The sequence below is a fragment of the Clarias gariepinus genome, chromosome 28, assembly GCF_024256425.1.
Source record: "Clarias gariepinus isolate MV-2021 ecotype Netherlands chromosome 28, CGAR_prim_01v2, whole genome shotgun sequence".
NCBI lineage: Eukaryota > Metazoa > Chordata > Actinopteri > Siluriformes > Clariidae > Clarias > Clarias gariepinus.
In genome coordinates, this window is record NC_071127.1 from 15,656,058 (window position 1) to 15,783,601 (window position 127,544).

Sequence of the window (127,544 nt, forward strand, 5' to 3'; positions counted from 1 at the left end):
GTGTGTGTGGGGGTGTGTGTGTCAGTGTTCTCCATTCTGAATAAGCCTTGTGTTTTTGCTGTCTTAAGTGGAAAATGGGAAGGAGGTGCATGTGGGTGTTCAACTTTAGCTTCCATTCTTTTACTGCTACACACACACACACACACACACACACATAGAAAGAGAAAGAATGTTAAAATTGAAAGCAGTAAAAATTTTATGACTAATTTTGTGTTCGTTTTTTCATTCATTTATTTTAAGTTTTTTGCTTTAAATATATGTTTAGTCTCGTTTGTATTGTTTCCATCTTGTCAATATTATGAGTAACTTATAAGTGCATTCAGTCTTCCTCTAAATCAGACCCTAATATTCCACTAATAATCACAATCATTGCCCTAAGAATAAAAATGCATCTATACACCTCGATCGAGAACATTCTGAACCAAACCGGCCTAAACAGAATGATAATACAATCAATATGTAAATATTACCCATGAAAATTTGGGATAATTTCTCTCTTGTTGGAAAATCTATTGGCAAAAGTATTCGCTCGCCTGCCTTTACATGCATGTAAACTTAAGTAACATCCAATTTTTAATCCATAGGAGTTTAATATGATGTTGGCCCACCCTGGTGCGCAACCATGTTGGAACAATCTCCAAACTGTTCCCACAAAGTTGAAAGCAAGAAATTGTCCGAAATTTCTTGGTATGCTGATGCATTAAGGATTTTTTTCCACTGGAAGTAAGGGGCCGAGCCCAACTCCTGAAAAAAAAAACCTACACCAGTGCACAAAGCAAGGTCCATAAAGACATGGATGAGGGAGTTTGGTGTGGAAGAACTTGACTGGCCTCAACCGACCTCAACCTGATAGAACAACTTTGGGATGAACTAGAGCGGAGACTGCGAGCCCCAGACCTTCTCGCCCAACATCAGTGTCTGACCGCACAAACACGCTTCTGGAAGAATAGTCAAAAATTCCCATAAACACACTCCTAAACCTTGTGGAAAGCCTTCAAAGAAGAGTTGAAGCTGTTATAGCTGTATAGGGGGCGGGGCCAACGTCATATTAAACCATATGGATTAAGAATAAGATGTTCCTCAAGTTCATACGCATGTTAAGACAGGCATGCGAATACGTTTGGCAATATGGTCTATATTCTTTTTGCCACAGTTTGCCCCATGTGGAGGTGACACTAGGTGAAATTTCGCTTTCGTTCCTGATCGGTAAACTTCAGAAGAACCTCCCACCAGTCTTTACCTTGCCTTGTTTAAGGAAGAGGCACTGGCTGGCTCGCCATTTTATACATAGCAAAGCATCAAACCAATCACAGATGAGACAAACAATTTTTAATTAATCATAATGCAGAACTTAAGTGTAACTTTGAAAGTAATTAAAGGAAGAATAATTGCTTGCTGCGTCCGACAGCTATTTCTGAAGCAAGGGGAGATGGACAAACACACATGGACATATGATGTGTCTGAGGATATCTGTAAAGAGAACATATTTGAGATTTTGACCAGGTGTGTTGTGTCACCTACATTATAGATGTACATCAAAAGAATAAAAGGTCATTAACATGTAAGTCATAGAGAGACCAAGAGACAGATGATAGGAAACACATACAGCTATATTTGTCTGGACAGGGGCTATAGGAAGTATAATCATATGATAAGGAATGAGGAAGTGCAATGAGGGGGTTGTTAGAGGCATGGGAAAGTTCACACAATATCAAAAAATACTACTTTATCGTAAATCCTACTTTATCAAAAACTCTTCTTCTTCTCAGCAACCATGTAAACAGCCAAGTTGGAATCTCTAATCGAAATGATTTCAATCGGATTGAAGAAATATTGTCTTGTAAATACAAATACTGTTAATCAACTCATTATTACTCACCCACTCATCGTCTATACAGCTTTATCCCATACACAGGGGTGGCCTGGAGTCTATACCAGGAGAATTCGGGCACAAGGCGGGGTACACCCTAAACAGGGTGCCACTTTATAATCCCATGGTCTTTCCTGATTTGTATTTCTTTCTACACTGTTAAACAATTCTGAAGGCATCCAAAATATGCAATAATCTCCTTTGAACAGTTGATATTGAGTTGTGTTTGCTCGCTCTGTCAAGCCTTCATAATTTGAGGTGCTGTTAATTGGTGATACCCCTGAGCTTTCCTGGTTACTGTAGAGGTGCTGAGAGTCCAGGAAAAGTATCAATACTCGCACCAATCTAAGGGACCTAAACCTTTCGACATTCTCTAAAGGTTCTTTGTGGATGTGCAATAGAGAGCAATCACCATGGATTCTTGTGAAGTACACACTCTCTTTTGTTTTATCGACATTGAAAGACATATTGTTGTCCCTGCACCAGTCTGTGAGCTGCTCCACCTCCTCTCTTTGTATGCTGATAAGGCCCACAACTGTAGGGTGATAATGTGATCCGAGCTGTATTTTTCAGCACATTCGTGAGTCAGCGGTGGGCCGAGTGCACGTCCCTGAGGAGCGCTGGCGCTCAGAGTGTTGGTGCTGGAGGCGGTGTTGATAATCCTAATGCACTGGAATCACCTAGTCAGAGAATCCAGCATCCAGAAGTGCTGAAATCCAGAGTTGCTGTGGGATGATTGTATTGAACGTTGAACTAAAAGTCTGTAAATGGTTTTCTTTTTGAAAATGTGTAGCAGAGACAGGTGGATGATATCCAATTCAATTCCATTTTATTTGTATATCGTTTTTAACGATGGCCATTCATAAATGGTCATACAGAATCAAAGGAAAGTTATAGAAATGCGTGTAAAATAATTATCATATTGTCCCTGATGAGCAAGCTGAGGGCAAAAATGGAAAGGAAAAACTCCCTGAGAGGGCAATAGTAAGAAACCTCAAGAGGAACCAGACTCAACAGGGAACCCATCCTCATTTGGGTGAAATGGATAGCAGGAATTGTTGTGCAGTCACTGTGTGAAAGTCAGCTGGAAGTTTAATAACAGATAATGTCTAAGTAATATGGAGTACAGGTCGTTATTGCAGGCTCAGGTAGAATGTATAAAATTCCAGTCCTGAAATGTCATTAGACATTGCACTCGGTGTGGTGGTCTTTGTGTGTTTCATGACGACACTTTATGTTGTTTGGTGTGAGTGCCAATAGTAATTGAGTTAGAACCAAGACTGTCACTTTGGGGAAAGAATTGTTAGCTTAGAAAGATTTTGAAGACGTCTGTTAGGACCTTACACATCAAGTATGTTGTAGGGGTAGACTTCCTTGGGTTGACCCATGGTTGACATCTAGTACAACCTGGTTGGTGCATAGAAAGGTTGTGGTCTTCCATGCTAGCGTCATGAAACACTGATGTCACGGACATGTAATATAGTTTTATAGTCATTGATCAGGTCAGTCTTGACAGTCTTGTCCCAAATGCCAGTTGTCCTTGGTGTTTGAGAAGTGTCTTTGATCATTTTGCCTCTGTGAGAGCCTGGGACAGTTCTTGGTCTTAGCTTAGAGAGCTGCCTTGACATCTGACCAGAAAGCTGCATTTCAGTTTTTTTAATAGTGCATGCACTTTTGCTTTCATCCACAGCTTCTGATTTGCTCTTTGTAATGTTGGCCTTGAAGGAATTCACATCATCTATGCACTCGCTAATGTAACCAGTGACTGATGTTATATACAGTATGAAGACACCTATATAAAATATAAGGGAACCTCTCAAAAACTTGGAAGGATATTTGTATTAGATGGCTTTGCATGATGTAGCTTTAAGATTTTCCTTCAAAGTAGTCAGTAAGAGGCGCAAAACCTGTTTGCCAAGGTTGGAGTGGAAAAATTCAACAAGCCTGCATAGAGCCCTGAATTCAACCACAACGGACATGTTTTGGATGAATTGGAATGCCGACTACATGCCAAGCAAAAAGTTCTGGTAAAGTCAAAGCCCTTTAGCTAAAATGCAGTAGCAACCTGGTTTATGCAACTGCGTTAATACATTTCTTTACATCAAATTTTAACAATTTAACCATTTCTCACACTTTCAATCACACTTAATCTTTTGGGAAATTATTACCACAGCTTCTCACATGCAATAACAAATGTTTTGCTGCATACCTGCCTAATGTATTTGCATTTAATTTAACATAGTTGATTTTTGCATTTGTGTGAAAAAAAAATTATTAATTTACATAAGTGCACAATTTGGATGCACAGTGCAAGGTCATTAGAACCTACTGTATATAAACACACAGTAATCGTGCCCCAGACATGTTGGACGCAATGTGTTTTTGTTGGGGAAGGAATCAAAATAATAAATAGTTAGTGCCCTGTTTTATTCTTTAGTCAAGTCACTGCAGAATAACTCGCTAATTGTTCTTTGAGGACATGCATGCTTTTTCGAATGTTTTTATAGGTTCTAAATTTTTCTCGAATTCAATTTTCTATATTTGCAATTAGTGTAACTATTCGCCACAAAAAAAATAAAAACACTCGGACTACTATTCCCAACAACTCTCTTTTCTCCTGATTACTAACCTACAACACCTGTGTTCAGTCAGACAGCACTTAATTAAAAGCACTCTGATCCGTAGTTTTAATAAGTATTTCAGCTCTAGTCGGGCATTGCAAGCATTTATCCCCTTTCTACCAGAACCTAATAAATGATCCACTTCACACATAGTACTTCTCAAATATTCCACCTTTGATATCCTTAAGAGCATCTGTTTTCATCTGTGATTGAGCTACAATATGGTCATATCAAAAGACTTTCTATAACAATGATGTACAAGGAATATCATACCCACTGCATTTAGTTCAAGCACTCTTTATAAACAATTCTACAATTATGCTTCTCAGTTAGACGTTTTTAAAAGGTTTTCTTTGGCATGTGAAAGCTGCAAAGTTTTAACAGTGCAAATTCCATTGCTAGCATTAATGAGAAGGCTTTATTTTGTCTTTTTCTGTCCCTAACCTATCTTGTCCTCCTGAAACCTATGAAGAAAATATTCATTTGTTTAGAATAATTGCTAGAACTGTCAGCTTCCTTCACAACATGTCCATCAAAGTCATCAGATTTTTCTAGATTCTAGTCTGATGACCCAACGTTAGTGACTTTATGGAATGCTTCTTGACTAATTAGGATGACAATATGGATTTTACATAAAAATACACTGCAAAAAGTCTCACAATCTAATATTTCATCAGACAGCCTATTGCTTTGATAAGCTTATGCATTTTTTTTTACATTTCTTTCCAACCAAAGTTTAATTAATTTCTCTTATCTTGGATTGATGAACCACTGCGTAAAGTTTTCTCCACCACATCACAAAGCTTCTCAATGAAGTTAAAGTTTGGACTCCCTGGTGGCCAATTCATGTGTGTAAATGATTTCTCATACTCCCTGAACCATGATGAATCCTGGAATCGACATCTTGGAATGTGCCCGTGCCATCAGGCAAGAAAAAGTCCATTGATGAAAAAACCTGCTTATTCAGTGTTTTAGGTAGTGAGCTGACCTCACTTTTATGTACTGTATATATAAAACATTGACCACATGACCATTTTCCAATGCTCCACAGTTCATTCTTTATTTCCCTAGCATATTTTAGCCTTTTTCTCCTAATTAGCCTCACTGATCAGTGGTTTTCTTAAACCTACACAACTGTTTAGTCCCAGTCTCTTGAGTTCTCTTCGAATTGTGCATGTGGAAATGCTCATACTTTCACTATTAAACATAGCTGTGAGTTCTACTGTGTGCTTAAGTGATCTCCCATCATGCTGATTCAGGATGCTTTTCCGACCACATTTCTTTCTTAAAGATGATGGTTCACTTTATGCTTTCGACAGTTCTTAATCCAATTTTAGTAGTTTTACCAGTTTGATCCTTCCGAAAGAAAGTAACATCTTTGTCACAACCACAGGATTTGTCTCCTGACATGGTTATTTCAGAAACGCATCAGTTAGGGTTAAATAATTTGTCATCAGCGGAACCATATTTATTACTGCAGTAATTATCCAATGGAAGGCATTGAATTATTTGTTTTGGTAAATCAAGTCAGTGACCTCGGCCAGTATTTATCTGAACATAGTATTTTCACCAATTGATGTTTTATTTCAGGTGCTTGCAAAGAAAGGCAAATGTAAATGTTACAATCTAATACTTGGCAGATCTTTTCACCGTAATTTCTGCATCGTATGTGCTAATTGAAGGATCAGAATTAGAAGCACACATTGCATCCACTTCCCCACTTTTATACATGACATGAGTTGCTAAAACTAAATGGATTCGGCTCTCAGCATTTCTTTACACTTTTTAGTATTTTTTTTTCTCTTTCTCAGTCAGTAACAACCTTTCCTTGCAAAACCTTCCAAATGCCATTGACAGCTATATATACACACTCAAGTCAACTAGAAACAGATGCCTTTAATTAGTTCTGAGCAATTAAGTGGCAGCATCTAACAAGAGGCATGACTTGGTGAACATCATAGATGTGGTTTTTTTTCCCTTAAAGGGTTATATGCTAAGAATGCTTTCTACTTCAATTTCTGTCCTCATGCACAACCACAACTGATCTGTTGCTCACTGTGTTTGATCAAGCAGCCTAACATCTACGGGCTGATATTATTTTGGATAAATAACATTCACCAGACCAGACCAGACCAGGCCAGAGTGTTTCACTGTAGACAACCCCAAATATGTAGTCTCAGATACAGATGTGCATAAATGATTAATAATTTGAATTACTGATACTTTTAAAAGCTGAACATAATCACTTTAAATGTTTTATAAGCAGGACTATATTAGCCAGAACTATAGAATAACGCAACATACTATAAATGGTTTGTCTGGAATGGAAGGACAGCATTCCCATAAATGTGCTGATGTTGGGGACCACAACTGATAAGTTAACAGGTCTCATTAGACTATTTACACTAATGCTCAAATCTTTGACATCATGAAGTTACAGTAGCTGAAATTTTTTCTGTAATGGAGCGGCCAGCATCTAAACCATATTAAGCTGTTGTGGGAGCAGCTTGACCGTATGGTACCAAGGAAGAATTAAGCCAATCTATCTCGTGGGAGACGCTCCAGGAAGCATACAGTAGGGTGAAATCTTATCAGATTATCTTGAACAGTTGACAGCTAAAATGTCTGCCAGGCTATAATTGCTGCAAAAGGTGTTTTTTTTTTGATGAAGTCAACGTTTGAAGAACACATTTATCATTTCCATCAAAATCATTATTTGTATCTCTGACAGTGTCAGCATGTCTTGTTCTTTTTGCTATATTTTCTTTTTTTTTTATTATTATTATTTTTAAAATTCTTTTGGATTTTTCCCAATTTTCTCCCTAGTTTAATCGTGGCGAATTCCTCCCCGTCACTAAGCTCCCACATTAAGGCTACTACTACCATTCAGCCGGAAGGGCCAAAGACTAATACGTGTTTCCTCCGAACCGCGTGACGCCAGCCGACCGCATCTTTTCGAACTGCTTGCTCACGCACAGTTAGGGGCGGAGTAACACACCCGGAGGAAAGCTCTAGCCGCTCCTTCCGCGTGCGCGAGCTTACAGACGCCCCTGATTGGCTGTAGAGCCGTGATTAATGTGGGAGCACAAAGTACCTCTCATCCCTCCCCTCTGAGAGAGCTCGGCCAATCAGCTCTCTCTAGGCCTCCGGCTGTGAGAGGTAACAGCATCACCCGGGGATCGAACCAGCGATCTCCGGATGATAGGGCACTTTACCACTGCGCCACTCGAAGGCCTTCTTTTGCTGTATTTTCTATTCCGACTTCTATCCCAGACTTTTGAGCGGTAGTGTACATGAATGACTACTGCCCTGTTACTTTGTTGTGTATTCCAAGATGCTTTTTAAACACCATGTCACTCTGAATGACTGTAGCCTTCCTGTCAGATTGTGGTGTTCTGTGGCCTAGTGGTTGGAACGCTCGGCTTAAGATCGTATGATTGCCTTCAATTCAAGCCTTGTTTAAGCCTATAGATGCAAGGTAACAAGTCTGGCATCAAGTTGTATAATTTGGTACCAGCTGCAAGGCTGGGAGGTAAAAAAACATGTTGTGTGATACGGTAGCCCCGTATCCATGGCCTTGTAGAGTAAGCCAGTCTTAAATAAGCCTGGATAAGCCTGAAGCCCTTAATTGCTCAGATATAAAATGAGAAGAACCTCGCCTCCTGTCTCTATGCATGACGTCTCTGTGTCCTTGGTGGGTTTCCTCAGGGTACTCTGGTTTCCCCCAACATTCCAAATATTTGCAGTCTAGGCTGGTTAATGTTTTCAGTTGTGCCAGGATGTACTCCGCCTGGTATCGACTCCAGGCCCTCGCGACTATACACAGGATGTAAAGACTTTTAACAGCGATGAATGAATTGATTTGTAAATGAATAAAATGAACTGTACCATCTTGTACTCTTATGACCACAGAGTATTACTGAGAAAACAGAAGCATCTCTCTCTCTCTCTCTCTCTCTCTCTCTCTCTCTCTTTTTCGCTCTCACACACATTTTCTCTTGTCTGCTACGGAATAGCTCTGAAGAGCAGCTCCTTGATGGAGTGGTAACCCACGGCAACGCTCTGCTCTCAGTCTCTCTCTCTTCCTCATATTCCCTGTCTTTATCTAAATCTCACTCGCACATAGAAAGAAGAGTTAATATAGGATAATGTCCATTTTCATAACCAAAGTAAACTAAAGAACTGTACTCAATATTATTTTGACCGCCTAAAGCATGATTGCACTGCAGTCACACTTACATCTTTTATGTCTAGAAGCCATAATCTGTATATAAAGATGGATGTAATATTATGTAATATAATATAATTTGAATCCATTAACTTTATGTATTAATAATTCAATCCACCCTATATAATTTTCTTTAATACTATGTACTGTAGCGTACTAATATTTATGTCCATTATGTCTATCCACTTAGTATTGTTTTAGCCAAAAATGCCATTCTTAAATAATCCCACCAGTCTATAGACTGCAGTATGAGTCAGACTGCTACAGTATGAGCACTCTGAATGCACAGTCACACCTCTCAGCCCAAGTCAGGCTTTTAATTTCTCTCCACACTTCTTGTATTGATTGGGGGGATTTAATTAGGTAATAAATAGTCCTTCCTATATGATGTAACTAAAGAATGATTCATTGTGCAATAGCTATTAAATAATACCTAATATTTTGTATGTGTGTGTGTGAATGCAAGAAACAGCAAGAGCAGAGCAAGAGAGAAAATGCTGAAACACTGTGTGGAAAACCACCCACAGAGCAATCTGTCCTGTTCTGAGAGAGAGAGAGAAAGAGAGAGAGAGAGAGAGAGAGATAGAGAAAGCGAGAGAGAGAGAATGGTGGCTCAAGTTGAATCGCTGGTAGTGTTCACAGGGTGAGCGATCCTCACTGCAGATCTCACAAGAATAGTGTGTACAACATGTACTGTGACCATCAGCTCTAACAGCAAAAAAAAAAAAAAAAGAAGAATGCTCCTACTCCTTAGTTTAAGCAAATCAACATCATCTCTTTGAAGGTGATCTGAAGGTACAAAAATGTATTATTAAATGTTACAATGATATGATCAGCCTTAACGTTACAAGCACTGAGAGGTGAATCGATTAATTTTAATACTAACCATTATATTGATACATGTCGATGGGTGGGATATTGTGGGAAGCAAGTAAACAGTCAGTTCTGGAGGTTGATGTGCCCAAAGCAGGAAAAATGGGCAAGCATAAGGATCTGAGAGACTTTAACAGGGCCACATTGTAATGGCTAAAAAGCTCAGGTCAGAGCACCTCCAAAAACAGCAGGACTTCTGGGGTGTTTCTGCTATGCAGTGGTTAGTACATACCTAAAGTAGTCAAAGATGGACAACCAGTGAACTGGTGACAAAGTCATGGGCCAAGGTTCAGGCTAGACCAAGGCCCAAGGTTCATTAATCTGCATGGGAAGCAAGGCTAGCCTGTTTGTGTCCACAAAAGAGCTACTTTAGCACAATTTGCTGAAAAAGTTACAGTATTTCTGGCAGTGGTGGGAAGGTGCCAGGACACACAGTGCGTCACAGCTTGCTGTGTATGTCCCCGAGTAGCCACAAACTGGTCTTAGTGCCTATGCTGATCCCTGTCCACTGCTGAAAGCTTATACAATGGGTAAGTTAATTTCAGGATTGGACCATGGAACAATGGATAGTTGTTACCTGGTTTGACGGTTCATGTTTTGTTTTATTTTATATCTTGCGTGCGGGGGTCCTTACTTACCTGGGTGCCTGAGTGCTTCCCAGAAGGCACAATGGGAAGAAGGCATCCCGCAAAGACACTTTGGGCAATGATTTGCTGAAAAACTCTGGGTCCTGACGGTCATGTGGATGTTACGTTGACACATACCACTTACCCAAATTTGTTGCAGAACAAGAATTTCCTGATGGCACTGGCCCCTTTTAGCATCCTGCAGCACTGAAAAATCGTTTATGAATTGTTTGAAGAACATGAGAAAGAGTTCAAGATATTGACTTAACCTCGAATTCCCCAGATCTCAATTTGATTTAGCGTGTGAGGGATGTGCTGGACTAGCAAGTCTGATCCATGAATGCCCCACTTTGCAGCTTACAGTACTTAAAGGATCTGCTGCTAACACCTCAGTGCCAGATACAGTAACACAGCACACCTTCAGAGGTCTAGTGGTGTCCATGCCTTACTCATAGGGACCTACACAAAATGTCCACATATATTGAACCTCCCCTTTGCTGTTATAATTAGCTCCACTCTTCTGTGAGGGCTTTCTATTAGGTCTTGGAGCTTGGCTGTGGGAATTTGGGTTATTCTCCAAGAGGAGGCCTGCCTGAGGTGGAGTTGAAGTTCCAATTTAGCTATTAGGAGTTCCAATTATTATGAAGAGAAACTTCATAGTACAGCACTGCCTCCTGAACAGTGTATTCAGACTGCTTGTAGATAAAGTATGGCAAGGAGCAGTCCTGCATCCTAACATCATAGGATAGGCTCATAGGATCTTAACATCATAGGATAGGCATCATAGGCTGCTGTGCATACCAGAAGCCTGGGTGTTAAATTTTCTTTTAAATAAAGTAGTAAACCATGACAGTGAATATCTTCATGACTGGCACAGTGGAATAGAGCACACTTGGTGGTGTCAGGTATACATCATTCAACACTTGAGCTGTCTCCATCTTGAAGCTGTCTGATTGCCACTTATTATCAGCTTGGAAAAATCTCCCAGACACAGTTGTAAACATAGCATACTCATTGCTCCTGAATCATGGAACAAGTGGGAAGATGGGGTTCTAAGGAGATCTTTGTTGAAGGACATAGGCTTCTCTGGTGGCTTATCCCAGCATTGTTTGCTTCCATGTCTTCCATAGACCTTAAACGTGAATGAGTTGAATTGCATTTTCACCATGTCTTTCAATCTTCAGCAAGCTGTGGTCAGGTTTGGATTTGACACTGCCAGCCAGGTTGTTGTGTCAGCATCGGCATCACTTTACAGTCAGCATCTGTAAGACGGCTATTAAAGCTATTACTTTCAATGCTGTTCAGACTTTTCTTACACTGAGTATTAGTGGAAACCTGGAAACTCATACAATCCAACTGCACCTATTTTTGTTGTATTCCTTTAAGCCAATACATTATTTTTACTTCTGTGATGAAGTTAGTATAGGTTGGACAAATTTTAACAGTTTTACTAAAAATATATTATTGATATTATATGTTAATACCAGTGAGCTGAAAACTTGCTTTGTATTTACTCTATTTGGAAGGCTTTTTTGCATGTATGTGTGCCATACTAAATCCAGAAGCATCCACCCACTTTAAAGTTCTTAGACTCTTCCAATAAACCCAAGGTCTGAGCTCACTGTTGGCATGTTGACAGATATGGTCAAGGCAGGAAAAAAGCAACCTTCCCTCCAAAAATAAACTTTTTTCCATTTGTCCTCTCCACTTCTTCCCTTTTCTCAACACTGTACAACGAGTACATTATTCTGGTTAATCTCTTCCGTTCCCAACCACGGTAATGAAGTGCAGCAGTAGGTATGTTCCTAGATCTAAAGCCTGAGATGGGATATCATTTGTTTATATTAGGGGAGTTCAACTCCGGTGAAAGACGTCATGGCAATGCGGCCATACCCTCCATTCTGAGTGATTTTATCTTCATAGGTCTTCTGTAAGACTTTGCTTTTAGTCGGGAAAGTGCTGCAGTCCTTGTGAAGTGTACATGCTTCTCAAGATATCACAGTAAAAACATCCTAAACTTTCCACGCTGTATTTGCGCAGCTGTTAATAACAGTGGCCCTCGCTAACTGTGGCCATCTGTAAGCTTGGGTATCTGAAAAATAGATGGATAGCACTTTGCACTACACTGTTCTGTGAAGCAGCATTTCCAAGAGATATATACAGATTTTCTAGTTGATTGGGAAAAAAGATGGTTCTTTTGGTTCCAGAAATTAAGGTTAGGTTTAGATTTAGGTGTCATGAGACATTAAGACGATCACTGAGTAACGCAGAAAGCACTAAAGCACTTACAAATAACAAATAATAAACAGATGGTAAAATTAAAATTAGAATTCATTTATATATTAATTAAACTATAATTCTGCAGCAGGGTCTTTTCTTAGTCATGTGACTACCAGCAGCGATGATAAGTTCATATTTCCATTAGCTGCGACTTCAAGTCAACCACTTTTCTAGCATTAAACAGAGACACTAGACTGCTTTATCCTTCTACCCTATACATGATGCATTTCATTTTGGTTGGTTTAAACAAAGTTCACGTAAGGTTGCTGGCCGCCTACGTGCTGTTCTCAATTTGCAAATTGCACATAATACTTTTCTCCTCTGAGCTGCTTCAATGTGATCAGGAAGGCGGGCAAAGTGTGGGGGATTCCAAAGGACTCTTAAAAAAAAAAGGTAAAGGTTTAGGAGCAAAATATGGTCCAGGAACTTGTGCCAATCAAGGATCAAAGACTACACTGACAAAACTGCAGACTCAGAATATAAAATAAAAATTATGAGATGCATTTTTTTTCCAGTGATATTTTATGTTGTTATACGAACTGCATTGTATTTATTTGCTATTGTATGTGTGTTGAAACATTGTGATGCTCTGTTGACCAGGCCAATGGCTGTTAAAGTTAGCAATTGGTAGAGTCTGTCTAACTTAACTAGCTAGTCAGAATAGCCAACAGATAAAATAATATCCTGTCAATCTTTTTGTCCTATAATTTGATAAATTCTTACAACTATTTACACAGAAAATTCGGTCACAGAAAAACAGTATCTTCTTCATCTTCCACATGCATAAGCTCATAGATACCTATGATAGACTTGTCACTCTGATTGGCAAGGAAGACAAACTATGCCATGCCTTGACCAGTTTTGCTTCTGGATTCCTCGGGATTTGACGTCCACACAATCCCAAGCGTTACTTTCCATTCTTTTGATATCTAAATTAACTCCTCTGTAAACAATCCATCACGGAACACATACACACAATCAATCACACACTACAGGCAGAGGAAGCCCAACAAAGTACAGGGAGAACATGCAAACTCCATGCACACAGAGGCAGCAATCGAACCCGGACCCTGTAGGTGCAAGGCGACAGTGGTCGCCACTAAGCCACCGTGCCGCTTCAGATTTAATAATCTACTTTAAAATAAGCTCCTAATAAGTTACTTGCTCAATGTAAACAAACACCTGTAGCGTTAGATATTAATTAGAAAAGCGAAACTAAATATTTCTACTGGGATTAGACTATATTTTTACTGCGCTGAGGAGGTATAAGAGTACGCCATGGAGTCGTTTTAGGATAAAACTTTTTAAAAATCTTTATCCGATTTCCTTTTTCGATTTCTCTTCTGTGACTTACGCCCACGATTACCGAACAGGAAGTGTATTTGGCTGACAATGAAAGAAGTATGACTTAGGTGTAAACAATGCGTAAACATAAACTTTTCTATATCCTCTCTTTTCCCATTGATTGTAATAAGATGAAATAAGAGCAGATTCAAAATCTTGCCGTGAACTGGGTAGATTCTGTACAATTTCCTAATGTTCCAGCGGAAATATCAATACCACACCAAACAAAATTTTTTTTTTTGAATTACAATAAAAAAAAAAAGAAAGGGTTTATCTTATTATTATTATTATTATTATTAATATCACAGATTATGTTAAAGCTGATTAGCTTATTTTCTTTCGACAAACTCCTTTTCCTTACAACTAGTGTAATGTAAGCAATTTTGGTGCATGCATTTCATCCTAAAACTGTGTGTGTGTGTTTAATTCTGTGTAAGTATGTTAAAAAGATGCTTTTGGTCAGTCTCATCATGTTTCTGATAACAGCAGCAGAAGTCCAGGTGAGATAATGCACTAAAGAAAGAAAGAGAGAGAGAAGAGGATATGACTTTTGTTTCACTTTTGCTCAAACCCAGTGGTGTCGCTCTTTAATCTCAGTGTGTGTGTGTGTGTGGGCGCGGTTTGGTCTTCGTGGAGCGCTGTTCGCTCTCTTCCTGTACTAAATCAGTTTGAGGCAGAAGAGGAGCGCTTCAGCATGAAGTAACACCGCTACACGCTGCACTCTTGCCTGCGCTATGACTTTACTCGCTTAGGCGATCACACACACACACACACACACACACTTTACTCGGCTCTGGGACATTTTCTAAGGATTTGAGTTCGGTGTGAGACTTTTTTTCCCCCCTCAGCCTGAACCATGTCTCGAGTTGCGGATGTGTCGAAAGTTCGCCAGGAGAGGATGAGGGAGATCACGCTCCGGGTAAGAGCGAGCGAGTGCGCGCGCACACACACACGCGCACACGCACGCACGCATTTACTCAGATATATAGAGTATTCAAATCCGCGCGCATGAAGAAACTGACAGGAATTTAATTTAATATATTTAGTTTGAATATGTTATTTTATAGAGAGAGAATGTTCGAGATGAGGAAATATTTAGGTTTTGTTTGTTTGTTTGACGTGTATATTGATTTAAAACAGCATGTGTAGGTGTTAGTGAGTGGGAATGTACAGTAGTGTATAGGCGCGCGCCTGCGGATGCGTGCGCGTGTACGAGCGCGGGATGGTAGGCAGACCGGTTGCCATAGAAATCTTAGGCTACTGTTTTAGCATCCACACCAAAATAATCACAATTTCTCTCTCTCACTCTTCTTTTTCTCTCTCTCCCACACACACACACAGGCACACACACACACACACACACACACACACACAGGCACACACACATTCACATTTATGTCCAACACTGTTTAATTTTAAACAGTTTAAACTATTGGGTGGCCTGTGCCACCCCACTGTGCAGCTCGGCCACCCCAGTTACGCCTTTGTTCGTTATCATTATTAAATAATAATAATAATGTTTCAAAAGCTACGAACCTCTAAGAGCACTTTTTAATGTCTTTCATTAAAGCTAAATGTAAAATGTGTCAAGTTGTAAGTTAATAAATACAAAATGATATACATACATACACAGATTAAAATGAATACAAAATGATGCATACACGCCTTATGACCACCCGTCTAATATTGAGTAGGTCGCCCCCATTGCAATGATGCAATGTGTGTTCGGACACCTTTCTATCACAACTGAGTCAAAACAGCTCCAAAACTGCTGCTCTTGTGCGATGTTCCTGGTCTGGAGATACCATCAGTGAGCCAAGGGAGGAAAACCGGTGAACTGGTGACGGGGTCATGGGTGGCCAAGGCTCGCTGATGCACATGGGGAGCGAAGGCTGGCACGTGTGGTCCAAGCGCCAGTGTAGATTAAATTGATAAAAAGGTTAATGCTGGTCTCTGCATCGCTCTCACGGTGACAAAAAGGGCTACTTACTCAATATTTGGTCATAATATTATGGTTGATCGTTGTATATACTGTATGTTGGTTAACTCCCAAAGTTACAAGCTAGGTTAGCTAATGCAGAAATCAACTTTTTGTAGGGCCCAGATGACCACAACAAAAAAATTCTGCTGTTGTTAGCCTTACCCTAGCATTCATCATAACATCGCGTATTTTTCTATTAGCTGTGACTTTTATGTGGCATGGTTGAAGACGAACAAAGAAGGTGCATCCTTTATCCTTTATAGGATTTACGCAGATAACAGAGGCCATGTTTGGTCAATATGCCTAAACTGGCCACCCTGTTGTAAAAGGTCAGGCTATTGCCCTAGTGGTGAAAGCATGTCATAATTTCACAGTTGTAAAAAATCTGCATCTTTTTTTATCATCATCATAATCATCTAGTCTCTTGATGCTATTTAAGCAGTCACTCCCTACTGCATTGAGGCCACAGGGCCACAAGAGCTTTTTAAAACTGGAGCAGTCAGGATAAAGACATTTTCTCATCACACACACATCAGAGTGTTTGTGTGTGTGTTAAAACAGCCCACCTGACTACAAATCACATGACTTGGAGTTGAGTTTCAGTTTGCAAGCGCACAACGGATACGAATCAACCTGAACCCCCGGACGCCTGGGTTTTATTTCGTGCAGCTTTTTTTTTTTTTTGCACCTACGTTCCCATGGCAACCATTTAACGATAAGCAATGCAGATGTGAAAGAGGAAGCTCTCGCTCTCTGTTTCCTGTGCAGCATGGCCAAAGTGTGGCGCAGCCCCAGAAATAGAGTGGTATTGCAATCACAATGGAGATGGGCACACTTTTTCTTTGATGTACACAAGGAAAAGCTACCGATTTCCTTGACAGAGCTTAATGTGGAATTGCTTCGTATTTAACTACAGCACATGAGTACATTACAGTGACTAATTATATACACTACAGTGCAGAAGTTTCCTAATCAGTATGGTTAGTGCTTATTTTTAAGGACGGATAGTTTTAAACTAAGATAAATGTTTTTTTGTTTTTTTTTAGTTTGAGGAATTCCTGTAACACATCCTTTTTGTCAAATCTTAGATGACACAGTTAGTACTATTGCATTTTTTGGGAGGTTCTGATATATTTTTAACTACTTCTTTCAGGAAGTAAGATTTTCACAAAGAATGTGGTTATAACGTTAATACAAGGAATAATTGTAAAGCAGATTTTTTTTTTTTAACTGAAGCTAACTAGTGGGCTTAAAGGGTTCGAACCTCCTATACATTAGAGTAAGGTATACAAAACACTTCAAAATATATATTATGTACAACTAACAAAAAATTGCAGTGCGGTATGTGGAGTATAATATGCATCCTTGGGCCAAGGTCTGTTATTATTTAAGGAAAATGATAGGGTTGTTAGGTAGGGCCAATGAAAGAGCAGAATGGGTGGTGGTGTTTAAAAAAAATCTTTTAGGATGGTTTAGAATTTGCTGTGGATTTGCACCCTCAGGGTTGAGGGTTCGATTGCAGCCTCAGGTCTGTGTGCATGGAGTTTGCATGTTCTCCCTGTGCTAGCTGGGTTTCCTCTGGGTACTCTGGATCATTCCAAAGTCCGGAGACATGCATGTTAGAATAATAGGTAATTGGCACAATGCCCTGTGGTGGATTGGCATCCAGGGTGTATCCCGCCTAGTGCCACGACTACCTAGTAAATGAGTGCATGAGCAAGTAAACTGTTTTATTTATAATAGTAAATTCTTACATTAAAATTTAATACAGGTGCATATCTAACTATAAATCTTAATAGGTCAGGGCCTAACAATACAACTATCACTGCAGTTACATTATCAGATTGATATGACAGAGATTAAATTTTCCGTCTTAATGTGACACAAATCAGATTTTTTGGTCCCAAAAAAATAGTTAAATGCATAGATCAGCTCCAGCTCTGATAGCTTTTCATTAGGCATAAATAGTCAGATTCATATAGTAGTCAAACTAGAACTTAGTCAGGAACTCCACCCATTTTAACAGTTAAAAATTTTACTGTCACATAGGAAGCTATGTTCTGTAATAAAGTGGAGTTTGAACATGATAAAACACAAACAATAAATTCAAACACCAATATTAAAACTATGACTATGGCTGGGCTAGAAACCTGCAGACTAATGCTAAACCAGAACAGAGAGCCAACAGTGAAGACAACCCAAACACAGCCTTAAATAGACGAACGTATCAAACAAGGTGAATTCCATTGAAATCATGTGATTTTGGTGAAAAGGGCGGTGGTCGCTCGGTCAGAAGGTCTCCGTTTCGAGCCCCAGTGCCACCAAGCTTCTACGTCACAAGCAACAATCAAATCCTCAGATACACTCGGACGTCAAGCTGGTAACCTGAGCCTGTGAGAAACTGACCCTGAAACAATGGATATATCGAAAACATTGATATACAGTATGGCATGTGGACTGACTTCGGACATGGAGCGTAAAACCAAACTTCAGGATAGCAGTTAACTGGAAAACCACACAGTTATACTGCCGTCTTCTGGACATTGTATCTCAGACAGACATATTAGGGGTTTAAATCTCGCCTCTGGTCTGTGTCCATCAAGTTTTCATGATCTCTCTGGGGTACTTTGGTTTCCTCAACAAAAGTGCCAAAAAAAGTGTGTGTATTTGTCAGGATTGTTTAACACATCACTTGTCTTGTATTTGTAATAGCGTGCATACCAGCATCTTAAAGCGTCTCACACCATCAGCCCTGAATGCAGAATTGAAAAAATTCATAGACTTGAGCAGAAAAGTGAAGGCCATGCTTTAAAGCATTTTAAAGCGTATTCACTTTGTTAAAGTGTATCAGGCTTTAGAGAGTCAGGCATTCACGATTTTTATTTTTATATTTTTTCAAATGGAGACTGCAGTGTGCAGTCCAGGAATATTATACTGCCTTTACTTGGAATAAAGACATTAATAGAGCGCTTAACCCAAACACGAAACACGATACCAAAGGAAAATGGCCAGGTGTTTGACATTTTAGAAAGAGAAAATTTAGTGTTTAAATCTTGGGGGAAGTGACGGTTCTATAGGGTTTACATGCTATGCACACCCATTCATTTCTACGAAACTTTGAGTACTGACATGAGGAGTGAAGTAATACACTGTGGCTTGAGTGTGAAGTCAGTTTCTTATTGTAGTGCATCTAAAGTAGTGTTGGCGTGCAACATAGGTATTTTATCATTCGGTTAAAATGGTTAAAAAGTTACAAACAGAATTGAGTGTTTTAAAAGAATGATAAATATTATTGCTTTAAAGCAGAGATGAAGTCGATATCTATATAGTAGTTTAATTTATGTAGACGTGAAATGTTTAAAGATGAAGACTCCAGGAAGTGATTGGAATATAATTGGATTTCTAGAGAAATGTGAAATGCTACATTTCAGAAAAAAGGTATGGTAAAAAATATATTTACAGGGTGGGGAGAGAGAGAGATGTGAAATGTAAGCTTCTGTAATCAAGAAATTCATTTAATGCACTTTTTTGTCCTGAAATGTCTTTCATGTACCGTACAGTACATTGCTTACCTTTTTTTTTTCCCCGAAAGGCAAACCTGCACTATTACTACTTGCAAGACAACATTTCACCATTTTATACAACACTGGTTGTTGTTTATTGCGTTAAGTAGAAAGTAGAAAAAAGGAAGTGGTCATTATTTAAAAAAAAAAAAAAATCTGTCTTGAAAACACCCGATGTTCTGAGAGCTAGATGATCGCTGATGTCAAATGCTTTCTATTGCACCAGAGAATTTTTGACTTTTAGACAATAGCTCTGCCTGATGGGACTACATTAAGTTTTTCGTTCTAAGAGTTCGAGCAAACAAATGTGATCAGTCACATTAAATCAGGTATTAAGGAACATTTTATGTGATTTTGAGTTATGCATGTCTTTAGATTCCAGACTCAATTAGCTCAGTGTATTACTATATCATGTATGGTCGCTGAGTTGTTGTTTGTTGCCAGTGCGATTTATCGTTTTTTTAGAATGTTTAAATGAAAGCCTCATTTTGACTTCAGGAGTTTCCTGGTATCCCTAAAAGTAAGTTCCCTACGACTATAGCTTGACTAGTGTATACGGTATTACAGCTAGCTTGAATAGTGTCTATTAAAATGTTTTAAAGCAATGTTTTGGGATAAAACTTTCTCATTTCTTCAGAAAGACCAGGAAGATACGGTAACCAGATTTTTCCCGAAATTGAAGATTTGATTTGCTTTTACCTACCGCACTTTACTGGGCATAACGCAATACTAACCTGTGCGACCTGATACCTGACATGACCGGTCACAGATTTTGGCCGGTCACAGATTTTCATTTCCTTAGTCACCACCCTATAAACCATGAAAAGTTCGTTATTTGACACTTTACCGCTGCTACAGGGAGACAGTTTTGGTTCCCTGGCGGACTTGTGGCTAGCATTTGACATTTGACATTTTCGCCAGTGTAGCCTGAGTTCAATTCCTGGTCAGAAAGCCAGTCTGGGAAAAAAACCTATGCTGAATCAAATATGCCAAAATGGAGAACAGAAATTGTTTTATCAGATTTGACATATTTTGGAAGCCATTTTCTCTCTCATGAGAGTTGGCACACCAGTGATTATAACGTTTTAGTCCATTTAAAGCAGCTTTGCATTTTTTCCCCCCAAGTTTTGATTACAGATGATGGCATCATGAACACATCAGAACATAGTGCTGTAACTAGCTCATTTATCATAAATAAACCATGTTGATTCATAATGGACTGGATGAAAACACAACATTGTATTTCAGTCAAATTAACTACTGTAAATACTTGACAAATATTCTAGCAGAAACAAGCAGTATTTCAGCTTTTGAAACATTAACTACTACAGCTTTTGTAGCAGGAACTCTGTTGCAGCTTTTTGGGGCCAATCACACGCATTTAGGTGAATTATTCAGCCGAAGGCAGCGGGAAAAATGCAGTATTGAAAGGTCATTGAACAGAGAAGTTCAAAACAGGTCAGAACTAGTGTGCCTCATCTGTTCATCAAGGGCCACTATGAGACAAAAAAAAATACAATTCATGAGTGTTTTTAGCCATAAACTAATCACTAAAGTTTCAACAATTAGAAGGTAAACCATGTGACCAAAAAAGTGTGAACACTTGACAGTCACGCCCGTATGTTAGCGTCCTCCAAACTGTTGCCACAAACACGGAAGCATATAATTATCTAGACCACCCAAAAGAGAAGAAACCAAAGTGTGATCTGTGAATACATTGAGATTGTGGATCTCATCCCTGCTGAAGATCTTTGCGCCCTAGACCTTCTTACCCAATATCAGAACCTGACCTCACTAAATCTGGAGTGGGATGTTCAGAGAGTGCATGCGGTTGGATGGGTGTAAGGGGTCTGCAAACTTTCATATATTTATTGTATTTTCTCTTGGCATCAAGTCATGTTAGGAGCTTGTGTTGATTTTTTAACTCAAAGAAGCCCAGAAGGAAGGACTTTTCCCTTAAGGAAGGACATAATTATGGGCAGATCAAATACACCACATGGAGCACGTTTTAAAAGACATCATATAGCATTTCCCCTGACAGTTTTAGGGTTAAAAGCCCTAAATGACACAATATTTTATAATTCATTGAGGAGAAACGGTTGATTGTAAAATATGAAATGTTTTGAAATCATTCGATTTGTTAAAAAAGCTGATCTAGTTCTGTCACATATGCTATCCAGACACACCACCATTTTGGAAATGATGTCATGGGTACATAAATTCACACATTGTCTCATGACTGCACCAGGATGTCACATAGATCAGATGTCACATACTGTAGAGACTTGAATTAAGAACTTTCCGGAACATTTAAAGGGTTTGTGACACCCGTAGCTTCATGAGTTAGGCTACAAAGTGGAATCCTATGGAATCCTCCTGATCTTTGAGATACCAAGATTGTGTTTTGTGTTCAAGTAAACAGGATGTTGTCAGCATACTTGCTTAGTGGTTAACGCAGTCACCTTGCACCGCCAGCCTCCGGGTTGGATTCCCACCTTAGGCTTTATGTGCATCAAGTTTGCACGTTCTCCCCGTGCTAGGTGGGTTTCGTCCAGGTACTCCGGTTTACTCCGGTTTCCTCCCACAGGTCAAAGACATGCAAGTTAGGCTAAAAGAGCATGCAAAGGTTGACCGAAAAAAAAAAAAAAGGAATAAATACAATAATAATCACCATTGGCCTTAACAGTCCCAAGGTGCACTACAGAAGTTTCTAGATGGATGGATGGTTCACTTGTGTTTGGGATCAAATTGGCTTTTGTTAAGTGATTTATTTTCTGCATTCTACAACAATACTTGGGATTTCAAAACTATGAAATACATATGGAATTAGGTAACTACGTAACAACAACAACAACAACAGTCAGTTATTTTAAGACAGGAAGGTCAGCCTTTCTCAAAAAGTTCTCGCAAGAACAGTATTGTGTCAAGTGCATTTGCGAACTCCATCAAGCACCATGATGAAACTGTCTCTCACGAAGACCTTTCCAGGAAGGCAAGACAAAAACTTACCTCTGCTGCAGAGGAGAAGTTCATTTACAGTCACCAGTTACCTCAGAAATCACCAATTAACAATCAGCACCTCAGATTAGAGCCGTTATGAAGGATTTACAGATCATCAGTAGCAGATAAACCTCAATATCAACTTTTAAGAGGAGATTATTGCATATTTTGGACGCCCAACAGGATGCTGTACAGTGTAGAAAGAAATAAAAATCCGCTTTGATTTTTTGAGCAGTAGTGTACATGCATGTAATTGTAAGTAATTTTTTGTCACCACAATTGTGTTTCAGCGAGGTAAAAGGAAACGGGAAACATTTTGTCAGCTCCTTTGCCCAAAGCAAAACATACCCTTTATGAATAGTTTATTAAACATAATAAAACTAGAAGCCACTTTGGTGTATAATTCAATACAGGTAGGTTACAGTCTGAGCGTCCACAACACACATTTCTATTAAGATTTTTCTTTTGTTCTTGTAGTATTGTAGAAATTCTTTAAAACTATGGGCTCAGGTTACTTCCTGAGAAAACAACGTCTTATTCATAAGCTGTGGTTGTGTACTTTATTGAGCAAGAGGGCTGATTCAGAGCACTTACACAATAAGCAGTGAACTCAGGGATATCTTCACTATCTGCGTGAAATTATGTGTGTGTGTGGGTGGGGGGAGCAGGGTGTGTGCGGTACAAATATCAAGTACAAAATTGATACGTCAGTACGTTCCAAAGGAGGATGTTGTTCTGTTGTTATTAGCTTAAGATTATAAAATGATTCAGTTGAATGAAGTAATGCATAGACGGCTGGTTCAGTGCATTGATAAAGATCACCATTTATGGCCACACGTATGGCCAAAAGTTTGTGGACGCCTGGCCATCACACCATCCCCCATTTGCTGTTATTTTAAGCTTCACTCTTCCACAAAGAGAGTATTAGTCAGATCCGGTCAAAGGCAGGTCTGGGGTGCAAGTCACTACCAGTACACTAGTTCACTTTGTGCACGGGGACAGGGTCTTGCTAGAACAAGTTTGGGTCTCCATTTCCAGTGAAAGAAACCGGTAAAGCAACCAGGTAGACGGACGTTGTAGATGTTCTTCCAACTTTGTGGCAGCTCTTTGAAGAAGGCTTGCACATATAGTACCTCACAAAATGAGTACAACCCTCAGATTTCAGCAACCACTTCATTATACGTTCTCAAGGGACAATATTGAAGAAACAAAACTTGGATATACTTTAGAGGAGTCAATGTGCAGCTTGTACTGTGTAACAGTACAGATTTACTGTCTTTCAGGGATAACTCAGCATAACTGCCAGTGAAAATGAGTACACCCTGAGTGAACTGTGTCCAAAGTGTCAATATTTCGTGTAAGCACCATTGTAATCCTCCTGGACATGGAATTCAAAAGAGCTGCACATGTTGTTACAAGGATCCTCTTCCACGCCACATGGCGGTTCACCACCTTTCCGTTTCAGGACGCCCCACAGGTGTTCAGGTCGGGGGACATACTTGTCCACTGACAAACACATGAACATGATGAATAGGAATAGGACATGTGACTTTGCATGGGTAAAGATGTACAGCTGTTCTCACTTTTGTTGCCAGCTGTTTTGACTAGAATGGCTGAGTTATTTTCAGAATCTATACTGTTATACAAGCTGCACACTGACTACTGGGAAATATATCCTGGTTTCTTTTCTATAGTACAGTATTGTCCTTTGAGAAGATATACAGAACTCTAATTTGCTGAAAGTACTCACTTTTGTGACTGGGTGTAAAGTGTGATTGTCAAGTTTGGGCTATATATGTTCGTATGTGCAAACTTCATTTTGCCTGGTTTCGTCAGGGTTTCCACATATCTGCATGTAACGCTTCTGTGATGCACCTGGTAAAGCTATTTCTGTCGCAAACTGGATTGCACCTGGGCCGATGTGTGTAGTGCGGCGGGTGGCTCGAGCATGAAACAAGCAGCCCTATAAATTACATCGACGTGAAGCATTTAATAACAGGTAGCTACTTTCCAAATGAAATGGTGTTTTGTTTTTGTACAGAGTATGTATTTTGTGCTACCTTGAATAAAAAACAAAATCTGCTTGTCTGAAAGCCTCTATTCGTCACTTATACATTACTGCGGAGTGAAATTCTTGCTCCGTATATGCATTTAGAACAGGATTAAGGCCGCAACAACGGCAATGAGGTGGATCTCGTGCTTGCATCGCCAACCTTCTCAATCAGTGACTTAGTACCTAAAACCTCGGAGCTTTCAGCGCTCCTGGAGCCACTGATTAACGATTTTCTACTGGCTGTACTGACTTATTTTTCTTCTTCTTCTTCTTTAGAATAAGGAGAAGGAGCGGATGCGGGAGAGAGAAAGAGAGGCGCGAGAGAGGGAGGCGCGCTACACGAACGGCCACCTCTTCACCTCCCTCACCGTGAGTGGAACCACGCTGTGCTCCGCCTGCAACAAGAGCATCACAGCCAAGGAGGCCCTCAGCTGCCCCAGTGAGTCTTACAAACACACACACACACATTTACGTAGAACTTGATGGCGTGTAAAAGGAAAGCTGGTAGTTGAGACATGACATGTAATCGAGGGTAATGTTCAGTCATGCTAAGCAGAAAAAAAAGCAGAACACAATGCACAAGATGCTACCCGCTAAAGTGGACAGGCTAAAACAGCAGACGACCGTCATCAGGTTACGCTTCCGCCAGTCAAGAACAGGAATCTGAAACTACAGTAGAACCAGGCTCAGGCAAATTGTACTGTATTTATTTAGGACTTATCGAGTCAGCCATGGAAACTCAGCTTTATGAGGATCAGAATTTTTGGGCATTTCACACATTCCTGAAAACGATGAAAAATACGTCTCATGATGATCACCTACCCTGGGAGCACTGCTTGAATCATGTAGGCGTGCATGATGCCAAGATTTGAAGACTAACACACACTTTTTTCACATTTCTCTCTGGCGGCGAGAGATACAAGAGATAATGTGCCCAGTACTCCCACACACATCCATATATACAGTATATGTATACACACATACACACTGTGCTGAAAAGTGGGATATACTTGTGTATATGGTTATCACGTGACCATGCATGTTTTTTTTGTTTTTTCCAACACACACACACATTCCTTCAAAATGGAACCCTAATCAAAATCACCATACAGCATAAAAATCCACAGACAAACACACACACACACACACACACACACACATTTGTATTTATATTCACATAGAAGAAGCCATTTTAAACCATTTACAGAAAATAAAACAACCGTGCAAGAAAAAAAAAACCAAGTTTCTCTCAGCTTCAGTTGAATTTGCACACACACCCTTCCTGTTTTGGTGTCACTCAGTTCACCCCTGTTCTTTATTTCGTCATGGTTCTTCACCAACTTCTTCATCCCATGACTGCTTTTTATACCGTTCCCAAAACCTATAAAGTTAACATTATTAAGGCTTTTGTTAAACACACACACCATCATAGCCACCACTCACAGGAGACTCTGGGAAACCTGGGAGACGCTGTAGAAAACATGTTATACATAGTAAAGTAGAGGCAATAAATGAACAGGAAGTGAATGGAGGGCTTTATTTTGATGTACTGTACCTTTAAGACTCTTATCACTATTATGTCATTTTCAGCCCTGTGCCCTTAAACGTTTACAGATGATGGGTATTAAATGCCAGTCAGCCATAAATGATCAACAGTCTATGAGTAAAGCCTGGCGTAAACCTGTTTGTAATACTTTTGTTTTTGCATTTACATTTACAGAGCATCACTGCAAGATTGGTCAATGAGAGCGGATAAAAATAATCTATAAAACTTTGTAATGATTCATAAATGCACTTATTGCCCCCATTAATAAAAACAACTTTACAATTACTGATTCACAATCTGACATGTGGCAATAAATCCACACAGGTCACTTATATTTTGAACATCAGAAAGGGGAAATATAATCTCGTGGACGATACTAGGCGTGGTTGTTATTCGTACCAGATAAGCTATAGGTACAGAAAGAATATTTCAGAAACGTCTAATCTCCTGGGAACCAAAAAAAAAAATCCAGACTGGGGATGTTAGCGATGAATTTTTCATTGGTTAAAGCAATTATAGAGAGGAGCTACGGAGAAATATCACGCAAAACACTGTCGGTTAAAAAATATCAACAGACAATGTTTTGCGTGATATTTCTCCGTAGCTCCAACCTCTCTAGACTTGATCGCCACAACAAGGCGCACTTGCAGTTCAACAAGGGAGCAGTAAGGGACATTGTAGTTTTTTGTAGCCTCCCTTGTTTTGGAATGAGGACAGAGATTCATTATTATTAATTACGAATAATTTATATGTTGGTTGTTACCGTGTTTAACTATCAGATTAGAGAGAAAAAAAGACCCTCTGTGATGTGTTTTTTTACAGAAGTTCTATAGAGAAGATTGATTCTGGCCAGTCCGCATTTAGTTCAACACAGTTATGACACAGTAAACAATTAAAAAGACAGTAAAATATACAATAATACCAATTAATATAAAAAAAAAAAAAACAGCAGTACACGACAGCAAGGAGGTTTGTAATTTATGGTCACGGAGTGCATATCAGGATATCAAACGCCGTCTCTGGTTTACGGACCTAACACTTAAGTTAAAATGTACAAACGGTGGGGGAAAAACAAGGGGGTGTTGGGGGAAGCCCAACAGGGCCTGAGACTCATTACTTCCCAGACAGCCTCAAAACAGGAAGTAGAACTGCTCTCAAACAATAGGCCGTGCAAACACTGCACACAGGAGAAGCCATTACGAGAGAAAGGTCCAGAAAAGCAGAACTGAATCCCAGGTTTCAGCACATCTTATGGATAGTGGCCAAGAGAAAGAGAGAGACAGGGAGAGGCATAAGACAGGTACCGTATTTCCACAGTTTATCTTATCTAATCGTAATGGTTTCGAATAATTCTTTTAGAGCATTTGTTTTTTGTCGTTTTGCCGGCTCCACGAGAAGGAAACAGACAATGTTCCATAGAGGTGTAAAGATGCTGAAGAAGCAGTTTTTGTGCGTTGAGACAGTGGGAAAGGGCTAACGAATGAAGTAATGCTTCCTGTCTGTTTTCTAGCCTGCAATGTCACCATCCACAACCGCTGCAGAGACTCCCTGCCCAACTGTGTCAAGATGAAACAGCGGGTAAGAGAAGGAGCCGTCTAACACGGTCGCATGAGGGTGGTGTCCCTGGTGGTATTATGTATGTGTGAATGAATCATAACTTTCGGCCGATTGCTGTAAGTTAGCGTCTGAAGATCTCACCACTAGAATTATATCCGAGAAGTCATCAAAATTCTGTTGAGTAAAAATGTGAATATTATTCTGATCACACCCAAGCTTAATTTTTTTTTTTTTAGCACTGATTTTATGTAGACTTTATGATTATTTTATACGGTTAAATATTGATTACTGATTTTATTATTTTTTTTTTTTTAGTTTTCTAGTCGGCCCTTTAATAAAGTATGTGTCATGTTTGTGCAGCAGCAGAAGCTGGCGCTGATGAGGAACAGCTCGTCCTACAGCGGATCGGTGACGCTGCGGAATAAGAGTGAGTGCAAACATTTCGGCATAAACAGATGCCGTGTTTTCAGGTGAAGAGATTGAAGGTGTTCTCATACTGGTTGTAGCACATCTGTGTGGATGTAGACTTTCACTCAGCGTTTCTTTTTTTTTTTTTTTTTTACCCTAAGGGAAATTCCACCCTATGTGTCATTTCCAGATTCAACATTTCAGATTTTCAGAAGCGTTCTTCCATATGGAGGTCAGGATAAGCAATTAATATGCCTGGATGGAGGCATGAGTGAAGCTTGGCGGTTAAGGATTTGTGCTAAACGTTACCTTTGGACACACAGATTTTTATATGTTAACTTTTTTTAAAATCTGTAAAACTCCAGTGAAGCCCTCTAGCTATGAATCCGATGACTCGCTTTCCTCAGCTAAATAATTTACATAAACGAAACGACTGGTTAAATCACAACAGCTCATCTGTTCGAGAAGCTGCTCTGGGCCATGCACAGAGCTACAGCCAGGTTTTTTTATTATTTTTTTTTTTAACACACTCCAGCACTCCAGAATGCTCTAGTCGTTTTCACTTCGGTCTGCTGAAATACTTTAGTGTCGCGACCATGATCCAGAAGGCTTGCGGTTTTCCCCCTTGTTCAGTCTGTTAAAATAAACAAAATATCAATTACTGATCCAAAAATGAAAAACAAAAAAGGTCAGACCTAGAAAGAGTAATAACATAAATACTCTTTGATAGGAACCTTAATAATCTGATAATTCTTCTCCATTTCTTTATAATGTACCTTCTGTCGTTTCCTGATCTAAATGCTTCCCAGACATTTGGCTGGCTGCTTTGGCTCGTCTGCGTCGGTCTGCTAACAATATTAAATACGATTCCCTGCTATTTTTTACTCCCTTATTCTTCACCGCTGTCAACCATTTTCCACCTTCGTCTGGATTTAATTGTCATTCTACTATAAAACACTGAATGGTGTTTTTCCAGAAGGATACAATAAAATTCCACCTTTTCCACCATACAGAGGAGTACATAAAGGGCAAAAACACTATGACATGAGCGAGAGATGAGTACAGTGATTACCCAGGACAATAAATAGACAAGATATTGCCTTGCTAACTGGACAGGTGGATAGAACAAAAGAAGTTAAACATAGCAATGTGTACTCACCTCAGCATATTATTATTAGGAGTAAAGAGAAGGACAGGATCAGTGGTAAAAAGTGTCCCATAGCAGTATAATAGCATTCCCCCGGAGGACATACTACTGTCTAGGCAATAAGTCAAGGTGTGCTGTGGATGTTGGTGTTGATTTGTCATGTCCGTAACATAACGGGGTCGTGTAGTTGCACTGACTGATTTATTCTTATCCCTTTATTAGCGCATTTGAAGGAGCGCCCGAGCTCAGCCATCTATCCGTCCGACAGCCTGCGTCAGTCGCTGCTCGGTTCCCGGCGCGGACGCTCTTCCCTGCTGCTCTCCAAAAGCGTTTCCACTAATAACATCGCGGGGTGAGTCAAGCCACCCATCCTTATTCACGATGAGGTCATTGTGCCGTACTGTAAATTTCATAATGTTCATTTGTGTGCTGTTTAATATCAAACCTATGTGGTTGCATCACTCCCTTTTATTTTGAATGCAACATGTGTCCCCAACTGCAAGTTCCAATTCCGGTCATATTCTTAATCTATTAAGAATATTATAAAGTTATTGTTTGTCTGTCGCATTTTTTTAACTTTTATATTGTTGTATGCTTTTTTTGTTTGTTTGTTTTCATTTTTATTATTATTATTTCTAGCATTGATTTCTTTGTGCCTGCAACTCATTTTATTTATTTATTTTTTTTGTCGTCGGTTGTTTGGTCATGCCTATGCGGGGCGCATGTGTGTGTGTGCGTGTGTGTGTGTGCGTGCAACTGTGTCTGTGTGCATGCATTCGGCGTGTGTAGGACACTGAGTGATGACTCTCCCTTGGGGCTGCGCAGGATCTTGTCCCAATCCACAGACTCGCTAAACTTCCGGAGCAGAACCATGTCTATGGAATCGCTCAATGACGAAGGTACACACACACACACACACATATTGCTAGACCTAGCCTAAAACCGGCCTTCATAGCTCATTCCCCGTTTTATTCGTTCAGGTCAGATTTGATACCTATTAATCTCTCTTTCTGTAGGAGAAGTTTATTTTGCTTCTGTGCTGGAGGAGCTAGAGATCGAGGGACGGGACTTTGAGGCGGACTCTTGGAGCATGGTGGTCGACTCCGCCTACCTGCAGACTCACCGCAAAGATATCATCAAGAGGCAGGATGTCATCTATGGTGAGAGAGAGAGAGAGAGAAAATAGATATGATCAGTATTTTACTGCTTATTTGCAATACTTGTATTATATATACACTATTATTGCCAAAAGTATTTACTCACCCATCCAAATCATTGACTTCAGGTGTTCTAATTACTTTCATGGTCCAGTCGTGAAACTTCCTCGCTACTAAATGTTCCATAGTCAACTGTTAGTGGTATTATAACAAAGTGGAAGTGACTGGGCAGGCCACGTACAATCACAAAGCGGGGTCAGCGGATGCTGAGACTCATAGACGTCGCCAACTTTCTGCAGAGCCAACGGCTACAGACCATCAAACTTTGTGTGGCTTTTAGATAAGTTCAAGAACAGTGCGTAGAGACCTTCATGGAATAGGTTTCCATGGCCAAGCAGCCTGAATCCAAGCCTTACATCACCAAGTGCAATGCAAAGCATCGGATACAGTGGTCTCTGGAGTGACGCATCACGCTTTTCTGTCTGGAAATCCGATGGATGTCTGGGTTTGCCGGTTGGCAGGACAATGGTCTTTGTCTGAGTAAGTTTGGTGGAGGGGAATCACCAAACTTACGGGTTGTTTTTTAGCAGTTAGCCTTGGCTCCTTAATACCAGTGAAAGGAACTCCTAATGCTTCAGCATACCAAGACATTTTGGACAGTTTTATTAAGATCCCAACTTTGTGAGAACAGTTTGGGGACAACACCTTCCTGTTCCACCCGTGCACAAAGCAAGGTCCATAAAGACTTGGATAAGTGAGTTTGGTGTGGAAGAACTCGACTTGTCCTGACCTTAACCCTATAGAAGACCTTTGGGATGAATTAGAGTGGAGACTGCGAGCCTCAGATCTTCTCGTCCAATATCAGGGTCTGACCTCACAAATGCACTTCTGGAGGAAGAGTCAAAAATTCACCCAAAACACACTCCTAAACCTTGTGAAAAGCCTTTGAAGCTGTGGACCAACATTATATTAATATCTAATTAACGAAGTTGTACTTTATCATGGACAGCATAGGATCTAACATCTAAGAGTTAACCCCCTCTTTTCCATTTCTCGATATATAGAGCTGATCCAGACAGAGCTGCATCACGTGCGCACGCTGCGCATCATGGACGGGGTTTTCCGCCGAGGCATGCTGGACGAGGTGCAGCTGGAGCCGGGCATCGTTCACGCCCTCTTCCCATGTCTGGAGAAACTACTCGTGATACATACACGCTTCATGACACAGCTGCTGCACCGTCGGCAGCTCTGCCTGCAGCCGGACAGCACACACAACTTTACCATCAGCCGCATCAGCGACGTCCTTCTGCAGCAGGTAATGCAGCTGTTAAAATATACATACCTTAAAAATATCTGGTGGTTTGCAATAAAAGTTTAAATCTCGATGATACAACAGCCAATGGCTGGAACAGAAAAAGGGACGGCATTGCTACTGTAGATAACCGCGGGAATCTCTGAGCTCATGTATGTGAAAGAGGGCGAATAGCACTTTTCCTCTGAGAGTAGAAGTTTAAAAAGGCGTCTTTTCAGGTGTCTCAAAGGAGGCATGTGCCAGCGTTTACCCAGAGGTTTACTTATGAGTTTGGAAGTCACTGGTATTAAATAACACTTGACATTGAAAATGTTTATTGCATAGTGTGTATGGATTATTTAGTAACGAAAAACAAGCAAGCATGCAAGCAATACCATGTACCATTTCATTTCTTTCCATAGCTCAAGAGGTAAACTATTAGCTGAGCAAAACCAAATTGCGTATCCTGTTATGAGAAATTAGTTCTTTTAAGCGAGAGTCAGCGTGACATGCCCTGTGCAAATGCTCTGCGTAGGAGGATCGAATGCTTTCTCTTTTTTTTTTTTTTTCAGAGAAAACAATGATAATATTCTCAATTCCTTCGTGTCCTTCAATGTGGGTTTCAGTTTTCAGGTCAGTGTGCTGATGAGATGAAGAAGACCTATGCTGAATTCTGCAGCAGTCACTTGAAAGCTGTAAAACTGTATAAAGAGCTGCTGGCTAGAGACAAAAGACTGCAGTACTTCATACGGGTAAGGCCGGTGAATTCTTACTTTCGTTAATGAGCAACGGATGAGCTTTTTTTTTTTTTTTTTTTAATACCATTTATACATAATTCTATAAACCTCAGCATGAGTCATCTTTTTTTTTTGCATTAAATTTGTGTGTGTGTGTGTGTGAGAGAGAAAGCATAAACACAGATCGTACAAAGAATCCTGGTCATTAGATGTCATTTGTTATAAAAGTGAAATTATTAGACCATTACAAAGGATGCAAAAATACGAGATTGAAATAGACCAAAGACATTAAGCAAGAAGTGTTCGTATCGTTCCAGACTTTTCAGAACTCGCAGACTGCCTCTGGTGATGGAGAGAAGGTGTTCAGTGCTGAACAGTAGCATGTATAGTTATGGAAAACGGTTCCATTAAACTGCATAAATAAACCCAAGCTTAATATAACCGCAGATCAGGAACTACTGTATTTAGCAGCGTTATTAACAGTGTGAGTCTTGCCAGCAGCTATGTTGGCATGAAGCACCTCCAGTGAGTTCCATTCTAAAGTAACATCGACCTTATTAATGACCTTTTAAAAGCAAGAGCCAACAATGCCTTTATATGGAATTGTTATTCAAATCCTTTCCTGTACAATGCAGAATAAAGACTGTTTTCTTCATCAAGCTCTTCTTTCCTTTGGAAATTATCCATTTGAAAGAAAACTTGTTCATTTATTTGGATGAAGAAAGGGAAATGTAAGAAATACATCTTAGTTCCGGGTGCTACGGTCATAGTACGGTGTAAGAGGGGTGCCAAAATTTCTTGCAGCCATCTGGAAGAAGGGTGACAGTCAGTTTTTTTTTTTTTTTTTTAACTCAAGAAAATGACTTGTTAAGGTCAGGCATGTTTGAGTTATTCATCATGCTGCTTAGCAACACATATTCATTCCAGCATGGATTTGCTTTAGAAATCTCTGTTTATTTAACTTTTATACAGTAAATGGTTCTCTGATCAATAATTGAATTTGTTAGAAATGTCGGTCTTGGAAGGAATGAAGGCAGGTTGTCTGGCAACCTTTTGCAAAGGATTAACAAGCGGTAGTTCTGTGGATGCGTTGCTAGACATGATACCATGCATACAGTTGTTGCTGTTATTTTTTCACTTAAGGGATCGCCATCTTGTCTGGTCTTTTGCTTTGGCACAGGTTTGGTGCTAGTTGCTTTTCTTGGTGCATCCCTTCCTTGGGATTGGCTCTAGGGGATTCCCAGCAATCCCAATGGGTAGGTTTTGGGTATTGGCTGAGGAAAGTAGACAAGATGAAAAGACCAAAGCACCAAGGCCTGTACACCACGCCTATATTTAAGTTAAGGGTATTGAAACTATTCCAACTTTTTGCATCGTCTAAAGTCTGGAACCCATACCATGATGCTCCACCAGATCTTTACTGCAACTGTCTTCAGTTTCTACTTGTTCTTGAGGTGGTTTCACAATTAATTTTGGCTTCAGAAACCGACATACATTTTTTTTCCTTCTCTGGGCCTCTGCATCAGACTATTTCATCCCAGATGCCTTTCCTGCCACAACTCGCCTATTTCTCCAGGCTTGGTTCTGGCTGAGGATGCTCTCCATAGGGAATAATTGAGGGATCTTTAACTCCAGACCTGGGCCAGTCTCCAGCACAGTTTGTAATTTCACCAACTCCTAAACACAGCCACTTAACTTCGATTCGTTTTATTAAGAGATTAGTTTAATCAGCTGTGATTGAGCAGAAGAATCATTAAACTGTGTTGAAGACTGGGCTTTCAGGAGTAAAGTGGAAGACCCCTGGCATAAGTTTAAAGGGCATACCCAATGGTGATGGGGCTTAAAAACCCAACCATCTGATCTACCCAGATCCTCAACAACCTGAGCTACCACCAAACCCCAACAACTGGCATACAGTACTTATTTAGCTTTTAATCTCCATCATTGATTACAGTATAAAGCGTTGCACATTGTGTTTTGAAGCATTTGGCAGATTTCATCAGAATTCATCTTGCTGTGCTTTAGTCAGCAATCTCATCATCAATAAATACACAGGAACCAGTTTCATTGTAGCCGTCCACTCCCACGCCAGAAGATGAGGTATTATGCTTGAGATCATAAGCAGTTCCTTCCCTTCTACATACTTTTCTGTTTTCATCATTCTGCTACAAGTTGCTGCTCATTTCATCCATCCAGAGAATGTTGTTTGAGAAATGCGTCCTCTTTTCTTTTAGTTGGTATCGATAAGATCTGACCTACTATTCCTGTTTTTGAGCATTTATAAAAAGTTAACATCTTGTAGTTAAATTTTAAATTCAACTCAATTTTATTTGTATAGCGCTTTTAACAGTTGACATTTTCGCAAAGCAGCTTTACACACTCAAAAGAATTATTTAAGTTTGTATAAAATGTGTGTATGAATCAAAATAATAAGATTGTCCCTGATGAGCAAGCCGAGGACGACAGCGACAGTGGCAAGGAAAAACTTCCTGAGATGGTAATAGGAAGAAACCTTGAGAGGAACCAGACTCAACAGGGAACTCATCTCCATCTGGGTGAAACAGATAGCAGGGAGGACAAGTGGAACCATCCCCAGTCACCACACGCAGCCTAGGCAGACCACGCGGGGCATCCATGCGACGAGATCTCCAACCAGAAGCAGGACTCCAGGACGAGTTAGACAGGTCCAGGGGGCAGAGGAGGTCTGGATCATTGGCAGATCAGGAGCGACATGTACTGTATAGCTCGAGAGAGAGATAGGTAGAGGAAAAAGGAGAGAGAGAGAGAATAGAGCAGAAGAGGAGAGAGCAGAAGAGAAGGTGAGATGGCAGTTGGTCACAGTCGAACAATGTATAAGGTGAATGTATATTTAGTGCAGAGTGCAAGTAGGGACTCCGGCAGGACTAACTATAACAGCATAACTAAAAGGGAGAGCCAGAAGGAAACATAGACATGAGCAACCAATCACCACGAAGTCAACAAACCTGAGTGATCAATGAGAGTGAGGAAGACAGCATCTAAACATACCAGTTCACCATAATACTCTACGTCCATGAGTCCCCCAGATCTGCTCCTTTACCTAGAGCAAATCTATTTTCAAAAATGCTTGGCTAAATAAATAGCTTTTTAGCTACATTTTTTTGGACTTAAACACTGAGACTGTGGCTGAGTCTCGAACACTATTTGGAAGACTATTCCATAATTTTGGGGCTTTGTAAGAAAAAGCTCTGCCCCCTGCTGTAGTTTTAATAATACGCGGTACTGACAAGCAGCCTGCGTCCTTTGATCGAAGTAGGCGTGGCGGATCGTAAGACACTAGCAGTTCACTCAGATACTGCGGCGCGAGACCATTTAATGCCTTGGACGTCAATAGTAGTATTTTAAAATCGATGTAGTTGTTCTTCTTGATTGTTGATCTTGGCACGACAATGTCTGTTTCCTGATTGGCGTTTTTGATCGGGCGACTGGAAATAACACCGGAAAAGTGCACTTATTTACCAATGTGCACTGTTCAACTCCTTTAGATGTAAATACCTTGAAATAATTAAAGCTGAAAATCTGCGATTTGATCTTATGTTTAATTTGACATCCAATATACGATGCTAGACAACTAAAATACCAAGAATGTTGAGTGTTCAAATATCTATGAACTTGATATTTGGTGGCAGTTTGATATTGTTTACAGCGTTTATACAGTAGCATTACACATTTAATCACACGACACAGATCAGGCAGCTTCAATCCTACCTGATCCAGATCCTCTGTCTGGTTTTCAATGCACATGCATGCTGCCAATCAGGTAGAGGATGCAGATCAGGTAACCACAAGCAGTTTCCATAGTTAAAAGACTGGATGCTTGTAAAAAAAAAATGTATTGTGGTTCCTCTTTAATAATTTAGGATTTATGATAGTTTGTTTTTATTACAGATACATCCTCAATTACGGCATATCATGTTCAGGTCACTCAGGTCGTAGAATTGTGTTTTGAAATCAAGCACAGCTCCTAAACTGTGTGCAAACAGAGCGAACAAACAGAACTGACGTCAGTGTGTGAGAAATAGACGGATAGAGGGATGAGTTCAGGAGCAGGATCGAGGAGCGAGAGAGAGAGAGAGAGAGAGAGAAAGGCCTTATGTGATGAGATGAATGAGGTGCATGTTAGTGTTAGTGTGTTTATACAACTTAGTAATATTAGTCAAACAAAAGACACGCAGTGTGTGTGTGTGTGTGTGTGTGTGTTGCTGCAGTGGGAGGACATTGATGTACAGCTGGATGCGAGTGGGTGTAATATGTGCTAATAGCCTTGTTTCCCATGTGTTGGCATAGTAGCATGACTCATCAGTTTTGTCAGGTATTCTCTTTAAAAAAAAAGAAGAAGAAGAAGAAGAAAACATTTTGACTCATTAGGTGATTTTAATCCATAGAAAAAAAAAGTATTAGTAGTTTATCAGACCACTATGAGGTTTTGCAGCACGGTATTGCAGTGCATTGAGATAATGTTCCTTCGCTCGTGGATGCGCTCTTGCACGTACTGTACCATGTTGCAAGGCCGCGTTGTTGCATAGTTAAATTTAGCCAGTAGGTAGGCGTATGTAACTCGCTGTTGCTTGTTGCTAGCTAGGAGGTGATAAAAGGACAACGATTGTAATGTGGAATATTAATATTTACTGGATTTACATTCACAGTCACAGTCATTGAGATAACATGCTTATAACAATAGAATTGCAGGTTTACTTCCCCTCCTACTATATTCTCTGTCTCTCTCTCCCACATTTTCAGAGGGTGAATAGAGGTCCTCTGTTGCGTCGTCACGGTTTCCAAGAGTGCATTTTGCTGGTCACCCAACGCATCACTAAGTATCCTGTACTGGTGCAGCGTATCCTCGACAATACCAAGGGTGAGCCGTTGTCATGGTAACAGTGCGACCAGGACACATCACACGCAGCGGGCACACAGCGAACGTTCCGGAGCACTTTTTTTTTTTTTATAAAGTGTGTCATACTTTAACGTGTCAAATTTATACACACATAATACAGTGTATTATACACATTTACATACAGTAAATTAAAGGTCCCGTATTTTACTATTGTTTACCACAGGCCTCATATCTTCCCAAAGTGTGTGAGTGTGTTAATGCTTGAGATAATGCTTTTTTTTTTTTTTTTTTTTTTTTTGACGCCTGCTACAAATACAGTGTCTATTTAAACAAGCCAGGTGAGGAGATTTTCCTATGTGATGTCATAATACAAAAGGATCAAACTGGCTTGTTTTACCTCTTGGCCAATATTTTTTTTTTTGCAGAGAATGTCTAAAAAAGACGAATTTTTTAGAAAAGACGAAAAACGTGAATTTTCACCTGCTTAGTGGGTCTGATACGGATTGGGAAAGCGGTGTGCTAAAAGGTTTTCTTGAGTATAGCATGATGCACAAAGATCTGAGCCATGATCAAATTTTGCTGTGGATGGACCAACACCTTCTGAATTACGAATCTTCCGTGCCTGGTACAGAATAGTTTATATCTGAGGCTGATCGGCCGATCAACCTGAAAAAATCACCAGACAAAAGAACCATGATTCATAACTGAATCGATTTTTCCCACATCTCAGTTATTTAATATTAATGGAGATAATTTTAATTGCCGATTGTAAATTCAGACCACCAGTAAATTACAATCATGTCTAGCGATTGCACAGATATAATCTCCATTAGGGATTTTTTTATATTAATAATAATTAATATTCTTTAACCAGTGTTGCATATATTAGATTGGAAGAGATTAGATTTAGATTTTTATTTTTGAATGTAAATGTACAAGGCCAGTGAAATGAAGTTCATCTAACCAGAAGTTAAATAAACAGTGTAGTATAACTGTGCAAACATTATGCAGTGGATGAGACATGTCAGGAAGATAACATTATATACATCCATACTTGCATGAGTGTCTGTATATTACAGTATATACAGAATAAATATGGGTGGAATAAAGAGTATTGGAGTGATAAGCATGAATTATGTATGGTGCAAATGAAGCAGTGCAATACAGATAGTCACCGACTTACGAACGAGTTTCGTTCCGGGAGCATGTTCGTAAGTCTGATCTGTTTTTAAGTCTGACACGAATATACAACACAAAGCATACTTATCCACTTGACTGAATCTTTGTCCCCTTTCCCCACACTGAGATTACACATTTTATACATTCACTTACACCCTGAAAATATTGTATAATTTGTGATTTTGAAAATATTGGAAGAAAGGAAATTTTTTAATTTGTAACCTGAATGTTTGTAACTCTGGGACTAAATCCATGGGCACAAATACCGTCATGGGTACTCGTCTAAGTAAACAGGCTAAAGAGACTAAAATCATCTTAACATGAACATTTTGTGTGAATGTAATATTTCATGTAGACAATCCAGAGGAGGAGACGGGGCTGAAACAGGCTCTGGCGTTCCTGCGAGATCTGCTAAGCGGCGTGGAGCAGCAGGTGCTGGAGCTGGAGCGAACGCAGCGGCTGCAGGAGATCCGCTCCAGACTGGACCCGCGCTCTCAAGCCAAAATGCGCTCAGACGCCATGTTCAGACCCGCCGAGCTCCTGCGCAGACAGCTCATCCACGAAGGCACACTGCTCTGGAAAACGCCAAGCTCCAGACTTAAGGGTATTAATAAGGAGAGAAACGCGTCTGTCCGTGCGTCTGTTCGAGGACAGCGTCTTTTGATATGACTTATCATAGGGGTCTGATTTCTGAGAAAGGAGACAGATGGGAGCAGATATGACGTGTGAGGGATTTAGAGACGAAGGACAAATGTCCTCACGAATGTTGTAAAATGTGTGAAGAAATATTTGTCTTGTTCTGTTCTTAGTTTCACTTCTGTAGCCTTTTTTTGTGGGGGGGGGGGGCAATCTGAAAGGGCATTTATTATTTTTTTCTCTGTGATTAAGCTTAAGGTTAGGGATTTATGTTTGGACATCTAAAAACTGTTTTCAGTATGATGTGTTTTTAACATGTGGTTTGTGTTTGTTGTTTGTTTCCTTTAGACGTTCAAGTTCTCCTCATGACTGATATCCTAGTGTTCCTGCAGGAGAAAGATCAGAGATATGTATTCGCCAGTTTTGTGAGTCAACATACAGTTTATTGGCTTATATACACACACACACACACAAACACACACACTTCCTTGCACATGTATCCAAACAACTTCAATTAAAGTTGTTGACTTGATGACTGAAGATTAATGCGAATTTTTTTTTTTTTTGGTTCAACAAATGTTTATGTAGCTTCCTGTTTTTTGTTGCTTCTCTTTTCATTTCTGCACAGGATAAGTCTTCAGTAGTTTCCCTGCAGAATCTGTTAATCAGGGACATAGCCAATCAGGAGCGAGGGCTGTTCCTCATCAGCAGCGAGTTCAGTCCACCGGAGATGTACGAGCTGCACGCAGCCTCGAAAGATGACCGAAATACATGGATACGGCACATACAGGAAGCAATCAGCAGGTCTCGCACGCATGCACACACACATACACACAGACTATTAACTAATAGACAGAAAGTGAAATATGGTGCAGAAGTTACACACATTAATACATTCTGCAGTCAGATCATTTTAATGCAATTCAGTGAATGTAATTTTCCACCACACACAATTAATCAAATGTGCAACAAATCTCAAACTGGACATGCATGTGGAGCTAGATGTACTGTACATCTTTGACTCCTGAAATATAATCGCAGTCAGATAACTTTAATTTTGTAGACCAACACTGCAGACTTTTTAAACTTTCATGTCCATATAAAAGGCTTTATATTAGAAATGGGAAAGAAAAACAATTCAGTTATGAATCGCGATTCTTTTGTGTTAAAATTGCGCAGTGGTAAAGTGCTCGCCCTATCATCCGGAGATCGCAAGTTCGATTCCCGGGTGATGCTGTAACCTGTCGCAAGCCCGGATGTCTAGAGAGAGCTTATTGGCCGATCCCCTCTCAGAGGGGAGGGATGAGAGGTACTTAGTGGCTCTACAGCCAATCAGAGGCGTCTGTGAGCTCACGTAAGCGAAAGGAGCAGACAGCGCTATGTGTTACATCGCGCCCAACGGTGGGTAAGCGAGCAGTTCGAAAAGGTTGGCTGGCGTCTCGCGGTCCAGAGGAAACATGTGATAGTCCTTCCGACTTAGGTGTAGTAGTAGCTTAATGTGGAGCCCCCTAGTGATGGGGATGAATTGGATGTGACTAAATTAGGGAGAAAATCAGGGAAAAATCGCCCCGAGTGTTGCAGCAGGAACACATTTTTGTGGCTGTTACATTCCCAAAAATCATGTCTGTTAAAAGCCTTGGATGTGCCTTTTTCTCAAACCCACTCATTACACACGCTTACACAGGTCTCAAAACAGCGCAAGCACTAATTAGTTAAGGATCTCGTGTGTTGGAAGTCCCGTGTGCCTGCAGCCCCTCAACCCACACGCTCACTGTCACGTTGAGACTTTGGAGTTATTGAAGGAGGTCCTATATTTTATATTTATCATATATTTTTTATTGTCCTATAATGATCATTAGAGATTTTAATTTGTTTTTAGTTTTTTCCTAGTTGCCATGGTAGCACCAGGATAGTGCGATGGAGTGAGAAGCAAGCTCCAGAATGTGTCCAAAAATTAATTTGACCACAAACTAAATATAAAATCAGTCTGTAGTCCAATGTTTGCATATAAACCTTAATAGTGTCAAATCGGATCAATAGCTCAGTTGGGTTAAAAATGCATTATGTGGTGGGGTAAAACTTTAATAATCCATTCAGTAGCCAGGTCAAGACTCGTCTAAGCATGTTTGTCCCATACACATATGAGGGTAACAATAGGTGGTGTGATGAGTTCCTGGAAAGAAAATTTAGTTTGCATTCCTGTTCAGTAACCTCAGTAATAACAACTCTCTCTCCCACTAGTCCCCCACTTTAATTCACTCTGGATGAGGAAGGAGCATTTCGCACGTAGTAAAGTATTTAACCAATCAGAGATGATGTGTACCCAGTCGTAACACAGAAGGCAGAATTTCTCTAAAAGAAATGAGGCGCTTAAACTAAACTCACAGTTTGAGGATATAAAAAAAAAAGCATCTGTTCTTCATCTGTTCATTTTCCAGCAAATTAAACACGTGCATGTAAACGGCCATGTTATCAGATCAGTGTCTGTGTAAACAGTTAAGACGGAAATTCCAATCAGAATGTTTTTTTACATTTTTTTTTATCTGATTAAAGAAATATTGTTTTTTACATTTACATTTTTACATTCTTGACAATGGGCAAAAAAGACATGCAGATTAGGCTAAGTGGCGTTCCCAAATTCCCTGTAGTGTCTGTATGCACGTGTGAATGTTGACCAAAGGTCCTGTCATAGTCATAAAATGGTAATAAATACAGTGGTAAACACCATTGGCCTCAACGCACCGTAGTTGGCCTACAGATGTTCCTAGATCCTAGATTCGTCTAGTGGAAAAGTTCTATCAACAGTTTATGTCATTTTAATCAATAAATACACTCACTTAAGCATTGACACTTGTGTAGTTATCAGTTAAACATCCAGTAGCAATACATACACACACACAGTTTTAGAGTTTCATGTAATGGTGACGTTATACATTAGAATGGGCAACTCGGTGACCTCGACAATTTTTCCTGTTGTTTCATTGACGGAATTGGCTGATTTGAGGATTTGACCACAGGTATTATAGTCCCTGACTTATGGCGAATTCTGTTCTGGGAGCATATAAGTCTGATTTGTTCTTAAGTCCGACAAAGTGACGACCTTGATACAAATATACAATGTAAAGCCCATGGTCCAATGTAAAAGACAATTTTATCTCCAGATTTTCCGAAATAAGGATTATTCACTATCAAGACAGCTTTACAAGACCGGCCTTTTTTTATCATCGTGCTCCCGGACTGATTTATTGAAAACGGTGAAGCCGACTCATTTCTCCTGCACCCCCACACAATATATTGGACTTTAGACATTTTATACATTCACTTACACATTTACAAATATTGTATATAATTGTAAATATTGGTATCTGGTGCACTGCAGTGTCTAATTTTTTGTACAATAAAAAAGAGTTACTTCCGTAATTAAACAGATGTAGAACCGTGGTTCGTTCGTAGCTGTGGAAATTCGTAACTCGAACGTTCGTAAGTCGGGGACTACCTGTATACTATACAGTAGATACATTGGTTTGAGGTGACAAGAAGTCTGTGGTAACCCAAATAGTTAATCATTTTAACCTTGGTAAGCAGAAAAGCATCTCAGAATGCACGACATGTCAAACCTTCAGGCGGATACATTACAACAGCAGCTCCACATCAGAATCTTCTTCTTTTAGCGAGGAGTGGAAATCTAAATCTGTTGTTCCCTTTTGCTGATGTGAACAAACCCAGGTTTTTGTATTTACAGGATTTAATTGCATGAATGAGTAGGGGTACTGGCGTTTCTTTTAATGTGGTCATCCAATATTAACACGCTCATTTTTCTTTACATCACAGATGTCCTTCAAGAGAAGAATTCCCACTAATTGAGACAGAGGACAAGGCGTTGTTGCGACGACTCAAAGGTATGTATTATACGTTACAGATTAGTCTATTCAGATAAGGATGGAGTGAATATGTAAAAAAATATTAATGAAATAATATTTAATTAAATATAGCCTACCATACATGTTTTACACACCTATAAATAAAATGCCATGTAATATAATTTCAATATCTGTGATGCACAATGCCGGGATAAGGTTTAAGTCATCGTATGTCCACCCACAGCTGATATCCAGCAGAAGGACAGGGAAGTGTTGGAACTGCTGCAAGAGCGCGTGACGCTGTTCTCCGATCTGGCTGAGGTCATGGGAGGTCAAGAGGTTGTGCTTCCACCCAGCTCCAGGAACCTGTTCAGAGCTGACACGCCTCAGGCACCGCGAGGAGAACAGCTACTCACACAAGCCATCACTGAGGGTGAGGGTCAAAGGTTAATGATGAAAGACTAAGGGTTGAACTCAATATTGGTTCAGGTCTCATACCACAGCGCTGTTAAATTTTAGCAAGTCTTCAGTTTCAGTACTTAAGCATGAAGCGACAACTGCAATGTTGTATTATGACCAGTTGTCTTATTAACTTTGTGTGAGAGAAAAGAGACGTTTATGAGTGAATAAAATATAATAATATTGTAGCTGTTATAGCATACCTTATATCAAGTACCAAATTGCTGTGATATAAGAAGAAACTCTTTCAAGGGGAAAAAATAAAGTTTTGAGTGTTTTTTTTTTTATTCCTTACATCTTGTTATTTTGATCATAGTTATTAGGGTTATATTAAAACTTTTAATATTTAATAAACAATTTTAACATTGTTTTATCAGCGGACGCCGCACTTGTAATTCGTTGTTAGTGGTTTGAGGGTGTACCCGGTGCCGAAACAACTCAGGGAAAAGCTTAGACAGAAGCGTTTGGATATCTACCGACAAAATCTGGACCAATACTCTAAGGAAGTTGAACGGTTCTTAAAGAGAATCATTACTGGTGACGAGACACGGATTCATCACTACTGTACGAGTCTGAGGATAAACGGCGGAGTATGGAATGGAAACATCCGCAATCGCCAACTGAAAAGAAGTTCAAAAGTCAACCATCAGCTGGGAAATTCATCAATGTTTACATTTTTCCCGAGATTCTTAAGCATCGATATTGGAACATTGTCAGGAAAAAAGGTTCAACAATCAATAGTGCTAGTTACAGTGAAACCCCGATGGAAGAGCTGAAGCCTAAACCTCAGATTGTCTTCCTGGACAACAATCAGATCACTCCCTCAGCCACTGTCCGTGATCTTGGGGTAACTCCCCAATCATCTGTCATTTTCCCCACACATTGCTAATTTTACTCGCTTCTTTACAACATCAGAAGAATCCGGACATGTCTTTCTTCACATGCTACTCAGGTGCTTGTTCAGTCCCGTGTTATTTCAAGACGTGAACTACTGCAACTCACTCCTGGCAGATCTTCCTCTGTCCACCATTTGTCCTCTGCAGCTGATCTAGATCGCAGCTGCCCGTCTCGTTTGCAACCTCCCAAGTTCTCCCACACCTCTCCACCCCACATCTCCGCTTTCTGCACTGGCTTCCTGTAGCTGCCCGCATCAAATTTAAAACCCTGATGCTTGCCTACAAAGCTAAAAATGGCCCAGCACCCACTTACAGTACCTCTCAGCCCTAAACACACCACACACACCATCCTCCAGCATTGCTCGCCTCGTCCCAACATCTTCTCAGGGATCAAGGAGGAAATGCATCTAGGCTATTTTCTGTTCTGGCACCTAGGTGGTGGAATGACTTCCTCTAGATGTCCGTACAGCTGAGTCTTTGGCGATCTTTATATGACGATTTTAGACTCTGTACTTAATAGTATACTTAAATACAGTATATACTGTAAATATAATTTAAGGCATTTCTTGTTTGTTTTTGTTTTTTTTGTTCTCTAGTGGACAGACTCACTGAACTGTTGTTAGGTTCTGCTTTTGACGTCTCCTTGGCCTGCACTTCCAATGGTCACCACAGTTACACGGGGGCGCTGATGATAAGTGAGTATAAAGCAAAAAAACAAACAAAAATTTTTTTTAGACTTTGTCTAGCCATCTTATATTGAGTCCTAAATTTCCGTTTTGATATCATATTTTTTTCTTTTCTTGTTGTTGTGAAATACGACCCAGTATCTTCGGTTGCGGTCTTTAGCCAAAGCAGACTCGTAGTTAGATTCATATCAGGATTTATAAAAAAAATAAAAGAAAATAAGAAATAAAATATTACAGATTAAAGATTAAGATTCCTTGGAACCAAACAAAAGTAATAAGTAAACTTTGCAATCTGAGAAATTTAATAGAGCCAAGCATTTGGATTTTATCATTACTACAAGTCTCAGACATACAGTAGGAGCATGGAGCTTTCATATTAAATTTCTACTATTTATACTATGAGTATCTACTCTCATTTGACATCAAGTTTGGACTTGGACAAAGTTTCTTTCTCATTCTGGTCTTCTCATAGACCTTCCTCTAGTGCATAATTGTATAAAAATATAACTTTGTACTGGATCGATGACATTATCTATACTTGAGTTAAATGTATTTAAAATATTTAATAGTGAGCGTTTTTTCAGCGTGATCTCAGTGACTGTAGAGTTAGTCTGCAGTCGCCTCACCTCCAGAGAGAAAGAATGCAAATTAAGATTTTAACAACCCGTTGACTTGTGAATATTATTTTGCATATCAACCAGTAAATATCTTCTCCAGTCCGTATATACAGTATCATCTGACCAGCATGTCTCTTAAAGATTAAGATTATTGCCTAATGATAAATCTATACTTTAGTTACATTTAAATTCAACTACTCTCACCAGTATACAATGTGGCACATGTATACAGTGTCCTGTATGGAAACAGTACTCTACCCTCATCTCTTCATATTAAATTACTTTTAATTAAATGATATTAATTAAATTAAAGAAATAAGAACAAATGTTTTATTGCGGCAGGCTGCAAAGTGCCTGAAAATACAATTTAAAAACTGATTGTTTATGTAACAACCTCAACAGCAACCTCGTTTCCCCTCTCAACCACTCAGCATTCAGCATCACCAGTATACTAGCCTGATCACCTGTTTTTCACTCAGTCATTCCTTAAGTAAGATGTTTTTTATGCTTGTATGATTCATAGATCACTGTGTAACTTAATGAAAAAAAATGAAACAGCTCAGAAACAAGGACTGAGCTGAAAATGAGAGCCAAAAATGTCTTTCAGGAAGCCTGGAGAACTAATTCAAAAGACTACATTTAAAAATACAAGAAGGTCTGGCTCTTTGGAAGCAAAATATGAAGAAATATGTACAGTACTGCTTATTCATGTACAGTCTTGACTCCGTCAGGTTCGTGTTTATCACACAGAATTTGCTGCACTAAATTCCCCTAAATGTACATTTTGCTCTGCTGTGTGATAAACTGCCATCACATTCAGGATGCATTCTTACTTCAACCCCAGTGAGGATCCAGCACAACCCTAATTAAGATTAAGCATTAAAAAGATTTTTAATCCTTTAGTAAACTGACGTTTTCACATTTTTTCATAGACTACCACTTTAATGAGCTAATAATACAAATTAATAATGAAAATGTATATTGTTGTAGCAACACGATTAACCCCACCCCTTTCATGTAGCTTAGTAAAGGAGAAAGTCTTTTCGTGCTTTGTAAATACAGAAATTATTTTTTAAATGCCTAAAAAGAGCATTTTTTCATTTTGAATGCCGTACCAGCATCTCCAAAAGAGAATCATTGGATAGTTTTTTATTGATTGTGATTTTCAAACGTAATTCTCATATACATTCAGCAGACACCCTTTTCCAGAGAGACTTACATTTTTATCTTATTATACATCTGAGCAGTTGAGGGTTAAGGGCGTTGCTCAAAAGCCCAACAGGGACAACTTGGTGATCGTGGGATTTGAACCTGGGACCTTCCGAACCGATGCCTTAACCACCGAATTAACCACAATGTTGAAACCTTTTTCATATTAAGTTACAAATATAACGCAAAGTATAACAAGTATTAAAAAAAAAAGTAAAAATCTGAAGAAACGCTTCAAGATTACAAAATGTGCCATATAACCTGTAAAGTATAACCTACTTATGTTCTCATCATAAATGCAACAATCATTTGTTTTCTAATTTTTTTCGATTCTATTTCCTCCCACTCGCAGATGGACAGGAGGTGTTAGTCAACGGTTCACAGGAGACGGCAGCTTCCCAGGTAGGCACATTTTAAAAAAAGTGAAGTTTATTTTTTTTTTTTTTACAAACAACGTGCAGTTATTATACCATTTTTTGTCATTATAGTTTTTATTATAATGACGGTGATACTTTTCTTTTACACGAGAAAGTAAACCTCCATTAAACCCCACTGCACTGAGAGAGATGGTTTGTGTTATTGCTGAGTTTTATGCAGTTCTGTAACAAGGATAATTACTCATTATTCACGACCGTGTGACACTTGTTTCCGTGGCAACCCGATTTCAGTAAAAAACCTATCACGATTTTGAAGCAGCACAACTGTAATTGCTGCCAAACTTTGTTCCAGAACGCATTACAAAACACCCCTTATGCGGAGAATCTGTCAGGCTGATGTCCTTTACCTCATAACCATAGAGTATCTTTGAATAAATCATATTTGATTAATATTGATTTATTTCAGTGGCCTGATTCCTTTGAGCTTGATCGATTCGTTTTATTTATGCAGGATGGAAATGGGAATCAGCTGGAGGACAAAACACCAAGCGAGGTACGAGTCTATTAGAAACAGTTAAACCACACTTCTGTTTTTCTGCTTTTTTTGTGTTTGGCCAAGTGTGAAAGCTGTTTTTTTTTTAATTATATATCTGGGTGTGGTATAGAGAACTGGTTCAATGGCCTGTAGTTGACATTAAAGTTACTTTTGTGATAAGCTTTGAATAACTTGATTGTTTGAACAGTACTTCCTGTTTCACAGTGTTAGGAAACACATGCTATGATCTGCGAAGAAATGATCTGATCTGAAGTAATACAGAAGGCTGACAGATTAAAGGGGAAAAAAAACTTACACTTATGTTACTTATAAGGGAGATATCTAAGGTGGCTTAGTGGTATGCACTTCCAGGTCCTAGGTTCCATTCCCACATCAGGTCTGTGTGCATGGAGTTTGACCCACAGCACCCACTTACAGTACCTTAAATTACTCATCACGCCCGCAATCTCCTCCATTCTCCTTCCGATACTCTAAGCATTGCTCGATTAGTCTCAGCATCACCCCAAGAGCTGTGCATAAATAAATAACTTCAACCATCAATGACTTAAAGCAAGGGTTTTAAAGACAAATTGGCCAACATTTCTCCAGAACCATGTAAGAAAAAATTAATTGAAGGGTGCGCTTATTTTTGCTACCTGTTTATTAAATGTTGGATCAGTGATTATCGTACAAGAATTATTTTATTCCTTATTTGAAGTTAATGAGAGAAAAAAAAAAAGCAGTTTGTGTGGAAAGTTTAGACCCACGTTTGGTGGCCTTTCTGTCCGTTTTAAAAAGCACTGACACTGGAGACTCCTTCCAAAGTTTCCATAGTTTCATAGTAATAGTAATTTCTGTGAATGAGCTGTTGCTATAGAAACAATTGTGTATTAGATCATTATAAACACCTTCTGACCAAACAGATTCAACAATTCAGCTGTACCGTGGTATGATGAGGATAATTGGTTCTGTGTACTCTGTTGCGAGTGTTAGATCTGTTCTCCCCCCTAATGGATTGTGTATTTCAGGAAGTCTCTCAGCGACTGGTGAATCTCAGCGCTCAGCTGCATGCTCTGCAGGTCAGATTCAAGCCCACTCCATCTGAGTCATATTTGAATTTGTATCAGAGTTTATTCCGCATTCTCGTTTCCTTACCTGCGTATGTAATTAATCCAGCTCAGGTAGTCTGTTTCGGTCCCAAATTGCCTGTCATACATGAATCACTCTTTTCCCAGGGGGTGGTGATTCAGCAGGACTCTGTCATGGAGTTATGCGTGCGCGAGGGCGGCGCGTCTTTGTCTCGCTCGGCGCGGTCTCTTTCACGCGAAGGAACCGGAGAAGTGGGGACAGCGGGCGAGCTGGCACTGCTTCAGCGCCAACATAGCCTCCTGCAGGAGGAGCTCGTCCGCCTCAGAGGCGCTGAAGGGAGACTTAAAGACAGCGAGAAGGTCCGGGCCCAGCTGGAAAAACAGCTGCGAGACTTGAAGTCCAACGGCGCCGCCCTGGCGGAAAGCATGGGAAGTTCCCAGGTACTGTTGTAGATATTTTGCAGGAAGTGTAAATGGACGAATGAAACTTTACAGTATAAAATCACTTGTTTTAGATTGTCAGGTAATTAAAGTTCTCAATTCATCATCTTTTAACAAACCACCCCTATTATTTCTTATGCATTTTTATGAAATGATGAAAAATGTTGATGTTTAAGGACATATCAACTAGCTAGCCAGCTAAGGAATAACAATCAATGGGGAAATAATCCATGATAGTGACTGTTTGAAACTTCAAAATCTAATAGGAAAGTGTATTTTAACATGACATTTTAGTAAGTTACCCCTCTGTCGCTCTCCCAGACTTCACTACATCGCAGAGAGAGTGAAACTGACCCAAACCCTGACACACGACTGGCCAGTCAGACATCTGTGGAGCAGACAGACGGTCAGCAGGACTGCAGCGATATAGACGTAGACGTAATCTCAGACGATGATGACGATGAAGACTTGAAGATGTCCCCGCGATCCGAAAGCCCTAGAGGTCAGTACTCGGAGGACCACATTTTAGACCCCAACATGGCTCATGCGTGTTATATTAGTCATTGCTCCTTTTGCGCACACGCCAACAAGCTCTTATCCACTAATTCTTTGTTTACAGACATAAACATATACACCTCGTATACTGTACATCTCATTTCAGTGAATTAAACCTTAATAGGTGCCAATACAAGCCTTCAGCAGAATCCAGTTATTCAAAATCCACAGTTTATTTTAATGAAGCTGGGTTTGAGGTGCCGTTATCAGCAGTAGCTGTTATTAAGGATGATCTCTTTTGGCAGCCGCAAAAATAGGACAAATTAATGGTATCATGTAAGCCTTTTTCACTCTTTTTATAAATACTGAATTTGCCGAAGGCAAAAAAACGAATGATTTATAAACGGGTTTTTTTATTACTATTTTTAAATTACATATTATTTTAAAATTAGATTTAGGGATTTTAATATGTGATCCCAAATATCAAAATCCCTAAATCTAAAGTACTTATGCTTTTAACATTATTCTGTATTCAGCACTATGCAGTAGGGATGGAGAAAAAAATTATTTAGTTATGAATCGTATTTTTTTTTGTGGAAAAACACCAAAATCAGATTTTTATTATTAATATTTTTTTACCAATTTTACATTTATAATAGAGATGAACCGGTCGATCAGCCAATGACCAGAACTGGCTGGTTTTCAGTTTAATTGGATGTGACCGGTAAGCAGCCAATCAGCTTCAGATATAATTGATTCTGTACTGAACACAGAAGCTTCCATCTGGCGCAACAGAAACACATTTTAAGGCGTTACATTATCAAGAAAGTTTCTGATCTGTTCTTTTTTTTTTGCCTGATCTGGCTTTTGAGGCAGTAAAAGTACAGGTGGTACACTCTGAACTATTTACACATTTTGGTAGGAGTAAATTGTTTGCAGAGTTTGTTTTGAAATAATATGTATGGCAAATGACAGAGATATGTGTTACTCAGTAAAAAGTAACTTTAAAGTTTAATGTTAAACTCTTAGTTTATATTGTTTAAATTCTGCCCTTGATGTTTATGTGAGAAAACTCAATCTTACAAGGAATGAGCTACATTTAATTTCTCATTAAATAGCGCATTTACAAAATAGCATTTGGCAACCCGCATGTAGAGGGATCTCAGGCCGCTCCTACATTAAAAGCGTTTTCAGATTCAGTACGTTCTTAGGTTTGTACAAATGTGTTTTTGTAAAGGTAGTAAGATATGTACATCGATAGGATAGGATAGGATCTGAAAGTTACAATGCAGAAAGAACACCTTAACTATTTAATATTTAACTAGCAATCTCACAAAAATCTCAGTGGAAACTAGTGACACACTAGTGAAATTTAGGTTGGCTTTTTATACACTTGTTTTTGTTAAGGAGGAAAATTGTGGGATGTCAACCAATGGTTGATATCGTTGGTTTTTTTGGGCCCAAGCACTATGACATCATAGTGTGTGAAGGGCCTTCTTGTACTTCTAAGTATTTTGGGGGGTCTTAACATGCTCAAAAAGTCATGAAAAACGGCATGATGGTTCTTCTGGACCGTGTTCACATATGGCTTCCTCTTTGCATGATAAAGCGTTAGTTGCAAACGGCACAGCGGATCATATTACCAACAGTGGTTTCTGGAAGTATTCCTAGGCCCATTTAGTAAAGTCAATGACAGACCCCTGCCTCTGACTACCCCATGACTCTGTCTCTCTAAGACATCCCTTTTATAGCTCCTCATGTTTCAGACCTGATGCTAGATGTTCTCCTAGCTGAATCTTTTCAAAATGTCTTGCTTTTCCCCCTTTGCCGCCCTCGTCCCAACTTTTTTTGAGAGTTGTAGCAGGCATCAAATTAAAATGAAATGAATAAAATAAATCAAAAGTGCAAAATGTCTTAGTTTACCAGTTTCTTTATGTTCTATGGTTAATAAAATATTGGCTTATGTGATATTAAAGCCTTTCCATTTTTTGGAATCCAGTTGTATGAACTCATATGAGCAGAAGAGTCATTTGGAATTAATGCCAACACAGTAAGAACTTGGCAAGAAGGTTCCAAAGATGGCATAATTTTAGGATTTTTTTTTGTGACAGATCTCAGCATGCCTGCATAATAACAAGTCCAGGTGATCCTATCGCAGTTATACAGGGTTCCATAAACCACAGCTACATACGTATTGTATAATCTTAAATTATGTGGTTTTCATTATTAATTATTCTCCTTATAAACGCTTTCCTGGAAAGGTCTTTATGAGAGAGAGTTTCATCATGGTGCTTGATGATGGGTTTTGCAAACGTACTTGACGATACTGTTCTTACCTAATGATGTATGTGTTATTTTACAGTTTTGAAATCTCCAGTATTGGTTAAAGACAGTAGAAAATAAATCAGAAAAAATTAAAACACTGAATTAGAAGGTGTGTCCAAACTTTTGACCGGTACTGTGTATATTTTCTATTTTTAGATCTGCAAGACATTCCTGAGGAGAGCGAGTCATCAAACGAAGCCCGAGAACATGCTTTACACTGCTAATGGTCTTCTACTGCACAGAATGTAGAACTTGAACCCAGAATGACTAAGTGGAACAGTCGCTACTCTGCCGAAGCACAAGACTCTATGAGCACGTCTTCCTCTGAACTTCAAGGGAAGAACATACAGCTATCAATCTAATTATATCCATCTACTGACCTTGTTTCACAACTTTTTTTTTTGTGCCATAGTTTTTTTTGGGGTGGAATTCAGTCGTTTTGATATCAGAGGACCAATAAGCGAATGCCAAAGCAGCCTGATTGTCTGCAAATAGCAGGACTTGTGTGATATTGCATGGAAGAAAAAAAAAATGAACACAGGAATTAACCAAACTTCAGGATTTACTTGCTAATGACACAAAGATACTGTAACATGTGAAACAAAACATACATACAAATTAGTTTTTTTTTTGTAGTGAAACTTTTAAAGATTTCGTTGTTCGCTCTTTATTTGTAATTTATTTATTATCTTCTTTTGCTGACTGAATTACGTCTTCGATAAACATTTCAAGCACATGCTATAAGAAGCCATAACCTGTATGAAAAGAAACTTCTGTGCAAGTAAAAAAAAAAAAAAAAAAGTAAAACAATGTTTTTACTATACTTTATTGAGTTATATAACTTTGAGTTATTACAGGTTTACGTGAGCATGAGTGCTTTTAGTAAGGTATATTTTATATATATATCTTATACATATTCGTGCTTTAGCAAGATTTAAGATTATATTTCACTGTTATTTTGGTTTAGGTTCATAGGAGATGATTCACTGAACCCATGTAGAGTTGTTTACTGTTACACTTATTAACATACATATATATATATATATATATATGTACATATATACCGTGTAAAAGTCTTGAGCCCCGGCTCATTTCTTCGCATTAAATGATGTAAACTAAATGAAAGAATTGAGAAAAAATGTTTTACTGCGATGTGCCTAAATAGTTTTTACAATTTAAAACCTGATTATGTAACAGCTTCAGCAGTAACCTCGTTTCCCCTCTCGCCTGTCACAATCACTCATTCAGCATCAGCTGTATACTAATCACCGGCCTGATCGTCTGTCATCATCTGCACCTGTTTCTCTCTGGTTTATGCTACTGCTGTGTGGCTTAACAAACAAAAAACATTCCTCTGAAACTGCTCAGGTACAGGGACTGGACTGGACTGAAAACAAGAGTCCTTCAGGAAGCCTGGAGAACTATTTGTTCAAAAAAGTCTTGAAGTAAACAATTTGAAAGAAATGAAACGGGCTCAAGACTTCTGCACAGTACTGTACATGTATATGTGTATAGATCTATATCTATTCTCAGTTGCTGATTTCTTCCTTTGTACATCTATGTTTTGGTTTATAACTGTACAATTTAACAGTGCCATAATAGCTGGTTGTGTGTACAGGTGAGGTATTTTAAGCTCCGATTTCAGGAAAAACTAAACACAGAAATTATTGTCTGCTTTATACAGTATAACGTTTCTGTTTACTTACGAGTGAAAGTTTGTATGGAAATTTTGAGGAATATTGAAATGCTTTATTAATATTTGGTTAAAATACTACAATTACAGTATAACTCAAGGCTATTGTTATGGTTTTCAGAATTAAAGTCTTTATGAACTCCAATAGTGATGCATAATACACCAATATTGTTATTTTTTCCTTCTCTTTTTATATTCTTCATAGTCATTTACTTGCTCTAATTGGATCTTTTGTTATGGCACTGCTCAAAGTTAAGGCTCATGCATGGTGGGAAAACTTCCTGTACTAGCCGGATTATAGTCAGGTTAGACTCCTATTTCGATCTGATCTCACACTTACACAACATGCTTTAATGCTGTAACGCTGTAATATATTTACACGGTGGTAACCGCCAGCCCTGTAAAGGAGCGAACGGCATTCGTTGATATCGAGATCTGTCATTTTAATCCACAGCATAATGTCAGCCAAGAGACAAATATTAATATATCATGGCATGGTGAGGCATTGTGTTCACACACACTCATTCTGTCTGTATTATTGCAGACATAATGATAAAATCTTTTCTGTGCCAGTTGCCGTCTTTCTAATTTAAAGCCACAGACACTCAAGCCCACTCACTCACACACTACCTCATTCATCATCCAGAGCAGGAGAAGTGCTTTTGAATACAGTTGGACTGAATGGATGAGAGAGAGAATAGAAGGAACAAATAAATATAACAAATTTATATCAAATTCGAAACATAATATTTAGTGTATCGAGTAAATACTGTACATATGATATTTAATGGGAAGAGTTTATTACAAATGTTTAAAGTCAAAGAGTTTTAACAGATTTCTCAGTGATCATTTGGAGGCATGCAGTTCTATTGTAATGTGATCAAAATGTTTCTGAATAAAAGACAAAAAAATTTACAGACTGTGGTGTGAATTTTACAGATTATTTGCGTGGAGCAAGTATTTTCCGTTTGCCAGACATTCCCTGGAGAAATGGTTTATACAGTGCTGTAAAAAAGTATTTTCCCCCTTTCAGAAATTGAATTATAACTTTTTTTCGCATATTTCACACACATGATTAAAAAACAAAATTAATAAATACAAAATGCATTTTTAACTTGATTATCTCATTTATTAAGAGAAAAAAGCTGTCCAAACCTGCTTGGCCCTATAAAAAAAGTAACAGCCCCCAAAACTAAATAAGTGCGTGTGCCAATCAAACGTTTGCGATAACTGGCAATGAATCTTTAATGTTGCAGTGGAGGAATTTTGGCCCACTCTTCATTGCAGAATTGTTTCAATTCAGCCACACAGGTGGGTTTTCATACATAAATGGCCTGTTTATGGTCAACTCAATTGGGTTTAATCCAGACTTTTAATCCTGACTCTTGGGGGTAATCAGCCATTTAAAAAAAATGGCAATGATTTTTTTAACATCGCTGTGAAGGAATTTTGTCCCTTTCTTCTTTGCAGAATTGTCTTAATTCAGCAACATTGGAGGGTTTTTAAGCATGAACGGCCTGTTTAAGGTCAACTTAGACTTTTAATCTGGTGCCAATCAACTGTTTGAAAAAAATGGCAGTGACTCTTTAACATCGTTGTGGAGGAATTTTGACTTACTCTTCTTTGCAGAATTGTCTTAATTCAGCCACACTGGAGTGTTTTCAAGCACGAACAGCCTGTTTAAGGTCGTCTCAATCGGATTTAAGTCTAAAAGATATAATTTAAAAACATGCATTTTTTTTTGCAAAGTGTTAAAAGCACTATATAAATAAAATTGAATTTTGTATTTATCTTTGTGTAATATTAAAAATCGCGTGGTCATCTAAATCAATTAAGTGACCAGGTAAGGGGGCAAATACTTTTTCAGACCAGTGTAGATCCTTCGATTTTGATGTCGATTTCCAGAATTTACCGGATGATTCCCACAAGTAAAATAAATTGCCAGGGTAGAATCCCTGTGCCAACTTTATACCCTAGTCATCGCCTAAAATTATCCCTCCATCCACCCTTAAACTACACCGGGCACTTTCAGCCTTTCATCATGTAAAAAGGAAAAATGCTTTTATTATATTTGGATGAATAACATTATTTACCGAATATATAGGGATATACTGTTATTCCTATACTGTTATTTTTATAACGAACACAGACACAGTACGATAGATCAGGCAGTGTGTCCACTGGAATGCCATGCATGTACTGCACGATTGGGGGACAACGACACACACTAACACACACACCTGTGCCTGTCACAAATGGGCTTTGTCTTATTATAGCAGATGCCATATTCCCTCCCTCACCCTTGATCCTTTCTTTTGTCTCATATGTTATATATAGAAACTCAGTGTTGTACTTATATTTAAACAATAGACATGAAGGAATAAAAAGAAAAAGAATAGAAAGAAAAAGTTGCAAAGGAAAGAACTGAAATGGAATACAACTCTAAAAACAATAACAACAACAACAAAAAGAACAATATATAATAAATCTGTCTAATCTTTGCTTTGGCGACAATTTTATTATTATGGCCAAAGGTCTGATTGGTTCTATGTTTGTATTAGGTACCTACATGGATCTGGTGAGAACTGGGTGGGGGCAATAAAGAGGGCATGGTGTAATTAAGATGGGAGGGGGAACATCGCCCCCTGATATAAAGGCCCTCCCCTTATCTCCGGCTGAGTTTGGGCTCCTTTTCCCTTCACTCCCTTCCTCTTGTCGAAGTCGGTCAGCTCCATCCATTTGTCTGATTCCCTCCTGCTCTCCAAGACCTCATTTCTTTTTTATCTTCATCTACTTCTCATACTTTAAGCACCACTTAGTCACCACAGCCAAGATGGAGGCCATCAAGAAGAAGATGATGATGTTGAAGCTGGATAAGGAGAACGCTCTGGACCAGGCGGAGCAGGCCGAGACCGACAGGAAAGCGGCAGAGGAAAGGAGCAAACAGGTGAGGGAAAGTCTTGGTCGAAAGTGTATCTTGCATATGGTGTAATTTTCCTTGATATATAGATGGCCAACTGTAAGCGTATTTCAATGCAGGTGGAATTTCATGGCTATGGTAATGACTAATACAATTTCAAGCTGTTCAAGCTCGGTATCCAAGCATTTGGATCACTTTATTAAAAAAATGCCATTTGCATGAAAGCAATAAATAAGCTTATATCGTTCTAACATATAAAACTGCATGAACACTGTAAGGGTGTGAAATCAAACTTAAATACAACAAAACTAACACAACATGAATCAAACTGTGAACGTAACCCGCTGAAAGGCAGGGCTGTCCGTCAGACGTCTGTTAAGTGCCTGTGGATGAATGTAAAGGAAGCAGCGACCACTGTATTGTAAGACATGGGGACTTCCCATTCGCACTATCTCTATGCACAGATGTCCTTCCACACATAGGAGCATGAACTTGTAATGAGGTGGCAACTTAGCAAGGATCTTACTAAAGTATTTCATCAGTGATGAGTGTTCACACTTCTGTTCCCTCTTTCTTGTTTTCCAGCATGAGGATGAGTTGATTCAGATGCAGAAGAAGCTAAAGTCTACCGAGGATGAGCTCGATAAGTATTCCGAGGCCTTGAAGGATGCCCAGGAGAAACTGGAAATAGCTGAGAAGAAGGCTGCTGATGTGAGTGATACCAATCCACTAAGCACAAAACATGCCATGCCATAGAAAGAGTCCTATCACACCACTAACATATCCCACCCACTCCCCAAAATCTGTCTCCCATCCCTGATGTTCATTGTATCTCCTTATCCCGGCACAGTTGCCTCTGTCTTTCCATTTTTTTTGGACCCTCCGCCCACCATTATAACCTCTATCCTTGTAATCGCTTCTCGACATGTCCATATGTTTCTCAAAATGCCAGGTTCCATAGACGTGACGGTAAACCTTATGGTCGCCAGTCCTTGTATCCCCAAGTTGCGTAGTTACTGCGTGGTTAGACCACCGTCATTTTGGCTCTATCAGGAGACTTTCCCCAGAACTACATTGGTTTCTAGCCCAATGAAAGACATCTGGGAAATAAGTCTCATTTCCTAATCTCCTGATTCGTCTTGCACTTTTAGTATCAAAGTTCCTATTTAAATGTGCATTCATGTTCTATACGGCATATATTTGCTACTACGGCTAAATGCTTTCAGAAGTGGGTGCCATGTTAAAATTAGTTACAGTAGTCGTCTTTCTATCTGTCTTCCTTTTGTTCTCTTCTTTGTTTCCACCCTCATGAATAACTGTTCCGTCAGAGGTCTGGATATAGCAGGTCCACCTGTTGTCATAATGTGTGTCCTTCGAGTTATTCATGGCGTGAATGCAGGGGGGGGGGGGGGGTGTTAATGCTGTGTGAGTGTGTGTATATGTATAATCCTTTTCTCTTTTTTTTGGAATTTGAAGACATGTCTCCACTCTGGAGTGTTTGGCAAAATGATGACTCCTGCATATAGTAATAAACGTGACCAGGAGTGCATGATGATGATTTCGCAGAACATAGATATTTCCTCATTATAGCAGCCATGTGTGCTGGCTTGGCAATGCAGAACCCATTGTTCTCATCCAGAGACACAGACAAACGCTGTTCAGGGTCATCTGAAAAAGATTTATGGCATTCAACTCAACCAGTCGTCTTCCATCGGAGACCAAGTGTGACCATTCCTGTTTAAACCCTAACCAAGCTGTTTTTGTCTGCCAATACAAAATAAAGAACTATCAGGCACATTATCTTAGCATCTCTTGCTTTACGGCATGCACAAAGAAGCTGACAGACGGGCCGTGCCACATGTGATGACCCCCCGCCCCCCCGCCATGAAGAACGCTGGTTTAAATAGGGCTCTGAGTCACTGGGAGGACTACTGTATCACCAGAATGTGAAGGGTGAAGGACAATGTAATTTGAGGCGTAGCTTACCGTTGGTCAATCAGCTTCCCTAAGTCCACAAAGATCAATCTATTTGTTCAGCTGGACTGACTGCCTGACCTCAACTGTATATAATTATTTACATTAGAGTCATACGGGTACAAATTTAGTATCATGAGATCATTAAACTGTACAAAAACAAACAAAAAAATTTTCGGAACAATAATAAAAATGAAAAAAAGTGCTATAATATTTTCTTTAAAAGATTTTTTCATGGCTTTGCATACAAATAAATTTAAGATTTTTTTCCCCCCAAAGAGTGTTTAAAATTAATTCTAATAATAATTATAGACAATGTTAATCTATAGCTGTAAATCTAAATGTGATGTATATTTACGGCATTTGGAAGACGCACTCATCCACAGCATATTAATGTCATTGTACATCTGAGAGTTGAGGGTTAAGGGCCTTGCTCAGGGGCCAAACAAGCGCAACTTGGTGGTTGAACCTGAGACCTGCCGAACTTTTGTCCAATGCCTTAAACACTAAGCTACCCCTGCCTCCAATGCCATGTCAATGTGATCCTCACTCCATGTGGTGTTTCCCCAACCTTCTGCTCTAAGTCTCCTGGAAAAGACTTTATACAGAATAAAACGGTATAGACAATGAAACGGCGACTACTGGTATGCCGTCACTCCGCGACTCTATACCAGCTGATTGATCATTGATCATACACCAAACACCTAAAACATTAAAGCCACATGCCTAATACTGTGTAGGTCCCCTTGAAAAACAGCTCTGTACCATCAGAGCATGGACTCCTCTAGTCCTTTAAAGGTGTGCTGTGGTATCTGGCACTAAGATGTTGCAAGGTGACTGCTCCAAGGATCAGATTTCCTTCTCAAGTACACCTTTGCCATAAAGTGCTATTAATGCCAACCATAAGTGCTACATGTCTAAGGTTTACCAGTAGAACTTTGCCCAGTACATCACACTGCCTCTATTGGTTTTGCTTGACTTCTTCCCGTGGTGCATCCTTGTGTCATCTCTTCCCCAGGTAAGCAACGCAGCCGCTCCTTACATGGTCCACGTGGTGTAAAAGACAATGAGATCTGTCAGACCTTATTCCATTGCGGTACATGTTCATGCAGGTGGAGGGGGTGAATAGCACTTTCCGTCTTACATTTACATTTGGGCATTTGGCAGACGCTCTTATCCAGAGCGACTTACATTTTTTTATCTTATTACACATCTGAGCAGTTGAGGGTTAAGGGCCTTGCTCAAGGTCCCAACAGTGGCAACTTGGTGGTTGTGGGGTTTGAACCTGGGATCTTCCGAACCGTAGTCCAATGCCTTAACCACTGAGCTACCCCTGGCCCGTCTTCTATGTCAAAGCAGTGGACAGCTGGTGTCATGGTTAGTAGAGGAAGCACATGATGGCCTTCATCCTGCCTAGTTGGTGGCTAAAGGATGATGACGAAGAGCCCTAAGATAGGGTGGAGTTAACCACAACCAAATTCAAGAGAAAAAAAAGGATAAAAATGTTTGCTCAGATGCTCACGCTCCCCCTCACAAGCATGATCACAGCAAGATAATCAATAGAATTCACTTCACTTGTTAGTGGTTATAATGTTTTTCTGCTGGTCGGCGTAGATGTGAATCAATGTCAAGTATTTGGCAAGGTAGAGATCAACCTAAAAATTCTGTCCCCCAGGACCAGTGACTCCTGAGACTAATGACTAAGTGTGCTAGCATAATTGGTTTGGCTACAAGTTGATCATTATTATCTGTCAACACACATACACAATTCCATTGACTTAAATAAGATTCACCCCAGTCGTCCTTTAACATGGCATTCCAAAATTAATAAGGATATAGTCCCCCTTTCCCTACCATAATATTCCCTATTCTTCTGGCAATGCTTTCTACAAGAAAGCATTGAAAAGTGCCCACTGGAAAAAAAAAAAAGCCCAAAAAATGCTAGGACAAAAAAAGGCTCTGTGCCAGACATTGTGGTTCTTTCACCTCAACCTTGGCAGAACCATGTCTTTAAGTAGCTTGCATTAGACACAGAAACACTGTGGAACTTGCACTAGTTTGAACATCTTAGTTCTAGTAAAGGTAAATACTTTGTATAAATCCTAGTGCATCCAATGTTGAAACAACAGTTTGGGGAAGAACCACCCAAGTGTGATGGACAGGTTTCCACAGGATGCTTTCACACTGTCTCCTCCTTTCCATATAAGTGGCAATTAGATACATTTTTGTTCTTTTGCCTTTTTTTTTGGTAAGTCCTACACAGCAGCTTATTACATTAGTTGAACTTTAAAAGGCTATTAATACATTAAGATCCACCATGACTTTAACGCAGGATGAAGCAATTACTAAAGATGAATAAGGGATGGATAACCATCAGGTTAGGTCATTTGTGTGCAAATTGGTGATAAGCACCATGATCGGCTAGAAGTTAATGGACTGCATGGCGAATTCAGCCACGTTAAGTAAGATTCCAAACCATAGGGAGCAAAAAATGTTCATTTTAAAGGGAAATGTTCATTTCAAAGGGAAATGGAAACAATGGTTCGCCAGAAGTGGACATTACCTGGTACAGTATTAATTTTATCCATCGTCATCAAGTGTGATGTAATATTAATATAACATAATAATAATAATAATTAATACAGAGATATATTTCATCAATATATAATGAATTATTGCATAGTTCTATTCATAATTGCTTACTAGAAATATGCTTCCTGCAACCCTACAGTATGCACGCTTATTCACACAATTAGCCATTTTGGGAAGGTCAATTATCCTAATCAGCATGTCTTTGGACTTTGGGAGGTAACCAGAGTACCCCAAGAAAACCCACCAAACACTGGGAAGAACATGCAACCTCCACAAACAACCTGAACCCCAGAGGTGCAAGGTGACAGTGCTAACCACTATGACACTGCTGCCATAATCAGGCAAATCACATTTATTTATTTTCAATAGCATACATTTCTGTAACACATTAGTTTGTTTCCTATTACATAATTTCAGTAGTGTGAAATTTTCACATAACAGCCACAGGTAACGCACAGAGGAAGTGATGTCTGTCTTGGTGACGTCGCGGGGTGTTCTGGATGAAACAATTTGGTATAGTGAGACGTTCCGTTAACACAGGGAGCAGGGAGGACACTTTAAAGTACACTGTGGAACGGGACGCAGAATAAGACTGGTGAGGAATTCTAAAATCCTGCTGTCTAGTTAGTAAAAAAATCTGGTTTAAATGGACTAGATATATAAATATATATAAAAAAATTTGTTCAATCTTGAACAAACTTAAAACTGGCCATAACCTCTGGCCTTGGTCTTAAGCGACATCTACTGGTGTGTTTGTAGTAACGCACATCATGCTAATTTGTCATATTAATATACAGTACAATATATTATTCATATTAATACTAAAATGCCCGTAGTGTGTGTATTTGTGCTCTATGATGGATTGGATTGGCACCCTGTCCAAAGTCTCCTGGGATAGGTTCTAGGACTCCCCCGTAATCCTGAACAGGATATGTAGTATAGAAGATGAATGAATGAATAAACAGTAATGTCAATGGATGTTATATAACTAAAGATAGTCAAACTTTGTTATTTTTGTTTAATTTTTTTATTAGTTTTTATTTTTATTGAATCAGTGCGAAAACGTTTCCGATTTTCAAACATCAATCAGTACTCCATTACAAAATAATTATAATAAAAAAACATCAATTGTATTCCATAAAAAATATAAGCGATCACTTTTTAAACGAAAAAAAAAAGGAAGCTGCTGGGTTTGGCATACAAAAAAGGAGCAGGTGCAACAGGCACAGTCCTCAGGAGAACTGTGCATGGTTCCTCAAAGCGTTGTCCCACCAACTGACACAAATACTGACTTTGATTCATCTGTTTCCAAGGCTTTTTAGTTAATTAATTAAGAAATTTTAAAGTTGGCCTTGCTCTATAACCTTTTTCTGCATATGACTTTTGCACAGTACCGTACATCACTGGGTGTATGAATGCATGCGAGACCTGCGACAGACTCGTGTCTCTTTCATGCTCTGACAGGCTGTGGATTGAACTTGACACAGAACAAAGCCATTAGTAAATAACATATCAAAAAACATATACCATAGTACAGAGAACTTTTGCTAATAAGTTATTTAAAAAAAAAAAGAAGCAAAATCTAGCCACAAACTCTGTCTCCATCTGCTGGTGAGGTTGTAGTAGATCAACCCTCTTACAGGATTGCACAGTAACAATGGGAAAACCATGTGAGGGAACAGGAAGGAGTGACAGGATATGATAACTACGGCAAGGTCTAACATGTTCCTCTGCAACTACATCAGGGTTGTCTTACATTTTAAGTTGCACAACCTGCTGTCAGGGGTGACACTGGGGCAGTGGAAATAATTGGAATCTAATAGCTCCATGGAGATTCAGTATGTTCTGAGTTTCATATGTTCTTTCCTCTGGGATCTCCTGTTTCCTCCTACAGAATTTATCATGCTTCATCTTGTTTTCACCCTCTTCATTGCTACACATACTGTATGACTGTGTCCAATGCTATCTTTTATTTCTAGGCAAGGTCTATTTGTATTGGGAAGTGTTAACACCCGGTTTTGGATTCTGGATTTCTTATCATATTTGGTAGTGTGTCTAACATAGACCAGACTTTAAAACTGTTGGGAAAGGTGTTCCTCCACTTAGGACTTTCATTCTGAATTTATTTAAAAGGTAATATGACATGGTGGCATAGTGGTTAGCATTGCGGCCTTGCACCTCCTGGGTTGAGTGTTTGAGTCCCTCTTTGGGCCTGAGTGCAAGAAGGGGGCAGGTTCTCCCTGTGCTTGGTTGGTTTCCTCTGGGTACTCCAGTTTCCTCCCACGGTTTCCTCCTGGAATGGATTGGCACCCTGTCCAGGGTGTACCCTGGGATGGTCCACCCTGAACAGATTAAGCAGTATAGAGAAAAAGAATGTGTTTAATGTGGCCCTAATTTTTGGTCCATGGGGTTATACTAAATAAAACTAACACGAAGCAAACCTAAATCCAGAGGAGAAATAAAATGGCACATAAAAACATTCCACTACTTAGCATTATGGATTTAGGGCTTGAGGTCAAGAATCTGTACAGGACTCTCAAGTTCTTCCAGTCCAAGCTTATCTTCACGGAGCTCGCTTTGTGCGCAGGGGCATTGTCACGCTGGAACAGGTTTGGTTTCAAGCCCTTAGGTCCAGTGAAGGGAAACTGGAATCCTGCAGCTTATACATTTGTTTGCTTCCAGTGTTGTAGCAACAGTTTGGGGAAGGAAGACATATGGGTGTGATGGTCAGGTGTGTACACGCTTTCGGCCTTATGGTGTGTCAGTGCATAGATGACAGGCCATCAAGATTATGCAGGTTTATTAGAACCAAGCAAAAGCTGTCGTGTAACATTACCTCACAGCCACCTCATACACAGCTTGTATATGTTTTACAGCTGAAACGTCAAATGACTTTGATTACATGAGGGCGCAAAAAACGACGGCACATTAGAAACTTTGTAGAAGGAAGGACAACGGTCATAGCTTTATGTATGTCTACATGAGTGGATGGAGATTTTACTTGGATCCGTCCAGCTGTGAAGTAAATGTTTGACATCATAGTAGTAGAATTCTTGCTTTAATATAAATCAATAAGACAGACAATCAATGAAGATTGACTAAACCGAGGTTGTTTTTGTCGTTAGTCTTTCGGCTGCTTCAGTTGAGGGGTCGCCATGTTGGCCTATCCGATCTGTGCAACAACTTTGGCACAGTTGATCTCCTTCCTCATGCAACCCTCCCAGTGGTAATGCTTTGAGCGGCTTCGGTGTGGGCACTGAACTCTGGCCTTCCGCACGGCAGGCAGGAAACCCATCACTGAGTCACCAATGCATGATGGTAGCATGGTGGTCCCGTCTGCCATGCTGCAGATTACCCATCTATTTTTATTTTAATTAAAATCTTTTTTTTCCCTTATCATTCAGGCCTGAGTAAAAAGGATGTTGCAGGTGTGACACACCGATTAAAGCACTTGTGCATGTGGCAACTATAATATTCATAAGTGTGTCAGTGTGGTTCAGCATCCTGGATCATTTCGCAAGAGGAAAAGAGTGAATGATTCAAAATCCAAGTGTATTAATCTTCCTCATGCTTGCTACGACAGATTTAAACAATAGGAATGCTGCTGTGTAACACTTTCCGGTTCTGAGTGTGAACTTTTCTATAGTAATGGGGAAACAAAATCAAGTAAGGGAAAGCAGACCAATGGGGGTTGAGTCCTAGAATCCTGTATAACCTTGACGTCGCGCGTGCAGCTTTGGTGCCACACCTAAAGCCGAAGAGCTTAAGGAGCGGTCTTGGAATGCTTCTGGTGACGTCACTCACCTGTGACTTCACAGGTCCGGCCAATCAGCTTTCAATTGGAGCGCGTGATATCTGATCCAGGATCGGTTGCGCGTGCCGTCGGGGCTGGGTGGAGCGAGCCGGAAGTGGGGTGAACACAAAAAAAGGGGGAAAAAAACTGAACAAACTCTACAGAAAGACAGATTTAAGGGTGAGGTGAGGAAAGTTTGTGTCACAACAAAAAAAAACGAACAATATATATATTTATAATAGTGATAATAGGAAGAAATTGAGCGGGAGTCGAGACGCGGAAGAGAGTGTGGAAATTTGGATAAGTTGCCACGTCCTACTGAAAGAAGAGAAAGAGAGAAAAAAAAAACCCCAACAGCTTCATTCAGTGCTTCCTGTTTATGTCAAGGACAAAAAAAAAAACCCCAAACAAACAGTGTGAGTCGCGCGCACTGACTATTTAAAAACAAGCTGAAAGAGGGATCTTCTCTTCTACTACGACTTGTGCTACAAGTTGACTCGTTGGCGGGGCGTTGGTTTGTTCTCCCCCAGCCCTCCCCAACACTCATCACTCTACTGTGCACAGACTCTCCACAGCCTCAGGAGGAAGGATATCACCCCAATCCCTTCATCACACTACTCTCCCTTTATTTTTTTTTATACGAAAAAAAAAAAACTAATTATATATCATATTTAAAATGGCCGGAACGAACAGCATCGACGCGGTGAAGAGAAAGATTAAAGTTTTGCAGCAGCAAGCGGACGAGGCAGAGGAAAGGGCCGAGATTTTGCAGAGGCAAGTCGAGGAGGAGAAGCGCGCGCGGGAGCAGGTAAAACTCGCAGCGATACAATGTTTCAAAAACAAGTGTTTAAAGAAAAAAATGTCGGTTGATTCGAATCACGCGGTTGATTGAAGTCGGTTTGCACTTATGGGCAGCATCCTGCTTTGAAGTTTGCTTCGTTGTGTAGCGTAGTCACACACTTTGAAGTCATTTCCGTCCTGATAATATGTATATAAATGTATCAGTTTTTACATAATATATAATGTTGGATTGTACGAGGAATTCCTGTGCTTGTTTCTTATTTTTAAATACTTAAATAACTTATAAAACTATATAAAAAATGTGATATTTTTTATTCATTTAATTTTGTTTGTTTATCGCCGAGACAAAAAAAAGAATGAACCTCAGTCGTGCAAACTTTTTTTCCCCCTTCCATCCTGTTTGAATCAGGAAGCTCTAACTCGGACCTCACTGACTTTTCGGACACCTGAGCCTCTCTAGAGACCAGGTGTGCCATGACGCACCGGCACTTTTTTTCAGGTGCACCCGGACCCTTTTTCGCATGAATTCCACACCTCTTCGCGATTGTAGAAATGTCTGAAATGCCTCTCTAGTGCACTTATTGGTGATGAGCTCACCTCCTTGGACTTTGCAGTTCCTCATACCTTATTAGGAGCGAAACGCCAGTCTTGGTGAGCGATTACGTCATATCCGGGCTGAGCAAGGGTGAAGCCTGCATGCTGCTTTTTTCTTTCTTTCTTTTTTTTTTTTAAACACTGTCGTGGTGGTGATGTGTTATTTAGATGCATGAAGACAGGCTTTTTTTATTTAAATAAACTGACTTCTCTGAACTTACTGTACATGGTCATTATAATGCTGTGTAACCCAAACTGTTTAGTTTACCCGAGCCAGAATGTGTGAGGGTGTTTGTCACTTCCTTAAGTCACACGTTCCCAACTCTCGTCCCCAGTCCTTCACATTGTGCATGCACTGCAACACAGGAAGTCTTGATAGTTAACTCGTGTGCGTTAAAAACAGGGTGTCGGTACACGACCTGCACTGGACAGTCAACAATATGTGTTGTCTTCGGTGTATCCTCCCTTTCTTATTCATAACTGTGGTAACCATTTTGTGTCTGTGTGTGTTGTAGGCTGAAGCCGAGGTGGCCTCTCTGAACAGGCGTATCCAGCTGGTTGAGGAGGAGCTGGACAGAGCTCAGGAGAGACTTGCGACAGCCTTACAGAAGCTGGAAGAGGCGGAGAAGGCCGCGGACGAGAGCGAGAGGTACGTGCGTGCACATGTCCGATGACGAAACAATCCGGGCACGCATTTGACTCCTGTTCACACCTGAGATTATCATCAAGCTCAGGTGTTCAGGACAGCTGTATCGTTTCCAAACTCGTCCCACAGTGTTGCGCAATGCCTTTGCTTCCTGGGATGCGCAGAGATGCCTACCTGTTAAATCATCATATGCATCTTGGGCCATCTCTAAACGTGTTTAGTGTGATCAGATCTTTTCGTACATAGCGCAGTCAGATAGTATAAATCATATACACAATCGGATCACTCAGGATGTGCGGTAAAACCAAGGTTGTTTCTTTTTTTTAAAAAACAGGGGCATGAAGGTGATTGAGAACAGGGCGCTGAAGGATGAGGAGAAGATGGAGTTGCAGGAGATCCAGCTGAAAGAGGCCAAGCACATTGCAGAGGAGGCCGACCGCAAATACGAAGAGGTGAGCATTACACTCGCCCTGACACCAGCGTGCCCTGACTTGAGTTCAGTATACTGTATAGGCATGCATTAGCGATCTGAAGAATGTAGAGGTCACACTTGCGTGTTTAAAATGTCACCCATCCACCATCTGGATGGTGTGGCTCATTGCGGCATTTGGAAGTAATTGACTGTGTGTGTGTATACAGGTGGCTCGTAAGCTGGTGATCGTTGAGGGAGAGCTGGAGCGTACTGAGGAGAGGGCCGAGCTCGCCGAGGCGTGAGTCATGCATCCTTTAAACGGACAGATCATCATCTGTGAACCGTGCTTTATTAGTGCAGTGACTCTCAAGCCGTGTGTTTCAGTAGAGCTAAATCGTTTAGGCATGAGGGAAAATTTTTTTGCATTTGCATGACATTATCCTAACCTGAATTCTGCTGTGTGTTTGTGTGTGTTGTCTGAACTGCCCCCCCCCCAAATCCCTTGCCCCTCATCCCTTTGTTTTTGTGCATGTTTGACCTCCTTTGAATAAAACTAACAGTAAAAAGAAGCAGTTGGAGGAGGAGCTAAGAGTGCTGGACCAAACACTGAAGTCTCTGCATGCTTCTGAAAACAAGGTAGAATCGCAGTGTGTGTGTGTGTTTGTTTGTTTGTGTGTGTGGAGATCCTCTGATATTGTGTGTTTTGGGTGAAATCAGAACAAATGACGTGGCGCCTTCGTGACCATTTTTATCGAGGCAGGTTTAGCGAGTCGAACGTGCATACCTGTGGAAAAAAAAAGTCTTCAACAAGGCTTCTTCCTCCAGCCATGGCCATCTTTCATCTCCGCTCGTGCTGGTTTGCATAGCTTTCAGTCTGTGTCTTTCACTTTCCTCCTACTTTATCTTCGCTAACGGTCTTGCAATCAGGATTGTGTTTGTATGCACGCTAGAGTTTTATTATATATATTTTTTTAAAGACTGAAACCATAGCATGACCAAGCATGAACAAGTGCTTCTCACATGTCAGTGCCACATTACCACCGACACGCCGTGCATTCGCCAGGAGCAGCTCGCACAACCGAGACTCTGGACACACACGGTTTAGAGCTTGTTCAGTCACAATGAAAATCCATCTGTAGATTCTTATTAAATTTCTCACCTGAAAAGCTTCACGTTGGTGCACCTGTCCCTTACTGTTTACTTTTCCTGAGCTTTGTTCTTCACTGACTTTGTAATCATACTCTTTCTGTGCTTATTCCTTCCTTCATGGCATTTTCTTCCTTTTTCCCCTTTCTCTCTCTCTCTCTCTCTCTCTCTCTCTCTCTGTGCTGCTTTTCCCAAAAATCAAAAATCACTCGTCCTGCTTTCAGTAAATGCGCCGAGCTGGAGGAGGAGCTGAAAAATGTCACCAACAATCTAAAGAGTCTGGAGGCTCAGGCCGAGAAGGTAGGCAGTGTGTGCTGCATGAACCTTTCATGGATCACCGTGTGTTTAGTTATTTTTTTGAATTTTATATCTCCCGAGCCTTATTTTACATTCTGTACGCCAAATAAGAGCCGTTCATCCTACAGGCATCACATGGCTTTGTTCAGGTCACCTCTACACTGCAACAATTCACAATTATATTAGAATGCAAACTAAATCCCAAATCTTATAGCTTTGGCATGTGAAGACTAAGCGGTCACTGGTAGCAAATGCATATGTGATGACCCTGACACCTACCACGTTATTTAGCCCACATATCACCCTGGATTCAAAACTCCGCTTGGAAGCAACTCTTGCGTAACTGTAAATTTCATCTAAATGTTAAATAATCCACAAGTATTCTGGGCCGTGTGTAGCTCACTGAGAAATTAATCAAAGTTGAATTTCAGGTACGACTTAACTCGATTTAAACGATGATAAAAACAAGCATGTTGTGCTGCAAACATGTAAAGTAAATGGATGCACTTGTTTTATAAGACGAAACAAGATTTAATGCAAAAACCAAATATATCAGTCAGTTTTTGCCCATCATTAAATTCACAAACTCACTCTTGGAGTACTTTTTATTATAATCAAGTTCAAGAAAATTTACTGTGACACACAATAGTTTCTACCCACTCTGTTTTTTAAATAAATAATTGCGATTTCAATACTGACCAGCTTTTTTTCCGTCACATTACTGCACAGAGAAATACTTTATTCTTCGCATATCCCAATTTCTTGTTACTAGGGTGCGATCAGAGATGCATCTCCCCCCCCTTTTTTTTTCTGTCATAACTAAGCAGACCTAGCTTACATTCCTAACCATAAAAGTGGTAAATGTGGCCGCTAAATGATGAAACATTTATTTTTTAGCTCACAGTACAGTTACCGACGCCAAACTTGGCTCATGTGTGTAAAAACTCGCCCATATTTAGCACGAGTTTCTCTTATCTTAAATAGGCCGCTTGAAATTAGAACGAAGGTTATTCACAATGTATTTTCGGTTCAGCAGAAAACTCTGACCCAAGACAGGGGTATATGTTTGGGTTCATTCTGCATATGAAAATCTTAAAATTCATCTTTTATGTGCCTCTAATGAAAATCTTGTGTATTGAAAACCAGGTTAAAATAGGCTTGTCTCTGAGGCAAGATGTGTATATTTAGGAACGCATAGAGACAGCTCGACAGTCAGTAAAAACAAAGGTAACGCATTAGCAGGGTACGAGTAAGAAGATTGAGAACTTGCATGAACATAGGGAAGATAATGTCCTTTTATTATTATTATTATTATTATAGTGTCATTCCTTTTCCAGTTCTACAGGTTGTCCCTGTCCTCATTCTTAACCTCTTGAAACCCAAATTTCCTCATATAAGGACAAGACGTTTTCTTCCCACCACGCTGTCATTTGAGGGAAAACGTTCCGGACGTAACATTATGTCCCTAGTTATCGGGTACAGTGAGGAGAAATTGCAGTAGAGTTTTGTAAACAGTTTCCTGAGGTTAAGTAACTTCTTCTCTCCATGGTGAGTGAAATCAGGTGTGTTCAAGTTGAAGCACACTCAAAAGACACTATTGTGCAATAGTAGTAATATTAATAGTGTCTATATTCGGAAGAAGACGCCTCCTTCCTCCCTTTGCCTCGTCCAATCGAACCTTTTTAATTCTCTAGTCAGGAATCTCCTGCCCGCTCGTTTGGACATAAAGTGATTGCATGCCTTCACAAGTGGCCTTTTCCTGGTACTATAACTGCGTTTCATCATCCGCGCTGAAAGGCCAGACATGTCCAGTCACATTACATTCAGCTTTATGGAGGGAAGTGAGCGCAGATCCTTCGTCACTAATCGGTTTATCCAGGGCTTCACTGTCTTGGAGGTTCAACCTGGAGCTCGTCAGATCTGCACGTAAATGCGTCTTGGCTATACGTCGTTTTCTGCAAACTAAAGGAGAGTGTATGGAGTGAGCTCTTAATCCTGGCTTGTTTGTAACAGGCTCACTGAAAATCGGTCTTACAGATCACTTCAGGCTCCGTGTGTTCTGCTGATGAACTCGAGCAACGACATGCTCCGACTAATTCAGGTGGAGATTTATGATGTAATCCAGGCTCACAGACATGCGCTATGAAAGCAGCCCTGACGATCTGATACAGAAACCGCAACATGAGCGTAATTTTGTTCTTCACAATATAGGGTTATGAGCGAAATTGAAATAAAATGATAAATATAAAAAAAAGCCAAATATATAAGGAATGATTTAAAATCCCATGCGTTTATAGGGATTTATATAGTACTGTCATTTATTTTGCAGGCTGAGCATGAGGTAGAAATTATATATAACTATAGTCACTGCTGAACAAGTGTTTCTACTGTTACAGAAACTAACCGCGTTTACATATTTTAGATAGTAATACAACTGAAAAGGATGTGGTGTTTTCTGCTTTTTGCGTCATACGTTGCCGTACTTCCTCACAATTAAAGAAGTGTAGAGAGCGATACAGGTAGTTTAGGATATTTGCTTCAGTATAGGTTCAGAGTGATTTAATACAGTGAAAAGCTGTGCGATTGAATTATTTCGTTGGTATTGTATGTCTATTTAATTGGGCGGCACAGTGGTGAAGCGGTTAGCACTGTCGCTTTGCACCTCCAGGGTCTGGGTTTGATTCCCGCTTTGGGGGTCTAGTGCATGGAGTTTGCATGTTCTCCCCGTGCTTGCTGGGTTTCCTCCGGGAACTCCAGTTTCCTCCCACAGTCCAAAGACGTGCCTGTTAGACAGATTGCCCCTCGTGCCCCAAGTCTCCTGGGATATGCTACCCTCCCGCAAACCCTGTATACAGGATAAAGCGATATAGAAGATGAGTGATTGACTGATTGTCCATTTAATTGAATTGAGTCTGAGTTTTTGGTTCAGAATTGATTTACACTCTTGTTCGTTATCCTAAATCATTTAAAAAAAGTTAAATGGTACGAATGTTAAAATTGACGAATTGCTTCAATCTCCCACACAGCGTATGCAAAAACTCGTGTTTTACGAGAGTATCGCCGCGTCTCCTTTCGAGTATTTGGACCGCATTCTGAACTGGAGTGTCGCGCAGAAGATTAGCAGGGAAAAAAAATTTAGCACTTTGTATGAAACATGGCATTTAAATAATAAAAATAAATACTAATAGAAAAAAAACACAAAGCTGCACAGGGTTTCAGTTCTTGGTGCATAATAAATACAGCTGGTTGTGAGATCAGTGAGACAGTAACGCGTCAGTGCCATTTAATATACACCAAAATTGCAATGCCCAAAAATGGAATGAACTCGACAATCTGCCTGCTGTATGATTCACCAGGAGAGGTATGACAATCTTTCCTGTTCCTGTAGTATGTAGGAGCAGGTGGCCTTTTCACACACACACACTCTGGATTATCAACCAACAGGCACGGCCTACTCATGAAGTAGCTTGCACCGTAGTGGTTATCGAAGAATAAAACCCATGATTAGACTTTCATGTGCGTTTTATATTTTATGCCCATCCAATAAAAAAAGGGTAGCTTATAAGCCTGTATGAAGAGTACTTAAACGTATTGTATAAAATTCAAATAAAATCTAACGTTATCCAAACATTTGGCAAAAGATTTTCATGACGTTTATGTCTAAGGTTGTCTGAGCTGGATACATTTTGCCTAAAGCACATGTTGCCATAGTAACCCGACGAGGCTCAGCTTTCTTCTTGGAATGCAAATGAATGCAAATTAGCCAGGATTGTTGTAAAAAAGGAAAGCCCTGTTGTTGTACAATACACCTTGCTCTTCATAGAAGACGGGTTTGTCGATCAGTGAGTAAATAAGGAAATCCAAGCTGAAGATAAAGTCATGTTTTCAGCACGAGGCTATGTTTGGAGGCGATACCGATTGGGGAACAGAAATTCTGGTGGGTGCAGATCAGAGTTATGTTTGTATGTGGTGCATTTTGAGCTCAAGATCTGAATTGCCAGTTCGTTGATGGTCTTTTTCCATTTATTTAGCATTTACTTCCTTTCAAGCCTTTTTAAGTTAAATCTTTTCATAGGGAAACTCCCAGTAGCATTGAGGAACACGGGAATGTCCAGCAGGCCGGGAAAAATCAGTAACGTTACTGCTTCAGGATAAAATAAACTGACCTCAATGCAGGGGGTTACTCTGTTTTTAAAAAGAGATTAATTGTAAGTCGATAAATATATTATTATTGGTATAAATAATCATCAGTATGTGGCATCATTTCTACAAACTTTACAAGAACCATCTTGTAAACATATTAACAAGTAGAAATTATTATTATTATTATTATATGTGGCAAAACTTCACATAAACCTCATCTTGTTAACAAAGTAGAAAAATTAATTATTAATAATAAGTAGAAAAATGTATTCATTCTTATTACTACTAGTATTTATAATTTTTTTTTTTACTTAACGTGTTCACAAAATGAGCTTCTTGTGATATTTTGTAAATATTCTACCATATTATTATTATTATTATTATTATGTGGCAGAATTTCCACAAGTACCTCATCTTGTCAGCATATTAACAAGTAGAAAAATGTATTACTTTAGATTGCTGTAGATAAGGGTAGACATGTCTGTTATTTCAAGTAAATGCTTAGCGTGCGCGATTGTGATTATTCCCTCAGCTAGGACGTTTGTTCTGCTTGACATTCTGCGCCGTACCTTCACATTCCTGTGCACATGTCCTGATCTGTTTTAAAGTTCTGGCAGAGGAGGGGAAAAAAACAAACACACCCACTTTTCCCTTCTGCACATTCTCCCGGCCTCAAAGGGACTTTTGTTTTAGAGATCAGGATCAGGTTTTTCGAACAGGGGCGCTCGTTACCCCGTGTGCATCAATAATCATGATTTCAATGTTCATATTTTAAAGTAAGGAGATGTGGCTTTTACTTTTTTTTTTTTTTTTTTTAATGCATGATTTTTTTTTCTTCCCCTCCTGTATGTCTATAGTATTCCCAGAAGGAAGACAAATATGAGGAGGAGATCAAGATCCTGACTGATAAGCTGAAAGAGGTGAGCTGACGTTCTGGATTTTGGAAATGCATGCATGTCTCGCTTTATGTTTGACGATTGTACACCGATGTAATCTTTTATCATCATGATGTCCACGCCAGGCTGAGACTCGTGCCGAGTTCGCCGAGAGGTCCGTAGCCAAACTGGAGAAGACCATCGATGATCTGGAAGGTAAGAAATCCGTCTGCGATGCTCCTAGTCTTTATTTTCATGCTCACATTTTCTCTATTCTCTTCAACTTATGTTCCTTACTTTTTTTTTTTGTTTGTTTTTCTTCTTCTTCTTCTTCTTTCTATTCTGATTTTGCCTCTATTGCCACTCTTGGTGCTAAACTTTCTGTTCCTGTTTTTTTTTCGTGCAAACAGATGAGCTCTATGCTCAGAAACTCAAGTACAAGGCCATTAGCGAAGAGCTGGATCACGCCCTCAACGACATGACTTCTATGTAATTACTTGGCCTGTATTTTGTGTGCGCGCACATGCACGTGCTCGATGTTTCCGCCGCTTACGCACCACCAAAGTGCCTGAGCCTCAGCACTAGTTGTGTGACAATTTTGAGTTGCAGTGTGGTTTTGAGGTTTTGCGTAAAAAAAAAAAAAAAAAATGTAATGTAATTATTATTGGCACCGCAAGTGGAATGTTGGTACGATTGGTGCACTGCCTGCGTGTGTGTGATTAAAAAAAGGCACTGCATGGAGTTTTATATTTGACTGTGTGAAACCTGGAAAGAATGATAATCATAGAAACGTTCAAAATAAAATATGATGTGCAGTTGTATAAGAATGTGGTGAAGTGATGCTTTTACCACCCTAATGGTGTTGTTTCCTCACTAACAGCATGTCCTGGAGTGTTTTCTTTCACCACAGCACTTTAGTTAACATGTCAGTTACCTTTGTTGTTAATAGTAGGTTGTTCAGAAGTGTCTGATTTTGATGGTAGTAAGACAAAGACGAAGAAATGCAGCGAGTAAAGACTTTGTCGTCGTGTCACTAAACTTTCACATTAACAAAACCCTCATCGTGTCTATATAAATAGAAAAAAGGTTTTGTCTGTACACTTGAAAGAACGAGTTCTGACCCGGATGTCTTTACGTTTCATACATCGGAGGACCCGTAACCAGTCTCAGAAATGTTCTGTCCAAACAGATTGTGTCCCAGCATGACGCAAAACTGGCTGGCCAGAATTTATTGAAACCTTTGCAGTTCTTGGATATCTGCTTGAAATCAAAGGTGTTGAGTAGACGTAACGTTATGCGCCGGATTAGGAGCCGTACGTTTTGACGTCGTACTGCGCATGCATCAAATTGTGGGCGCGTCTTAAATCGACCGCTGGACAGAATTTTATGGAACTTTGGTAGAAGGAAGAGAACCTGCACCATAAGTAAAATCAAAATGTTGAGTAAAAGCGATGTTGTGGATGGTAATGTGCCAAATTTAATCTACTTTAAAATAAGCTACTTGCTCAATGTAAACAAAACACCCGCATCAATTGATATTAATTAGAAAAGCTAAACTCAATATTTTTACTTGGATTAGTATATATTTTCCGAAGAGCTGAAGTGGTATAAGTGAATTTTAACTCGTTGAAGTGAAAACTTTATCTTCATCCGATCAACATTTTCGATTTGAAGTACAACTTATTAATTTAATTTCTTTGTATTAATGAATAAGTTAGACAGAGAGTTCTGTCGTACCTAAAGACAGACAGACCTGTACGTGGGCTTCAGCCTGAAATAATATCAATCTCACTGATTACATTAAAGCTGATCATCTTTTTTTTTTTTTTTTTTTTTTTTTTTAGCTTTAATCTTTTACCACTTTCTACTCTTTACGCTAGTCAAAAATAACACTTGCATCACATTAGAGGTTGTAACAACAACAAACAAAAGTTGCATTAATATCAACCTTGCAGCAGGAACTAAAGTCCGAGTCGATTAGTTTAAAAGTGACTGAACCCCTTCTGACCAATCAGAAAGCAGCGCTGTGGTGTAACCTGTAATACCGTCTTGCATTATGATCGCGCACTCACCCGGTTCCTAACCCCGCTGTTTTGTGTGGAAAATAGCGAAGCTTGTTTGAACAACATTCCTTGATGAAGTTGGACAAAAGGGAAGCGTTTCGCCCTGTCGCGAGGTGTTGATCATCCCTGTTTGTTTGCAGATAAGTTTCTGGACTTGCTTTCTTCAAGAAATCCTGCTTGTCTCCATCCTGACTGCGCGCGCTCGTGTCTCCTTCATCCTCCTGTTTCCTCTCTGTATCTTCAGGTCCATGTCCCTTCTCTCCTACCTGCTTTATGTTTCGTCCATATTTATGATGCCTTTGTGTTCTTTGTCTTTTCTTTTCCCCCCCCCACCACTGTATTGTAATTATACCAGGAGTTGATGAAAGATCTTGGACTTGTTTTGTCATTTGTCTGTGCTTTTATCTATTTTCTGTCCTCCTGTTCTTTATCTTCTGGCTGTATTTTGATGCTCTGTGTACATGCTAAATGAAGGGAGGGGTAAAAGAAACCTCTGTGTTTTAAATGTTGGCGTCTCACTTATTTTTCTGGTGGCTAGACAAACTTTTTCTCACACACACACACACACACACACACACACGATTCTTATATTCTTATTGGCCTGATCTGGAGTGGATCATATTTCATTATGAAGGAGTGATGCATGATGGGTCGTCCTGGTATAGGAAGAAAATCGAATCAATATAGCAGTGGTGATGAAGTTGATTGATTTCCAGTAACGCCGTGTCCTGGGGAGTTTTATTACTCTTATACTACAGCAATTTTTCTGATTTTAGTTTACTAATGAAATTGCATTAACTGTTACTATGGAAACAGGTTTATAAATATAAACTCTTAATTATAATTAAAAGGAGTTTATTAATCGATTTAATTATCAGATGATTTGATTTTTTCAGGATAGACTCGCCCTTTTTAAACTGTTTCGAGTGTTTAATTCTGCAAGATTGATATTCATTGAACAAACATACCACAGTTTCTGGAGAAAATGCACACTGCTTCCGCTACTCATGCTTTGTGAAAGAATCACTTCTGCTTTTAAGTTTACAGGCTGCTTGAGACAAATCAGACAATAAGCACTTGAAATTTTCAAGGCGCAAAAATGTCATTGAATCCCATCAATGTTCTACATATGATTTTATAAATCTAATCTGGTTCCTTTCCTAAGTTAACCCTTAAAGGTTATCAAAATGTCTGTTAAATCAGGCTTCATGTCCCAGCTACAGTATCGCTCCTTCTGACATCTCAAAAAAATTGTTTTCCAAGCAGACCATTTTGGTGTTTTTAGCTTTTAAATGTGAATGGTCTCCTTCCTCCATGTCCCTTTGTGAAAGTGCATTTTTATAGCCAATCAAAACACGTATGTGTATGAACACGCAGGAGACTACTAATAGGAATGTCCGAAAAGAATCATTAAAATATTTTCTAATGGATATACCAATATTGGCAAAGGGGTTTTATATTAAGAGGGAAATAGCTGCTGGGTGTTTGTACAGTAGCACAGGAGGCAGAGGTAAAAAAACAAAAACTAGGTTTTTCATAGTGATGTCATTGCATAAAATGGCAGAAATTTTCCATTCTTTTTTAAAATTATTATTATTATTTTAAATTAGTGTGATGGGAGTAATCAGATTAATTTCGCATTTATTGTTCAAAACAATTGGTACTCATCCTATTCATAGAAGTAAAGGTCTAATACAGGCATCACTAAACCGAGTTGTGTGACGGTTCTATCTGGACCTTTATGTACCAGTAATCTAACACTTTTCCCCGCTAGATGAGGTGTGTGTGCCTATATGCATCACCCATCAAAACAAATCAATGCGGTACTTTACCGTGTGCACAGAGGAAACAGAAACGAAAGTACGAGAGCATGGCTCACTCAAAGAAAAAGGGATGTAGACTATAAAAACTGAACCTTCAAAGATGAATAGACAGATCAGTATATGTTATTGTTCCTGCGGGAAGTTTAAAACCATGGAAACCGTGGCGATACAAAAAAAAAAAAAAAAAAGCTGTAATGTTAAGCGGCACCATGAAGATAAAAATAAATAAATGTGTTGTAAGGGCGTGTAAGATACCTGAACTGAGAGCCCAGTATAACAGAGCAACCAGACTCCTTTCACTTTCTCAATCAAATTAAAAATTGATTAAATGGTGGTGTTGCTATTCCATCCAAATATAAGGAAATGGACAGCACAAGACCATCACAGTTCAAACCGTCCACATGTTCGACGTTGCTCCTGGAAATACATTTTAATTGAAATGCTTTGGAAATTTTTAACTGCTCACTGTTTGTTTTAAGAACTACAATAACTGCGTATTTAGAGATTTTAATCCTTACAGAAACGTGACATTCGGACCTCGGCTCGAGGAAAACTTTATTAACCAGACCTTAAATTTGTATTCAGGATCCCGGTGTAATGGATCATACCCTCATCACCACATCCTTACTCCCTTATGCACGTCCTCACTCCCTTTACATATAGGCTGACGTTGATGATACAGTTTTTCCTTCACGCTGCTCTTAGAAGTTGTGGTCAGGTATAAAACACAGTAATGTTTGATTTGAACTTGCTGTTAAATTTAAGCACTGTAGCTAGCTGCTATACACATCCTGCGGCCATGTGGTAGATGGTTTGTGCACGTCAACTCAAGTTAATGCAATGTAATGCAACATCACATGAGTAATAGAGGCAGTAAAGCACCAACAGTGTACACAAGTTAATGAACTAATGGATCTCGGATCACATACTTGTGTACTACCCTAGACCATTATTAAACACTATCACTAAACTATGATTTTGTAATACAGTTACTTAAACCTCCAGAAAGGTCTGTTTTAAGTGGCATTCCTCTGGACCTCTTAGATTACAAATTGTTTTTGAATGTTCAGAGAGATATTTCACTTTGCATACTCATTGAAATAAAAACTATGACATCAGAAAGGGTTTAAAAGGGTTTACTACTTTTTTTTTCTCTAGCTAAAATAACTTTTACGTTATGCTTTTTTTTCCCACCGAACCTTAAGCCCTTTTTGTTTCATGCTTTCCTAATGTGTTTATGTAAATACACCCCTCTAAAAAACAGCAGAGCTAAGCAACCACCTAGGGGAGGAGGGTGTCTTCTTCTATGAGGTCACATTAGGAGGGGTCAAAAAGCAGGGAATTTTTTTTTTTCTCCTCTTCTCCTTTTCCTGCTTTTAAACCCCTACTAATGTGGGTAGGGGATAAGGGAGTAAGAATGTTTAAAATGTGTTAAAATGACAAAGTAAACTTTGCACAATATAATTTGATAAATTGCATAATGCCCTTTAAAGAGAATCGGAACTTGTCAAAGGCGTTGTCTGAAATGGCTTAACATGATATTTTGATGTAAAGCCCAGATGTTACAGATGTTTTGGCAATCTGCCTCTTAGATATTGCTTTTAAGCCTCCGGATGTACACTAGAGACTCACAAGTTTAAGAACTTTGCATGCAAGCACGTATACGCGTGTTGAAAGGTATTTGCACTTTCACGTACGTGTAAAACAGAAAAAATAAATTTATATCATCATCTAGACCTTGTTCTAAAAATGCAGAATTCTGCAGAGACGTGAGTTTGTAAGCGTGATGATTACTTTGCAATGGAATGTCCTAAGGTATCTTGCAAAAACGTTACATTAGCCAAACTCAAAGATCTGACAATAAAATCATAGGATGCATTAATATTAAGAGTATTGCATTGCATTAACATGTCAGTAGAGAGTCGGGAAAAACCTGATTGACTACATTGCCAGTTTATAAGCTCGAACCCTAATACAGTATGACCGTATTACAATCCGAGGAAGGTGACGAGTATAAAAAGGGAGCGTTTTCATTCATATAATCTTAAAAGGGAGAGGTTTTAGATAACGTAATAGAAAGGAAAGAATCATGTCAGGTCAAATTACAGATTTATTAGCATTTTCTTTTCAATTGCGATTGTCCGTTCGTGAGAAAGCTAATCCAGCTGTGAAACTAAATAAAATTTATAAATAAATAAGTACTGGCAAGTAATATGATGCCCCTCCCCTGGTTTAAATCTCGTATAAATGGTCATCAAAAGCGTACTGTATATCCTGTAATTGGTTTACACTTTGATGCGTACACTTATCAGCCAATATATTCTGATTCCTGGTGCAATTATTCCGATAAGCCAGTCATTTAAGGCATTAAATCCTGAAGGTCATCAAACATCAGAATGTGATCTAAGCGACTTTAATCGTGGCATGGTTGTTGGTTGGATGGGATGGTTTAAGTATTTTAGAAACTCTTGGGAATTTCATACATAATCTCTAGTAACACATACTGTAATGGTGGGAAAAACAGAAAATGGAATGAGCAGAAGTTCTGCAGCCATAAATGTCTTGTTGAACAGCCAAGACGAGTTTAAGAGAACCTTATGAATCTCAAATAACCACTCTTAGCAATTTCAATAAACTGAAAAGCATCACTGAAATTAACTTGACAATGTTTCTTCCAGTTTTTTCACACTGTGCCCATGGTGGCTTCTGATTCTGTTCTTGGCTGGTGCTAAAGGAGCCTGATGAGATGCTTTTCTGCTCACTATGGCTGGAAAGAGTGGTTTTATTACTGTTGGCATCTTTTCCGCTCTAACCAGTCGTCTGGTCCTTCTCTAAAAAGGAACAGTACAGTAAATTGTTTAACCAGTGGATGTTTTATAACGTTATAAAAGTTTAAAATGGTATGATATGCCACATAGAGCTTTAAACACATAATTAATGGTAATAATGGCCCTCAATGCAATCATGTTGGGTTGGTTGTCTCCCTCCCTTTTTTTCTCCTCTTTCTTGATCTCTTGTCTTTCCAACCTTTGATTTTTTTTTTTATCATAGTTCTTCTTAAATAAATAATATTTCTATTGTAGGTGGTTTTATTTTTTATGTAACTAAATATTAAAAGCATTTCAGAAATCTGTTTAAATCCCACACCTTATGTTCTATCTCACTTTGCAGAAAAGCTAAAAGACGCCAAGGAGGAGAACCTCAAGATCCACGCCACTCTGGACCAGACCCTGCTCGATCTGAACGATTTCTAAACATCTCGGACCAGGACCTTCCCTCGTTCCCCTTTTCAACACACTCATCTCATGTCTCTGATTCGGTCCAAGTCGTGTAATTTACCCTGGCGTTGCTTCCTATCTCCTTTCCACTTCCTTCATCTCGTTTTTTTTTCCTTTCCTTGTTAAAGCCGAGCTCTCAGAACCAACCAGCTCTGAAAGCAAAGCTCTCAATCCCATGCCACATTTTTTTTTTTTTTCCTGTTCACTGATTCCTGAGTGGAGTGCGGCCGATTTGAGCATCGCTCTGGTCCCAGAACTGTCTGAACTTTTTTTTTTTTTGCTTTTCTTCATGTGCCAAATCCCTGGGATGTTTCATCTGAGGCTTTAAAGTGTGTTGCTTTGGTTGTGACAAGGCATAGGTACAGTTCACTCCCCCACTCTCAAATCTCAACAAGATCTCCAGACATCAGCCTTTCCTAAAAGCCTGTTTTTTTTTCTTTCTATTAAGTATAATCTTTGCTCTGTGGTAAATGTGTGTGCTAATGCATCTGTCTGTCTCTCTTTCTTCTGTACTTATCGCCGTTTTCTGCAAGCATTTCGGACAGTTTCTACAGGTGATGTCTTAAAAAAATCTGGTTTCCAAAAACGAGAGCCTTTAATCTGTGTGGTTTCCTTTTTCTCATTAATATTTGTTTAAGTTCAGTTATGTATTGTGTCCGGGCACGATATTTATCACTGGTGTACAAGTAAAAAAAAAAAAACCACTTGCCTTGTTTGAACCACTACATGTGAAACACTCCACTTTTAAGGGCTCATGGCAAACATCAAGGCCTGAACTGAAATTTCCTATGCGTTTGTCAACAACGATGAACTGTGCCTGCTTTTAATAGAGCAATAAAAAACAATATGCTCCTGACTGGAGCAAGGGTATTTTTTTATTATTATTTTTTACAGACAACTAAGTGGCCTTACCGCCGGATGTTTCATTTTGTGACATCCAAGTATCATTCATAGCTGGAGATCAGAAACGGAGAAAAAAAGGGTATCATTTAAAAACGAAAAATTCAATAATTAAGGGATTTGTGTATTTTTAACTGGAAAATTCCAAAATGCATATATAATCACTTTATTACTGTCTTTTTAATGATGCATTTTTAAAAAAAATAAAAAATGTTCTTTAATTTCACCCCAAACCCTTTTTTTTTTTTAAACCAAGGTTGTTTTAAAACCGATTTAAAAAAGTCCCACACTTCATTAGGTACAAGAAATGAAAAAAAAATGTAAACGATATAAAAAGCAGCATGAAGAGGAATAGAAATAAATGGTTAATTGTGTCCTAACACCGCAAAACAAATCTGCATGTACACACAAGATCAAAATGGTTGAGGTTAAGGCTCGTCTGATAAGCCTCGAGGTTCTGATTCCCACTTCTGCTCCGCATGTGTGTTTGTGGTGTTCAACCTCTTGATTGGGGAGTTTCCTCCAAAAATCAAGAAACATGCTGAGTAGGCTAATTGCCGCTGCCAAACTCCCCATAGAGTGCTTGTGTGGGTGTGTTCCCATCATGCCTTGCAATAGATTGGCACCTCGTCCATGGTGTACCCACCTTCTGCCCCGAGTCCCCTTGGATCGACTCCAGGCCTCCTGTACAGGATAAACGCTATAAAGAGAGAGTGAGTAAGTGAGGGTTAGACTGGTTAGACTAGATCAGTTGACCCAAATATAGAATGTTTTTCTTCGTTGTGAAACAGCCTAAAGGTTATATCTAAAGCTCAAATGTTTCCTCATGATTACGCCCTACGACGACTAGACTTGAAACTGAGCAAACTTGTTTGTTTTTTCCCTGTTTACTGATTCCTGAGTGTGGAGTGCAGCCGAATTAAGCACCGCTCTGGTCCATGAACTGTCTGAAAATCCCTGGGATGTTTCATCTGAGGCTTTCAATGTGTGTTGCTTTTGGTTATTATATCTAAAGCTCAAATGTTTCCTCACCTTCACTGACTGATTACGCCCTACGAAGACTAGACTTAAAACTGGGCAAACCTTAATCAATCAGCTTCAGTTTTAGTGACGATAATTCTAAATTTTGACTGATTTTGGAAAAACAATGACTTTTGGCTTCATGTTTGCTTTTCATGTTGCATTTTATTGCTATGCAAAACCTTTGAAGTCTTCGATGGAAGGATCCATCACACAAAGCCCACTGTGCAAACCTCTGAAGGCAGCGTTGTGATCCAGGGTTGATTTATTTGGATTACTGATGGGAAAGTTATAACTCCGACACCACAAAGCAGCCACTTTTGGATGCTTGATCAAGGCCCTTAACCCTCAAGTTGTTAGATATTCAATGAGATAAATGAGAAGGCTGCGGGTTACTGGGTTACTGGTTGGATGAGCGGGGTTCCACTGTGCAAAGTTCTTAACCCCTTTCTAGGGCTGCTGTATCCTGGCGGCTGATCCTGCAGTCTGACCCCAGCTTCCTAACTGGGATATGAAAAAAAAAACAACAAAAAAAAACATTTTACTGTGCTGTAAGGTACATGTGATAAATTATTGAATATTGAATTGACTTTAGACCACCTAAGAAATAACATAACGTGTAAATACAGTGAAAAAACATTTGTTTTTAGCGATATTCTTGTCTAGAAAGTCATTTTTGATTCCTTTACTTAAACCAAAACCTGTTCCAGCACACAATGAACTCCACGAGTACAACACTGAAGTAGAAGAACATCTCCAATGTCAACTGGACTCAACAGCATTAGGATGAACTGGAACGCTGACTGTGGACACAAGCGTCCTCACTTGTGGCTGTGAATGTGTTCATATCCCCATCAGCAAAGATTACTAAATCTGGAATGGGATGTTAATCAAGGTGTTAAGTTCAGGCGTCCACAACTTTTCAGACATGTATTTTTTCAGGAATTTATTAATGGAATTACTTAAAACTGTTTCCTGTTTGGCTTAGTGGTTAGCACTGGCAACTTGAATCTCCAGGTTGTGGGTTCGATTCCCGCCTTGGGTCTGAGTGCATGGAGTTTGCATGTTCTCCCTGTGATTGGTGGGTTTCCTTCGCGTTCTCCAGTTTCCTCTCACAGTCTATAAACATTAAGATTAGCTTTATTGGTGTTCCCAAATTGGCCATGGTGTGTCTATATGGAGATACCTCGTTTCGTGCCATAAGTCTCCTAGGATAGGCTCCAGGCCCCTCACGACCCTGAATACAGGATAAAGCAGTAAAGACGATGAGTGAGTGAGCGTTTCCTGGTCCATTATTTTTTTTTTTTTGCATTTTACACGTGTCGAATCACAGCAGCACAGACTTGTTTTTCGTCACCAAATATTATATAAACACAATACACCACCTGCCCCAATATGATACAGAAATGTTCAAGTCAACCTGGGACTTTTGATTTCAAATAACAGAGTTATGAGGGTTCTTCTCTTATATACTTCTCTATATAATCCCCTGCTACACTAATATACGTATCCCAGTGTTTCACTAGTGCTTGGATACCATCTAGCCATGATCGGACTGCCTGATTCACGTCTGACCGCTGGCCTTCCAGGAACTCCTTCAATAGCCCATAACATCTAGAAATGTTTTGGAGCGAGGTCAGGAGTTGTATGAGGGATATGGCACTAACTCCCTGGAATGTGTAAGTGGTTTTTATGAACGAGTGTGTACAGTTTCCACAGACATATTCGTCTCTCTTGCAAGTTGCTAACAAATTACCTGATGATTTTCAAGGATCAGGGTGAATCCTCCTGGGAATAACTGCAGCGGGAGTCCTAGTCAAAAATGGACGTACGGTTTTCTTTAAAACCTTTTCACCGTTAAAATGTTTTACTGCGGTTAAGAGTCTCATCAACGTACTGTGCTTGAAGTAAACGTCATTCTGTTGGTCTTTTGGCCAAAACCATGCAAAACATCCTGTGAAGTGTGTCACTCATGTTGGGCGTGGCCCAGGCTTGTGAGTGTGACCTGCATATGCAAATAATCTGACATGCACATAGAACATTTCTTACATCAAGGAATCTAAAGATGTTGGGGCAGTAATTCTTTACAGTCTTATACATAATGAAGTTTCCAGGTTTTGCCGCATGTATAATGATTTCCCTATTCATTAGAGCACAACACTCACTAGCCACTTTATTAGGAACACCACACGAATACTGGGAAGGATGTCCATACACTGTCAGAAGGGCCTGACTTTCTCATGTCTTTAATAATCCACAAACATCTGGTCCATGTTGGTATGAAAGCATAACCACGGTCGTAGATTTGTAAATGTTTCAGATCATTCAACACATTTATTTCACAATATTACACAAATATTAATATTGGACAGATTTTTCCCTTGATAATGGTATTTATTATGGGATGTACAGTATATTTACAAGCGTCCTCTCTTTAAAAGTGCAGTAAATTGTATCCATTTCTTATTAGGTTTAATGACTTTGTTCACACATGGCATTTGAACACGTTAAATAAATTAGGAATATTTTTTTCTAAAAGTGTGTGTATTTTATGGAACCTTTGCACATTTCTACACTCCTTTCCCACACCTGAACATGCAGATGTCGTCGAACCGACACACACACACAAACTTCGTGTTCCCCTTTTTGGCTTCCATGGCAACCTGCATGGGAACCTAACAACAACATAATTTTTACCACAACTGTTAAAAATCAAAACTATAACATTGTCAACTATCATACAACCTTAGCAGCTCTGGTATATAAAGCTTTGTGAGGCTTTAATCACAGTCCAGTCTGTGGCAGTATGATGACCAAGCTATATATGGCACATGAAGCTCTGGAATTATATTTGACACTGACGGTCATCAGGAGAGAAGCCAGGTTGACTGTGAGGAGGGTTTAGAGAAGGAGAAGTCAAAGGTTGATGATGACACAGAGTACCCAGTGGAAGAAGACCCAGCTGAAGTTGTGGTCTCCTTTAATTCAACAAATGGAACTAAACCCCATCCCACGTTGGATGACATCAAGCCCTGTTTTCAACTTTTTCTCACTGACTCCATTGTAACTATTGTCATTAACCTAACAAACCTGGAGGGGAAAAGGTTTATGGAAACTCCAGGGTCGAGGGTTCGATTTCTGCCCCGGGTCTGTGTGCTTGGTGGGTTTCCTCCCACAGTCCAAAAACATGCAGGTTATGCTAACTGCTGTTCCTAAATTGCCCGTAGTGTGTGTATGTACCATGTGATGGATTGGCACCCCATGCAGGATGTACCCGACCTTGTGCTCCAAGTCTCCTGGGATAGACTCCAGACCTCCCATGACCCAGCATACAGGATAAAGCGGTACAGACGATGAGTGATGAGAATCAAGAATCAATCATTTAAGTGTGACATCTGCAAAAAAAAGAAAAAAAGAAATTAGGAGGGGGTAAATACTTTTTCACAGCATGTATTTATCAACAGACAATTTTTTTTAATAATAAAAATTTATTTATAATTGTAAATGTAATTCTAGCTTGGCTCCAGATAACTACAGACATGGCATTTTACATAATAGCATTTTTTGTTGTTGTTTGTTTATTTTACAGTGCTTATATAGAAATAATTATTAAACAAACAAAACATGAAAATTAAATAAAATACACTCGTACTTAAAAACCACTAGGCCTTAAAGGTGTGGAGAACTTCAAGTGGTAACCCTTTGAATCAACCTCATTTAGTATCTGGTCAGAATTTTTTTTTGCTTTTTGTCCGCTGGGGGGCAGCAAAGGACAGGACATTAACCCTCCTGTTTCGTTCCGGTGTTGTGTCGAAGTTGGTTACCCCATCAGGGTGCGTTTTCTTAGCCCCACCCCCGTGAAAACGGCGCAGGGAGCGCGCATTCAGAAGAAAGGTGCGTTCTAAACGGCCTGAAGTACCCTGCGAAGTATACTACACGGGGTGTTCAGAACAACCGGTGTTCACTTCACCGGAAAAGGGAATGAAAAAAAAAAAAAAAAAATCAGTCATTGCGTTTTGCTGGATCGTAAAAAAACGAATTTGAAAAGGGATTTTTATATTTATTATCGAGGACGACATCATGAAAAGAAAAAACAAAAATAAATTTTAATTTAATCAGGAAATCCTTAGTATTACATAGGCTAGTAGTCTGTAAAAATACATCTCTGTAAATCTTTAATCGATTATTATCAATCAATAATTTATTAACAAATTATACACCTTTTAATAGTATGTTTTATAAAATGGTATCAATTTATAATCGAGGGACTTCGAGCCCCTTATGTTACCATGGTAACGGACGAAGGAAGTGACGTCAGAGCTGGTGATTTCAGGGTGTTTTGAACGGTGGAGTTTTGTCGAGGGACGTTCCCTTTCCCTTTTTTCCGACATTCCCTGCTAACGGAGCAGGGAGTAGGGAGCACCCTGTTAAGTACACTTCGGAATGGAACGCTGCCGAAGGCTCACCTGCGAGAGGTTATGCGCGTGCCACTGAGCTTCTACGGAGCGCAGTAAAAGTCAAAATTTACATAGAAACGGAAAAAACGCAAAACTTATCATAACATGGGTTGTATTGTGGTTTTAATCACTGGTATACACAGCCTATTATTTATTTGTTCCATTTTACCAATGCAAATATATTATTTATATGTAATAATAATAATAATAATAATAAAAAAGGACCACCAGTGCTGATTCTTTTAATACGCAGTTTGGGTTTATTCAGATAAGATGTGACCTAGTGAGCTGACATCACGCGAATTAAATGCAAATCATCTCGTATTATTATTATTAATAATGTCTCAAGACTTTATCTGTCGGGTCTCTATTCTGGCATTATGATTTTGCTCCACTTTACTGGAAAAACATGTTTGAGAAGAAATATTAGAAAAAATCTCGCCATCTGTGTGCATTATTCTGTGTGCATCTCAATAAACTAGAATGAGCCTAAATCATCACAATTAAAAGAACCAACGATTTAAACTACTTCAGGTCTATGTGCATTGAATTTATTAAATACAAGTTTCACAATTTGATTTGAATTACTGAAATAATTATAATTACTGAAATATATACTGTGTGTGTGTGTGTGTGTGTGTGTGTGTGTGTGTGTAGCCTATATATAAAATACACATGTTCAGGAAGCTCTTGTATTTATTATACCTGCTTATGTCTGCTATGCCCTATTCTCCAATTGGGATTTCTAAACTATACTATGAATTTATAGTACTGCAGGCATATACTTGTTCACATATGTGTGCTGCCCAATCTGACCTCTTATGCCCCTTTTATGCCCATGATAAAGTACTCTTGTCAAAGAAAAAAAAAAGGATGAAAACGATTAGGGGAAAAGGCTGATGATTCCTTTAGTGCTTCCAAATGTTAATAATCTATGACTTTAAAAATTACAAAGGTTTAGTGTCTAAGAGAACTCCATTTTAAGTAAAAAAAAGTTGACCAACACTATTGTCACTAAACTACATATTAACATAAACTTAACAGAGCTTGGTGACTTAGTGCTTAGCACTGCTGCCTTGCTTCGCCAGGTCCCTGGTTTGATTCCCACATCAGGCCTGTTTGCACATTTTCCCCATGCTTAGTGAGTTTTTTCCCCAGTTTTCTGCCACAGTCCAAAGAAATTTATGGTTTTATCACACTTCAGTTAAGTGATTGATTTCTAAGTGAACAATTAGAATACAAACAAACTAAATTGAGTAAATACAGTAATTTCATGAATATGTCTACAAAATGTCCTATGAACACAAAGCACTTTTGGGCCTACAGTATGTGCAGTGCCTTTTAGCACTATTGTTTCATATGGTATTTAATTACAATATAAACAATATACACTAAAAAAAAAGGTAGTAGGGAAAATTGTGCATCATTTATATCCTCCGTGCCCAAGTGCCTTTAAACAGTCATTAAAAAAAAAACATTAAATTATTTTAATTACTTTGAATGTCAATAAAGGAAGGTGTACCAACTTTTGCTGTACTGAGTTTCCAAACGGGCGCCTGCATTAAATCTTAACCAGGTCTAAGGTGACATCAGAGCAATTATCCTCAATTAGTTGCATATCAGACGATGTGATGTCATCAAGTCGGAACATTAGTTGAATTTTTACTTATTTGTTATTTTTTTGGTTTGTTTTAGATATTTACAAAAAAAGGAGTCGGTTATGTGAAACCATGAAATTATCTGAACATTATTTAAAAATGATTGATTTTCCTTAATTGGCAGACACACACCCCGTAGTTCTTTCCAACGACACGTGGATGTCGTGATTAAACAACGTTAGTTTGGAGCAAGTAGCTCCTTTTTTTATTTCTCTAAAAAAAGGTAAGTAATTATGTAAAACCTCCAAACCTATAGCATGGAATATAAGAAAGGATAAGCTCTAGTTGCGTGATGTTTTTTTTTTTCCCCCAGAAAGTCTAGCCACTTATGGTATTTATTTCCCCTGATAGACAAATGAATCCAGGGCTGTACGAGGGAAGTGAAAATGATATAGCACGTGGTAAAGATCCAGAGGGAGCAACTAAACCACAAGAACATCTTATTAGAAGGAGCGCAACGGACTTTAAATTTGACGGTAAGTTAAAAGAGAATTTGTTGTAGCGACAGGTGGTGTTATGCGCTAAAATGCTCCCCTGCCAGGAATCGCCCCCCCTCGCCATAATAAAAGTTTTTTTTAAATATACGTGTATTTTTAGATTGTTTATTTTATTATAAAATTCATTTCGTGTAATTTTTCTTTCATCAAAATTCCTGTCCTATTTCATATATAAATGTTAAAACGATGATTAAGATACAATTACAGTTACTATGTTTATTAAGGGGAAAACCTTTTTTTGTATTACATGACAAACTCCTGCAAAATAAATGCCACAAAATAAACATGCAAATTAGTTTTATTGGTCTCATGGCTGTCACGTGACTAGGACCCATAATAATAGTAACATCACATTTGATAAACCTATGAATTTATGTTCTAATATAAATTCAAAGACAGGAGTCACAGCATGTGAATATAATTTGTTAATAAATCTATACGTGTGTATATATATGAAAAATTAAATAACATGAAACAAAAAGGTGAGTGTGAGGGAATTAAAATAAATTGTTAAGTAATTCAGAGTTGTGTTAATATATTTTATGTTTTGTTTGAAAAAGATGAGAAGTGCTCTTCTTTCCACTTGAGCCCGTGCACGTCCTTGGTAATAGATCTTACTTGTACAGGTGTCCTGTCAATTAAATGTATCTAGCTTATATTATATTTTTTATATTATTATATTAATATAATATTTATCTATATTATATAAAAGGGAAGACTGGCAAGAAGAAGAAATTGGTTTCTGGCACAAAAGAGGTGAATAAATTTTTCTGGAATTTCATAGCAGTGCCTTAGGGGCCCACTGTGGAATTGTTAAAACAAGAGATGCCGTAAGGAAGAGATTTTACTGGCCTGGAATGACCTGTGACATTGATAAATGAGTGAGTAAATGTTTGAATTTACTCCACATACACATAATTGCATTATTTTAAGCCAAACCCCTCAGCAGCTTTTTGTTGTTTGATCCTGTTGTTTTATTCCATTGTTTCAAGTAAATGTTTTTTTTAAATGTGGCTGTTTCATGTGCTAGTTTAAAATGTTTCGTATATTCCTTTTATGTTGTTTTACTGCTCTATTCGCCCGACTGACTAATTAAGGCATCGGTGGATGGCATTGTTGGAGACGATTTACTGAGTGTTTTAAAGCTTTTGTGTCTTGGTTTATTGCAATAGTCTCAATGGTTAATTGTAAGTGTTTAATTTTAAAATGTTATGACAAAGACCATTTTATATAATAATATCTTGTAGGTTGGACAATGTCAGGTCAGGGCTGCAAATTTAAAACAGAAGCAGGAACACGTACCTATACAGGTGATTCCAAACTTGGGCCCTACACTTTTATCATATATTTTAAATAATGTTTAATGCTACTAAATAAATACAACCTGTAAGTTTACTTTTTTTTTTATTTTTATTCTGCTTCCTTAAGGTTACATGACGCTTTGAGATTGTGGGGATGGACTTCATAGGTAAATTAGTCAAAACAGATAATTAAAAAATGTATATATATGTGTGATGGTAGACTATTTTACCAAATGGTCTGAAGCACCACTTTGGAGCACCAAAACGCTTCCTCACAGACCAGGGACGGTCATTTGTGAAAGAGGTTTGTGAAAAATTACAGCATGTGAATAAACACCATTGTAAATTTAGTTGTAATTTATGTTGAAATAGGTCATATTTAAAAAACATATAAAGTTTCTTATAAAAGATAGCACTTTTTCTTCCTTTTTTTTTTTTAACAGTTAGATTAAAAACTATGCCAGACACTTGGCATTCAGCGCAGCCTTTGTGCTCCGAACCATCTACAGACAAATGGTCTTGTGGAAAAAAACTAACTATACAAAGGTAAAAGACCTTGATGAGATGAACTCAATGTAATTTGAAGGCTTGGCTGTTGATGTAATAACGCTTTTCAGGTTACTGTGCAGACTTGTCCATAAACGCCCATAGAAGTGGGATGTCTATCTGGAATCAGTGATGTTTGGGTTGATGACTAAAAACAGCTAACAACCAAGCTTCTCTCCCATTTCTTCCTGATGTTCAGCACAAAGGCAAGATATCCATGTGAGGTACCGGACAAATATATGGTTGGTTGAAAATGTTAGTTGGAAGAAAGCGTTGATTCAATATTGCTTAAATGTAACCGTTATTATGATGATCGATAATGCTATGAGATTGTTCTCAGTTGATCAACCGTTTTATTTTAACACATAACCAACTGAGTGTTATGACAATTTTTACAGATAAAAACCATCAGCAATTTATATCTGAAAGTTTTGTTTTGCCAAACAGAGACAGCAATGTGGAGAAAGCTGATGGACTGGAGGTGGCAGCAGAGGCCATTCAAAGACAGGAGTCAATTTTTAGTGTTGTTCAGGAAAATATTAAAAAGGACCAGAATCTGCAAGACTTCTAGATCCAACGAAAACTCTAAAGCAAAGTAGGAGACAGAGTCCTTCAACAAAATGTCAGGAGCCAACAAAGGAAGGGTGGGAAATTGGACAGGCCCATTTACGATTGTTGCCATTGAAGGGGAAAAAAGTGCAGACCTCCAATCTGAGACAGATTTTTCCAAAAAGTGAACATCACTAACAACGGTTTAAAGAGCACCAGCCACGAGTGGCCCAGTGAATAAAAAAATGCAAATCACATCAGATGCAGCAGCAGTTTCATTCCCAGCACCACCTTCTTCAGCCCTGGCAGCAACACCGCCACCCTCCTCTTTTGCCCTGGAAGTACTTTTTAAGTACTGCAGATTCATGAGCACAGATGTTTGCCAGTCTCAATGATGCCGTCAAATCTTTGGCAGTCACTTAGGGTTGTTTCTTTACCTCATTGATGAGTCTTCGTTGTGCTCTTGGGGTCATTTTGACAGCAGCCTTAGTCCCAAAGTGTCTCCATTTGCCTAACTGTAAATTGGTAAATTGCTTTGAACTCACTTTGGAACTAACCATTTCCAGCTTTATGTAAATCACCAATTCTTGATCATAGATCCTCTGCAAGCTCTTATTGGCGGGGCATGGCCCACATGAGCGTATTCTTCTAATGTGGAGCAAAGTCAAGACATTTAAGTGGTTTTTAATCAGTCAAAGTAGCTCTAGTCCGCACCTCCAAACGCTCTTTCGTAACAAGACTCCAGGTATACTACAGTACCTGACTTTTTAAGTAGCCTTTTTGAGGTTATTCACTCAAGGATTAACATACTTTTTCCACTAGCACTATGAGTTGTTCTCAATAAAAACATAAAAGATAATAATTTTTTGTTTTATTACTTTAGGCACATTATATTTGTCATTATTCTAGAATTAGGTGAAGATCGGATCATATTTTAGAACAAATTAATGCAGAAAAACATAAAATTCCCAAAAGGTTGACATGCTTTTTTTTTTGCCATTGTATATGTGTGTTTCCTAATATTCGAAAATTTGACTATTAAATTTTACTACTAGAAGAAACAGTGCTCCTAAACACCAAGTTTTTTAATGCATTAATTTGTGCAATTTTTTCATGTAGATGTGATGAAGATGCTTGGAATGGTTTAAAAGCCAAAGTCCTGCTTTCAAAAATTGGGCCATATAAGACATTTTATTGGGACATCGATAAGTCTGGGTTGGAGATAGACAGTGAGGTAAACATGGTCATTTACTTTTTCAAATATAAATAGTAAAAAAAAACAATTCTTTACAACACTTGTGTGTTGGTAAAGAAAAGTCAATATAAATCATCAATGCCTACCTGGCCATGCTTGAACAGCAGCACAATAAAACATCACTGAAGAAAGTCCTTTATATTGATAGTTATGCCATCTCATCTTTATGGACTGGGAAAATATAGCGATTAACGGTTTAGGGTTAGTAGTCTTGTTACGTAAACAAATAACTGTATTGTAATTTGGTGTACATGGTCACAGTTCTAAGATTATTTATCCACCTTTAATTAGTGGGACCCTAAAATCTACAAGCTGCTGTTTGGTGTGGTCAGTGAACACCATTACTGGTTTTTGGTTGTTAGTGTTGTTTTCTGTGAGATTCTATACGTATATGAATCGACATAATATATGTACTATTCCCAGGTGAAGTGACTTATTTTACATTAGGTTTACTTTACGTACTTCAGAAGTACTATTTAGTGTGTGTTCTATTTTTCCCCCCTGTTGCGTAAAGGTATTCATCAGAAAAGAGGACACTCCTGCTGGATCCACTGGGTGAAACTCCTGCAAAATAAAAAAGCGCAAGGATGCTACCAGGTAGAGCAGAAAATTTGCAAGCGAACAGAATCTTTTTAGTTATTTTAAGTTATGTAGGGGTTACATTTGTGAAACCAATTAAATTAGGTACTTATTTATGATAATTTCACTCCCTGTACTCGGATGTAACTGTAAAGTCATGATGTATTTCATTAAATTCAACTACATTCTTTGTGTTTTAATATAAAAAATTTCAAGCATGAGGCATCTCTCACTACATCTCCTCTCTATTTATATATTGACCTGTGATATTGATAAATGGGTGAGTAAATGTCAGGTCAGGGCTGCAAATTTAAAACAGAAGCAGGAACACATACCTATACAGGTGATTCCAAACTTGGGCCCTACACTTTTATCATATATTTTAAATATTTTTTAATGCTACTTAATAAATATAACCTGTATGTTCACTTTTTAAATTTTTTTTTATTTTGGTTCGTTAAGGTTAAATGACCCTTTGAGCTTGTGGGGATGGACCTCGTAGGTAAATTAGTCAAAACAGATAATGGAAATATGTATATCGGTGTGATGGTAGACTATTTTACCAAATGGTCTGAAGCATTTGCCCTCCCATCCAACACGGCTGAAATTATGGCCAAATGCATACTGTAGTTCAATTCTTTTACCATTTTGGAGCACCAAAACGCATCCTCACAGACCAGGGACAGACACTTGGCATTCAGTGCAGCCTTTGTGCTTCGTACCATTCAGAGACAAATAGTCTTGTGGAAAAAATTTGCGGGACTGTACAAAGGTAACAGACCTGTAATTGTATTTTTCCTAGAACTGTTTACCGAGTGTTAAAGGTTCAGTATGCTCTACAATCTTCAATCTAGTATATTTACCATTAAGCACATATATTAGTTATTACATATAAACATGAACACATACAAATGCTTGTTTTGTGAAATGAAAATATAATGCCTTAGGTTTTATACATTCATAAGGAAATGAACTCAATGTAATTTGAAGATGGCTTGGTTGTTGATGTAGTACAAACTTGTCTGTGAACGCCCAGAGAAGTGGAATGTCTATTTGGAATGGGTTGTGTACCAAAAAACAGCTAACCAAGTTCTCCCCATTCCTCCTGATGTACCGCACAGAGACAAGATATCCATGTGAGGTACCGGACAAATGTAAGGTTGGTTGAAAATGTTATCCGTGTTATTTGGAAGAGGGGTTGATTCAATATTGCTTGTCAAATCATTATTCACAATGTTTGGCATGTAAGAATTTGGCAAGAGTCTATTTAAATCCTACACAAAAAGTTGATAATGGCCTCAGTGAATGTATTCCCTGATGTCCTGTGGTATTGAGGCTTAACTGGTAGAGCGAGTGTTTTTCTTTTTTCAAAAAACTTTATTCATCATTTTTGATACAATTCATCATATTGTATGTACTTATCACTACATGACACATTATCTCTAAGTACTTTGAGTAGTTTCATTCTCTAATTATTACTTGCATTCGTTGAATTGGTTTCTTTGTCCAAAGATATATTTTGATTTATGAAAGAAAAGTTATAAAGAAAATAATTGTTATGACAAATACCCTTTTATATAATAATATCTTGTAGGTTGGACAATGTCAGGTCAGGGACGCAAATTTAAAAACAGAAGCAGGAACACGTACCTATACAGGTGATTCCAAACTTGGGCCCCACACTTTTATCATATATTTAAAATATTGTTTAATGTTACTTAATAAATACAACCTGTACGTTTACTTTTTTTTTTTTTACATTTTTTTATTCTGCTTTGTTAAGTTTACATGATGCTTTGAGATTGTGGTGATGGACTTCATAGGTAAATTAGTCAAAACAGATAATTGAAATATGTACATGTGTGTAAGGGCAGACTATTTTACCAAATGGTCTGAAGCATTTGCCCTCCCATCCAAAACGGCTGAAAATGTCTTTTACCACTTTGGAGCACCAAAACGCATCCTCACAGACCAGGAACAGGAGTTTGCGAAAGAGGTTTGTGGAGCATTACAGCATGTTAATAAACACCATTGTAAATTTAGTTGTAATTTATGTTGGAATAGGTCATATTTACAAAACAAATGGACAAAAATAAAAAAAATTAACAGGACTATACAAAAGGTAGCAGATCTGTACTTGTATTTCTCCTAGAAATGTTTACAGAGTGTTAAATGTTCTATAAGAATGAACACAAATAAATGTAAATGGCTGTTTTCTGAAAGAAAATGTAATGTTGTAGGTTTTATGCATTTATGATGAGATGAACTCAATGTAATTTAAAAAAGATGGCTTGGCTGTTGATGTAGTAATGCTTTTCAGATCACTGTGCAAACTTGCCCATAAATGCCCAGAGAAGTGAGATGTCTATCTGGAATCAGTGATGTTTGGGTTGAAGACCAAAAAACAGGTAACAACCAAGTTTTCGCTTTTCTTCCTGATGTTCGGCACAGAGGCAAGATATCCATGTGAGGTATCGGACAAATGTAAGGTTGGTTAAAAATATTAGTTGGAAGAAAGCTTTGATTCGATATTGCTTATCAAATCATTGTTCACAGTGTTTTGGTGTATAAGAAGCTGGCAAATGTATATTTAAATTTAACTATCCTGATAAATATGTAACAGTTATTATGTTGATCGATAATGCTATGAAATTGTTTTATTTTTACACATAGCTGACTGAGTTTTATGGCAATGTTTACAGATGAAAAACCATCAGCAATTAATAACCAAAGGTTTTCTTTTGCCAAACAGATAGACAGCAATGTGGAGAAAGCTGAAGGGCTGGAGGTGGCGGCAAAGGCCATTCAAAGAAAGGAGTCAATTTTTAGTGTTGTCCAGGAAAATATTAAAAAGGCCCAAGATCTGTACAAGACTCCTAAATCCCAACAAAAAACTTTGCTCTAAAGTAGGAGACAGAGTCCTTCTACAAAATGTCAGGAGCCAACAAAGGAAGGGTCGGAGGGTTGGACCAAAACTGGACAGGCCCATTTATAATTGTTGCCATTGAGGAAAAAAGTGCAGATCTTTAATCTGAGAGATATTTTCCAAAAAGTGAACATCGATCCCTTACAACTGTTTCAAGAGCACCAGCCACGAGCAACCCAGCGGATAAAAAGACACAAATCACAATCAGCAATCACACCAGATTCATTTCCAGCAACCCCTTCTTCATCCCTAGCAGCCACACTGCACTCTTTTTCAGCCCTAGCAACTCCACCACCACCCACTTTTTCTCTTTTGCCACTGAAGCAACGGACAAATGTAAAAAAATTAATTAAGATTAGTTTAATAAAGATTAAATTAATAAAGATAATAAAGTTAATAAAGATTAATTATCCTAATATTTTTATTTGTGCGTGTCTCTGTGGATATAGTCTGTGTATACAGGGGCAAGAAAACATATGTAAACCTTATGAAATTTCATTGTTTCTGCCATAATTTGTCATTAAATGCATCATCTATGTCAAGGGTATTAACAAATGTAATGTGCCTAAAATAACAAGACATTCTAATCTTTCATGTTTTTTTTTTTTTTTTACCACACGCATTCAACATTTAAAATGATGGAAAAAGTCTACCCTTGGAATTAATAATTGGTTATTGGGAGGAACCTCAACCAGGTGCTTCCTGTAGCTGTGGATGAGACCTGCACATCATTCAGGAGGAATTTTAGCCCATTTTTCCTGACAAAACTGCTTTAGCTCTGTCAGATTCCCATGGTCATGACTCAAGTAATTTCAAAGCATCTATATTGAGTTGAAGACTTGGCCACTTCAAAAGGCAGATTTCGTTTTTCTGTTGTGAACTTATTCCAGTGTTTTGAGTCATTGTCCTGTTCCATCAAGTTATCATGAAGAATTTTTAGCTTGGGAATTTATCTTTCCCTCAATTACTGCAAGCTGGTCCAAATTATGATGTTTCCTCCATCATACTTTACACTTGGGATAATTTTTCATGATGATAGTGCTGCATGTTCTTTTTAAATAGTTTAATCTTAGTTTCATCAGTGCACCTGTAATACTCCTAAAAAGAGGATTAATAAAAAAAATAAGGGAGTGCACAGCAGTGATGGCTTCCTCAACTCTGTATTTATCATAAATCAAAAAAGAAGATTATTCATAGGACAGCTCAACACATCAATAATTACAGTAGTAACTGACTATAAACACTAAAAGAAACATGAAATTACAATCAACAAGCATAAAACCCCCCCACAAAAAAAGGCATGTCCTTTACAGCTGACACTTAAACCTCATACTTTTACAACCAGAATCAGATTTTCAAAAAGCACACAAACACAGAACATATAACCTTATATAATGACATATAGTAGGGCAAAAAAAGTATTTACTCAGCCACCAATTGTGATAAAGATGAGAGAGGCCTGTAATTTTCATCATAGGTATACACTACCTATGAGAGACAAAATAAGACAGCTCTCACAGACCTGTACTGTAACAACTTCTTTAAGAGGCTCCTCTGTCCTCCACTTGTTACCTGTATTACTGGCATCTGTTATCATTATAGAAGACACCTGTCCACAACCTCAAACAGTCACATTCCAAACTTCACTATGGTCAAGACCAGAGAGCTATCAAAGGACACCAGAAACAGAATTGTAGACCTGAGCCAGGCTGGGAAGACTGATCTGCAATAGGTAAGCAGCTTGGTGTGAAGAAACCAACTGTGGGAGCAATTATTAGAAAATTGAAGACATGCAAGAACACTGACAATCCCTCTCGCTCTGGGGCTCTACGCAAGATTTTACCCCGTGGGCTCAAAATTATCACAAGAACTGTGAGCAAAAATCCCAGAACCACATGGCGGGGAGCTAGTGAATGACCCCCCTGCCTAAGCCAGTACATGTCCAGGCCTGTCTGAAGTTTGCTAGAGAGCATTTGGATGATGCAGAAGAGGATTGGGAGAATGTCATATGGTCAGATGAAACCAAAATAGAACCTCGTGTTTGGATGAGAAAGAATGCTGAGTTGCATTTAAAGAACACCATACCTACTGTGAAGCATGGGGGTGGAAACATCATGCTTTCGGGCTGTTTTACTACAAAGGGACCAGGATGACTGAGCAGTGTAAAGGAAAGAATGAATTGGGCCATGTATCATGAGATTTTGAGTGAAAACCTCCTTCCATCACCAAGGGCATTAAAGATGAAACGTGGCTGGTTCTTTTAGCATGACAATGATCTCAAACACACTGCCAGGGCAATTAAGGAAGCATTCATAAGAAGCATTTTAAAGTCCTGGGGCCTCATGTATAAAACTTTGCGTAGATTTCATCCTTAAAATGTGCGTACGCACATAAGGCAGAATTTGCGTACGCCCAAAAGTTTTTAGATTTATAAAACCGTACGTACGCCAGAACCTGCGCAAGGTTCGCTTTATAAATCACAATTATCTGAATATTGTGCATAGGTGCACGTGCTTATAGCTTACCCCAGTCTCCTCCTGAAATAACCATATTTGGAGGTTAAGACCGCCTATTTTGAATATGTATGATCTCCCTGCATATTAATACGACCGATAATTGTCATTGATCTGTTGGCTAAAAATGGAAAAAAAGAAACTTCACCGACTGCGAGATGGAGGTACTGCTGTCTGAGGTGGAGGGCCGAAAAAAAGTTTTATTTGGTGGGCTCTCTGCGGGCATTTCAAATAAAAGAAAGATGGTAGAATGGGAGCAAGTAACAGAAGCAGTCAATGCTGTTACATCGGTGCCTCGCACAGTCCAAGAGACCAAAAAAAAAATGGTCAGACTTAAAAGTAGTCGTTAAAAAAAAGAATATGTGCACACAGGCGCAGTGTCGTAACAACTGGTGGTGGTCAAGGAATCACTGACCTCTCAGCCTTTGATGTAAGGGTGGGCGCGATTATAGGGGAAACAGGATTAAGTGGAGTTCTTCCAGAATTCCAAAGTGATACGGATGTGATTCGCAGTGACGATGGTAAGTAATTGATTTATCTACACATTATATAAGTTTTTGTCTGTTTAAAATTCTGCTTTTTTATTGTGGATAATTTAAATCAACCAATTCAAATTCCGCGGAAGTGGAAAGTCCTAAAATATCCAAGTGACAAATCTAGCAATAGATGCAGCTGTCCTTAAGATACGTTTATTAAAACAGTCGATTTTCCTGTTTATTCATATGCAAATAAAAAATAACTTAAAAAGACAACACCACTTGTACTTGAACACACAGCGCGTGGTTTCTCCGCGAGGGTCTTTCGAGGGTCCCTTGCTCTAACTAACATTTAGAATGACAAACCTCAGCAGATGCACTTGTAGGCTGTATACATGTCAGTAGTACCATTTTCGGCAAATTTAAATTTTACATTTTACATTTATTTCTAAGGCATTTTTCAGGAAAATATTAAAAAGGTCCACAAAAAAAGACCACTAAATCCCAATGAAAACTTTGCTTTAAAGTAGGAGACGGAGTCCTTCAACAAAATGTCAGGAGCCAACAAAGGAAGGGTGAGAAGATGGACCCAAATTGGACAGGCCCATTTACAATTGTTGCCATTGAGGAGAAAAGTGCAGACCTCCAATCTGAGACAAATTTTTTCCCAAAGAGAAAACATCACTTACAGCTGTTTAAAGAGCACCAGACACGACTGCCCCAGTGGATAAAAAAGATGCAAATCTCAAATCAGCAGTCACACCAGATGCAGCAGCTGTTCAATTCCCAGCACCATCTTCTTCAGCCCTGGCAGCAACACCACCACCCTTCTCTTTTGCCATGGCAGTATGTTTTAAGTACTGCAGATTCATAAACACAGATGCTAACCCTAACCCTCTTTATGTAGATGTGAAGGATGCTTGGAATAGTTTAAATGCCTATGTCCTGCTTTAAAAAATCAGGCCATATAAGACATTTTACTGGGACATTTACTGGGTAAATTAAAGCCTGCGTTGGAGCTAGAGAGAGAGGTAAACATGGTCTTTTACTTTTTAAAATATAAATAGTAAATAACCATTTCTTTAAAACACTTAACTTGTATGTTGGTAAAGAAAAGTCAATATAAATCATCAATGTCTACCTGGCCATGCTTGAACAGCAGCACAATAAAACATTACTGGAGAAAGTTCTTCATTTTGATAGTTTGATAGTAAGGGGCAGTGGTAGCTCAGAGGGCTAAGGCACTGATGGGAAGATTGGTGGTTCAATCGCCAGCTCCACCAGGTTGCGACTGTTGGGCCCTTGAGCAAGGACCTTAACCCTAACTGCTCCAGGGGCGCTGTATCATGGCTGACCCTGCGCTCTGACTCCTGTTACTGTACGCTGGGATATGCGAAAAAGGAATTTCACTGTGCTGTAATGTATATGTAACAAATAAAGGCTTAAGTACTTCAAAGCACTATTTAGTGTGTATTCTATTAAATATCCACTAAATTCTATTTTCCCGCCCTGTTGCGTAAAGGTAACACATCCATCAGAAAAGAGGACACTCCTGCTGGATCCACTGGGTGAAACTCCTGCAAAATAAAAAATAAAAAAGCGCAAGGATGATACAAGGTAGGCTAGGCAACCAGGTAGGCCGAAAATTTGCAGGTGAACAGAATCTTTTGAGTTATTTTAAGTCATGTAGGGGTCACATTTGTGAAACCAATTAAAATTAGGTACTTATTTATGATAATTTTACTTATCTAATATCTAATTTTACGGTTGTAATTGTTAAGTCATGATGTATTTTATTAAATTCAACTACATTCTTTGTGTTTAAATATAGAAATGCATCTCTCACTACATCTCCTCTCTATTTAGTTCATCCTCTCTCTCATGATCGGTGGAAGATCAATGAAACAATTAAGATTTTAAACATGTATGACTTAAATTTATTTTGAAGAGATTTTACTGGCTTGGAATGACCTGTGATATTGATAAATGGGTGAGTAAATGTCAGGTCAGGGCTGCAAATTTAAAACAGAAGCAGGAACACATACCTATACAGGTAATTCCAAACTTAAGCCCTACACTTTTATCATATATTTTTAAATGCTACTTAATAAATACAACCTGTATGTTTACTTTTTTTTTGTTTTAGTTCGTTAAGGTTAAATGACCCTTTGAGCTTGTGGGGATGGACCTCGTAGGTAAATTAGTCAAAACAGATAATGGAAATATGTATATCTGTGTGATGGTAGACTATTTTACCAAATGGTCTGAAGCATTTGCCCTCCCATCCAAAAGGGCTGAAACTGGGGCCAAATGCATACTGTAGTTCAATTCTTTTACCATTTTGGAGCACCAAAACGCATCCTCACAGACCAGGGACAGACACTTGGTATTCAGCCCAGAGAAGTGGAATGTCTATTTGGAATGGTTTGAGTACCAAAAAACAGCTAACCAAGTTCTTCCCATTCCTCCTGATCTTCCGCACAGAGACAAGAAATCTCTAGAGCGAGTGTTTTTCTTTTTTCGTAATTTTGAGCTGAACTTGCCCTGTCTACTGTTTATTTTGCTTTGTAAACTGTGTTTTCGATTAATCTGCCTTGCCTCCTAATAAAATCTGTGTATGTACTCCTCACTACATGGCACTCTCGAAGCCTTGCATGCTTGTTGTACCATAGTTTTTGCACTCTTTGTGCCTCTTGTAGGTTTTCTTTTGCCTCTTCCCGGTACTACTCAAATCAGTATCTCATCTCCAACACATACTGCACTAGGTCATCTTTGAATTATATATGTTTTTTAAAGTTTTTTTTTTTTCTGTTTTATAAAAGATAACACACTTATTCATACTTTTTTTAAACAGTTAGATCCAAAACTATGCCAGACACTTGGCATTCAGCGCAGCCTTTGTGCTCCGTACCATCCACAGATAAATGGACTTGTGGAAAAAATTTACGGGACTATACAAAAGGTAGCAGATCTGTACTTGTATTTCTCCTAGACATGTTTACAGAGTGTTAAATGTTCTATAAGAAGAACACAAATAAATGTAAATGCCTGTTTTCTGAAAGAAAATGTAATGCTGTAGGTTTTATGCATTTATGATGAGATGAACTCAATGTAATTTGAAAAGATGGCTTGGCTGTTGATGTAGTAATACTTTTCAGATCACTGTGCAAACTTGTCCATAAATGCATAGAGAAGTGGGATGTCTATCTGGAATCAGTGATGTTTGGGTCGAAGACCAAAAAACAGCTAACAACCAAGTTCTCTCTCTTTTCTTCCTGATGTTTGGCACAGAGGCAAGATATCCATGTGAGGTATCGGACAAATGTAAGTTTGGTTAAAAATATTAACAATGTTAGTTGGAAGAAAGGGTTGATTCAATATTGCATATCAAATCATTGTTCACAGTGTTTTGGTGTATAAGAAGTTGGCAAGTGTCTATTTAAATTTAACTATCCTTATAAATAAGTAACAGTTATTATGGTGATGGATAATGCTATGAGATTGTTCTCAGTTGATCAACAGTTTTATTTTAACACCTAACCAACTGAGTGTTATGACAATTTTCACAGATAAAAACCATCAGCAATTTATAACCGAAAGTTTTATTTTGCCAAACAGATAGACAGCAGTGTGGAGAAAGCTGAAGGGCTGGAGGTGGCGTCAGAGGCCATTCAAAGACAGGAGTCAATTTTAAGTGTTGTCCAGGAAAATATTAAAAAGGCCCAAGATCTGTACAAGACTCCTAAATTCCAACGAAAACTTTGCTTTAAAGTAGGAGACAGTAAGAGTAGAAGTCCTTCGACAAAATGTCAGGAACCAACAAAAGAAGGTTGGGAAGTGGAACCCTAACTGGACAGGCCCATTTATAATTGTTGCAATTGAGGAAAAAAGTGCAAACCTGAAATCTGAGACACATTTCACAAAAAGTGAACATTGATCACTTACAACTGTTTCAAGAACACCAGCCACGAGCAACCCAGCGGATAAAAAGACGCGAATCACAATCAGCAATCACACCAGATCCATTCCCAGCAACCTCTTCTTTATACCTAGCAGCCACACTGCACTCCTTTTCAGCCCTAGCAACACCACCACCACCCACTTTTTCTCTTTTGCCCCTAAAGCAATGGACAAATGTTTAAAAATTAAGATTAATTATCCCCATATTTATATTTGTGTGTGTGGATATAGTCTGTGTATACAGTGGCAAGAAAACATATGGGAACCTCATGAAATTTCATTGTTTCTGCCATAATTTGTCATTAAATGTATCATCATCATCATCATCTATGTCAAGGGGATTAACAAATGTAATGTGCCTAAAATTTTCATCTTTCATGTCTTTTTTTTTTTTTTTTTTTTAAACACACTCATTCAACATTTAAAATGATGGAAAAAGTGTACCCTTGAAATTAATAATTGGTTATTGGGAGGAACCTCAACCAGGTGCTTCCTGTAGCTGTGGATGAGACCTGCACATCATTCAGGAGGAATTTTAGCCCATTTTTCCGGACAGAACTGCTTTAGCTCTGTCAGATTCCCATGGTCATGACTCAAGTAATTTCAAAGCATCTATATTGAGTTGAATAACTTGTTCCATCAAGTTATCATGAAGAATTTTTAAAACGCTTGGGAATTTATCTTCCCCTCAATTACTGCAAGCTGGTCCAAATTATGATGTTTCATCCATCATACTTTACAGTTGGGATAATTTTTCATGATCGTAGTGCTGCATGTTCTTTTTAAATAGTTTAATCTTAGTTTCATCAATGCACCTGTAATACTCCTAAAAAGAGAATTAATTTTAAAAAAAAGTTGGATCCAAAGAACACCATACCTACTGTGAAGCATGGGGGTTGTAACATCATGCTTTGGGGCTGTTTTTCCTGCAAAGGGACCAGGATGACTAATCAGTGTAAAGGAAAGAATGAATGGGGCCATGTATCGTGAGATTTTGAGTGAAAACCTCCTTCCATCAGCAAGGGCATTAAAGATTAAACGTGGCTGGGTGTTTTAGCATGACAATGATCCCATACACACCGTCAGGGCAAGGAAGGAGTGGCTTCATAAGAAGCATTTTAAGGTCCTGGAGTGGCCTAGCCAGTCTCCAGATCTCAATCCCATAGAAAATCTTTGGAGGGAGTTAAAAGTCTGTGTTGCCCAGCGACAGACCCAAAAACATCACTGCTCTAGAGGAGATCTGCATGGAGGAATGGTCCAAAATACCAGCAACAGCGTGTGAAAACCTTGTGAAGACTTACAGAAAACGGTTGACCTCTTTCATTGCCAACAACGGGTACAGGTATATAACAAAAAGTATTGAGATAAAATGCATGATTTCATTGTACAAGTACTCGTATGCACAACTGTCTGTTCAATTGTCAAAATTGGTCAAGAACATAATACCATGAATACCATATATGAATTTCTTTGAATATTTGATAAATTGATGACAGTCATGTGAAACTAGACTAACGAAGGGGGAGTGTCACACACAGGTGTTTTCCCATGATCGTGTGCTGCCAAACACAGATATATAGAGCTTGACCAGCGCCAGTCCGATCTCTGAACATGGATAGACAAGGCCAAGCAAACGGACAAGGGGAAGTTCTTCCTCAAGGAAGAGGAGGAAGAAGAAAAAGAAGAAGGAGGACTGAGAATGCGTGGTGGAGGATCAGGGGGAAGAGGCCGAGGAGTGGGAAGAAACTGTGCTGTCCCGAATGAAATTCGGCCACAATTATAGACCATGTCATAAACCATGGCCTCACAATGGCAGAGGCAGGTCGTCGAGTGCAGCCTAATGTACCTCGCTCTACAGTCTCCTCCATCATCCAAACCTTTCTCAGGGAAAACAGGTATGAACTCTATGTAATCTATGATGGAATTATATGTTGTATAGGATAGGGCAAAAAAGGCAAAAAAATGTATAAATTACTGTGAGATTGCGTGCATCTGCCCAAAGTAGTAGGTCTATATAAGAGGACTAGTGGAATTTTTTGATACTAAATATGACAAGAACTATATTTAAACAGATTACCGTAAACAATGGAATTACATAATTTATACAGTTTAGAGTAGTATTTCAGTCACTGTGCAATGTTGCATTAAGATTGTGGTGAAGTTACTGGTAACTTACTGTATTCTGTTTTTTGTGTAGGATTGGACGACAACCTCGCGTGGTTGGCAGAGGAAAACTGCTCAATGAACAACAGGAAAGAGAGATTTGTAACATGGTGATGGCAAATAATGCCATCACATTGAGACAGATCCGTGATGCTATCCTTCAGGACAATTATATATTCCAGAATATAAACACAATAAGCATCTCCACAATAGACCGGGTTTTGAAGAAGCATCAGATGACAATGAAACAAATCTACAAGGTACCATTTGAGAGGAACTCTGACATAGTGAAGGAGCTGCGATATCAGTATGTAAATGTAAGTCAGTTACTGGTTGTCTCTCATTATAACCTTACCTGTAATTACAGTAAGCAGTAGTTCACTAATTTGGTTTCAATACCTCCTTTACCTGATTTCAGAATTAGTATTTGCTTCATCTGACTAACAATTTCAACAGAAAACTGCAGTTTACTGTATTATACAATTATCATTATAATCCTCATTTTGTTGTCTCCCAATCAAATCTATCTAATACTGTAGGTTGTACTGCAACATCTCAGTAAGTCATTAGTATTTCCCACTCCCCTTTCTATCAAATACCCCTGCAGTACTTCCTCATAGGCCTATCACTAGTTTAGAACCACTGGAGTAGTGGCCTGTAGTATATTGAACCTGTGGGGGAGAACATGTAATTGTCTAACTGTAGTATATGACTCTTCTGTATAACTGAATTTAATGTTCTTTACTCTATTTTAGAGAATAATCGCATTGGAAGGACATGAGACCCCTTATCTCCTGGTGTTCGTGGATGAAGCTGGCTTCAACCTGGCCAAGGGCCGAAGACGTGGCCGTAATATTACAGTATGAGCATCATGCTCAGGATCAGCTGTCCCTGCTCCATGCTATGGACGCAGCGAGTGACCACATTACAGGAGATCAATGCAGGGGATGGTTGCGGCATGCACGCCGTTTCTTCCCTCGTTGCATCGCAAGAGAAAGTATCCGCTGTGATGTGGATGAGAATCTGTGGCCAGACGGACAACAGCGTGTAAATAATCAGGAGGGTGAAGACAGTGGACAAGAGCGGGAGAATGAGTACAGCGACTACTGAATAAGTCCTTGTTTTTTGATTTAGTGTTTATACAATTTATTACTGTAATGTACATTTTATTTTTACATATGTATAAACCTTTCTTATAATTTCCTTGGTAGTGTGAGTGCCATCTGTGATGTCAAACCTTGGAGGCTACTCTTTTCTGTTGTATATTGTTGGTCCTCTGCCATAGTGACAAAACATCTAAACATTTTGTATGGCAGTACTCACACAATGCCAAAGGGACGATGCATTTTGGGGGCACTGACTATTCAGATTAAAAAGAAATGTAGTTTTTACACATGAGTGAACTGTTTTAGGAGAGATATGAGCTTTTGCAGGTGAACCATGTTGTTGTGATCAACCATTCAGGTTTATTTTGACAAAAGCACCAAGAATGATGAGAATGTCCGATCTGTGTCAAGAAATGAGCCAAAGCTATTTAAAAGGATCTCTGCCATTTTGGAGACACTGACTGTTTAAATGAGAAATGGATTTAGATTGAAGCCTGAGTGAACAGTTTTGGAAGAGATATGAGCTTTTGCAGGTGAGCTATAGTTTAAGAGTGTTTTGCCAAATGATCTTAGAGTTTTGAGAATGTAATTTCTGTTTCAAGAAATGAGCCAAACCAATGGAGAAAAACTGTAAGATCTATCAGCAACAATGAAATGGCTGACTAACCACTGTTCACTCTATTGCATCCAGTGCATTTAACACATCAAAAACTTAAATGATTAACAGGTGCAATGTTTAACTCACAGTAATCAGATATAACGGAAAGAATGAAGTTTAATTACCCAACTGGTTAAGTTCAAGTTGACTCATAACTCAGGAAAAACATGAGAAACTCCCAAATAACATTAGCATATTAACCCTTAGTTTATCATAAATGGCGGGCTAATCACCCATGCTACTATTGTGCTTAAACATGCTGACCTCATGGCACGACACCAATTTAGTAAAATTAACTACTTTAAACACATTGACCTTGTTAATATCACATTGAATTGTGTATATACTCTAACGTAAGTGTGTTCTGTGCATTTGGTTTTTGCAAACACCTGAAAAGAGGATTAATAAAGAAATAAGGGAGCGCTTAGCACTAATAACTTCCTCAACTCTGTATTTAACAGGAATGAAGCACACCGCATGCGCACCAACTACGTCATGACTCAGGTGTGCCAACTAAAAGGAAGTGATTTTTAAAGGCACAGGACACCCTTTTTTAAATTAAAGCACAAATAAGTAATCCAAAATTTTAGCCATATTAGAAGAATAGCATTGAACATTACATGTATTCAATATACCACAAACCAAACGTTTTGCAAATACTGCTGTGGAGTGTCGATGCGTTCTTTTGGTAACTTCAGCCATGCAGCAATGTTCTTTTCAGGGGTCCGTTCTTCGTATGTCGCTAACTCAGTTAGCTGGATTTAATTGTTGTGGATTTTTCCTGATCTTGGATTGTTTCGTTCTTCATTGCGCTTTTCATATTTGTTGTCATAGCAACATATCTGTAAGCTTGAACCTGCTCGGAAGCAGGATTATTTCATGTAAACGGGATTTAGGCTGCGCTCCTGGCGGGTTATGATTGGTTGAAATGGCGGGGTCACATCTGATTGGTTAAAGAGCACGACTGACATGGACTGACTTACATGGGAAAATAAAAGTATATGCCCTCCTGCCATGGACTAACCCCCCCCCCATAATCGCTATCAAACATTATATCCATAAATGCATAGGTTTATTGTTATCAAATATGATATTACTATTATAATAAACCCTAGGCACGAGACAGCCATCAAGATCATTAATACAAATTATTGTATAATGTTTATTTTGTAACACATTAATTTTTCAGGGGTTTGTCATAAAAATATGCAAATAAATATTATATATATATTAAAAATAAATATTTTATAATGAAAAATTTGACCAAACTAATTTTATTATAAAATAAACAATATAAAAGTATACATGTTGTATTTGAAAAAAAATTAATATTTCTATTTTTTCATATACAACATTTATTTCATATTGTTTATTTTATTTTCTCATGTAATTTGTAAACCATTAACCTATGAATTTATGTTCTAATATAATATTTGATAGCGATTATGTAGGGGGATCAATTCATGGCAGGGGGGGCATTTCAGCGCATAACACGTGTTACAAAAAAAGTTGAGCCGCTTTTTTTTTTCATTTCGTCAACCAATCAAAGGGGTTGTGGTCAGTGTTTCTACTGGTGATGCATATCGCCATTGAAACCAACGCACGAACGCGCAATAATCCTAGACAACTCAATCCAGCTATACTAATCATCAACAACAGGTGAGCTCGAACAACCATATTAGCCGGATCATAATTAGCATCGTAAATAGATCGTAAACTCATCTTAAATGTGTCAGTTTATCTCGGATGTGTCAAGCGACGTGCGAAGAACGGACCCCAGTAAGCAGCGGCTTCCTTTGTGGTTTCCTGCCATGGGCACACTACTTGGTCGATGGTTTACATACTGCAAACTGAAACACAGATGTTAGCCAGTTCCAATGATGCCTTTAAATCTTTGGCAGTCATTCCAGTCATCAGGGTTGTTTCATTGTGCTTTTGAGGTCATTTTAGCTCTGCGCCCACTTTTTGATAGAGTAGCCCCATTTCCAAAGTGTCTCCATTTACCTAACTGTAAAATGGTAAATTTCTTTAATCTCACTTTGTAACTAACCCTTTCTGGTTTTATGGAAATTAACAATTGATCATAGATACTTTGAAAGCTCTTGTTGGCAAGACATGGCTCACATAAACATATTCTTCTAATGCTGAGCAAAGTCAAGACGTTTAAAAGGTTATTAGTCAACGTACCTCTAGTCCACACCTCCAAACTCTTTCTTAACAAGACTCCATGCTCCCTAGCCTTATTCACTTAAGGATTAACATACTTTTTCCACTGACACTATGAGTTGTTCTCATTAAAGACATGAAAGATAAGAATTTGTGTTATTACTTTAGACACATTACATTTGTCAATATTCTTGAATAAGATGAAAATCAGATCATATTTTAGAACAAATTTATGCAGAAAACTATCTAATTCCAAAAGGTTCACCTACTTTTTCTTGCCACTGTGTGTGCGCTCTTAAACACCAAGTTTTTTATGCATTAATTACCTTTTTCATGTAGATGTGAAGGATGCTTGGAATGGTTTAAATGCCCATGTCCTGCTTTCAAAAATCAGGCCATATAAGACATTTTATTGGGTAAATTAAAGCCTGGGTTGGAGCTAGAGAGTGAGGTAAACATGGTCTTTTACTTTTTTCAAATATGAATAGTAAAAAAATGTTTCTTTAAAACTATTAACTTGTAATACAGTATGTTGGTAAAGAAAAGTCAATATAATCAGGTCATCAATGCCTACCTGGCCATGCTTGAACAGCAGCACAATAAAACATCACTGGAGAAAGTCCTTTATATTGATAGTTATGCCATCTCATCTTTATGGACTGGGAAGATTTAGCGATTAACGATTTACGGTTAGCAGTTGTCACAAACATTATACTGTATGTACTATTCCCAGATGAAGTGACTTATTTTACATTAGGTTTTAATTAAGTACTTCAATATAATTTGCAGGTGAACAGAATCATTTGAGTTGTTTTTACTCATGTAGGGGTCACATTTGTAAAATGTTAAAATTGGGTACTAACGTATGACAATTTTACGTCCTGTACCCAAATGTAATTGTACAGTCATGATGCATGTTATTAAATTTGACTACATTCTTTGTGTGGTTTAATGTAAAAATTTTAAGCATGATGCATCTCTCACTACATCTCCTCTCTATTTAGTTCATCCATTCTCTCTCTCTCATACTCGGTGGAAGATCAATAAAACAGTTAAGATTCCACTTTAGAATTCAGCTTTTTATTTTATAGTTATGCATCAAACATTTATGACTTAAATTTATTTTGGAGGGACTAGATATAAGAGATACATCAATCTCTTTATTTGCAGTTTATTGTTTAGAGCATTGATGAAGAAGAAAGAGATCAATGTGTCAAGGTGGAAATGTGACAGTGCCTCATTCACACCAACCAGACAGCACATCCTGTGGTGTTTTTGCAATTATGGTAAGTAAACAATTATTTATCTTACTCAGACATAACAAGCAAAGGGGTGCATCCTCATTGAAATCTATTTTTGTTGGTAAATTATTGTTTTAAAATCAGTTTGCACAGGAAATTTTGGGCCAAGAGAACGTCTCTTTTCCACCTACCCAAGCAGATGTGAAAAAGTATCGGTGGCAGATTGCCACAAGTCTTATTAGGAACTCTGGTATGAATGTAATACACACGTACAACCAAATATAAACATCTGTCATCTCAGATTTACTTCAACATAAGCTAAAATATTTAAATTTAACAAGTTGGGCTGGAAATTAAAGATGATCTGATCTTGAAATGTTGTCTTTTAAGACATTTTATTATTTGAACAGATGACCTGACAGACCCCAGTGTGGGGAGGCCTGTGTGGATGACTGCACTGATGAGAAGTTGACATGAGTGTGTGTGTAAACTGAAGTTAATCCAAAAAATAAAAAAAACATATGATGAATATATTTTTTTCAAGTGAAAAATTTACTTCTACTGCAAACCTTCACTTCTGTTGTACAGTATTATAAGTACTGATGCCAGTGTTGCAGAAACTGCTAATGTTCTTATGAAAAATGTGTTTATATAGTTACAATTGTTGAAAATATTTTTTACTATATAGATCTCCTGTGATACATGCGAAAGATGGTTCCATCATCTTTGTGTTGACCAAGGAAAAGACAAAAAAAAAGTTTTTTTGTGCAGCTTGCTTAATCTACCAAGAGCTGAATTTTAAAAAAAGTGTGAAGACACAGTAGTTTGGTTTATTTTTTTTTTCTTTTAATTAATTTATTTTCAAATTTGTTAAATGTACATAACTTAATAAAATGTTTGTGTATTTAACCGCACATGTACTGTACTTGACATTTTATTTATTTTGGATATTTGATACAGTAATTGTCCTCATTACCCAACAGTGACAATTCCAGTGATCAGAATGTGTTTCTGTTGCTATAATAAACATACAAGAAAAAGTATTTGACCATGACAATTTCATATATTGGGATGTGTTTCCCTTGCTCTAACTAACATTTAGAATGACAAACATCAGCAGATGCACTTGGCACATTACCCGATAACATTACCACCAAGATGCGTTTTTCTAGCTATAATGGACATATTTAGAATGATGAACCTCAGCTGATGCACTTGTAAGCTGTAAACGTCAGTAGTGCCATTTTGACAGCTGTGGGCACATCTGTTTGTGAAAAGTGGAATTAGAACCTTATCTGATAGCACAAGCTCTTGCCATCAGAATGTATTTCTGCTGGTTCACTGATTCAGCTAATTTACTTTTGTTTTGTAAACAAGTGAGCAGTAACTTAAAACTTCTACTACTTACTTAGAACATGGATATATGAACATACTCAGAGAGCCGCAGTAACAGTCTGATAAATGAGGGAAGTTCTGTACATAAAAAGCAGAATGGAAACAGTATCGGACAGTGACAATTTTATCCATGAGATGTTTTTTTTTTATTTTATTCTGCTTTGTTAAGGTTACAGAACCATTTGAGCTTGTTTCGATGGACTTCATAGGTAAATTAGTCAAAACAGATCATGGAAATATATATCTGTGTGATGGTAGACTATTTTACCAAATGGTCTGAGGCATTTGCCTGCCCATCCAAAATGGCTGAAAATGTGGCCAAATGCATAGTTTAATTCTTTTACCATTTTGGAGCACCAAAACGCATCCTCACCGACCAGGGATGGGAGTTTCTGAAGGAGGCTTGTGGAATGTTATAGCATGTGAATACACACCATTGTAAATTTAGTTGTAAGTCATGTTGGAATAAATCATATTTTTCTACAACTGAAAAACAACAAAGATTCTTTTTTTGCAAGCTGTTTGTTATAAAAGATAAAACACTTATCCTTACTTTTTTCAAAAGTTAGTTAAAAAATTATGCCAGACACTTGGTATTCACTGCAGCCTCTGTGCTCTGTACCATCCAGAGACAAATGGTCTTGTGGAAAAAATAAGTGGGACTGTACAAAGGTAACAGACCTGTAATTGTATTTCTCCTAGAACTGTTTACTGAGTGTTAAAGGTTCAGTATGCTCTACAATCTTGTTTTTGTAAATCATTTGTTAGTATAATTAACATAAAGCACATATATTAAAGATCACATTAACACAATTGTAAATGCTCGTTTTGTAAAAGAAAATGTAATGCCTTAGGTTTTACACATCTATGACGAGATGAACTCGATGTAATTTGAAGAAGATCGCTTGGTTGATGTAGGAATACTTTTCAGATCACTGTGCAAACTTGTCCAGGAATGCCCAGAGAAGTGGGATGTCTATCTGGAATCAGTGATGTTTGGGTTGATGACCAAAAAAAACCCCATTCTTCCTGATGTTCCGCACAGGATGTACAATTAACTTGTAGTATGTTGGTAAAGAAAAGTAAATCACCAGGTCATCAATGCCTTCCTGGCCATTGCTTGAACAGCAGAACAATAAAACATCACTGAAGAAGGTCCTTTAGGGTTATTAGTCTTGTCACATAAACAAATAACTTTATTGTAATTTGGTGTAGATGGACCCAGTTCTAAGATTATTTAACCACCTTTAATTAGTGGAACCCTAAAATCTACCCCTAAAAATTTGGTGTGGTCAGTGAACACCATTACTGGATTTTGGTTGTAAGAGTCTTGTGTGACATTCTATATATATAAGAAATTAACATATTATATGTACTATTACCAGACGATGTGACTTATTTTACATTGGGTTTGCATTCAGTATTTCAAAGTACTATTTAGTGTGTATTCTATTAAATATCCACTGAATTATGTTTCTTTTTTTTCTTATTGTGCAAAGGTGATATATCCATTGGAAAAAAAAATTAGGTTAAGTCTTACCATGAAGAAAATTCCAGATTAACATTATTTGCCGTGTAGAAAGATATTCTTATAAATATCACTTAAACATGTATTTACTGTTTAGAGCATTGATAAAGAAGAAAGAGATCAATGTGTTGAGGTGGAAATGTGACACAGTGCCTCATTTACACCAACCAGACGGAACATTCTGTGGTGTTTTTGCAATTATGGTAAGTAAACTTTTTTTTAAGTAAAATTATTTATCTTACTCAGACATAAGGTCTTCATCATTAAAATCTATTTTTATTGTTAAATTGTTTTAAAATCAGTTTGCAAAGAAAATTTTGGGCCAAGAGAACGTCTCTTTTCCACCTACCCAATCAGATGTGGAAAATTAAATCGGTGGAAGTCTTATTAGGAACTCTGGTATGTAATGTAAAACCATGCACAACCAAATATAAACGACTGTCATCTCAGATTTACTTTAACATAATCTAAGATATAAATTCAACAGGTTGGGCTGGAAATTAAAGATAATCTGTTTTTGAAAGTTGTCTTTTAAAGACATTATTTTATTATTTGAACAGATAAACGGACAGACCTCAGTCATCAGTGTGGGGAGGCAAAATGTTTGCAAAATGTTTGCAATATCTCGCAAAACTTGACTCAGGTCCAATGTCCCGTTTTTGTTTGTGTACCATGTCTTGTTTCCCCCCAATTTCTTTAAAAAAAAAATTTCCAGAAGAAAAAAGGAGAAAAGAATTTATGAAGACACCTGTAAGGATGTAGACCCTGTGAATATTGAAGCCTGAATGGGTATGTTGATTTTGTGTGGTACTGTAGCTACAGATCCCAGAACCTGCATCCAGCTTAATGGATGTGGACACTGGCCATGCAATTTCTTGTACTACAGTGTTTGCAGACCTTCCAAATTCTGTCATGCGTGATTGATGACCACTACACAAGAGCAACCTGAAGTCAACGAGACAAGCTGGCACCATTTGGGGAAGTTTATAAACTTATTTACAAATCAGGTCCTGACATCACTGCAGTGTATGCCAAACAAACCATATAAGTATGGCATACAAATATGGAGAGCATGTAGTGCAAAGACATGTTATGCCTGGAACATGCAAGTGTACACAGCCAAACTGGCTGATGCTGTTACTAAAAAAAAAAAATCAGGGGAAGTGAAGGCTCCTAGAAATAACAGCAGGGCTACTTTAAAAAATTGTTCATACATTGTATGGGTCAAGCACTTCATTTATAATATAGTTAAATGTTGCCTGTGTACATCTGGGCTTTTGTTTTCAATAAATAAATCAGTCAGTCAGTTCTACTTACAGTACGTACACAAAAGTCTTTCTGGTTTCAAAAAAGTGACTTTGGTGAACATTCCACTAAAGTGCTCTGTGATCAATAGTATTACTAAGTTTCATCTTAGTATTTGTTATAGTCAAAATATTATCTATACATGTTTTCCCCCTAAAAAACAAAACATGTCTACCAAAACATGACCGTCCACCTAAACTGACAGGCCGGGCAACAAGAGCATTAATCAGAGAAGCAGCCAAGAGGCCAAGTTTGTGACAAGCCATGTGGAACTGCAAAAGGGACTTTTTAATGGATGTCTTTCAACAATGGCCTTCTTCTCACCACACTTCCTTCAGATTTGTGAAGGGCAAAACTAATAGTTGTCCTGTGGACAGACTCTTCCACCTGAAATGTGGATCTTTGCAGCTTGTCCAGAGTTACCATGAGCCTCTTGACTGCTATTTACAAAAGAGCTGTATGCTTTACACTGGGATTAAATTACAAACAGGTGGACTCGTAATTAAATAGGTGACTTCTGGTTAGGGCCAATTAGATGGTTAGGGGTATCACAGATAATGAAAAATGCACAGAATTTTTTTTTATTTTGGAAAAACCATTCATAATTTTTCTTCCACTTAAAAATTATGTGCCAATTTGTGTTGGTATATCACATAAAATCTCAAGGGATGGCATTTATTTTTTAACATTTATCATTTCTTGCATGCAAAGCCTTGAATTTTAGTTGCTTCTTTGTCATTAACTAGAGTGAGCATCAGCTGTCCCTCCCCAAAAAAAAACTACATTTGTAGATGAATGATCCACTCCCCATTCTCATAATATAATATAATATAATATAATATAATAGTGACCTTAATTATCAGGAGCGATAATAGTTTAAACCTACAAGTAGAGAAGTTACACACCAAAACATGACCGTCCACCTAAACTGACAGGCCAGGCAAGGAGAGCATTAATCAGAGTAGCCAAGAGGCCAAGTTTGTGACAAGCCATGTGGAACTGCAAACACTTTTTATGGATCTCTTTAAACAATGGCTTTTTTTTTTCCTGCCACACTTCCTATATAATAGTCATCTTGTGGACAGACTCTTCCACCTAAGTTGTGGATCCCAGCAGAGTTACCATGGGTCTCTTGGCTGCTAGGCTGCCTTCCCAGAAGAGCTGTATTTATACTGGGATTAAATTACACACAGGTGGACACTATTGGATAATTAAGTGACTTTTGAAGGCAATTAGTTCCACTAAATGTTGGTTAGAATTATCAAAGTAGGGTGGGGCAGAATACAAATGCACACCAGACTTTTCAAATTTTTATTTAAACAAAAAGTTTGAAGACCATTCATCAATTGCCTTCTATTTCAAAATTATGTGCTACTTTGGGTGTGGATCACATAAAATCCCAATAAAATACATTTATGTTTGTGGTTGTAAAGTGACAAAATGTGAAGAACTTTAAGGGGTGTACACAGTCATCACACACACAAAAAAAATCTATATACACACACTTCAGGAAACGAAAAATAGTATGATGTAAATTATTTTAATATAGTATTAATAATATGATCACATTATTATGATAATATTATCATATACATCAATATGTAAAGTATAGCAATACATTTCGAATTTAAATATTTTTACAAAATGAAAAGAAAATTTGGGAAGTTATCACGAAATGATTATGTGTGAGAAAATATGTGAATCAGAATTATCAGATTGCTTCTTTTGATTAGTATGTCAAAAAAAGCTGAAAATAAAAAGCTTTTATATGACCCACAAACAAAACAATGTTAAAAGTTTACAAATATTTCCAGCAAATAATTTGAAATATTTTTAAGATTATTTTAAAAAAGTGTAAAATGTAAAAATAATATATATATATATATATATATATATATATATATATATATATATTACACACACACACACACACACACACACACACACACACAGTGGAACCTTGGAATATGAACTTAATTTGTTACGACGTTTTGAAATACGACTAGTTGGTCGTATTTTAAAACACTTGTAAAACAAAGTTAATTTTCGCATAATATGGAAACTCAAATTATTCATTCCACAGCCCCAAAAAAATAAATACAAAAAAATAATTTATACAAAATATAAAGTTAAAATTAAAAATTTACCTTGAAAAAAAAAAACCTTTAAAAAAAGTTACAATAAATTCGGACAGATAAGTGTTTGCGTTTATGCACACAGGCGCTGTGTGTGTGTAAAGCTAAAGAAAGAGGAGAGGAGAAATTAGACCCTCCCCTCTCCCTCTTCTCATCTTACACAGCAACCCTTCTTCCTCTCTTACAGTATTTGTGTTTTTCAAACACTCACACATTAACGGAAAGCCTGTTTTATCAGAAAAATTAACAATGAACATCTCTAAGGACACCGCGTGAGCGCATACCAACGGAATCACTGCTGCAAAGTAACCTGCACTTACCTTTGAAAAGACAGACCAGGGGAGACGATTACCCACAATTCTGCAGCACAAGAGAAAGAAAAAACATTTGCTCAGTTGTGATCATGTGACACTCGGCGTCAAAACAAAAAGCGCATGCGTGATACATGATACTGGGTACTCATAAACCAAGACTTGTTCTTATTTAAGTCAAAATTTATTTAAAAACATTTTTTTCCATTAGATCTTTTTTCTTACATTTTTTCCCCCACCCATAATCCTTCTTTTTTTCTTAAATTTTTTTCCCACTTATGTCCGGGGCGCCGTAGAATAACTTTATTTAAACATGGCATTTGAACACATAAAATAAATTAGAAATAGTACATACACAGCAAATCCAAGGTCAAAACTTGTAATGTTCACAAAAATATCCAATACAACATTAGGTGATAATATATGTAGCTTTATTTGCAGTGTAGAAAGAAATTCATACAAATGAGATACAGGCTGGTCTCTCTTCCAGCTACCCAATCAGATGTGGAAAATTATCGGTGGCAGATTGCCACAAGTCTTATTAGGAACTCTGGTATGTTATGTAATACCACATACAACCAAATATTTGTTATCTCAGAGATTTACTTCTACGGCACGTGAAATTAGCTAGATCTTTAGGGGCGCCAGTGGCAGTGGTTAGGTGTATCCCGGGAGCCAGAGCACCGGACATAGCAGGTAATCTTAGGGCTCTAGGACACCATAGGTTCTCTAAGATAGTGGGACATGCTGCAGCTAACGATATATGCCTTTGTCAGTCAGAGGTTGGTAAGTGTAACTTTACAGAGGTGTTTAAATTAGCAAAGGCAATGTCCGATAAAGTAGTATGCTCTGGCCCCATCCCAATGAGACGTGGCGACATAGCTTACAGCAGGTTATGGTTGTTGAACCGCTGAATATCCAGGTGGTGCTCCGAAAATAATGTGGGCTTTATAGATAATTGGAGAACCTTTGAGGGCAAAGCTGGCCTGTTAGGGCGGGACGGTGTCCATCCCACTCAGGAAGGTGCTGCTCTCATTTCTTGTTATATAGCACATAGTCTCAAAAGAGGCCTAGGTGACAATCCAGAGCCCAGGCCAGGGAGTAGACAAACAGGCTAAACCAACCGTCTGCTAGCTGCATAGAGTCGTCATTCGGGGTTCATCATATTGAGACTGCGTTTGTTCCATGAGCTAAACAAACATGCATTTGAAGCTCTCTATAGTAACATAAAAAGTGTAGCTACAAATATGAAGTCAGCTCAGTCGGTCCCACTAATTATGATTTACAGACCTTCAGGGCTGTTTCTCTGTGAATTTGCAGATTTCCTCTTAAACCTTTTAGTTTCTTTAGACAAAGCGTTAATTGTTAGAGACTTTAATATTAATTTTGAGAATCCAGAAGATGCTCTGAGAACAGCATTTATGTCCATACTGGACTTGCTAGGAGTAAATCAGTGTGTAGTAGGACCCACTCATAAAGCAGGTCACACTTTAGATTTAATATTATTTTTTCGGATTAGGTATAAGAAATATAATCACAATTCCACAGTCTGAAGTTCTCAGATCACTGTCTTGTCTCAGTTAAAGTGTGCCATAGTAATAATGTACGCACAGCACCGTGCTACCGCTTTAAATGTACATTCACATCAAATACGCGTCACATCTAATACACATTGCCTTATCAATATTCTCCCAGACTTATCAGCTTTTCAGACTCCACAGAACTTGATCAGACGACTGAATATTCAGTCAACAGCTCAAGTTAAAAGGAAAATGATTAGAGATAAGAAACTCACTTCTTGGTATAATGACCACACACGCACTTTAAAACAAACCGCTCAAAAATTTAAATGCAAATGGCATCAAACTAAATTGTTAGTATTCCAAATAGCATGAAAGGAGAGCATCCTGATCTATAAAAAAGCTCTCGGTGCTGCTAGATCATTGTATGTCTCCACTCTTCAAAAAAAAAAAAAAAAATCTCGGATTATTTTTGTTAATACAGTAGCTAAATTAACTTAAAACAAGACCACTGCAGAAATCTCCACAACAAACAGGATTTCATAAACTTTCAATAACAAAGAATTTAGGCTTTGAAACCAGACAATTTAAGTGATACAGATGATAAACTAACCACACCACATCAGAACCTAGAATACTTTACTTTAGTGAACTAATTTCAGTTATCCCTTCTTCAAAATCATCAACCTGTGAATTAGATCCTATACCGACACAGTTTCACAAGCAGATAGTACCTGCAATAACAGAACCCCTGTTGAAAATAATTAACTTTTCACTCAGCAGTGGGTATGTTTCCTAATCCTTTTAAATTAGCAGTTATTAAACAGCTACTTAGGAAACCTGAACTTGACCTTTGTCAGCTGTCCAATTACAGGCCGATATCAAACCTCCCTTTTATTTCTAAGATTCTGGAAAAGATAGTATCACAGCAGCTATGGTTACATCTACATAGAAATGGCATAAACAAACTGTATCAGTCAGGTTTTAGGCCTCATCACAGCATAGAGACAGCACTTGTTAAAGTAGTAAATGATCTCCTATTGGCCTCTGATCAAGGTTGCATCACTATACTTGTGTTACTTGACCTCACTGCAGATTTTGACAATATTGATTATAGTATTCTCCTTCACAGAAAATGTAGTAAGAATTACGGAAATGGGCCTTTTGTGGCTCAAATCCTATTTGACAGATCGTTATCAGTTTGTAGATTTACTGTAAATGGTGACCATTTTGCATGTTCTTAACTGGAGTTTGGTGTTCCACAGGGTTCAGTTTTAGGTCCACTGCTTTTTTCTCTTTACATGCTTCCTCTGGGCAACGTAACCCGTAAACATGGTATTCATTTTTATTGTTACGCTGATGACAGTTATACGTCTCAGCTAAACCAGACGAGAAAAAACAGTTTACTTAAGTTGAGCAATGTGTGCAGGACAAAAGACAGTTGATGTTAATTAACTTCTTTCTGCTTAATTCTGATAAGACAGAAGTTCTAGTCATAGAACAGCTAAAAGTAAGCTTTCTGATCACACTGTAACTTTAAATAGCCTTTCTGTTCCATCAAGTGCAACAGTAAAAGACCTCGGTGTGATTATAGATTCCAGCCTTTCATTTGAAGCACATGTATATGATAATATTACCAGGATAGCATTCTTTCACCTCAGAAATATTGCCAAGATAAGAAATATATTGTCACTAAACTATGCAGAAAAACTAATCCATGCTTTTATTACCTCTAGGTTGGACTATTGTAACGTCTTACTGTCCGTTTGTTTAACTAGGTGCATAAACAAGCAAGCTTCGGTTAGTCCAAAATGCAGCAGCGAGAGTCCTCACTAGAACCAGAAGATATGAGCACATCAACCCTAACTTATCCACACTGCATTGGCTTCCTATGAAATTTTGCATCGATTTTAATGATCCGCCATGCCTACTCCGATCAAAGGATGCAGGCTGCTTGTCAGTGATTGGTCAGTGATTGGTCGCTTTACATCTCAGGGAGCACTTATGTCTTTCCCTTTTAGTTTAAAATGTTTAGTTAAAATGTTTAGTTAGTTAGTCGGTCCCACTTTACCATGAAGACGGTCCTGTCCTTGGCTGATGCAGACAGCTGTTCTCTGAGAACTTGTTACTTTAGTCGCTCCATAGTTCAGGACTGGAGTTTCCTACAGTCTACCGAAGCCTCCAAGAATGAACTGGATTTCCATTTTAACACATCTCCTGTTATACTGAACTTCCAGTCTCACACACTATGATGAAGATTAATCCCTGCTATCCGTTTTACCCAAATGAGGATGGGTTCCCTGTTGAGTCTGGTTCCTCTCAATGTTTTTTTCCCATTACCATTTCAGGAAGTTTTTTCTTGCCACTGTAGCCATCGTCCTCGGCATGCTCATCGGAGACATTATTATTTTGATTCATACACATTCATATTTTATACAAACTTAAATAATTATTTTAATTGCGTAAAGCTGCTTTGCGACAATGTCAATTGTTAAAAGCACTATACAAATAAAATAGAATTTTCAATAAGCTAAAGTATATAAATTGGTTGGTCTGGAAATTAAAAATAATCTGGTCTTAAATGTAGTCTTTTCAAGTCATTATTTGAAAATTTGATCTTTCATGCAGTTGTCATGTAGCTGTATGTAGACATTAACTATCTGTGACGCTGACAGTGCACGATAAATGGAGTTTTTGTCCATTAAAAAATGAATCGGCTCACATTCGCTGAAATGAGTTGTTAGCAAATCTATTTTTACTCTTACAGATCCACGTCACTCTGTAACATATTTGTATAATGTCCGCCCACGTGTTAACGTGACTGAGCATTCATGCCGGGTTTGCTTAAACACTTTGTGATATAAAAAAAAAACAAGAGCACATGAAATCCTTTTTAACTGTTTATTCTCCTCCATTCACCAAAACTGAACTTAACAATCGCGAAATGGTAAATGCGCTTTTCCCTTTCCCTGACCTGATTTCAAAGGAACAGTGGAGAAAGAGCGGTGGGGCGGGGTGGTATAGTAGTAATGGTGGACCAGCGCTGCTGTTATTTGTTTGGACGAGATAAGGAGATATTGGCTAATTTGATAATTTTATTTAAAAGATTTTTTAACCAGATTATCTTTGACTGGACATATTCCCCAAACTTCATTAACCCCGGTGAGACCGAACCATACTCGGTATACTCGGATAACACACATACAATAAACATGGACTTCGGACATTTTCCACTCACTCGCGTTCACATACCGTTTATTATATATATAGTTTGTAAATATTGGTTTTATCTTTGTTTTATTGTGGTGCACCTTTTTCATTTACTTTATTTAGTTTTGTATAATACACTTTACTTTATCTACTTCTTTGTGTTTGTCCTTTTTGCTTACCGGCCTTTTAAAGGGGTCATACGGTCCTACATGCCCTTTTTCAAGCTGTTTGGACTGAAATGTGTGTTAGGAGAGTGCGTACACAACCACTCTACAATGATAAAGAGCCGCCCAGTGATTTTCTTTTCATTTATTAAAATAAGATGCCCCTTCTGAAATCAGGCCAATCTCAAATGCCTGTCGAAGTGACACCACACTGACAGAGGCCGCTTCTACTATAGTTGATTGACACTGGTGTTAAGACCCGCCCCGAGTAAGAAGAAGCTGTCCGCCATTGTTTTTCAATGCTGGAGCAAAATGTCGCCTAAGCGAGTGTGGTGTACAGTTGTTGGGTGTAATAGCGAACACTATGACTGCATTCACTACCGACATCTGAGCCGCTGAGGACACAGTGGCTGAATTTTGTTTTTAAAGCTAACGTCCCCGCCGATCTACCTAAATGCGTTCATGTTTGCGCTAATCATTTTTCACCAGACTGCTTTAGAAACGAGGGTCAATATAAAGCAGGTTTGCTAGGAAGTTGCTCCTAAAAAATGGATCTGTACTAACGCTTTGTGTTCCTGCTTTATCTTTACCAGGCTCGGTGAGTGTAATTTAATTTTCTACGAATCTTTGCAGATCGCCTTTTCTAATAATCATGATGAATGATTACACTCTCATAGAACATGGTTATGTCATCTTCTCTATGTACATTCGTCTCTATATAATTCCTAATCGCACGTTTATAATAAACAATGCATTAAGGTGATTGTCTAGTTGCAAACTGTGTACGTAGTCGGAAAACCATATTATGCTTACCTTTGTAACGTTAGATGGTTTATAACGGTGTCTGTCGAAGATTAGGAAGTCATGTAAACACATCAGTAAACACATCGCGTTCGTATCTCTCTCAGTAAGCTTCTCCGCTTTTGTTGTTGTTGCTTGTGGCAGCGTAACAGCCCATTCATTCATGCTCATGCAGTGATGAGAAAGACAAATGGGTCGATGCAATGTCCATTCTTTTAATTTCTGCATTGTCAGGCGATATTACAAACTTCCGGGTGGGTTCCGTACTTAAATCAAACCAAAAACTACTTAAGAAAACAGGCTTAGGCTCTATATTCCAGCGTTTTTGCACTTTGGACTGCATTACCCACAAAGCATTGCCCGCACTGGACTACACTCCCGTGGCTATACCCCACGTGTGTTGTGAAGACACGCTCCACAGACCTGGGCGTCGGGCTCAGCAGAGATCATAAGCATTTAAAGGACCATGTACTAAAACAGGTTGCTGAGAACAGAGCTAGTTTTTACCAGGTAAAAGTAGTGTTTTTTTTTACACAACCATTTTTAAGTAAAGTATATTACAAATTTTTTATTAGGACCCTAAAGAATCATATTAACATTTAATGAAAAATGGGACTGGACCTTTAATGCAACACCAACACAAAGATAAAAGACCTCTCGATTTTTGTAGACACAGTTAATATAAAATTAGCTGCTCGTTACATGGTAAAACTGATGCCATCTTTTCTACAGTATGTATTGATGGGTCTCCAGAGCTGTCATTCAGTTATGGTAATGGGCGTTTCATTTTCCGACACACGCTGTAGCGGTAGACCAGTCATAAATCACTGCGCCATCTGACCAATCACAGGAGTGAGGGCTCACCGAAAGGAGGGGTTTAGACAGACCTAATCTTCAAACTTCTTTACACGAGTCGTTTACGAATCATTTAGAAATCGGGTAAAATTTAATATTTTTGGAGAAAACTGAAGTGTTTTTTTGACCTTGCAAACATGTAAACCTGTTTTAGGAGACTCTTTAAACAATATTAGCAACCTTTAAATCAAAGAGGTCCTATTATGACATTTTAGAGAATAATAATTAAAAAAAAAACACCCCACATATTATTAATATATTTTCAAAGTGAAAAATTTAACTTCTACTACTAACCTTCACTTCTGTTGTATTACAAGTACTGGTGCAAGTGTTGCAGAAACTGGTAATGTTTTTATGAAAAATGTGTTTATATAATAACAATTGTTAAAATATTTTTACTATATAGATCTCCTGTGATACATGTAAAAGATGGTTCCATCATTCTTGTGTTTGTCACGGTTAAACACCAGAGGGCGCCATGCTCCCGGACTCCATTTTGTGTTCTGTTGTGTTTTTCTTTAGTTGTGACTTCATTTCCCAGAATGCATCTCGGTCAGGTGATGGAAGCACACCTGAACCGAGGTAGCTAATTAAGTTTGTTATAAATAGTCTGTCTCAGTTCGGTTTCTTTGTCTGGCATTTGTTTAAGTTAAGTGGGTGTGAATGTTTTTATGTTCTTGGTGTCATGCCACATCCCTAGCTCCTGGTTTGTCCAGTTTTTGGTTTTGTTCTGTTGATGTACTGTTATGTTTCATTCCTAGTTTGTTATGCCTTATTTCATAGTCTGTAATGCTTATATCCTAGCCCATGTTTAGCCTAGCCTATGTTTACACACAGCACCCATGACAGAATGCCAGACCAAAAAAGTGGTATAGAGGAGGGGCCTCCCCTGGATATTTTTTTTTGCGGGGGGGCTATGATCGTGACGTTGGGGCAAGCAGACCTCGTGGGTAGTCGGCTTGATATTCGACAGAACAATTTAGAGCGCGCAGGAGCGGGTGAAGTGACGCCCTGCAGTGCTCAGAGAGAGACTGGAGAGGGCAAGCGAGCAACGCAGCTGGACTGGAGAGGATCATGGCTGGCTATTTGACACATGCCCCCAGGGACACAGGACGACGGAGCCAGGGGTAAGGAAGAACACCAGTCGGTGTGTCAGCAGAAGGGGCAAGGCGAGGAGCAGCAACGGCAGAGGTGAGTGCTCCAATAGCTAGCTGTCGAGCTCATCCAGCAGATCAACCCGTGCCAGGAAATCAACGATCATAACGCATGCAAACCCTGCTGGAGTAGTGTGCACGGCTACAATCTCTAGTCTGCCTCAGAGGAGGCTCCGACCTTCCAGAGATCCCAGTGGGGGGCCTCCGACCTTCCAGGGATCCCAGTGGGGGGCCTCCGACCTTCCAGGGATCCCAGTGGGGGGCCTCCGACCTTCCAGGGATCCCAGTGGGGGGCCTCCGACCTTCCAGGGATCCCAGTGGGGGGCCTCCGACCTTCCAGGGATCCCAGTGGGGGGCCTCCGACCTTCCAGGGATTCCAGTGGGGGGCCTCCGACCTTCCAGGGAGCCCCGAAAGGCATGAGCCAGCTCAGTCGCAGCTCTGCTTTGTCAAGGACGGTGAGCCTCTGCCCTACGTCGACAACGGCAAGCTTCCTCGTCGAGGACGACGTGCTGCTGCCTCCGCTGCTTGACTTCGAGGACGTCAGCATGGTCGGGTGGCGAACCAGCTCCAGTGCTCCATGCTCCACTGCCTGGATTCGGTGACGACCCAGCTCCAGTCCTTGCTCCGCCGCCCAGCTGCAGTGGCAATTCAGCTCCAATGACCGCCCTGCCACCCTGCCCGGGAAACTTGTGCTGCAGCCTATCTGTCGTGAGGACCGACACCAGACCTTGGGGAGGGTGCCCTGGACCACCATTTGGCGCTCCGGTGGAGCGCCTTTGGAGAGGGGGTGGTAAAGTCATGGTTAAACACCAGAGGGCGCAATGCTTCCGGACTCCATTTTGTGTTCTGTTGTGTTTTTCTTTATTTGTGACTTAATTTTCCAGAATGCACCTCGGTCAGGTGATGGGAGCACACTAAGGTAGCTAATTAAGTTTGCTATAAATAGTTTCTCAGTTCAGTTTCTTTGTCTGGCATCTGTTTAAGTTAAGTGGCTGTGAATGTTTCCATGTTCTTGGTGTCATGCCACTTCCCTAGCTCTTTGTTTGTCCTGTTTTTTAGTTTTGTACTGTTATGTTTCATTCCTTGTTTTTCATGCCTTATTTCCTAGTCTGTGGTGCTTATACCCTAGCCTATGTTTAGCCTAGCTATTGACTTGCCTAGCTCCAGTTTAGTTTAGTTGTTGTTTAGTTACTGTTCCTTGATTTCCTTATGCATGTGTCCATTTATGTTAAGTTTTCGTTATTAAAAGACTTAGTGATCTCCCTCTGCATATATGCCTCAGTATCTCAAGCCCACACACAGCACCCGTGACAGTGTTGGCCAGCCAGAGAAGAAGAAAAAAATTTTTTTTTTTTTTTTTTTTGTGCAGCTTGCTCAATCTTCTAAGAGCTGAATTTTAAAAAAGTGTGTAAAGACAGTAGTTTGGTTTAATTTTGTTTTTCTTTTTAAAATGGGACATATGTACATATACATGTTGATAAAGCTCAATGTTTCAATGTTTTCCTTACTATAATGGACATGCATGTATTTAGAATGACGAACATTAGCTGATGCTCTTGTAGGCTGTACTGTAGTAGTACCAATTGACAGCTGTGGGCCCATCTGTGTGTGAGAAGTATAGGGGGAACCTCATCTGGTACATATTTAGAATGATGAAACTTCACTGATTGAAATGATTCACTTTAGTTGTGTAAACAAGTGAGCAGTAACAATTAGAACCTCTACTACGTACTTAGAGAATGGACATATGAACATACTTAGTATTAGAATGATGAAACTCAGAGAGCCGCAGTAACAGTCTCGTACATGAGGAAGTTATTTACACAGAAAGCAGAGTGGAAACCGTATCTGACAGTGACAATTCTATCCATCGGGATGTTTCCCTTGCTATAATGAACACATTTATAAGGATAAAACTCAGCTAATTCAACTGTGATGTGGGAACAAATCAGTAACAACAGTCTGATAGGTGTGGGAACCTCTTTACTTAGCAAATATAAGAAAAACCGTATCTGACTGTGACAAAGCACAATGCACAGACTTTCCCTGTGGTCAGGAAACAAGTCAGCAGGAACACTGGCAAGATTTTGTCTAATATTTCTTGTCAAACATGTCTTGAGTAATGTGGAGCATAATTCCAGGATAGAGACCTGTCAAATACAGTCTCAAGACAATAATAATGC

At 38.7% G+C, this 127,544-nt stretch overlaps 2 protein-coding genes across 12 annotated transcripts; both read left to right on the forward strand.

Moving 5' to 3' along the window:
• Positions 1-14,514: 14,514 nt before the first annotated feature.
• Positions 14,515-54,574, forward strand: arhgef1a (Rho guanine nucleotide exchange factor (GEF) 1a). Of its 2 annotated transcripts, none has more exons than XM_053489843.1 (22): positions 14,515-14,761; positions 24,716-24,878; positions 27,496-27,563; positions 27,903-27,969; positions 29,320-29,449; positions 29,887-29,996; positions 30,114-30,257; positions 31,319-31,569; positions 32,172-32,297; positions 37,062-37,179; positions 38,693-38,941; positions 39,322-39,398; positions 39,602-39,777; positions 42,805-42,872; positions 43,078-43,266; positions 44,785-44,883; positions 47,053-47,102; positions 47,589-47,630; positions 48,641-48,691; positions 48,848-49,141; positions 49,463-49,643; positions 52,118-54,574. In XM_053489843.1, exons 1-22 carry the CDS (start codon positions 14,699-14,701, stop codon positions 52,183-52,185), a joined length of 2,784 nt encoding a protein of 927 aa, XP_053345818.1. In that variant the 5' UTR covers positions 14,515-14,698; the 3' UTR covers positions 52,186-54,574. The 2 variants fall into 2 exon arrangements, with proteins under 2 accessions (XP_053345818.1, XP_053345817.1); XM_053489842.1 differs by lacking the exon at positions 14,515-14,761 and adding an exon at positions 19,029-19,261.
• Positions 54,575-56,325: 1,751 nt separating this feature from the next.
• On the forward strand, positions 56,326-81,881 carry tpm3 (tropomyosin 3). Of its 10 annotated transcripts, none has more exons than XM_053489606.1 (10): positions 56,326-56,601; positions 57,160-57,285; positions 66,844-66,977; positions 67,309-67,426; positions 67,614-67,684; positions 67,947-68,022; positions 73,830-73,892; positions 73,994-74,063; positions 74,258-74,336; positions 80,905-81,881. In XM_053489606.1, exons 1-10 carry the CDS (start codon positions 56,488-56,490, stop codon positions 81,065-81,067), a joined length of 1,014 nt encoding a protein of 337 aa, XP_053345581.1. In that variant the 5' UTR covers positions 56,326-56,487; the 3' UTR covers positions 81,068-81,881. The 10 variants fall into 10 exon arrangements, with proteins under 10 accessions (XP_053345581.1, XP_053345582.1, XP_053345573.1 ...); XM_053489607.1 differs by lacking the exon at positions 67,947-68,022 and adding an exon at positions 68,757-68,832; XM_053489598.1 differs by lacking the exon at positions 80,905-81,881 and adding an exon at positions 76,051-76,415.
• The last annotated feature ends 45,663 nt before the right edge of the window (positions 81,882-127,544 follow it).

Coding starts and splice junctions, on each gene's coding strand:
- arhgef1a (XM_053489842.1), top strand. CDS start 19,187: ATGAAGACTCCAGGAAGTGATTGGAATATAATTGGATTTCTAGAGAAA. Junction 19,262..24,715: donor TGCTACATTTCAGAAAAAAG/GTATGGTAAAAA, acceptor CTTCTTCTTTAG/AATAAGGAGAAGGAGCGGAT. Junction 24,879..27,495: donor GGAGGCCCTCAGCTGCCCCA/GTGAGTCTTACA, acceptor TCTGTTTTCTAG/CCTGCAATGTCACCATCCAC.
- tpm3 (XM_053489606.1), top strand. CDS start 56,488: ATGGAGGCCATCAAGAAGAAGATGATGATGTTGAAGCTGGATAAGGAG. Junction 73,893..73,993: donor TGACTGATAAGCTGAAAGAG/GTGAGCTGACGT, acceptor TGTCCACGCCAG/GCTGAGACTCGTGCCGAGTT. Junction 74,337..80,904: donor CTCAACGACATGACTTCTAT/GTAATTACTTGG, acceptor CTCACTTTGCAG/AAAAGCTAAAAGACGCCAAG.